Source organism: Tetrao urogallus (genome assembly GCF_951394365.1).
Source record: "Tetrao urogallus genome assembly, chromosome: 1".
Lineage (NCBI taxonomy): Eukaryota > Metazoa > Chordata > Aves > Galliformes > Phasianidae > Tetrao > Tetrao urogallus.
In genome coordinates this window covers 113,723,629-113,867,807 of record NC_136813.1, presented here as the reverse complement: position 1 = coordinate 113,867,807, position 144,179 = coordinate 113,723,629, and the positions used below count along the sequence as shown (strand labels likewise).

The 144,179-nt window shown below is 45.2% G+C and overlaps 1 protein-coding gene across 4 annotated transcripts; it reads left to right on the top strand.

Annotated features, from left to right (window-relative positions):
* Positions 1-34,159: 34,159 nt before the first annotated feature.
* Positions 34,160-120,948, top strand: IGSF11 (immunoglobulin superfamily member 11; the record flags this gene model as incomplete). Of its 4 annotated transcripts, XM_079548965.1 has the most annotated exons (7): positions 34,160-34,238; positions 116,219-116,382; positions 117,219-117,426; positions 118,195-118,350; positions 119,320-119,442; positions 119,665-119,815; positions 120,498-120,948. In XM_079548965.1, 7 exons carry the CDS (start codon positions 34,160-34,162, stop codon positions 120,946-120,948), a joined length of 1,332 nt encoding a protein of 443 aa, XP_079405091.1. The 4 variants fall into 4 exon arrangements, with proteins under 4 accessions (XP_079405091.1, XP_079405094.1, XP_079405093.1 ...); XM_079548968.1 differs by lacking the exon at positions 34,160-34,238 and having other exon boundaries at positions 116,239-116,382; positions 119,320-119,382; positions 119,752-119,815; XM_079548967.1 differs by lacking the exon at positions 34,160-34,238 and having other exon boundaries at positions 116,239-116,382; positions 119,752-119,815.
* Positions 120,949-144,179: the final 23,231 nt, after the last annotated feature.

Sequence of the window (144,179 nt, the reverse complement as noted above, 5' to 3'; positions counted from 1 at the left end):
TACACTGAGGCCTTGCAGACCAGTTACATCAAATTACTGCATCTTTCTGGAAATATGCCCCTGTTAGAGCAAGTGTTAGGACTCTGGGAGCACCAAAAGGCTTTAATTTCTGTGACTGGTCATGCTTTCTGCCCACAAGCCCAGAAAAGCCATTTAAACTCAGCCCCAAGCCTTCACCATGTTGTATGACTGGCCAGGTAATGCTCCCCTGTCCGTGCCCCACATCCCCACTCACGGTCTGTGACTGAGCTCAGGCGGCATGAAATCACACCGACACTACGACAAGGGCAGACTGGGGCCGGGAGGACGAAACGGGTCATGGGATTCCACGGCCCCAGCGTGTGCGGCGCGGTGCTGTGCCTCCGGAGAGGCGGGAGGGACGGCTTTCGCGTCCTGGTCTGTGCCGGGGATCGAGGTCTCTGGCCCCGGGGACTTCCCCGCCGACGCCCGCGCTCACCATCCCCCGGTTCTCCGTGGCTTCTCGCACTGCTCACCGTAGGCGGGAGAGATGGAAGACGCCGAGAGGTTGCCGAGGAAACCGCTGCCGTCACGCCTCGCCTCTTTCTTTCGGTAGGTGGTGCCGCGCGGCCATCTCAGGTTGGGGCGGGAGTGCTGGGAAGGGGTGAGCTGAGAGGGGGGTAATTGTAGGTGTGGTTCTAGTCCTTGTCTTGGTCCTGTGCCGGTCTGCCTGAGGGTAGGAAAGTGTTACAGGGATCAGGAGAGGCTGGGTTGCTGGGCTGAAGCCAGTGGGTTGGTCTACAAGAGCAAGTGCCAGGTCCTGCGCTTAGCCACAACAACCCCAAGCAATGCCATGGACTTGGGGCAAAGCGGCTGGAAAGCTGTGCGGCGGAAGAGGATCTGGGGTGTTAGTTGCCAGCTGGCTGAACACGAGCCAGCAGTATGCCCAGGTGGACAAGAAAGCCAAAGGCTTCTTGGCTTGTATCAGAAATAGTGTATCCAGCTGGAGCAAGGAGGTGATGGCCTTCCTGTACTCAGCACTGGAGATGCCACACCTCAAATACTGTAACTTTGGGCCCCTCACTACAAGAAAGACATTGAGGACACAGAGCATATCCAGACAAGGGCAACAAAGCTGGTGAGTGGTCTGGAACTCATGTCTTATGGGAAATGGCTGAGAGAGCTAGGATTGTTCAGTCTGGAGAAGAGGAGGCTCAGGGGAGGCCTTATCACTCTCTTACAACCACCTTAAAGGAGGCTGTGGTGAGGTGGGGATTGGCCTCTTCTAACAGTGGTAAGGCGAGAGGGAATGGCCTCAAATTTCAGGTTGGATATTAGGAAAAATGTCTTCTCAGAAGGAGTGGTGAGGCAGTGGCACTGCTGCCCAGGAAGGTGGTGGAGTCACCATCCTTGGAGGCATTCAGGAAATGTGTAGTTGTGGCACTGAGGGATGTGGCTTAGTGGACATAGTGAGGATGGTTTAAAGACTGAACTAGATGATCTTAGAGATCTTTTCCAGGCTTAGTGGTTCTTGTGAATAGAATCTTGGTGCTGATCTCAGTCGTGGTACTGGTCCTAGTCTCAGTGTTGACTTAAATGCAGCCAGGGATTGTAGACTTCAGGTGCTCACAGGGCCCACGTGGCCACTGCTGGTATGAGTCCTCAGATGTCTTGCCACCTAAGGCTGCCAGCCTGTGAAAGCAGGCATCTCTAACCTGAGAGTGGAGACATGGTGGGAATTGTATGTAGCTGTAGCCTGCTGCAGACCAAGCAACCATTTTGTTTTACAGGGAGCTTTGTGACATCACTGCAAGTTCAGTGCCATTAGCTTTCTCCTTTTGATGAAACAGGCCCTGACTTTAGGCCTTTCTGGTTTACTGAGCTCTATTAAAGAAAGCGACAAAGTACATGACATCTAATTTGTCTTGTTAGCCCAACTAGTAAGTATCCCAGTAGTGAAGAGGCTTGGAGGAGAAAGGCAGTCCATAGCAGAGACTAAGACCTGCCAGAGGACATGGTGGATAGCTTGTAAGGAGAGCAGGGAAGCGAGAGGGTAGTGGAACACTGAGAGAAAGGTTAATGTGCACTCAAGTAAGAGATAATTTTTCTTCTTGGTTTTATAATCTTGGCAATATACTGTGTGATGAACTCAGAAAAAGCAAATAAACAGATCGCCAGTTTCCCCCAAAGAGGAGATGAAAGGGAAAAAAGATTAAAGTAGAACTGGGTTACCACAGTAACTAGCTTCTGAAATACTCTGCTCCAGTGTGACAAGAGTTGGATTTGAAGCATGAGTGGTTGAAAGTGCCATGGGTCTTGATTGGGGGAGAGTGAGACAGAGATACAGGACTTCGAAACCTGTTCTAAACTAACAGATGCCACTTATATTCACTTTGAGTGTGTTTTTCAGTTTAAGCTCTTGCCTCTTCATGAGAAGTAACTTCCCCACTGTTTCCGTACTAGGTTCATAACACTGTCCAGTATGCTGACCACTAGGATCCTCCTGTACTGAAGTGCTGCTGTCAAGACATTACTCAGCTCCTATGAGCTTCTCTTGCCTCTTTTGCTTGCCCTTGTGACTGGTATAGTCCCAGACATCGTGTGGTTGCTGTGTTTTTGGGTGTGAATTCTTCTGTGTGTGTATTCGTTTGGAAAGATCTTGAAAGATGCTGGGTGAAATTGTGGAGGGGTCTTAGGCAGTTGTTTGCATGGACTGTCAGTGAGATTTCAGGATCTGACTCCTTCAACCTCCACTGATTGTCACATGGGGAGAGAGAGTACCATTTACTGCCTGGTGTTAGGGTATGTCAGTTTTGATTTGTGGACCTTGACAGGTTTCCTCCAGGAGATGAGGACCAATGGCTCAAGTGCTTAGTGACGCTGGTTTGTCTTGTATGCACCTTAGGAATACTGTTGTTGTTGCTGTTCTGCAGCAATCTGTACATGTTTAAACTCACGTTTGTAACCCTAGTAGTTGTAAAGAGGTTTTGCTCAATGGAATTTTGCTGCTGGTCAGTCCAAGAAAACAAAGTCCAGAAACAAGAGTTAGCTCTTCCCTACAGCTAGGTATTTGTGCATGACTGTAGTTTCACAGAGCTGCTGTATCCAGGGTCTGAAAGGAGAGCTGTAAACTGTTATATCTGTGTCATACTTAAAGAGGGCAGTGTTTGCCGCAGTAACTGCAGTTGCGGGTTTAGCTGAAGTAGGCATCTGCTTTCAGCTGTGTGCTGAGCATCCCAGTGCTGTTTTCTCCTCAGCATGATTCCCTGCAGAACTTCTCCCATGGGTTTCTCCTCTCCATTCTTTACTGGACAGAACTGAGCAGTTTTCAGCATGCTACTGGCTTTAGATAGAGTCCTGCTGTGGGCAAATCTCGAGCCCCATGTTTTCCTTTCATCCGTGTCTCGTTGGTAAACAGCAGAACTCTCCATTTCCAGCCCCACTATCTGCTGCAGGAATCTGTCTGCTAAGGCTGGAAAGCTTGGATTTTGTACAAGGAAGTAAGATGAATGACTCCATTAAATAAACATCGCTGTTTTGTTTATTCTTTCAAATGAAGAGATTACAAAAAGAAAAAAAAACAAAAACAAAAACAACCCCAAACAACAGAAAAACCAGAAGATGCATTTTAAAGACATGAAAAATTCTGAGCAAAACAAAGCCTTAAATATAATGCTCATGTAACATAAATCACAGGACTTTTTTTTCTACCCAGGCACATGGAAAGCAAAGCCGTATTATTACATCATTATTTATATTGCACCATATGCTAAGTCTGGAACTTAAAGACTTTCAAATAAATAAGAAAACACCAGCTGCAGATCAGCAATACGCTCCTTTATTGGGAGTCACTGTGTAACTGTGGCTATCATTCCTGCTGTTAAGTTAAAACTTAAATAAATTGTCACAGAAATAAGATAGCCATTAGAGATTCAGTGTCTGTCTCCTGGGGACACTTTTTCTAACAGCTGTAACAAAGATCTGCTGCTGGTTTTGTCCTATCTCTGTAGTAACTCATTGCATTTGTCCCTGCAGTATCACAGAGTTGTTCAGTAGAGATGGTTGAGCTGTTCACTATAAATAATGTTGGTTAACAATGCGGTCCCTTTTGGGTTAATAAATTACAGTCTAACTACTCCTGAGAGTCTTTGATTCGTTTCCTGGAGGTCTGCAGTGAGGAGTTGGAACAAATCACTTTCCACAGTCTCTTCACTTTTAATATTTCTACTTATTTTATTGAGCTGTAAATATATGTATATGAGCCAAACCCTGAAAGTGTCCATCCTAAACTCCTGTCGCTTTACCTGCTACTTGAAAATCATAATGGGATGTGCAAGACGAAGCACATCAGAAAATGACGTGTCTTTCCTTAGGCACAGAGGGCCCTGCTCAGTGCCAGGCTGTGGGATCTGTCCTCTCTGGGGTGCAAGAGCAGTTTTCTGATAGAGGCCGTGGCCTCGTGGTTTCCCATATCCTGTGGCTCCGAAGCTTTCTGACTTGTGGTTTTGCAGCATTGCAGCCAGATATAGTTAAAGCTTTCCTGAGGTCTGCAGAGTGAAGGGTGGCATTGTGGCACAGAGAAGCGACCAAGGAAAGCAGGCTGCAGGAAGGGACGAGGTGGTGGCTGGGGTCTCTACCCATCCACACACTGATCTGTGACTGTGGGTGCATTCTGGTCTTGTCCCACGCATCAGTAATGACGCAGCCCACAGTGTTGAAAAATCAAGTTCATTACAAACTGTGGGGAGAGTGGTTTTAAGTGCCACAGAGCCATATGGAGAGAGCCAATTTCCCAGATGAGGTGGAAGGGGCTGGGATGTGAAAGGAAGAGAGGCAAGCATGGGTTGCTGACTTAGACCAGCAGCCCTTGATGGAGACCAGTTTCTACAGCGATGCTTTGAGGGAGAACGCACAAGTGTCCATTTTTCGTACAGAGGACCTGATGGTGTATGTGCAGCAACCAAGGCAGAGCGCTCTGCAAATCCTCCATCTGGGGCTCTGCCTGCATTTCCCAGCAGAGAGCAGCAGAGCCTCGCAGATGCTTGAGAAGGACTCCGAGAGCATCCTCCAAGACTTTTTGTACTGCTTGCTTCCTCGAAACACAACAGTCAATCTTCATTGAGCTTGCAGGCATGTCAGACCTATCAAGAGCATCGGTGTGAACAAACAGAAAACATGTGCTAGCAATCCCATAAATTTGGTGCTTCCATGAAAATCTGGGTTTTCACAGAGAGTAGAGGAGCCTTTCTTAAGAGGATCCTCTCCAGGTTATATTTGTATCCAGAACCAAAAGAGGATACCTCAAGTATGGCTTCAGAAAATAGACACTCCTGGGAGGTTAAGCGGACCTCCTTCACAGCTGAGTGGCATAGACAGGTACCCCTTGAGGTCTCCTTCAACCCCATCTTTGGCAGCACAGGAAAGAAATGTGTTTGTAGGTTCAGTGTTTTGAAATATTTTTTTGGAAACCTGTTTAGTATGCTCTATCCTTTTCCATTAAAAATGAAGTTTCAGCTGTCTCCTTGTTCCCTCCTCACTTTATAAAGTTATCATAAATGTTATTGGCAGCAAAAATGGATGAAAAATGTGAGAAGCTGCTTCTTTGCCAAGGTGTCAAAACTAATTAATCTGTGTCTAATTTAGAGAACATTCTCTAGAAAAAAAAACACAGACTTTGTCCCCCTGTTTGGAAACTCATCTCCTGTTCTTTAAGGAGTTTAAAGTAGGTGATTTGAGGATTGTAGTGGAAGTTCATCAGTGATATTAAGTGGAGCAGATTCTGTCATCCACCAATTGCCCTGTTTCCAACTTCTGAAGCGTAGAACTATCACAGTTTTATAGTTTCCCATGGAGAATGATCCTGAACTTTCTTGGATGCCAGGCACTTGTAAGGGAGAAGGCTTTAAATTTTCCTTGCCCTTGCCTGGCACCAGAGGGAATGGATGCTTTGTTCTGATTTGTGTCTACAGTGAGCCCTTATCCCACCCTCTTCACATCAGCTGTGAAATCCCTGCAGGAAGGAAGAATCCAGGCTTGATGTTCACCTGAGGGAGTGGTGCCTGTGGAGGGCTTTGAGGATAGGGATAGCAGTAAGATAAAGGGAAGGCATAGATTTGCCTGCAAATGCTACCATATTCCTGTGCTGTGACTCCATCTTTTGCCTTGGGACAGAGAGCCACCATGAACAGGCTTTTGGAAGGCAAATGTATCACGCAGTGACAGCAAGGCCCTGGGTAATGCTGTCTTGGAAAGTCTGTGAGTAGCTTTCTGAGCCCCTCAGTGCCTTGTGTTCAGTGTCCCCTCCTTCCTCTGCTCAGCCTGCTCCCCTACCCCCTCTCGTTCGGCCTGTCTGTGAAACTAATTTAAAATGTGAGACAAACCAACTCAGCCCCGGGGCCACTGAGCTGGTCTCCACTGCCTTCCACCACTCACCCCAGGTGGGATCTGTCCTTCTTTATGGATGCAAATGATGCTTCATTTCTGAATCATAGCTATACATGGGAAAGGTGCAATTAGCTGCTGCAAGGAGATGGGCCCGTCTGCCTTGCCTTGTTTAACAGAGGCTTTAATTAAAGACCCCCTGATGCTAGAAAGCCACATTAATTATTCATCTGAAAACATTTACATAGAGTCCCCCGTTTCCCTTCTTCAATAAATTATCAACTTCACGTCTCCATAATTCATCGAAATGACTAAAAATACATTGTCTCAGCCTCCATCACCTCCCTCCTCACTCCGGCTTTGTCTGTTCCAACTGTGATGGCTTCAGTATCGTAATGTGAGGTTCTCCTACAGCTCTTAAGTAAAAACAGGGGATGGAGGAGAAGGGGGAGAGGAAGGGGGAAAGATTTGTCTCTCCTCACAGGAGTCATGGAGATGGCAGTAATTTTTCTCATTTTCTTTCCCACACAACTGCCATGATAGTGAGGTTTGAAGAAGCCCGTTGACTATTTCTAATGAGAAAAAATCCATTGAGGAAGGAGAAAAGATGTTTCTAGGGGCAATTTCTGAGCTCAGCTGCAGATAATCCTGTGTGGCCTGGAGCTCAACAGTTAACCTCCATGTATCTCTCCATACCTGACCTGTAGTCCAGACCAACCATCCTCTATCATCCCTAGAGAGGGATCATGCTTTACTAATTTTGAGCCATTCAGTTATAGCTGTTGTAAAGCGGAAAAAAAGCAGGCAAACTTAATCAGAGGGAGAAGTTCTGCAGTAATTCACAATAAAGATGTAACTGTAGAACAACTGAGAGAAAAATCACTGCAAGTAGTTTTCTTCAACACTTTTCACTTTGTGATAAAGTGAACTGTCACACAAGAGAGGGAAAAAAAACAGTCCTCCGAGGGCTTGTTTACATGGAGAGTTAAGACAAATTAGTGTGAGGTGTGAGTTAATGTACTGAAGTCGAAGTGCATTAAACCCCTGTGTGAGTGCTCTAATACAGAAAGAAAACAGCTTCAATTCACTGTGGTGACAATTAAACAAAGTAAAGCAAGGTCACTTTATCCCCCAGTGTCCACACAGGACTTAATGTGCTTTAATTCATATGCATTCATGAAACATCTTTGGTTAATTTACCTTAACTTTCATGAATGCAAGGCTTGGACAAGTGTATGCTCCTCCTGACTCTGAAAAGCTCCTGTTCTCTGCAGAAACAGGAGTGATTTGGTGCCTACAGAAATGAGACCTAATGTGCTTTCTTGTAGCTGGGGGAGCTGGTGGCTAGATAGAGCTGATCTAAGATAGTGGCTGTATAGGACAGAGCATGTGTATGATCCAGGACGAAGTCTGAAAATAGTGCTGAACTGCTGACATGTGTTGCAAGTGTTAGTTTCCTGGTTTCTGTTTTGTTTCCTTTTCCCATCTCTTGTTGCTGGGCTATCTTGACCCAACAGCGACTAATGGTAACAAAACCCTTGTGGGTCATGAGAATGTGCCCAAATCTTGACTCATTTTATGTGAAGGACTACTAATGTTGACCTATCTCATCTGTTAATGATGTGCATTAACACAATTTTATTTTTGGTCAGGCTGGTAACTAGGTGAACTAGTTGATGTAAGAGGTGCCAACTGAGATGAGCAGTGCTCCATTCTCCTTTGACTGCATCTATATAAATACAATAGAGATGGAAGTATGACACATTCCCTGGTTATCATTGGTTGGACAGCAGGATCTCTGAGCTATAAAGTAGACTATACACTGTGTTGGTAACCTAACACTGCCTATCCTTAGCACTGGAGTTTGGAGAGAGGTTTCCACAAACCTGCCCAAGGAGCAAAAGAGCAAAGTTCTGCACTGTCATCTCAATCCAACACTCAGATATGTATATGTATATTTGTACTGTGTCTCACTGACCTGATCAGGAATAATAAACTGGCAACTGCTGGCCACATTGTACGTCCTCAGCTGCTCCAAGGATTAAGGACCGAAGGCAGGAAGGGTGAAACAGAACTTTCTATTGGTGGTCAAGCCCTTTGTAAGCCTTTAAGATTCTGGATTGGTAAGAGAGAAATGTTATTCAAAGAAAAATATGAATATGTTCTGCATTATTTGGTGACCTTATATACTGCTTTCTTGAAGCTGAGAGACTAAAAACTTTCTGTACGTGTTTCCTGGAAGATGATCCACTGAGGTCTTTAAATATGAAAATGCTAGCTCTGATTGAAACTGCTCCTCATAAATTGCTGGTAGCTGGGAGGGCACAGGAGTGAAGTACAGCAATGTTCCACACTTCACAAAAGATGCATTCCAGAAAGACGATAATAACAATTTAAGACAAACAAAACAGTTCTTCGTGTAGAGTTAAAGTAATGGGAATGAATACATGCAAGAAAATGTGAAATACACAAATTTTAATACAAAGGAACAGTATTGATGGCAAAGAGAACAGAAGGAGAAGTAGTGCTGACAGTGGGAAGAAATACTGGCTTTTCATAGGCTGTTTATTCAAAAGCAGGTCACTTTTTGGAAGATCTTATTGCCTTCCTCCATGAATGGCATGGAATAATAGTTTGTTAGCCCCAGCCTGGTCCTTGAATTAGGCACAGGTGTTAGTTTGGTATGCTGTTAGCTCTGGGGGTGATGTCTTCCCAGTGACCAGTGCCTTGGAGGATGGAGGTACCATTTCATAGGATCTGCTGGAAAAGGAATACCAGTAGAGGTCATTCTGATACTAGGTGTACCTCTAGAGAATGGTAGGTAGCACTAAACTCAAAGCTCACTAGCATTCAAAAGGAGTCAGATACTAAGTGTTAAATTTAGTAAGATAGGAATGTCATCTATTGCTTACCAATTAAATTATATTTCAGACTATATTATTAAGGGATCTGAATTAACATATTTCTGGATATATGTCAAACACATCTTTGCAGGCATTAGGAAAAAGCTCCTGTCCTTCTCTTCCATCTAAGTAAATTGGATTAAAATTGTCTGCAGTGAAGTTTTTTAGCACTTTATAGAGTCTATGGAGAGCCCTTAAAAATTGCACAGGCTATGGCTTCCATACAGATGCATTTAAGTATCAGTTGTCAGATACTCCACTCACAGTCCGGTCTTTACTGTTTAATTTGTGTTGAACTTAATATGCTTCAAAGTAATCATTTTTGCCATGTCTCTTGTGAGATAGGAGAATAATTGGCTTAAACAGCAGAAAGATTCAGTTAGACATCGAGAAGCCTTTACTAATGGTACAGTAATACTACATAGGACTAAATGGCTTGAGGCCTTCTGCCTCTAGAGGATTTTGGATGAACATGTCAAAATGATGTTGTCTTCTAGAAGGAGAGCATAGATTGTTCTTTGAGGTTTCTTACAGTTTTATTTTCCATAATTCTGCATATGCCCACAAAGTTTTCTTGCCAAAAGTGACAATAGCAGCTTTTTCATTGCTGCTGCACTGTCACTGAAAATGCTACCTCATCATCAGTGCTCCGAAGGAGGAACAGGCTGAAATAACAGGATGCCAATGAGAGCATCCTTTCATTCCAAGCTGGCAGAAGCAAGCTATTTTGGAAGGTGGTCCCATGGCACATAATCCAGCATCCTTGGTTGAGCCAAATAGTCTTCCCAGCTTGTCAAACTGGAGAAGTGTTACGACTGTAATTAGAGACATTAAAGCAATCAAAATGAGCATACAAGCATAATTAAGGCGCTATTGGTTTATGTCCCCTGCAGGCATTCTTTTAGAACAAATGACTTTTTGGTTTAATTTAAGCATCTTCCAAAACATCAGTAAAACAAAGGAGGAAAGGAATTTTTATCCATACATTCAATAGTAAAACTACATAGTTTTCACTCTTATAGCCTAGCGTACAAGGGTAAAATTTTGCCACATAGACAAAAGCAGAGTTTTGCTGCATAAAAAAGATGCAGCTTAAAAAGAATAAGTTGGATCTTGACTATGAGAACCAAACTGGAGCAAGAGAGACTTCCCTGGCTCTGGATCAAGCTCTACATAAAAAAGGAATCAGCTCTGTTGTGCCATCGTAGGACATGATGTTCTGAAAGTCCCTTCTCTCCCTCTGAAGGTAGGGTACATAGAATAAATAACAAGGTTGAAAGAATATTTTACAGTCCGGATGGGAAGAGAAAAGAGGAGAGGGAAATGAAGAATATCAAGTGAGTGTTGGGGAGATGCATCTCTTCTGCTCCTTTGAGACTGGAATAGGATTGCATTATGGAAGAAGTCCAGTCCTTTTCATAGAGCTTGCTAGGTTAAACCTCAGAGAAGCAGGCATTTCACCTCCAGATAAATTGGTGAGCTCATAGGTACTCTCAGTATACTGCCTTCATAGAATGATTTGAGTTGGAAAGGACCCTTAAAGGCCATCTGGTCCAACTCCCTGCAGTGAATAAGGACACCTACATCTAGATCAAGTTGTTCAGAGCCCCGTCCAGCCCAATACTGGATTTCTCCAGATATGCCTTGGGAAAGATGGGCTCAGCACTCTGTGTGATACCCATGTGTGCTGGGGGTTTGGGTGGTGACAAAGAAACGCATTTGCCAACCATTAGAAAAGTGGGACTTCTTGGTTGTTCACTCTGCCAGATGAATACTTACAATTGTGAGCCTCGTGACCAAAGTACAGTTGCCACATGTTGTGTTGGCAGAAAGTGGGATCATCCAAAGTACATATCTTTTGACCTGGCTGCCTTCAGCTTGTAGAAAGACTGAATGAGAAACAGTTTCATTTGAGATTGATGTTAACTACCCCACTGGTGAGAGGTTAGAGTCTCTGCTGAGTATTCCTAGTGGTCTGGGAAGAAGACTGAAATTTGACCATCTCCATAGGGATTTGGTTATATGTTTTCAGAAATGTTCTCCTCATTTTTTGCTGTACTGATGGTCTTCATCTTGTCCTGGGATGAAATACCATGCAAAACCTCACATAGCCCAGAAACATAAAATCAGCTAATGGAGCAAGTGAGACGATATGACCACTTCCTTTGAGGATCTGCCTTTCTAGCAAGTCTAATAAGCTGTCCCATAAGCTCTATAGACTCATTGATCAACTCCAGACTCAGCTGTTCGCCCACCAGCCAGGTGAATGTCAGCTCTACAGCTGTCATCTCCCACCACTGGGACCCTGACTTACCCAGCTGCTATGAACTACAAACCAAACTCATCAGACATGTTTCTTCATGCAGACAACAATGCAGGCCACAGGTTCCACTGCATACAGCTGCACCTTTCTGGTTCTGGCACAGTCTTGACAGTTGGAAAGTGCTGCCAAGCATCTGAATGTCTACAAGGTGGACAGCTGAGAAAATACGAGCAGACTAAGCTATGGAGATAAATACCAGACATTGAGTTTTCATTGTAGTTCTTCATGCTAAAACTGAACCAGTGTAATAGTTGATAGGATTAGCTTTCCTTCCCCAAACTGTCTTTCTTACGCCAAAGTTTGTCCTGTTCTTGAAAATGTTGCTTCCCCAGTTGCTTGGCTTAAATTTGATGTACTTCCTGGCTGAGGAAGGAAGCACAGGAGGACTCTCAAGGTGGGGTATCTCCTGAAGCACCTCTTCGTAGAGTTGCAAATACCAGGCCTCCACCTTGCTGCTTCTGTTTTTCTTCCCTGTCCCTATTGAGTGTTATCACAGCTGATGTGCCATCTGTACAGAACAGACTGCTGGCTCTTTCCCTCACCCCACACCCTCTGCAGAGGCAAGGGGCTGGCAACCGGCTGCGACAGACGTGCAAAAGGACAAGGTGAACGTCACAGGCAGCACCAAGAAAATCCAGCCAAAACCCTGTTCCATATGGGGAAAGTGTGCTGTCAGCTGTTTGTCCTTCAGGGAAAGCCATCTCTGAAACTGCTGCTACTCTGGCTCTGATGCTAGGCAAACTCAGTCCCATCAGAGATGGTGAATATGGGGAAAGCAGCAGGTAACAGCATCACACTGGTACAAGGAATCTCGTGATGCTTTTACTCCCCATGATTATGCTCTTAACAGCCAAGCAGGGTGGAGTGTAACGAGCAAAGGTAGATGAGAAAGGGAAAACAGCTGAGACAAATGATGTTTAAATGTGATGGCTCATTAAACAAAAGCTCTCTGCTATGTTTCCTTCCTCCACATAAACAGAAGGGACAATGGCCATAAGTAAGAGGCAACCCGCTGACAATGAGAAGGATTTATAGAAAGTAATGCATTTAATTTAGCAGATGCAGCACCAATGAGCAGAGAGATATTTTGCATCAAGTAACTCAAATAAGGAGTTTTGCAATGCTTTTGCATAAGGCTGAGGGCTTTTTATTTTTTTTCCATCTGAATCCTAGGGGGCTTTCCACTGTTTGAATAGCAAGGAGCAGTCCTGTTTTTCCCACACATTTGTACCCCTGCTGTCTCCAGGAGATGTTAGGGAATGCAGAAATAAGGGCAGCACAGGCTGTGGATCTCACAGGAATGCATTTGTGATCCTGTCTGTCCTGGCTTGCTTATGCTTGCTCATGGGGCTCTGAACCTGACCAGATCCTGGTGTGTCTTGCGAGCTGTAGGCCTTAAGAGACTTTGAGAAGTTATCCTAAGCAATCTCCTTCAAAAAGGCATGGGGTGCTTTACCAGCATCCATCCTGAATAACCCAGTCTCAAAGCATTCAAAGTGACAAAGGCTCTGCACCTCTGTGAAGCTGTTCCAGTGTTTTGTTGACATTGCCCAGCTTGTCAGCGTATTTTCCTATACAGCCAGGGTAGGGTAGACAAAATGTTTCCTCCCTCTTTGTCAGAGCTTTTGTATTGGTTTTGTAACAGACTGCCTTTCAGCATTCCAATGACATGAATGAAAAGGTCTCTGTAGTGTTCATCTGTCTTAGAAGGCAGTTTATCATATTGAAGTTTCTACCGTGTTATTTATGAGAATACAAGGCAGTAAATGGTCATCAGGCATAAAATTCCTGATTCCTCAAGAATTTTCACCGGTAAGTTCTTGAGCTGTGAAGCTGGCCCAGCAGTCCAGGAGGAAAGGGAGGAAGGGCCTTGGACCTCTTTGCCAACTCAGAATTTGTCAGAAATGAGGAAGAGCACATGATTACTTCTGATATTAGGACTTCTTAGATGGCAAGAGAAGAATATCTTGACTGCTGTTTTCTTTTTGACCATACTCTTCTGCCTGAGAAGCCTAGTGTACTCAGAAATTACATTGCTGTGGACTGATTTACCCACCTGGCTGCTGTAGAAAGTATGCTGCCAGCTTTCTCCATAAGAAAAAATCTTAGGAGCAAACTCAGAAGTACCAGATTTAAACAATCTATCCTTTTTTTTTTTTTTTTTTTTTTTTTTTTTTTTAGGAAACTAAAGAGATTCTAGAATTCCCACTGAAATGAGAGTGCACAGCAGCAGTGATATAGGCCCTTTTGTCTCTTGCATAGTGCACATGACTGTGCTGACATCGTAAACCACAGTAAAACAACCAACTCTGTTCTAATTGCTGCAACAGAAGGTCCTCTGTCTCCCAAACATCATTTGATCTACGAGGGATTGAACTGACTTGAAAGCAGCTTTCATCTGTACCCTCTCTGTTCCAAGTGAGGAGCTTGCACCACTGGAATTGCCTATTCACAAAAAGTCATGGGAAGACAGCAAGCAGAATACAGCATCCGTATGGAAAGCATTTATTGGTTAAGAGGTGGCAACTCTGTGGAGAGGAGAAATACTGCTGAGACAGTTAATTTGCAGTGGGACTGTATCTGATATTTAGTGGAAGCCAAAATGTTGCAGTTGAGCAACATCTCGTTTTGTGCATACAAATCAATGATACGATTGGTTGCCCATAGACAGATTTTTGTTTAGAATTGCTGAAGCCCCATTGCCTGGATGACATGAGCCAGAGAAACTAAAGTCTCGCTGATTATGATGTTACAAAGCAACCTGAGACTGCAAAACAGTAACCTACATATATGCTATCCGTGGCTGTATCTGCACACTCCTGAGCTGCAGACCTCACCTTGGCATGCACTCTGTCCATCAAGAACAGCAAGCTCCTAGAGAAAGAAGTTACCAAAGCATAATCTCTGTTTCTTTGGGAACATCGGCTAGGGATTTAAGAACAGTCCTTCCACTTCGTTTCACACCAGCAGAATGGATAAATGATCTGGAAAACAAGTCATGAGCTGGAATCTCTTCTGAATGATGTATTCACAAAATATTCAGTCCCAGAATGTTCGTATGGGCTAAGTATATGCAAATACGGACTTCTCTTAAATCTTGCACCCACCTTGCTTATCTTGTAAATGGCATCTCACTGTCTCGCTGTGATGCATTTCCTAGATCTTCCTTAGTTCTTTCCAGATGGTCTATCTCCAGTTTCACGTCTACCAATGACCATATTTTCTTCATGCAGCTGTTGAAAGCAACAACCACTGTGACTGATCCCAAATGTCTCCCCACAGACAGCTCCAGGGGGCCCCTGATGACAAACAGCTTTTTGGTGCTCATTCATGTTCTGCTGACGTTTATACCCACCAAGAGTGACCAGAACAAATGGGACCTGACTGTCTTCATAAATTTCCTCGAGTGCCTTGTGGGAAGCAGAACATGTTCTTGCCAACGACCTCTGAGACTGCAGTATAAAAATAACCTAGCGCATTTAAAAAGCAACAAGAGGGGAAGGATGCATTTTATGTCAATTCAGTCAAAAAGTCCTCAGAATTAGTTGCCTGAAGTGTTTGGGAAAGCTGACAGAGTATAATAGCACAGAGACTATTTTCTTGCTTCTCAGCAAACACAGCATTAATCGTCTGGGCTTAATATAGCCTTCCACATGCCAAGTGGGTGCAAAATTATGGCTAGTATTAGAAAACCACTTACCATGTGGACAGGCTTAAAGCGCAATAAGCTGTGGGGTGTAGATGCAGATGGAGTGTGCCTAAGGATGTACTGTGACCTTGAGAATTGTACGCCGTGTCTTTGAAGATATAGTGCCTCTTTATTATGGACCCTGACAGAGATGGAGTCCTTCATAAGTGGAGGTGCATGGAAAGACTTGGATTTGGAGTCAGACTTGAACTTTGGGAGCTGAGCATATCTACAGATTTACTGGAATTTGTTTGATATACAGTCATACCTGTATGAGTATGTGTAAACCGATATACACCAGGATTGTTCCAAGGAAGGGAATCCACAGTTCTAGGTGTTTACAACAATATCACATACAGAAATAGCACAAATCTGTAAGCATCCTTTATGCTCTTCTGTACCCAGCCTGGTTTGGTTGATGTGCCTTCTGCCAAACAGCTACATTAATTTTGATAGAAGTGGAGCAGAAATATGGCTGAGTATCTCATCTGAGACTTTGCCTTAGCTTTTGAAGGATGCAGAGTATTACAAATAAGGTCAAACCCTTTAACACCCTGTATTGTAACATCTGTACAACACAGCTTCGAGGCTTTTGTTCCAGTGTTACTAGCTAGTAACGTAGGCTCAATCATTCATTGCTTATGGAACACTTTTTTTCCTGTACACAAATTGCATCTCAATCTTATTGTCTCTCCGTAGATTTTTTTGAACGTTATTAGTGAACAACTTTGTCTAATGAGTTACAGGTTTTGCAGTAAATTCCTTGTCATTCTTGCTGTAGTTGGTCTCCTTCATTTTGCAGAGATCTCTCTCTGTGATCTTCGACGAGAGGATTCATTTTAAGAGCACAGTGATAAATCTACTGTTGGTGAAGTCTTTTGGACAAATGTGAATCCTTGCTAAAATTAGAATACATTCAGCCTATCATTTCCATAGTTATCCAGATACTGACATACAATGACAAGCAGAAGACTGATTCACAAATCAGGATTTTCAATAATCACCCATCACTAGTATTTAGATAATTATGTCTGTACTGGATGTTATGACGTCTATCCTTCCTACATATATTGTCAGTTACTGAGACAGCTCTTTTTTGCTACTAAAATATACCTTTTCTGCCTTAAAACGTTACAACAAGTGTGCAGATTTATGTGCAGATTTCTCTTATTACTGAGCCACGTGGTGCTTTGGTGAAAGTGACAGGGCTCAACTTGTATGGATTAATGCTGAACCATAAGCACAGAAGATACTGCCTGTGGTTCCTTGTCTGACTTCTGGAAGGATGAAAGGCTTTGCAGCAGGGCTGGAATTGAGAGAAGGAATTAAAAGGAAGGGGAAGTGAGAACATCCCAGTCATTTCTAACTGTCGTCTTCTCTCATTACTGACCAAATTCTGGGAGGTCTCAAAATGCCCTTTCTCCTGCTTTGATCTGTGCTTCTGCAGATGTCACTGAGGCCTGCTAAGCTGAGGGGAATGATAGAAGTCTCAGTTCCCAGCTAGGAATTGGAACTGGACGCATTTTCCTTGAGAATGGAGATGGTGCTTAGCAGGTCTTGGTGCTTGGTATGAGATTCAAGAGACAAAGCCTTGGTGGTGTTCCTCTGTACCCTACCAGCTAAAGGTTGCCCACTATGCTCCTTTCTCTGGAGGATGCCATTCCCACTGCTTTCACCTCTTTTCCTCCCCATGCCAGTTAAGCTTTTAGGTGAGGGCGAATCACTGCAGATATATGTTCTCTTCTGAGACTCGCCCACTGTTTGGCTTAATTAATCCTGACATGTTGCTGTTGTTATTAAAGAAGAAATGTCAAGAGAAATTAGACCAGCTGGTAGCATGAGAATGGTGGAAGCCAAGAGTGCACAGCACCTCACTTTCCTGCAAAACTTTAGTTGCCCTTCCAGGAAAGGCAGCATGGGTCTGAAATGCTGTGACCTGCATCGGCTGGTCTTGGCATAGTCCCCTTGCATAGAGACCCACTGAGTGGACACTGAGGAGCCAATCAGGGCTGGAAATATGGCCAGCAGCAATGGGCATGGCTGGGCTTTTGCAAGAGTAAGGACAGTCCTGGGTTACTGCATGTCTTAGGGTCGCTGTGCTCTGAAATACAAGGCTGCAGGAAACTGTGACTTAGCTCCTCTGCTCCTCAGGGAGGAGAGGAGCACTGCTGAGTGGCTCCTTTATTTTCTCTTATTCTATCAGCACCTTCAGCTGCTGCTTCTCACTGTTTCCTTCACCTTCTATTGACTGGAATGATTTTATACACCAATCAATTTTGCTGGATTTATCAACAGCTTTCATGCTTTTTTTTTTTTTTTTTTTTAAACAACCTTCATATTTTGATGTTCCATTAGACCATTGAATCTGAGCTCTTTCCTTTCTGCAGTGATCTGACTTTAAAAAATGAGAAGCTGGAGTAATAATACGCAGTGCAGCTGCACAATATGGATGCATTGTAAATACTTATTTCTCCCTATATGAACATCTTCCCCTCTGTGCTTTCCTGTAGGACTTGTAGCTTGTAAGTCTCCAGATGCCACAAGCCTGGAATAGAATTTCCTATATGGAGAACTGACTCTGACACTTAAACATTGCTCAGAGTTCAGCATTGTTTTTTCTGCAGTGTGTCTTGGGCATGCAAGCAAGTACAATTTTTCTTCTGCTTGATGCATTGGCAAAGAAGTCTCTTTGTTCTACCACAGACAGGCACTTACTTGCCAAAAGGATGTTACTCATGTTTCAATATTAAGAGCAAGACCTTCCCGTGGCATGGCATATCTGTCTTGCAAAGTTCAGAAATATTTGGCTTATAGTAAGTGAAAGGAATGTATTTCCTCTGTTTTGAACCCACGGACAGCACATCCAATTGCATGTGTCTGAGCTTTCTGTCCTGTTGCGTCTGTGCTGGGCTTGGTGCTGGAGTGCTTCTTTGGGGCTCCTTGAGGGAACTAGCCATGGGCTGGGTTGTGTCCAAGAAGCAGAGGAGAGACTAAGAAAGCCTAACACAAACAGTTAGTAACTTACTGAGGATCTGTATTGGCAAGGTGTCTTGATGTCAAGTACAGTATCTCTGCACATGTGTAACCTCAAGGGGTGTCCCTATTCAAGAGGAGATCTTGTCATGTAGCCAGGTGCCATTTAGGAGAGCTGAAAGGGGGGTCTCGGGCTCCTCAGTATTTATGGGCTCAGATGTTTGACTCATAGTTGCTTTTTTTTCGGCTCATACTCAATTGGCCTTCAGCTGTTGTTTTAGCCCTCAAGTTTGAGGCAGATTTGTGGTCATTAACATGTCTTAGCAAAAGTGTTGTCAGTGCTGTTGCTCGTTGTCCTCTCTGTAAGGCCTTGTCTGCAAAGGCAGGTGAAAGGAGGGAGTTGAGGGAAGGAAAGTGGTAAGGGGGAGCAGGGGGAGCTTGCAGTCACATCTTGCAGTCCAGCGGAGTCACGAATCAGATATATTTCAATGACCCAAGCTGCCCATGACTTAGAAACAGGCTGTACTAGACTACAGCTGCTAGTTCAAGGCATTTCAATGCAAGCACACACAGGGCCCCGTGGTGCTTTTGAGCTAGGCTTCATCTTGTGTATCAGATTGGTTTCTACCTGAGCAGGTGAGATGCAGAAATCCTTGGAGCTCGGAAGCCCTTCTACATAGAGTGGAAGCCCTTATCCTTCCCTTCACTGCCATTGGGTTGGGCACAGCAGTCCACTGCTGCAAGTGTGGAGTGTGCTGCATTGGCAATCAAACAGTTTTTGGTCTGGGGTTGATGCCAGTTGACTTCACCTCAAGCATCTACAGGTGAGCAGAGGTTGCTGTACTAATAGGAAAGACAGCTGCTCCAACATGCTGCCAGTTGTTGGGATTTACCAGCCCTGTCAATCTGCCAGAGAAGCTGTGAATGTTTTGTTCCTCAGCCTGAGCTGTATAAAATCATTCATATTATCAACCAGTTGGTTGCCTTAAACTAATCTGTTTGGTTTTGTGCTGTTTTTTTTTCCCATTACTTGAGTCTGGGGAGCTCCTGTGAACTGCTCTCCTAGAAGTCCATTGGATCCCAGTGTTCTTGCAGGGGTAGCAAGAGCAAGCTGACGTACATCTGCGTTTCCACTGTCAGGGCTGTCTGAAAGAAGACACGTTTCCATTGCCTGAAACCATTCTCACTCACAGCCCTGCCCTGGATTAGTGGAAATGGAGCAATCTCCTTCCACCTCGAGCACTGCCATGCCTGTTAAAAGTGGCTTAGATCTGCTTTTTAATTTCTGATTTTCTTAGAAACTTAGCTTGGGTCATCACAAGCAATTTCCAGATCTTGAGTGATAGCAAAGGAGAGGAGCCTTCCACTTAATGTAACCCCAGGAAAGTTTTATGGTGGACAAGCTCCAAGCAAAATGATTGAAAACATGAATATTCATAGCCATTAAAGTCAAAATACAGTATGGATGGCCTCATAGCTTAAAACAGTGAATGCAGTAGTAAGAAGTGCTGTAAAAGAACATCCCTGAGCAAAGAAAGACAAAGTTTATTTAAAAATGTACACTGACCCTAGATTATTCACTCAGATGCAGTTTCTCCTTAAGTCAACTGGGATAGCAGTGGCTGGAGTGGGAGAAGGCAAAGCAAAAGGTACGAAAGAATAGCAATAGAAAACATTCTTTCATATTTCACCACTTGTGCTAAACTATCAAATGCCTTCTTGGAGGGTAGGAAGATGTGATCTTTATAAGATGAAGCACCCTCTGGCAGCGACACTGACAAGTAGAGTCGCCCCCAAGACTTTCCATGTTTGTTCTGAGGGGTGCCCCGAGGCTGGTTTCTCACTGTTGTATTGCAGGATCTCCTTGAAGGAATGAGGAGGACCCCACCATTCACTGAGAGACTGTAAGGCTGTAAGAGTGGGAGGACCTGGCTGGGTCAGGAGGAAAGACTTACTGGCGGTTCTCCTGCCCTCATACCTGTGCTTTAAAATAAACCTCTAGGAGTCAGCTATCATTAGTGTCTCAACAAATCACGCTAAGATTTGGGGACCAGTTCCTCTGGGCAATTCAGTAAACTTGGACTTTATTAGACATCTTCCAGAAACTCCGCAGAGTCTTTGCACATTTACTTCAATGTTATTAATTTACAAGTGTTGCCTTCAATTAGGAGAGTCTGTTAACTTGTAAAACTTTACTTATTTACACTGTTTCTTGGAGATGGACTTTCTCAAAGTGTGATGATGATGTGCTTAGGCATTGCAAATCCTCTTGCTGCTTTTGTCAACAGACAGGCTGAGCGCATTAATCAGAGACATGCACATTTCCTGACTTTGGGCTCTCACTGCAGGGCAGAGACCTGCAAGGCACCAGCTTTCCCTCAAGTCTGAAGGAACTGCATACGGACATCAGCCTTTCATGGGGCTTGGAAACCCCACTGGAAAGGCAGCAGCAAATCAGGGAGTTTCTCAGAAACTCTATATGTAAGATGCAAGATTATGCTATGTTAGCTTCAAAAGCAAAATGCTCTCCCTAAACCATTTGTTTCAGCTCAAGGCAATTTTCTTGCACCATACACATCTCTACCTCATGAAGCTTCAGCAGGGCAAGGAGCAGGTTTGGGACTCAGTGTTCTCCAAATCACTTTCCAGCTGAATGAAAAATTATAGTTCAGAAAGGAAACACAAAGTGAGGTGGACTGGGAGTTTTATGACCTCAGGGTTGACTGGATGATCTTGAGAAATGTCCGAAATACTCCTTGCTTGCCTAGGAACCTCCAACTGTTTTCAGCCTGAGCCAGTTATGCAACTCTGTGTTACGTGCATAGCAAATGTGGTAGGTAAATGCAGCTGATCTGGGAGGTGCTGGTATACCTCAGTGGTATGAGGAATTTGGCATGATTTCTGCCCTGCCCCAGCCAGATGTGGTATTCATCCATGTGTCTGCTGCAAGTGAGATTTAAGAAAGAGGAACTTTTCCACAAGTTACAGAGATTTTGCTCTGGGCACTTGGTGAACCCTCATCTCCCAGACCAGCAGACACTTTATGATGTATAAAATGAGCAGCTTGAGTCCACCCCGCAGACTGGGAAATTCTGCTTTTGTGTTGGATTCAGTGAACCAGTACTGGGCAAGGTGAACCCACATGCTAGCTGGGCAAGAAAGCCGCTGCCTCAGGTGGTGAGAAATGAGGATTACATCTGGCTGCCCAAGCAGACAGAGAGACACACAGGGTTTAGCATTGGTTGCATAGGAATGATTTTTTACTCCTTTTGACCCCATGTCTGACTGTCTGTCCACTCAGACTTCTTTATGTGTTATTCACAACATTATTTTGTGTATTGACAGCTACCTTCTTTGAAAGCTGCAGGGAAGGGATAACTCACTGCCTTCCTATGTGGCAAATGCCAATAATGAAATCGGATTCAACAGGTTTCCCTTTCCTAAGAGCTCCGTGGTTTCACAAATATGTTAGTAGCATGTTAGCTTTTGCCACTTTGAAGGGCTTTGCCCTTTGGTGTCAATATAAAAGCAAAGTTTTCCAGCCCTTCCCATAGATGATTGTTCTATAGGTGTCTGTGCAAATTCCAATCCATGTGTTAATGTGCATGCAAGGATGTTGCTAGGGAACTTGTGAGGGCTAAATGAGGAAATGCTGTTAATAGAGGCAGGCATAGAGCCTCGAAAGTCTTCCTTTGCAGCTTTGCTGCTGGTTGCTGTTATATAAACAAGGCTGATTGTGAAACTGGGTTGAGTCGTCTCTGGTGTCAATGGGCCTTCTTAAATAGAAGCCAAAAAAGCCTTAGTTTGGTTCCTGTGGTAAGGTTCTGCTGTAGCTCCAGCCCAGGCAAGCTACTGAGCATCATCTGCTTTGGGAAGAGAGTTTGGTAAATGCTTTGAGTGGGGACTCTGCTCTGCCTCTTTTCTCTGTGCATATTTGGCACTCACTGGTGGGCAATTGCGGACCTTTCTGAGCCCCAGACTGGGGAAGCATTTTCCCGTACTGAAAATACTGAGCAGTGTCTAGAGCAAAAAGTGGAGTGACTTTCTGCCAGCGCTTTTGTACATCTTAGTGTTCAATTCAGCTCTAATGTAATCTTGAGTGAGAGGTTTTTCTCCCTTCTTCTGTACTGTAGGAATTTTATAGACCCAACAGATGCAAAGTTAGCAGGGAGTGCTTAAATCATACATTTAGAAGAGGCCCAAAACTTTTGGCTCAGATTGCATATAGATACATTTAATACATGATCTTCCCAAGTGAAGTCTTCTTCTCTTTCCTTCCTAAAGGCACGTGATTTCTGTAACAAGGGTTGATCATGTTGGGTTATGGAGTGCAGAGCTTGCCATCTTTCAGAGGAACATGAAACTGTATACACTAAGTATTTCCCAACCACTGTGAAAATTAGGGCTGACAATCCTGGAATCCTGACTTACTGCCAATTGAATTTGTGATATTCTCCTACTTTAGTTTCTCTTTGACCTTCCTAAATGCATACTATTTCTCCTCATGCCATCTCTTGTTGCATTTCTTTTATTAGAAACAAGAACAACAAAAAGTAGACTGAACTCTAGCTGAAGACGTTTTCTTTGGGAAAAACCATTTATTCTCTCAGCCAAGAGCAACCTGCTGGTGCTTGGTTTTGGTTGAAGAAAGAAAGTGTTCTGTGTGTTGTGCTGTATGAATTAGAGCACCAGATCTGTGCACCAGATAAGCTTTTTTGGGAATGAGTACGGGTGGAATTGTTCTCCATATGTCCCAAAGTAAGCTCACCTATATGGCTCATCCTAAAGGAGCTTTGATAACACTGTAGCCCATCACATGCAAACTGCTGTTGCAAACAAGCAAACAAAAACCTGGAATATTTTAGTGAAGTTAAAATGTTTGTTGAAACAATTCTCCACTTCCCTGCTCCCTAGTGTTCAGCTCCAAAGATTTTGTTTTGAATCTTAACTAAGGCTTTGCGTGCCCAAACGATGCTCTGGTTTTTCCATTTCTTAGCTGATCTAATAAAAAATAATTCCTTCCCCTGTAAACTTTGCCTCATTTACAGCCTAAAGCCTTCACAACTGCAACAATAGAGCCACTGTGAACACGGTTGCCTCCGTTTCAATGGATCCAACTGTGGAGAACTCAAAGGGAATTAGCTGTGCAACCATTTAAAAATGACTCAAATGCATTTCTATCACAAAAATGTCATAGCATTAGAATCATGAGTCTTTTCAGGGCATGTGTCCCTTTAATGCAGCTGGGAATTGCCCTTCTGTAATAGCATGAAACTCTCATTTCTAACCCTTCATGACCATCAGGCATTAAAGATGAGAGAGTTTTTGTTGTACAGGGTTTTTGTGCCTAGAAAAGCACCACTTGCCCAAGGCTCAATCTGAATCTTGTCTGTCCTGAGTGGGGATGATTTTGGGGAGAAATGCTTTGAAACCAATGAGTTATTTGTAACATTAGAATACATCTCAGTGAAGAGGGATTAATGGATAGAGCAGAGCTGAGCTGGTGAAATATACATGATTAATTCAGTTTTGACAGGATTATATAATTTATAGCCTGGAAAACACCTCCAATTAGGCGTATCACATTCTTTATTTGTGTGACTGTAAAATTGAGAAATACTATACCTGAATGTCAGCTCCAGCACGCTTGTTGCTGTACAATCAGAAACAAAGATACAGTGTGAGAGACAGCACCTGAAACGTATTGAGACTGTTTTGGAAAGCAGTGCTGCTCACTAGTGAAATATTGGACTTGTGAAACTTTTACACGTAATGAATTCCTGATCATTTCCCTAAATTCCCCAGTTTTTGTCTTCGTGGTTGTTCCCTCCCATCATGGAGGCCAGGCTTGGTCCCAGGAACAAGAAGAGGAAGGCTTTTTAGGAGGGCGGGTGAAGAAGTGTGAAGATGGATGTCTGGTGATGCTGTAGATGATGGGATTTTTGGGTGCTGAGATCACCAGATGTTGAAGTTCTGCTTGTGAGGCCCACGTGTGTTCCTGCCTTCTGGTGGGCTGAAACTGCAACACAGGAGTGCAAGTCTGTCTGTAAAGTAAGCCACCTGTCTCAATCAGAAACAAGCTGCTGTGCCTCATTGCAGTCATAGCCAATGGGATAAGGAAAACCAGCTGGCTGGAGCTCCTGGCTCCTGCGAGGGCATTAGCTACTCTTGTTGTGTGTCCATGTGTAGCGGCCCAGTGAAGGCACTGAGGGAAAGCAGGCCTAAGCTAAACTGCCCATTCACACTCAACAAAATTGTTAAATGGATTTCAGCCCAAACTCTTCATTGCTGTCACGGCACTGAAGACCTCGCTTGCTGTACTGGCAGGATATGCAAGGCTGCTGTGGGAGCTCCACTGTGCACCTCATGTCATGCCTGGGGGCTCCTGTTCACTGCACAGTTTGTACTCTCCGTGTTAGTGATTTAGGAAGTATCGCTGCATAAATCATCATGCAGGGAAATAACTTCGCATCTCTGCCAAGTGTCTGTTTTCCTGTAGTCTTCCCTGGTATTTCAGACTGGAATGGTAATGAGCAGAGAAGACTGCAGTGCTATATTTGTGTGGAAGTGAGAAATGAGCCAGCTCCTTGAGGGTTCATTTATTGGGCTGCAGGCCAAGGCATCTCCTGGCCCTTGGTTGCAAGTTTCTTGCTGCATTTACTTAATCTATTGCCGAAGGTTTGAAATTTTGTCTCTAACGTCATGAATGCATAATTGCTTAGCTCTCTGGTTCTAGTAGCAATACATAACACGGGGTGGGGCAAACAACACTATCAAATAGTTGCTAGTATTATTTGTCTGGGGAGCATGAAGGTCTGCCCTGGGCTCTGGAATCCTTCTGGTAGAGGTAAGATAAGGACTATGTACCTGTCTCATCGCAACATCAAAGTCAAATTTATGATGTACTTCTGAAAAATCTGGTTTGCATCTGCTTGCTTTTGCCTTCCTAGAGAAAGCCAGCTGCCTTGTTCTCTTTCAGGAGAAGGATTCATCCTTGGAGGTGACACCACCTTGAAACTTGTATAGAACATAGTATCCCTGGTAACTGGAGTTGATGAAGAAGAAATCTGTGGCATGTTAAACCAGGAGTTGAGGGAGTGGGGGTGGATACTGCAGAAAAAACATATGCCACACTAAGAAAACTTTAGTTGGTTAGCAAGCCCTGTGCCATTATGAACTTGCTGTGATTCTCTATGCATTTGATCAGACTGAGATCAAGTACTATTGCAGTGCTGTATGGGTTTTGATTCTCTACCACATGCAAACAAGGAGAAGACAGGGGACTTGGGCTTCTTCAGCCTGAAGGAGAGAAGGGTCAGGGGACCAAACAGCCACCTGCCCTTGCATACGTGGAGGTCATCAAGAAGGCAGAGACAGGCTCTTTACTGAAGATAATGAATGGCTGGAGCAGGTTGCCTGGAGAAGTTGTGAAGTCTCTGTCCTTGAGGTTTTGAAGAAAGGACTGGCCTAAGCCCTGAGCAGCCTAGTCTGAGTTGAAGGTTGACCCTGCTGAGATTGTTAATTTGCCAATTACTCCTTTTCTTCCCCTCAACTTAGTTGCCTTATAGGCAACGCTCTTAATTCAAAGCTTTAAGAAAAAAAAACTTAAATCCCTTCTCTATTGGAGAAGCACTAGGACTAGAATATCTCCACAAAAAGATGCAACGTGAATAGAAACAGTTTCTCTAAAAATTCAAGTTAAAAAACTTGAATCTGATCTATGTAAAAGCTCGATTTTGAGATGTATTTGTACACAGTGAATGGTACTGGGAGCAGTAACTAGGACTTTTCAGAATTTTTTCATATTCATATTCCAATTGCACCCCAAGAGGCCACTGGTAATAAGGCCCCCCCATAGATTGGTCCAGTGCATGCCTTTGAAGAGCATACAGATGAAGAAAAAAGTGAATTTATTATTAAGGACTTAATTTAGCTAAATAGAGTTGAATGTGTGCTACCAATCCAAAAACTCCAATTGCTTTCCAGAAAGCCTGATCCTCTTTAGTTGTGCGTAAAGGATTTTGTGTTCCCCCAGAAGAACACACAGTCTCTAGCTGACCAGCACCCACTTGCTTCTACCTCCTGTCTTTTGAGAGCTCCCGTTTTTCAAAAGGATAGCCTTGGTGGAAGTCACACATTCCCTGCTCCTGATGCAGCAGAGGGAAATGCAGGCATGGTGTGATAACTGAGACCTTGAAAGAAGGGACAGAGGATGCGTTGCAGAGGAAAGCAGGAATGGTGTGATAGGATAGAGGGTGCAGGATTATTGCTTGCTAGAAATGAGATGAAGAAATGTGGGGCTCAGAGCTGGGCAAAAGCAGTCCTAGGGTTATCAAAAATAAAAGAGAACAAATTCCAACATGTGTAAAACTCTCTCTAAGCAGTAAATTTGGATGCAGTGTGGACTTATAGACTGAGAAAGAAGGAGTAAGGTGTAAAACATTGCTAGAAAATATATAAAAACATCTCCATATAGACCTTAGATGGAGGAGAAAGAACACATCAGCACCATCCTACTCCCTACAAAGAGAAAGAAAGGGTGTTTGACAGCAAAAGTGTAAAATAATTCCAGATGAATTAGCGCTCAGATTTTCTTTTTTTTTTTTTAGGTAATAATATTCCTTCTTTTCTTTTTTTCCTGCAATAATGAGATCTGGGCAAATAATAATTATTTTATTAGATTGTTAAGATTTCAATTATGCTGACAGCAAATTCTTACACATAAGGTCCATTTCCATATTGTCTATAATGAGATTTTGAATGCAATGACAGCAGTCAAACAGCTGAAAGATAGCTATGAAAAAAGAAACAAAACACCAAAAACCAACCAAACAGAAAAGAAACGGTGACTGGAAGGGGTGATAACTTCCTTGGGCTCTGGTTGTGCCCTCCAGCATGAAACAGGTTCTCCTGTCCTCTGGAAATGCAGTATCCCACTAGGCCAAGCTCCTTTTGGGATGATGCTTTTTGGGTAAACCAGCAAGTGAGAGGAACCAGAGACAGCCACCAGCTGTAAGTCAGATGGCACTTAGGGAAGTATGTGAGATGCAGCTTTCCTCTGAAGATGGAGGCAAGCAAACATTTAAATTACTGATTCTGTTACTGAACTCAGGGCTCTGTGTGCTGTGTTTGTCCTTCTCCATCTTTATTTCCTTTTTTTTAATGTGAGAGGGACCCAGTTAAGATCCCCAAGACTAGCCTGCTGCGTTCTGTGCTCAGTCTATGGATACGCTCAATCTTCGCCGTGTTGCAGCCACGGCCCCAAAACTGAGAAATTCTTTTGCCACTGTGATCCGTTCCGTCCCAGACCGTTTTGCTGAGATAAGCAAACAGGCAAGCCGTGTGGTAGGTTTTGTACTGCTGAGCGAGGCACCTCGCTGAGACCACTGCTCTCATTTCTCATACTGTACCCGTATTGTTGTCGAAAGCATTCATTTCCATTCACCTTTAGGAGTTTCATTTGCATAATCATTTTTCTTGCAAGGCTTCAGAACTGGCTGATCTGGACTCTCCAAAATATCTTAACTGCGCTTTTCAGTATTCACACAATGCGGTGAGATAGAACAAAACAATCTTGTTGTGTTACCATAGAGACATGCAGGGTCCAAGAAGGGTTCCTGCTCAAAATCGGACTGTTAAAGGGACAAGAGGCTGTTAAAATTTGATGGAGGGTTTAATCCTTGACCGGGCGTTGGTATAAATCAGCTCAGTCTGGATGAAATGAACTGGCAGTCCCCGTGGCTTGCCTTACAGACAGCACTCCTCGGTCCAGCTGGCCCAATGGGGCTGTCGTCTCGGTAGTTTCAGCGAAAAAAGGAGACGGAGGGAGGGGGGAAAGGTCCAGGAAATTCACTTGAAAATGTTAAATCACTTTACGCTTTTCCTTCATTTCCCCCCTCCTTTTGATTTGAGTGCTAATTAAGAGATTTCCCTTTGCACTTAGCCAACCAAACTTTGCTTTTTAAGCATACATTTTTTAAGCACCGCTAAATGAGGTGCTGGGCTGACAGCTCCGCTCTGGAGACCCAAGTCCTGCTTTCCCAGTTGCAGGCATAATAGTGGGACTATGGCTGCATTACTGCACTGACCTGCAGAAACCCTGCTTCAGGCTGAGAGGACACTGCGGTCTATGAGCCTGACAAGTTGCAGTGTTGGTGCTGTAGATGCCAGCTATAAAGATGGTTCTGTGGCGTGGAGGGAGAAGAAAATGCCTCACTACATACATAAAGGGGAGCAAAAATTGATTGAGAGTAGATTCAGCAAGAAAACCTTCTCGCAATTAACATTCTCTTTGCTTGGGACTCAATGTCTGGGCTCTCTATCTGAGCATGAGAAGGGTGCTCACAAGCCTTACTAACCAAGCCCTAGTACAATAGGGGAAAGCGGTGCTCTGTCCTGTGGTTGCTTACTGTAATGGGCTCTGGAATCACAGTCCCCGAACTGGCCTTTATTTCATAATTCACTTTCTGCCTTTGTGAGGCTGCGGTGGGAGATTGGGAAAGGCAGACATGCCTCATGTTAGAACTGGAGCCAAAAGCTTTCCAAAAACAGCCCTCAGTTCAGGCTCTTTGGAGACTCTGGCTCCAGGGTTTGCCCTAAACTCTGGCATTAATGGAGCCACCTAAGGCCTCGTTATGCTGTGAACATGATAAGGTCTCAAAGAGAGGATGATTCTGCTCTGCCTCTCTTTCCCTGAAACAAACCCTTTCTGATGTAGGCTAATGGGAATTATGCACACCCTGGACTGCGCGGGGAGCCATGGAACACTGTGCCAAAGCAGGATGCTGAGCAGAGCTAAATTTGCCCGCATCCAAGACTCTTTAACTCCTCTGGACAAATACCACACAGCCTGTGGTTACCACTAAGCAACGGCAGGCGATGTTGTCAATAATAGCCTGGAAATTTGCATTCCTGTCAGCAGTGATTTACAGGGTGGTTCAGACTCCTTCCAGAACAGGTGAAAGGAAAGTCAGCTGGCATGGGCTCGGAACAGCTTCCTCCCACCACAGCAAATGCCACTGAGAGGAGAGGTTTCATGAATCTGAAGCCGAGCATGGGCAGCTAGAGGTGTTAACCGGCAAGTTGTGTGGAAATAAAAGCTTATAGTTTCATCTCACATTGCTTTATTTTTATGTTGCTTCTAAAAGAGAAGGTTTGGTTTGTACCCACGTTGTTCCCTGGTTTTTGGAGGGGTTGCCCTTGGGATGTGATTGGCTCCCTTTGTTGGGGGATCAAGGCAGACCCATAAGATCTTTAGCATTTGTCACATGGAAGCAATAAGGTGCATTCTCCCCAGAATTAACTGATTTTGATATGACAGGGATAAGTGGCATCATATTTTGTATGTGGAAAACCCCTTCCACCAGGGGAACTCAGCCTAAATCAACCTTTCAACCAATAGTGCGTAACCCCTCATTGCTGCATGGGCCACCTATTTACGTATGAATACATTGCACCGTGGATACTAAATGGCTGAGTTGTGTCATGCCTTGGTACAACAACAGCTATGCTGTAGCTCAGCTGCAGAGTGGTACAGACAAGATCATGCTCCGGAGCCAAGCAACCCTCCTGAACCAGGAGCAGCAGTGAGGGTGCCACAGGGATACCTGCAGCACTCTGTGGGCTTGGCAGACAGTGCTGTATGCCTTTGGGTTTTCCACATTTCCTCAGGTACATCTGGCTTCTCTAGATAACTTGTAAAAGTAATTTCTAATCCGGTATGTTACCGATAAAGCCACCATGAGCAAACCCAGGATGAAGAACAGCGGGCCGTAAATTCACTGGCACAGACAGTTCAGCCTCTTTTTTTTTCCCAGGGCGCTCTATTCATTTTCAGTCCCCATACAAGGAAAAGCAAGTAAGGGACTGAAAAGATGTTTTGTATAGCTACTATTTGCCAATGAACATCAAGCAGTTAAGAACTGTAGGAAGCCGCAGTATATTTTATTAGACCAGTGGATGCAATAAGGAAAAAAAAAAAAAAAGCACAGTAAAGATGAGTTTTCAAGCATAGAAGCCCTTCTTCAGGTCAGTGTGCCCAGAAGCATACTGCTGTTTTCCAGCTACATCAGCTCTTCTAGTAAAAGTTATTGCTTCTCTATAGAAGTTATTGAGCCTCACATATCTTTAGACCATCACAGCTGCGGCAACGCTGCTACTCAACAAGACTCTCTGTCTAAGATCCACTTTGTATCACAACTGCAAGAATATGTCCACATGAGTCCTAAACTTCAATGTATTTCTTCTCAGTTTTGCCATCTATTTATTTTCTGTCACAGCTGTGTGTAATAAATTCTTTCAGCAGTTCTGGAAAAAAAAATGGAAGAGTGATTGATTTTCATTTTCTGAGCTTTATGGGGTATGCTGCTTAGAAGACTTGTCATTACCACCATTTGCTGGTGTTTAGTGGAAGATTTAATTCACCTACTGTAATGATTTGGGGAAGTCTGTCGATGTACAATTTAGAAAGTTATTATGTAAATGGCAGCATTATGAAATGCTTTTATGAGGATGCAGAATCCACCATTTGCTAACAGGGGTTGCAGCGTGTCTGACAAGAGGCAATGGGCAGTCATTAACCACAGCAAGAGCTGCACGACCGAGGAAAAGATCTAGCTGAAGTCTTGGGGAGAAATTTATTCCAAACATGTCTTTGTGGACTTGGTTTGAGGGAACGGGGCGAGAGGGAGATGAAGAACCTTAAAATGTTACGTTGAATGACATGCTTTGGTTCTGTAGACATACAGGGTCTCTGGGAGGGAAGCAAGAAGGGAGGAGAGCATGTTGTAGATTTCGTAGAGCTAAGTTTTTGTTTTAACTGCTTTCTGTTTTTTATTGAAAAAATATGAAGGCGGTTAATTGGGTGTGTCTGTGAAGGTCTGTCATATTTCTTTTCAGGTAGGATTAAAACAGGTCAATCTGCAAACTCCATTTCCTCTGTCAAAAGGAGATAACCAATTCCACAGTCTCTGAAGTTATTAATGATCAACGGAGTAAATTTTATCCATCTCTTTATGTCTTGGAAGGACACTTCACTGAAGCTGATTTTGATCAATTTATAAGCAATGTCACCTTCAATAAATTCCTATCTGACAATAGATAATCCAATAACAAGCTGGGAGACAGCAAAAGTGATGTAAGAGTTGGCACCTAACAGTGCTCTTGAACCCAACTTCATCCCCATTGGATTCTTTTAGAGCCATGTTAGGAGGAAAAAAAAGATAAAATAGAAGGACCTTCTTGGAAAAAAGCCTTATTTTCAAATTTGTTTCAGAACGTTTTTCCCCAAGACATGAGAATTGCATTACTTATCATAATTCTTTCAAAAGAAAAGGGAGCGGTTTCATTTGTCTCTCCATGTCCTTGCCCAGCCTAGCATGTGAAGCCCTGGCAAGCATTTGGCCATCCACTGTAAGGATCCTATGCGCTTGGGAGTGATGCAACACAGCTGAACCTTCCAGTGGTCACTGATCACAGAGTCACAGATTCACAGAATCACCAAGGTTGGAAAAGACCTTCAAGATCATCCGGTCCAGCATCTGGTGCTTGGGATATTGCAACCATACCTCTTCTATCCACCTCCTCTATTCCATCAGTGCCAAGGAGGAGGTCTACACTCACTGATGGGAAAACAGACCCATGGAACAGCAAAAACATCTGCTCATAGCTCTAGCATCCAACCAGCTGAGTATGCTGCACTAGCTAAATAAATGTTTGGCATAAGTCTAATACTTTAGAGAAGGCTCAAGGGCAGCTCAAGTAGAAATTCAGAGTTCCAGGAACAATTTTGCATCACCCATGTCCTTTCTGTACTATCTGCAAGCTATTTTTGGAAGTGGCTGCAAGGTGGAGAGGGGGCCAGGGTGAGAGGACTGGCTGGTGCATCTGAAGACTGCTATTCCCTGGGGCTGCTCCATCCTTCTGCAGCAGATTGTTCTTTCAGTTGCTGCAAGAAGCAGCTAAAGTCACTTGCTGTGTCACTGTGTTATGCAGGTATGACTTAGTATCTGTTGCGGTGACCAGATCCTGAAGGTGATTAAAATACTTCTTGTTTCTACCACCTTGAGTCAGAAGGGAGTCATTTGGGTCCACTCTGGGTAGAAATGCTTTCTGTGACCACCAGGCTCTTAATTCACTGAGCTCTTTAGGAAGCACATTAATTCAGCCACTGTACAGTGTACAGGGCAAACTGCTCTTCACTGTTTACCTGCCAGCTGATGCACAGCGGGGTACAGGAACAGTCCAAGGCGAGCTGGGATGTCATTTGGCAAATGCTAAAAAAAAACGCTTATTTCCATTAGATCAAGAGAGCTCCCAAGTCTTGGCAGATCAGGAAAGCAGTGTGGCACTGTGAGGGAGAATATGCTGCTTTTCTTCTTTTTGCTTGGTTCATCCTTGCATCGCTTCATTCCTTGATGTTATCTGATGGAGTAAGGAGAGTGGCTCAATGCACCGTGTGCACTTTTCTTGTGCACACAGTGCAGACTTTGGGGAAGGAGATTATGTTTGGACAAGAAACCTTCATAGAATCTCACTGTAGCTAGAAGTACAGCCACGGCCCTGCTTTCCTACAGGCACTCCACGTGTCACCCACAAGGATAGGGGGTCTCCTGTTGCCACAGCTGGCCCAGTGTATTCCTCTACTCTTTTTTTTTTTTCTGCCTTAAAAATACAGAGGGCTATATGAAGGCAGAACTCAATCTATTCCAGTTAGATGGCAGCTAGTTTCCCAGTCCTTTCTTCTGCAACCGCCAACTTCTCTTTTCCCTGTTACTTGAAGTCATTTCTGATCTGCTGCTCCCAGGTGCTTTTGCTTGTCTTCTTCATTCCCATGTGCAGCTCCCCCCTTCTTGGTCACAAAGTGGCCGTATAAAAGGTCAGTGTGGCTTTTGGAGCAACTGGGAAGACAGAAACCTGAGTAAGAGGGTCAGCTAGTCACAAGGTTGTTGTCAGCAACTTTAGCTGGGAAGGAGATGTGGAGAAGCTGCAGGAGGAAACCTTGGGTAGTGGAATGAAGCAGTTGTGTCCTGTGCTGAATTGTTTGTGGGTTTTCTTGCTTTTTTTTCTTGGTTCGAAATGAACCTGGTGAGACTTGGGCAGGGAGCTGGGCATGTGCAAGGCAAACTCTCTGCCTTCATCCTTTCCCCCAGATGGTGCCATGCATACCGGGTTTTGATAGTCTGGTTTTCCATGTGGCCTCAAGGACTGCAATTACTTAAGCTCGTGACCACGCATGACACAACTTCTTGGGGTTCTTGTGTTGTGCAGTGTTACTGGGCCCCAACTACAACTGCCTCATTCCTTTTGGAAATACCATGGTTCATTTTTAGGGGTTTTTGAACGCTCGTGTCCTCTAGACTCTTGCAGGCTGGTGTCGAGGTGTCCCATACCTTTAAACAATAAACCAGCAGCACTTACACCGGCCGCCGCAGCAGCGCCCGGTCCCGCACAGCCCATCCCGAAGCGTTCGCGATGCTCTGCCTCTCCCCATCCCCGCAGCAGCTCCTGGAGAGAAGCCCCGCGCTGCATCGCTGACCCGGAGAAGCCTCCGGGCCGCCACCGAGCACGGGCCAGATGGCCGCGGGGCCCCGCAGCAGCCTCCGGCCGGGCGGGGCAAGCCGGAGGCAGAGCCGGGGGGCGGCGGGATGCCTGACGGCGCGGCGCGGCTCGGCGCGGTGCGGGGGGTGAGAGCCGCAGCCCCGGCTGCGGGGGCGGCTCGGGGCCGCCAGGCTGCGCTCTCGGGCCGGCCGCGGCGCCTGGCGCTGTCCCCGGGCGGCCGGGGCTGGGGCACGGCGGAGCCCGGCCGCGAGCGGGCGGTCCCGGGACGGCGGCGGCGGCGGCTGCACCTGCGGCGGCGGGGGAAGGCAGGGCTCGACGCCCGCCGTGCCCGGAGGCGGGAGCCCGCGGCCCGCTGCTCCCCTCGGCCGGCCCGGCATGACGCTGCGGCGGCGCCCCGGAGGCGGCGGCGGGCGCTGGGTGCCGGCCGCCCTGGCCGCGCTCCTGGCCCTGCGAGGTGAGTGCGGGAGCGGCGGGGAGCCCGGCGGGGAGCGGCGGCAACTCGCGGGGAGCGCGGGGGACGGGGAAGGGAGCGTCGCCGCCCCCACCCGGGGACGCGGGGTCTCGGGGGCCGGTGGGGAAGTTTTGGTGGCGGTCCCGCCGGTGATGCTCGGGAATGCGGCGGCGGAGAGCGCTCTGCGGGCTGGCTGCTCCGCACCTCGCGCTGCCTCTCCTGCACCATCGCTTTTACTACCGTCATTTAGTACTAGTGGATTTTTTTTTTTATTTTTATTTTATTTTTTTTACGGTGCTGTGAAACTTGCTGTAAACTGTCTGGGCTTCACAAGCTCTCTGCTGGCAGGGCCTAACCCGGTGGCAAGCTCACCTGGGTGCCAAACTCTGATCCATCCCTCGGGCCCCAAGGCAGCAGGGAACTTTGCGTGGAGATACCACCGAGCTGCCTGGCTAACTGAGTGCCCAGGGCTTGGTGCTTAACCGGCATCTGCTTCCTCAGCTTCGAGTGCCCAGCCGTAGGGATGTGGGAAGATCCAGCCCTCCCCATCTAACTCAGACCTTGCACAGTGAGATGTGTTCGGGTCCTGAGTGAGGAGAGGGGACAAATGGCATGTGAGTGATGTCCGTCACATAGCTAGGTACATTGCTGAGAGCACCCAGAGGCACTGCGGTAAGGGCAACAGGAGAACCTGCAAAGTGTGAAGCCTTCAGACTCATCTGTTGATGCCTTCTTTCAAGTAGTGCCAAACTTCAGAGCAGGCCTACACAGCTATGTCTTCTAGAGATCTACAAGTAGGTCTCATTTTCTTGGGTCTACTCCGATCCAATCAGTCACTCTGTGGAAGTCAGCCTGGCAGTGAGCAGAGCACAGCTTGGCCAGGCTGGCTGGGTGCCTCTGCAGCTGGAACAGCAGACTACCTGCTGCAAGGGGCCCCAAGAGAGCGAGAGGACAGGCAGGAACGATGGGCTCTCTTGCGAGAGCACTGAGGGCATCTCAGCAAAGGCTGGGCAAAACTTCTGACAGCCTGCACTGAGATGGAGCTGCCTGCTAGGGCTGCTGTGTCTGGCCCTGACAGCCCTGCAGGGAGCATCGATCAGGCTGTGCCCCTCTGGCCAGGCACAGCGAGAAGCCAGCCTGGTGGTCAGCAAGGTGGGCTTCTCACAAGTGCCTCAGCCCTGAAAGCACGCCGAGTCCCACTCTCCGAAACCAGTTAGAAGTTGCATGTGTTAACTGGAAACTTCACCTGCTGACTTCAAAGGGATGAATTATGAAGAAAAAAAGAGTTTATTAGCCTTTAATTAAACCAAACAATCACGTTTCTTTCACACTTCATCTGCTTTCTTTCCTGTTTGCTACTTTCCTGGGTTGGAAAGCACATGTTCACTTGCAGATCCTCAATACTACATTTTAATTTTTTTTTCCATCTGCAGATGTGGCAAAGATTGAACTGAAGAGTTACCATGCCTCTGCAATGACAAGCATATAAGTGATAAAGTGTTGCTGTTGATGTTCTACCTCTGCAGGAGCATCCAGCAGTAACCAGACCCAAGGTTGAAACTGCAGGGGCGTTTGATTATCTCTTCAGAAAAAAAAAAAAGAAAAAAAAAAAGAAAAAGAAAAAAGAAAAAAAGAGATTGACTAAATATTTAATTTTCTCTTTTTGGCAGGGGGCATGTGAGGACAATGACAGTAGAAACAACTAAGCACAGAAACATACCTTTCATAAAATAGTTATTTATGCCAATGTAATGCTTTTTCTTGCACTAACTTTTAAGACCTGAAAATGACTTGAGTGAACCACCTGTGTCTCAAGATTGTTTTTAATTTCTCTCTAAGGAAAAGTCTGCAGAAGATGGTGGTAGATGAAAATAACTGTGATACGCCGTCACTTCTGTGTTACACAACAGAAGTATGGTCGTATTTTTGGTCTTGGATTTGAAAATAAAATCCTGATAGGCATAAGCAACAGACATAGACTGTGCGGGCTCGAATAAAATTGGCAGAGATTCTTCTGAATAACATTTGTAGGAGATGAGTGTGTGTATTTTTGCTCTGAGCTGCAGACTGGTTAGGAAGATCGATTTTCCTTTTTTGAGGCTCTGTGTTGGTTTTGAGGATAGAGGAAGAAGAATAGGTTAGGATCCATGTGCAAAGCGCTACCCAAATTACAGGGGTAAAGCTTAGAAGTTATAGTATCAGGAACTGTAAGAGTGTATCATCACAAGAAATACTTAACGCCAACAAGTGGAGAGTGGCTGTGAGAGAAGGTCCTCAGAGTTGGTTTTGTCATTCTCACACAGTCAGACTTTGCAGTGAGATGTCAATCAAATATTATAGCCCCATGTGCTTACATTGTTTTGTGATTTGTAAAACAGCAATGATTCTTTTTAACTGGAGCAGATGACTGCTTTCATTTGGCTTATTATATTCGTTTTAAGGCTCCTGGGGAGGGGGCAGTGTATTTGTTTTCACTCTAAAGCATTACAAACATAGTAACTTTTGTGAAAATAATACTTTTCAGGCTCCTCAGGGAAGTTTATGGAAAGATAGAGGGAACTGGGGCTTTAAAACCAACCCTGCTACTGCACGTCAATCCTGCTTCATCACCAGAAATAGCCTACTGCGCATTTTCTGATGTGTTAGAAGTCACACGTCGGGTACAGCTAAGATGCAGAAACAACTTTTTATTTATGTTGTGCATGGTGTTTGGGTCCTGTGACACAGTATTGCAGCAGGTGGGATGTCAACATGTCACGGCCTGTTGCAGCTGGATCTGGCAAGTATGGGGAGTGAGTGTGTGAGCTTGGTAGCAACACAGCAGTGCAACAGCTGCTCTGCAACTTCTCACACAGGCAGGTCTTTCTGGTCCCTATGTAAAGTCCCCTTCCTGCACACTGGGTTTATCCCAGCTGAAGCCGTGCATTGAAGTTCTGGCTTTGCAGCACCATTTTGTTAGCCCATATATTCTTCCCAGCCCTAAACCAGGTCCTCAGCCCCAGCAAGAGAGGACTGTGGCTGTGCCTTTCTTTTTCATGCTGATGCATTTTTGGAACAGATTGCCATTGGTGTCAAGCTGTGTGGTTTTGTGACATGTAGATAAATCATTTTGCTCACGACCTGACCTTGGTCCCCAGCGGCAGGCACAGATGCATTAACTACCTCTTGCATCTCTAATGCAGGCATCCTACCCTTATTTTGGAAACTATTAGGTGGTATTTTTTGTTGCTTGTAATGTTGTTTTTTTTCAACCTCTCTTTCTTCAGTATTGCCTGAAGTCCAATTTTCTTCTGTAAGATTTAATCTCTGAGGGATCTTGAAGTGTCTCAAGAATAACTATATTTAGCTGCTCACTGGTAATATGGGATGGAAAGTATGGTATAAACAACTCGTTAAGAAACTTAGAAATCTTCTTTCCTGCCTCTGTGGGGCAGATGAATTTGTGTTATGCTACCAGCAGCGCAGAAGGACAAAGCAAGGCTCAGAGAGGCTTCATGACCCACTGAAGGTTAAAGGGATGCTGGTAGTCCTTAGTGCCTTGATCCAAACAGTAACCACAGGAGAATGCTTATATTCATGCAGCAGGATAAGCCATACTGTAATGGCACTCTTCGGGGATGCTCACTACTACACTGTGGTGAGTCACCTACATTTAGCAGGATGCTACTATCATTGTGCTTTTTAAGTAAAGTGCTTTTAACACAGTTTATTTCAAGGGGAAGTGCATGCTCTGAAAATCTGTTCTTTGTAGTTTTCTCCTTGTCGAGCATTAATGCTGCTTTCCCTTTGTGAATGTTCAGAGAGAAATTCAGCTCCTGGTTGTTTAACAGACAGTAGTGTAACAAAGACTGTTCCCTTGTTAATACTACCTTGTGTTTGCACAGTCATTTATAAGCATCAACTAATTGAGAGACTCTGAACATATTTTGTTAGTGCAGTCGGTTTGATTTATGGCTTGGAAAGGCTGAAATGTGCAGAGATGGAAGTTGTTTGCTTGCTGTCATGTAGGACATCTGCCCTGCTCTCCTTTAGAAGAGTCACAGTTACTGGGCTGCTGATCACATACCACCCCACTTTTCTCTCACAAATGTTTCACACCTTAAGTATCAGAGGGAGAAAACGCTTTTATTAATTATGTACAGCAATCTATTTTTCCACATATTTGCTGTCATCTCTTTGCTTTTGGAGGTTACTTGTGTCCATTCCGGCTTCCACCTTCACTTTTTTGCTTCTGCTGCTTGAGCTGGGCTAAGGACAAATGATCTGCTTCATCAGGATTGAGGGGTTAGGCTTCATATTGGATAGAAAGAGAAATTAAATGCTTTGAAATTTCTGAAAGGAAATGTATGAGAGAAATCCCATTTTGGGTCAGCCAGCATTGTGCTTCTCTGTGGAGTTGTATTGTGATAATACTAAAAACAACAACAACAAAACTGAAGATATTTTGATGTGAAAAGTCAAACTTTCTCATCCCAAAAAACCTTGAGGTGGATGCTTACATATTTCTGGCTATTCTTCCTAGTTCTTTTTTGAAACACAGTTTTGATTTTACAGAGCATTGTGAGTGCAGTAAGGTTTGGTTTAGTGGAAGTATCTGCAGTAAAAACTGAAGTTGTTCCTATTTTTTTTTTTTTTATTTCTTCAGCACATTTCAAAATTACAGTGCTTGCAGCTATTGGTGGTATCTGTGCACAGTCCCTGCCCATTTTTAACCCAAAGGTTAAACTCTTTGGCACTCACATGCAAAAACCACCTGCAAGTACATGGCATTGCCTATGTTCTTCCCTTATCCAGCACACTGCAGGACACTATTTGCACCAAAAAATCACAATGTGAGTATGAGATAATATTGTATTTAGGAAATGCAGCCCCCTTGCTGATCAGGGCCAGCAGATCACACTCAGCCTCCTATTGTGCATGCGCAGAGCTCTCCTCCTGGCAGCACAGCAGCACTTGTGCCTCTGCATATCTGTGTGGAGTTACATGCAAGACAAATTTCTGCAATGGAAAGATCTAATGACTTGTTTAGGGATAAAATCTCATGCTTTTTTTTTCTTTTCTCGTATCCCCACAAGTCAGCCCGGCTACAGAAACGTGAACCAGATTACATTTCACAAGCATCAGCAGGAGAAAGCCGATGTATGAACTCCACTGGGTTACATCCTGGCTTCAGTCTTCTTCAAAATGCTGAAGGCAGGAATGTAATTTCAGAGGGCGAACATTTCCAGTCTGTGTGCATTTCTGCAGGCAGCTCACAGCAGCTCTGGGTCAGGTCACACCACCGGTCTGCAGAGCTATGGCCAGCACTAGATGCTTCCAGGGGGATGCAGAACCCCTGCAGTGAGCAGCTGGTGCCAGATGGGAATAAAACACTCATCTCCATTCCTGTTCCCCCTATGTGGGTCCCCAGACCTGCCTCCTTGCCTGGAGCTGGGATAACCCAGAGCTCAGCCCCCTGTCAGGCCCAGGCTGTGGGTGGGCAATGGGGATCCAGCTCTTCCCCTGCCCAGCATCTGCTGGCATCCTTTGCCAGCAGTAAGTGGGTTGGGATGCAGTCTCTGCATGCCCACTGGGGAGATTACTTCCTAATCCTTGTTAATTAGAAGTTGGCTAATGCCTGGGAGCTTGAGGGTGTAATGCTGTTGTGAGTTTTTCTTTTCTTTTCTTTTCCTTTTTTTCTTTTTTATTTTTCTTTTCCCTTTTTCATTCTACCTCACATATCTGTGGCTACTCCCAATTGCCTTATAAATGCTCAGGCCTCTGTGATTTTTGCTAAGCTATTAACTTTACTGATAACGTGTGCTAATCATTCCTGGTGGTTAACTGAGGGCTGTGCCTGGAATAAGTAGGGGGAATGAAAAAAAAAAAAAAAGGAAAGGAAAATTTTATTTTTTTTCCCTATACCTGGTCACACTCCCTGCTCTTCAGTTGTATTGAGCAACTTCTTGCTATTTTGTATAAAAAATAAAGAAAAAACACAACAAAACAAGGATAGAAACGTGAGTTTCACCTCTGTTAAATTGCTTCAGTTTTAACTGTGTTTGATCAGTAGGTGTTATGTACTGGTGAATGAGGAAACCTTTCGATCTTCTCTGTGTTTCCAGGTGTGCCACCCACAGATAACAGCAGAGATCCCAGCATTTTAATGCTTCCATCACACTTTTCTTCCCATCCCCTTTGACATCCTACAGCCGACTTGTTTTTTGACCACCGCTGTTTGCTGAACAGATGTTTTCACTGAGCTGTTCACAGTGATACCAAAGATATTCTGCTCAAGTGATTACAGTTGAATTAGAGCCCCTTGGAAGACGAGCAGTTCAGATTATTCTCCCAAGTTTGTATTACTGTCAGCTGGATAATGCTGAATTTCATCTCGCATCGTGCTGCCCACTTGCCTATCTTTGTCAGATCCCTTGGAAGTCTCTCCCAATCTTCTTTCATCTCAGCCAACTCGCCGTCTCTCTTCCAGATATTAAGGAATAGATTAAACCCATCCTGCAGCCCAGAGGAGACCTGGGGTAATCCCTTGTAATCAGGGCCAGGGCAGGGACAGGGGGAGAGCCTGGCACCAGGCTGTGGGGCAGCAGCTTTGGATGGATGGAGAGTTAATCACTTAGTCCTCTCCTTTTCTTCTCACAATATCAGTGGTTTGAGGGGTGCAAGTTCCTGTGTGCAGAGTGTTTTTGTCTCCTGTTGTGTGCTTTTTAGGGTCTTTAGCCTCTAAGTGTCCTGAAATTGGCAGTTCCTTATCCTAGCTATCTTCACAATCCTAGGATCATTAAGGTTGGAAAGGCTGCTAAGATCAGCATGTCCAACCATCAAACCATTTAAGAATTCCAACCATCTAAGATATTGCAAAACTGTAGCCTGCTGTAACATTTGGCTAATTCCTGCATGTGTTCTGATGTGTTTTTGGGGTGTTTTTCTTTGACTTTATTATTTCTTTGCATTCCCTCCACACTGTGCAGTAGATATCAGCTTCCTGATCAGTGAATTCAGATTGCTGTGGTGTGATTTGTTTGTTAAGTAACCCTTTTGCCTCTTCAGCTATGGCCATGCAGATGGATCTGTGCCCTACTCACCTTACAACTTGATGCCTCCATCCTTTTGCCCATGCTGGGTTTCCAAGCGGTGACATTACTTTGTGATGAATTCTGCAGACTGAGATGTGGTGAACTTTCTAACTATTGGTTAGTGTAGTTATTTTTGACATTTCCTGCCCTGTATTAAGTATTTGTTGAATTGTGTGGTAGGGAATCTAAAGTGCCCGCCTGCTTACATAGCTGAGTGTGTGCTTGAGCACTGTTATCTGATGGAGTTTGGTGTCTGAATGCCTTCACTAGTTGTGTAGCTGCTGGGCTGCGTGCCTGCTTGGCTTTCTGGCCGTATGTTGAGAGCTGGGAGCCAAGAGAGTTTGGGAGGACCTTGGCTACTTGGCAGGGTGACAGCATAGCCCCAGTCTGCCTGCAAAACTGCTGCGTCCTTGCCTTGTCAAGGGCAGCCCTTCCTCCTGCCCCTTGGACAGCTGGTGTGCCCCAGGCCCTATCACAGGACTCATCAACAGCATCCCTTCCTATGCAATGCTCTGTGTGCTCTGTGTTAGCTTACTAACTTTTGCTACGCTTTCTTCATCCCTTTATTGACACAGTGGGTACAAATTGATTGGTATTCTCCTTCCCATCCTGGCTCCCATCCCTCTAGCACCCCTTCCCCATGTCAGGGGCCTCCACAGGTAAGAAGGGTATGCTTTGGCATCCCATTGACTCTCCTGTTAGCCCTCTGGGCAACAGTCAGCAGTTTGTGGGACTAATTGCCAGGAGGTGCCAGTGAGGTGCTGAGTCAGAGCGAGGTGTGCTTGCCAAGTCACTGCAGCAGAAGGAGCCCGCTCGCCTGGCGTGGAGTAAAGCCAATGGACGGTGGGTTTCCTGGCTGCCTTTTGGGCCTCTTTCTCTCATTTCCTGAGGCTGTGATTCAGCAGCAGCGATGCTATGCAAGGGAGGGAGAACCTAAGCACTGGCGGAGGGGGAGCTCTTCTCTTTGCTTTTTTTTTTCCTCCTTTTTTCTTGGCTTGGCTGTGAGCACTGGGGACCAGAAGATGTGAGCTCTGTTCCTATCTGCCACCAAGTTTCTGCTGCTGCTTCCACACTCTGTGCAGTGCTTTGTGTTAACGGAAAGACTAGTAAGCAAGCGTTGGTGTGCAGGGACAAGTGAACATGTGGCAACCTCAGATGTGCAAGGGGAAATTCTTTGCACAGAGAGTGGTGAGATTCTGGAGCAGGCTGCCCAGAGAGGTTGTGGATGCCCTGTCTCTGGAGGTGTTCAAGGCCACCAAATTGGTTGGGTCCTGGGCAGCCTGGTCTAGTATTAAATGGGGAGGTTGGTGGCCCTGCCTGTGGCAAGGGGGTTGGAGATTTATGATCCTTGAGGTCCCTTCCAACCCTGTGATTCTGTGATTCTGTAACAGTATGGGAGGCTGAAAGGGCTGCAAAATAAAATGAACAAGGGATGTTTTGTCTTGTCCTTCTTGTGCTGCAACCTGTTTGCTGTTTGGAGTGTTGAAGGGAGATGTCAGACATGCAGGAAGATGAGAGCATGTCCTATACACATCTAGCACCTGATGGAAGTGAGAGCTTTGCCCTTTATGCTTGGCCTACTTGGGCATTGCTAGCATTAGTGTTATACCAAGGCTGAATCTTGAGTCCTCAAGGCTCCTGGCCTCTTCTTTGCTGTAGACTGACTTGGGATTTCGTCCATCTCCCCATCCACAGCCCGGGTACCGTTCTCCTGCCTCAGACAAAAGTCACTAATTGTTTGCACAATGGTCTAAATATATGCATGTCTGATGAATGCTGCCTTTGTAGGAACGGTATATTATTTTTGCTTTGAATAACTACTTTGTAGAAGGAGATGAAGAGCACAAAGAAGGAGGCCAGCATGTTTTTCCGAACCTTTCATGGCTGCATTGCTCTCCACCCACTTGCATTTTTACTGCTCAGTTTTGCATGACCTTCCTCTTCACTGATTTAAGCAGCAGCCATGCTGTTTAGATCATCAGATCCTCAATGGGATAACTGAGGCCCAGAGACAGAAAGTACCTCACCCACCATCGTGCAAGGCTGCTGTGGCCAGAACTGGTCTCCTGCCATTTTGAAGGTAGTGCTCAAGGGAACCTTGGTCTCTATCTGGCCAATTCCAGCCCTTCCTTTGTATCCATTCTCTACTGTAATTTCACTATGGAAATGGAAAAAAAAAAATAAGGCTTTGCCTGTTACAGCTGGGATTTTCTGAAATACCTGTGGGAATTAAGCACTCAGTTCCCTCAGGTTCCTTTCAGAAAGTGTAGCTGACGTGGATTTATGTTGAAAGTAAGCCAGGAAGGGAAGCGTCCCCATGATTTCTCATGTCAGCAGTGCCATAGGTGTGCTGGTACTTGAGGTAGTGAATGCCATGGCAAAGCACATTTTGCTTTTAAGATCTATGGATCAGGAGCTGCAGCTGGAGTCTTCAAGAGTGATCTGATGAAAGTGGAGGCCAGAGCCCTTTTGCTGAAGGTCTCTTAAAATGAAAAATACCAGTGTGCTGTGTGGGGACTTGGTAAATGCCCTTGACATCCACTGGGCCAGGGACTGAGCACTCTACAAATCAGTGCAGGATGATGAAGAAGATTTAGATCAGGTATTATGAAGAAATTCTTAACTTGGGGTGGTGAGGCACTGGCACAAGCTGCCTAGAGAAGCTGTGGATGCCCCATCTCTGGAGGTGTTCAAGGCTAGGCTGGATGGGACCCTGGGCAGCCTGATCTAGTGTGTGGAAACCATGGCCGTAACAGGGGGCTGGACCTGGATGAGCTTTAAGGTCCTTTCCATCCCAAGCCATTCTATGACTGTGAAGTAATGCAAGACCAACCTTGCTGGCATTTTGAAGGAGTAAACATGAATGAACGACGCATGATGTTTAACTGCAGTGTGCTGCCAACAGCAGTGACAGCATTGGCTTTGGAGACAATCAGGAGGTTATTTTGACAACAGTAGGAGCCCTTTTTCACTCTCTTCCTCCACAGCCAAATAACCACAGTTTGCATCAGTTTTCTGCAAACACAGAAACTCAGTGACAATCATCACCATCTTAATTAAAAGTAAACAAATATGGTATTAAAGAAAAAATAAGACAACTGCTGAGAGACCGAACAAGTAGCAGAGTATGACTGTCACTTAGAACAAGTCGTGACAAAAACAAGATGAAAAAACTGTCTTTATCCTTGGTTGTAAGTGAGAAACCCTCCTGGGAGGGTTTCTTTTTATGGCTAAAAATAATTGCAGGCTGTACTTGTTGCCTCTTTCTGGAAAGCCTTTTTCTGTCTTTCAGTGCATGCTATGATGCCTCATGGTTTGTGGCTCCCTCCTCCATGCCAAATGAAAGGGATCTCATCCCTCCTTTTGGCACATAGGGAAGCTGAGGCAGAACCTGTGAAGCCCTGTGATCTGTTCTCCTCTGTGAACTTACGTGAAATGGGTCCAAACTGTGGAAATCTCATAAATTTAGCCAACTGTACAAGTTTTCTATTAGTTTGGGTCTTGTTCTGAGGGTAGCTTGGATCTTTCTCTCATCTTTGTGAAATTATTCAGCCTTGGTCAAGATCAAACCACAATCTAAAATCAGACCAGGTTTCCTTAGCCAGGCTTTTAAAGCAAAAACGTATTACACTCAAACTCCATTACAGACAAAAAGGCTGTCTTAATGCAATAATATAACTGGACAGTCAAAATGGAGCAGCACTGGGAGATGCATAAGTTAATGATGCCTTGTTACGTATCCTGTATCTTTTATGTCATGAATTTTATAGTCTAAGTGGTAGTTAGATTAGAGAGAGGTGAATAATTTATAGCCAATAATTTATTTAATGAATTCCTCTTCCATTTCTGTTTGCAAATTGTTTGTGAACATCCTGTGGTTTCTTCCTATTTTGCTTATTTGAAATTACTTACTGAATAGCTTCTGCAGGTGGTATTTGACACACCACATGCTTATGAGCAGGGTTTTTCCTCTTTTCTTTTGGGGGACAGCAGTATTTCAGCTTCAGATTTCCTTACTTGGCACTGATCCACAGCAAAAGTTCATGAAGTAGTATTTCAACAACCTGACATCTTGAAAGTAACGGTTAGAATTAAGCTTTTTGTGAGAGGTATGAAGAATTAGTTATTACTTTTTAATGATTAGTCAGATTATCGGTGTGGATAATCAGGTTCAGACTTCACTTTTGCCAGCATTGTGCTAAAATTGCTTAAAATGTGCTACTGCCTTGTACATTCACGTCACCAGATTGGAATAGTTGCAGAAATGAACAGAAAGATATAGGGTCCGCAGTCAGCAGAGTGCTGTGCATATGCTTGACTTCAGGCATATTTTTGAGTAGATGCGTAAGTGGTAGAATGGTAAATGATGAACTTCAGCATATATTTAAGTGGCTCGCTGAATTAAGGTCCAAAAATATAGACCCAAGCAAATTTATCTTTCATGAAAGTGAGTGTTTGAGAGAATTTTTGTTTTGTTTTGTTTCTTCAGCTGCATTTATGGGGTAGTGCATTTTTGGATGGTGGGAGGAGGTGAGAATATAAATACTGCACAGACTTGCAGTATTGCTTAACTCATCAAATACAAGACAGTTCACCTGAAGTTTCCCTTATGTGCTATTCTGTACTTTCACTGTAAACACTGGGAGAATTAACGTGAAGGATTAAAAAAAAACCAGCTGTTAGTCTTACTTCCCTCTTTATTTCTTCATCTCTCAAGATGTCTCATATTTTACAGTCTTTTCCACGTGCCTTTATTCAATTATTATCTCTCTCTCAAAAAAAAAAAAAATTAAAAAAAAATTGACAAATGTTAAATAATGCCTAAGAAGTGACCCTCACAGAAAGGAGATCTTTCACCAGGTCTGCAAGGAATACCTGTGAGTTACATTAGCATTTTAAAAGGCTGTGGTAAGAATAGAAATCAGGAAGGCTTTGCATTTTTCTGTGCATCTGTTGAAGGCTGCACGTGGTGGAAAAGCAGCTTCTGAAGATATGTGATGTACCCTTCAGCTCTGTAACGCAGGTGTTGTTTTGAGAAAGGTATGCTTAAATGATTCATTTTGTGGATTTGCAAATTGGTGAGACCTCATCTCTCTTGTCTGTGCTTTCAGGTGACCTGTGTGAGGTCTCTCGTGTCTAAAAGAGGGTCAAGCATGGCCCAGTCTTTCCCTCCTGGCAGCAAATATCTGACACTATGGAGAGGAAAGTGGCTCAGGTGGCTGTGCTCTGGGAAGCTGAGAAGAGAACAAGCCACCTCTGGGCAGTGTGTGGGAGGTGGCTGCACAGGTCGGCAGTGACTTTGGGGCAGGGAAGGGCGACTGTTCCTGCTGACTTGCAAGAGCTAAAACGAGCTCTTTGGAGCAGACTTCAAGGAGCATGATGCTGTTTCCTGTGCTTAGACAGTGAGCTTAATCAGAAATGCAACTAATCCATGCTTTGTACCAAACCCCAAACATTATATATCCCAAGGACAATCTTGCAAAAAGTGGTCATTAGTGTCCATCGACTCCTTGTGTGCAAGAGAATTGCAAGACATATAGAAAAGGATTCTTTCCAAAGGAAAGCTTTCAGACCTCTGGATGTACTTATTGCCCATTAGGTGATGACTTAAATCCCGCTCTTGCAAATATGGAGATCAACAGGACAGCTTCATCTTTTTGGGGCTGGGAAGGTAAGGGAGCATTTGCAGGGCAGAAAAGAGGAACACCAGCAGTGCATGCTGCAGGGAGCGCTAGGCAGCCTCTGGGCTGGCCTATTTCCCCATCCACATTCCTACTTACTGATCTGTGCTTTTTGCTGCTAGTTGTTCTGTCGTGTGGCCTCAGCTCAAAATCTAGGGAAGGCACTGCAAGGAAAAGCTAGAGGTGCAATTCTGGGTTTTGTTCTGGCCTTCTTTTCTGATGCTCGTAGGGCTTTTAGCACATTCATTGTGTATGATTGCACTGTTGATAACCCCAGTGATGCATGTTATAAAATTAAAAAGCAATCACGTATACCAAATAAGATAAACAGTAAATGGTCCCAGCGGACTGCCACATGTCCTTAAACAGTATGTGGATGCCTTTAGGAGCCAAGTTATTGGCACTGCATTAGGTGTACAGAGGCAGAGACACTGTATCATTTAAAAGCAGTCATATCTATGACAGGAAAAGCATCAGGAGATTGATGGAAGCTGCTGGATACTTGTTCTTTGGGAACCAAGGTCTGATAAACTGAGGAAGGTGTGAGATCAAAGGCCACTTCTGAATTTAGCTTGGGCCCACTTGTGGAGAATCTTGAAATAAGAATGGCAAAAGAAGCAGGTTGGAAAGGAAATACGGCCGTTCATCCAGTGACCAGTGCCTTTGGCAGGGAGTTGGCATCTCACAGAAGCTTGGCTTCATGTGGGGAGATCTCCCAAAAGGAGGATGTGTAGAGGGGAGGCTGCCTTCTTAAAACTGACCTTAATGGAGGACTACGGCGTGTCTTACCTTGTCTCCTGCCTCTCTGTGTTGCTCTCTTCAGTGTTATGAACATGAGTTAATAGTAACAATAAAATAATAACAATAGTAATTATTGTTACTAACTGTTTTACACTTCCCTGAGAAGGATCCTGGTTGTGTGGACTCATTCCGCAGTGACTCCGTGAGGGTGAAGGTGCACAGTTTCAGACCAAACTGGCCATGGCCATGCATCGGGATCTTTGTGTGGCTGTCACAGTCAGCTAGGACAAGTCAAAACAGGCAAAAGGAAAGAAAATAGACAAATTTCCGCATCCACAGCAGCTGGAGTGAACGTCAAACAGATGGGCTCTTCCACCCCGATTATCCTAACCACCTAAATATAGAAATACGGGCTTTTTTTTCCTCCTCTTCTTCTTCTCCTCAATTTTTTTTTTTTTTTTTTAAATAATTTTAAATTACCCGAGGGGGTGGTGTTAGCACACGCTAGGGTAGTGCTAACGAGTGCAAATAGAAGTCATCTGCTGACAGAGTCAGATCACGGCTTCTGCTCATGATTCTCCCCCCGCCCTGCCTGCTTGTGCTTTTTCCAAAAGCACATAGGCTGGCAGTGGCTGAAGCCGTCCCCTCTGTGGGTATGGGAGGCACTTCTCAATGGATGAGCAGACTCTCATTTCAAATGCAGACTGTGGCTATGCAAGCACACAGAGTAAATAAGCACCAAGGAATAAGGGTAGAAAATGCACGCCCTCATCTCCTCCTGTATGCAGTTTGGTAAGTAGATGGGGCAGAAATTCTGCAAGGAGGACTTCGCAGCTGTTTTTCTGGAGGTCCCCAGTATAAGAGAGACATGGACACACTGGAAAAAAACAAAGGGAGCGCTCTCAAGATGATGAAGGGATTGGAGCTCCTGTCCTGTGAGGACAGGCTGAGAGCTGGGAATGTTTAGCCTGGAGAAGAGGAGACTCAGGGGGAGTCCCATCATCACTGCAGAGAGATCGAAGGAATAACTGTTAGCAGCTGGCTGCGCCTGGGTGCTGTTGTCCTTTTTGTCCTGCAGTATTTGACACAGCTAAAGCAGCAGGAAGGCAGTGTGCTGTGTTATTTTTGGGTTTCTTTTGCTCTACTGAGAGCTTGAGTAGGGAAATATTACTAGGGGGATTTCAAGTAGGGGAATACGGTACCTCGACAATGCTGTTTTTTCCATTCATCTTCTAGTTATTCTTCTGCTTTTTTTTTGTCTTGGGACTGAATTTCGTAACTGTTTCCAGGGTTTTATTCCTTGGCTGGCCATGTGAACAAGAGGAAGGGAAGAACAGCAGGAGGCACTGCCTACAGAACATAGCAGTGTGGAGTGAGCATCTCTGCCTTGGTTCCTGAGCATTGTTCTCCTCACCTCTAGGAAGGGAATAACGGGGGCTTGCTTCTAAGGATGCTGTCAGGGAAAAACATTATGCTGATGCTATGGTATTACTGCCACAGCCATGGCCTAAGATATACAACAAGAATAAAGGTTTGTAACAAAACTGGGGGCCAGCCGGGGCCCAGCCAAGCAGAACTGCAATGTTTTTCCCTTGCCATTATGTAGAAGGATGTTTTGTACTCTGTGGATGTATCTACACCAGCATCAGTGCAGATATACAAAACAGTAGAACTTCAGAGACTCTGCAAAGGAATTCTTTATCTTATGGGCTGCTCTCCATGTGAGGATGGTGCATGGTTTCTCAAAGCTTCCAGAGCTTGTTTTACTTGTGTGCTCATGCTCTCCCGCAGAAACCCAAACAGTTGTAACCTTAATTCCAGGTTGTGGTGCTGTGTGTATCCTTAGCTCCCGCAGCATTTACATCTTCCTTGGAGGTCTCTCTTGTGAGGAAGGATTGGCAGGCATTGTAGGAGGCTGCCTGGGGAAGGTGTGGGGTTTCCACTTTGGAAGCAGGCTTCTAAAGATGGGTTCAGCCAGCAGCTGGCAGGGTGGCAGGGCTGTAGGAAATCCTGCCTTGGGGCAGGAGGGTGGAGCTGATGAAATTCAGAAGGCTGCTGTGTGGAGAAGTACTACTTCTGGTGTTTCCAGGGTAAAATGCATTTTCTTATCACCTTGAGGTCATGTAGTGCAGTGTCATCTAGTCCACGAAGCACCCAGAAGCTACAGATACTGGGCAGCACAGCAGAAGACCTCAGCTGCCTTCCTTGTATTTGCTTAGGACTCAGGATAAGCTCTCCCAGATACAGCAAACGAGGGATGCCAGCGTAAATACACCTAATTAGCTTTGAAGGAGATGAGCTTTGGCAGGCTTTAGTCATTCTGATTCATGCTAGGATGTATGGCACCTGGCTGGCACTGCGTTGGGTCACTCAAGCATCCCTCTGCTACGCACTTGAGTGCTCCTGATGAGCAGCTGAAGGTGCGGGAGAACCAGGCTAGCTCTGCATTCTGCTGCTTGGCAGAGCTGCCTTGCTTCAGCTTGCAGCCATGGTGCATCTGAGTGGTCTCTCATAGCTCCTTAGTTTCCTTCATGCTGCATGGAGCCAGATCTGCAGTAATCCTGATGGAAACCACTGCCACATTTCTGCACCATGGTTAATCTGCAAGCAGGATAACAGCATTTTTTGATTTAAAAAGAATAATAATAATACAATTAAGGAGGTGGGTTGTTCTGCTTGTCTTTAAGGATGCCTGGTATTTTCAGTTATCTTTTCCCCATCCCAGTTTAATTCTCAGCAAACAGGATAAACTACCTCCCTGACTACAATAGTAAGGGACACTGAGGCTCATTGGGGACGAGAGTAACTCATGAGAGTTATCATAGAACTGCAGGAGGAACACTGAGGTGGGCAGGGGATTCTGGAGATCAGAGCAGGCTGCCCAGGACCTTGTGAGGTTTGGAGGAGAACGGTGAGTCTTGGACTGGGCAGGCAAGCAGACCAGTATCTCATCCCAGAGGAGCAGGAAAACTAAGAGAATTTGTTCATGAAGGGTGTGGGATGCTACAATACTGAGCGCCCTGAAAATGCCCAAAGGAACTCAGGAATTCTGTCTCCCGTACGAGACTTGAAAGTATGCCACTAATCAAAGCTGCAGTCACCCGATAAGTATAAAGTCAGTAGAACAGTAGATTAAATATGTCCTCAGTGTCTGTCTGTCCTGGAGGTTGAAAGAAGCAGTAACAAACAAAAGTACGTGATTTTTGCTTTTATTTTTAGTACATGTTCAGCTCTATTTTAGCAGTGCCAGGGGATGTGGCATCTGGCACTGCTGCTTTTCTGGCAGCATCTGGGCTGAATACCTGAGCTGTACTGATGGTTGAGTGATTCAACAGTTTGCCTTTAAATCTCTGTGGCAAAAGCTGGAAATCATAAGCAGGCATTAAAAAGGAGATAATAGTTAATACATTATTATTTTGTTAATTTATTGTTATATTAGTAACAACAAACAGCGATTTCTTTAAATCCTTAGGTTTTAAATCTCTGCAAAGTAGGTTGCATCTTTCATCCATTTCCTGCAGACACATTATATTCCTGAAGTTTCTCCTGTCATTTCATTGCAGAGCACTCACTGTTCTGATGGTCATTCACTGCCTGTTTGAAGCCTGCTGGTGCCCCTATTAACTGAGAGGAGTTTTGGTGCAGGGGCCATCTAGCAAAACATATTGTGCTACTTCTCTTGACTGCTATGGTACAAGCAGTTCATCATCATTGCTGGCAGCATGGTCAGAGTCTGTTTTCTACTTCAGGATGAAAAATGGAAAGAAGAAGAAGGGAGAGCACGCTAGTGTAAAGAAAATGGCTTCAACTGATTTTGGAAATACGGGATGATGTGTGGGTTCGAAAGGAATAAGCATTAAATTCCTCAGGAGCAACCTGTGATGGGCAGCACCTGTTTATTACCTAAGTGGAGGAAAGTCACTCCGTCTTCAGCAGCAAGACAGGCCAGATCCAGTGGGCAAGCTCATGCATGATGTGCTACTAGCACTTCTGATCTGTATCTGAGGAAAAGGAGCCACAGAGTGAAGCAGGGAAGCTGCTTTCTTTAGCAGCGATCGGCAGATTCTCTTTGGGCATGTCATGGAGTTAACTAGATCAATCTATGCCCGTGACACGGGGGCCCCCCCAGCCCCACAGAATGGGAAGGGAAAGGGAAAAGGGATAGGGAGATGGGAGCTGGTCTTAAAGAAGGAAAAAAAGAACAAACAGCAGCAATGATCTATGGAGGAAAACTTATTTTACTAACTATGATATCAGAATGCAAGATAACACAATATAATACAACCTAATTGAAATTGAGACTAATAAATCAAATAAAATAGGTGAGAGAGTTCCCGAGACTGAGTCAAACCTGAAAAGCTTGGCACAGCTAGGAAAGCACCCTCCAGCACCCATTGCAAGGCAGTAAGAGACTGCCCCACCTGGAAAGGCCAGATCCCATGACTTCCATGATATACAGGGATAGGTACCTGGAATTGGAGCGTTAACACTTTAACTCCCAGTGCACTACATGACGTTATGATGTGGAATACTGAAAACCAAAAAACACAAAACCATGACAGGGCATAAGCAGTCTTCTTCCCTGCTTTTGTTTTTATTCAGAGAAGTGGAAGCTAAGGACAAAATGGCTGGCTGTGGTCTGCATTCTGCAGAATTTCTCTAACCCAACCTTTTGCAAGGCCAGACAGTGAGACTCATGTCAGTTGAATTAATCCAAATTCACCACACTTAGGTGCCTAATGCTGAATGCTCATGTTCATACGGAGGCATGTCAGGAAAGGTCCCCTCCTCCTTGAGGAGTTGAGCTGTCTTTTAGGATGCTGGCTAAAGCTTCCAGATGTGTTCCTGGAAAGGAAGAAGATGTTTGGTCCTACTTATGAAGAGACCAGAAGACCCCGGGAGGACCAAGATACCTTTCCTTATGCCCTCAAACATGTAGAAACGTTGGTGTGATTCACATGACTCCCACTCTCTGAATTTCAAGTCCCTGCCCTACAGTAATTTAACGGACTTTTGCATATTAAAGCTTTTGGGCTGTCATTCCTTGCCTTGTTGCTCATAACTCTTTTTAGAGACAGGATCAGTTGTGTAAGTGGGAAATGGCTGCTCACTGCATGGGCATTCCTGGGAGCAAGCAAGAAAAGCTTTTATTTAGTTTTCCCAGTCTGTTGCTCTCCAGTTACGTTGAGACCCAGCATCCTATGATCAAGGTTATGAGTCTCAGCCAAGTGCTGGTGCAAGCAATCTCTCTCAGAGGGAATTTTTTTTTTTTCTTAAATCATTCACCAAGGGATTGTGACTCAAGAGTAAATCATTTTAAAATCAACTGTGAATGGAGAGTAAATCATTTTTTTAACCATTGTGAAGGAATCATAAACAGTAAAAAGACTAAAATGGGCAGTAGGCATTGCTTGGAGAATAACCGAATCACTCTCTCATACAGAAATCAGTAGTAACAGGAGAGCATCTTACCCTGCCTGCCCTTCAGTCTCAGGTATTTTAGTTGTGTGGGGGTCACTGTTGAAAGTAATGAAGGGAAGTGGGTGCCATGAGGAACCCCCAGACAGTGTCTCTTAATTCCTGGGTACAATACATATCTGGAGAAAGGCTTCATAGCTCTGCAGGGCACATTAATCTTTCCCTTCATTGAAGTATAGCTTTTTAATCAAAGCATACTCCACCCTTCAGTGAGCTCTGGAAAGACACTTCTGTTCTGTCTGTGGTACTTTTTGCAGTATCTTCTAGGCTAAAGAAAAGCCCTTCCTACCTACTGGGGGAGTTTGGAATCTGCCAGGTTTCTGGACAAATAAAGCTTTGCCTGTGTTTCTGTATCTTTATTTCCAAATACATTTCCCATTGTCTATGAGGTTGTTAAGAAACAGAGGCAATGGGAAATGTGGAGAAAAATTACTTTCTAAAGCAAAGGGTGGGCAGCAGACACACGCATTCAGTGGTTTCGTTTCTGCCTTTGATTCTTCCTTTCTACTTTCAAATTCCTTTCCTGCTGATGAGACGGGGAACTCCTGGCAAGCTGTTTAAGAGCAGAATGTAATGTAATGTAGCATTTCCTTTTTTCCTGTGGTCTGTGATTGTGTCCTGCAATAATTGAACTTTTGAGTAACTCCCTTGTGAATTACTCTGAAACTACCTCCAAGTTATACCTTTACCAACACCGGAGGTGTATAAAAACATTTTTTTTTTTGCTTCTGGCTGAGAAAGGAATGTGCAAACTAAAGGTCATTCTTAGACTCTGTGTCTTTTCCCAGATACCTGCACAGAGAAAGTGGCATAGAAAGGGTATTTAGAGTAGGCTCTTTTAAGAGAAATTTGAGCTCTTGCTTGAACCTGTGGAAATGTGGAGTTGTGTTTTTCTTCTCTCATGTGTTCTTGACCCTGTTATACCCTCTGTGTGGTTTGATGGTCACCTCAAGAGATGGAGATTGGGGGGAAACTGTGTCTCCCCATCCAGCAAAGACTGCTCCTGGATAAAGACTAGGATGAGGAGAGATATCTGAACCTCAGTCACTGGACTCTATGGGGCAGCTGCTGTCTCCCAGGCTGCTGGGTGAGTACCAAGAATTAATTTAGACTGATGGCACCACAGGATAGCACAAGCACAGCTGTGAAATTAAAGCCACAGGTCGGCTTGTAGAATTTGCAGTGATTGAAGTCATATTATCTTCTCTTAATTAATTTAATTCAGGTTTAATTTATTGACGGTTTGTCTTGATTTATTCCTTTGCTGTGCTGCTTGCTCAGATGGCCTGTGTGAAAAGCCACTGTGCTTTCTCGCAGCCTGGAAAAGTGTGCTGTCATCAGTAACCCATGCTTAATCGTTACATGGGATTACTCCCATCTTCTCCCCACCTCCAGAGGAAAAAAAACCAACACAAAAACAAGTGAGAAGTAAGTGATGGATTCACAGTTTCTGCTGTTTGAAGAAGAGAGAAAAGTTTCTTTGGACTTGAAAACACCATGGGTTGCATGGGGTTTTTTGCATGGGCCTAACTTCTTGGGGTTGTTATTTCTCCATGTGCATTGTGCACTCAGCTTGGCCTTGTTTGTGTTTGTGATGTGCTTTTGTGATCTGTGATGAGATCCATGGGTGTATCGTGCATCTAGCATTACTGAATGCACTTCTTACAGGGCCAGGATGCCAGGCAATGCCCTGTTTTACTGAATTTGTTTCTCGTAGGGCAGGGTGGCTAAGCAGTTACATGCAGGCTTTACCTCATTAGGTTCCCTTTATCCCTCTACAAGGAGGTCTCTCACCTGCTGCATTCCAGGTTCAGGAGAAAGCGTCCACTCACGAAGTGCATGTGCTGAAGTGCGTCTCTTCCTTCTTGTCCTCTGCCCTCCTCTCCCCCATGCTTCCTCTTCTCTGAGGTCTCCTGTTGCCCTTGTTGTGTGGGAGAAGGCCACACCACTCCTCCTTGCTGGGTGCAAGGCCTACATTTCCATTTCAATAGCCTTCTGCAGAGTCTTCCCAATACCGAGCCAGCAAACAAGGCGCCCACTGTTCACAGATGGGATGTTCAGCCAGCCCTGACGGCCTCAATGCCGCTTTGTCAGTGCCTCCACTGAAAACCGGGGCACTGTGGACTCGCACGGGGCTGGGGCTATGCTGCTGTCAGGCAGGCTCCAGGCCTTGGGCAACTTGCCACTCTTTTTAAGCAGCCCCAGCCTGTCTGTGCCTGGATCTTTGTGCTCCAGTCCAGGCTACTGTAGCTTGCATCTGGTTTTTGAGCTGCACGTCAGTGCCTTTCAGCATGCTCCGTTTGGCTGCTGCGTGGTTTTCAGGCCGCCAAGTGTGTGGGGATGCTGCCTTGAGTCTGAAGGAGAAGCTGCTCTTATTTCCCTCTCCCATTCATTATTTCCCAGGTTCCCTGGGGCAAGCATGCATTGTATCCAATGTTCTTGCCTCCCGAGTTCACACTGAAGCCCTGCGTTGGAGGCAGAACTGTTCCACATCCCTGGCACTTTGTTTTTAACTCTATGGGAAGAGTTAAGGGGCTCGGCGCTTGCTTTTATTTTCTCTCAAATAGCTTCACGCTAGTGACATTTAAATAAATTCTGCAGAGCAGGCGCAGAAGGGGCAGCAGCAGGGCTGGCTTCTCTGTGCTACTTCAGGAAGGGCCAGCTGGAGCACAGGGACGGTGACCAGGCCAGGTAGGCCTCTGCCAAGGCTGGCAGCTGCTGAAGCTGCTGGAACCAGTTACAATGTGTTAAATCCCCAGTTCGGGGGGGACAAAAATGAGAAGCCTTCCTTTTCTTTCACTGTGGGTAAACTGCTGATAAGGAAGGGTAATGCTTGCTTCTGGTCACTTCTTACAGTGTAATTTAACTGTGCTTCTATTCCTCTTTCATGGTTTTTCCACTCGGTGCTTCCCATTCGTCCTCCTGTGCTAAATTCCTGCAGCCGTGTTCTCCTTTAGCAGAGGGAGATGCTAATTCAGGTGAGCCAAATCCTTCCACAGCAGGCAAATGGTGAAGAATGCAGAGGGCCCTGCCTTGCCTTCACCTCTCCCTCCACCCTCAACAACAGAGCAGGACTGGTGGTGAGAGGGTGGCCCTGGGGCCCTCAGATAGCATGGGACTTCTTCAGGTTGGTGAATGAGGCCTGGAGCAGATTGATGACTGCTCCTCTGCTGATTGCAGAAGCAGTGGAGATCCAGTGTTTCCTCTTCTCCTGGCTCTGGGGATATTCCTGCCACCTGGACACAAATAGGTGGAGACGCTGAGCAAATTGGTTGCAGTAACTTGCAGAGGTACCAAGTCACCTTCCCAGCTGGTGGCATAGATGTGTGATGGTCCCTCATCTGGCTGCCCCTACCAGAGTTGGGAATCACATAGCTCCCAGATTTCATAAACTCTTGTCTTACTGAAAGGTTTTCTTACGGGGATGGCATCTGCCAGTACATTCTTAGCCTAGAGGAGATTTCCAGTTGTTCATTTGACAATGTTTCGTGTATACGTGGCTTTACGATGGAGCATTATTACTGTGCTCTGAAAAAAAGAAAGATGCTGTGGAGTTATTTAGGATGGTGGCTTTATTATGATATTTTGGAAGGGCTTGTTTGCTACATGAGTGGGCCAACGTTAAAGTATGTGGAAAACTACACCCACACTTCCTTTATGAATAATTCTTTCTCTTTGCCATGAGGAAGAAAAATGGAGTTGAAAATAAACTGAATAAAAAATGTTTGTGAATAAGTGTTTATAGCAGCATGGGTTGAGGAAGCTGTGCAGTCAGTGCTGTCTGAGGCTATAGGGGCTGGTGCACTATTATGCTCAGCCCTTCAGTGGGGTTATGACAGCTGTGGGCACATTCAGGGAGCTCTGTAAGTGCTCAGAGCCCTGCAGGATCTCCCTCTATATTACCTATATATGAATATTGTCATCTTATGAAGCACAAGAAGCCCAGAGGAAAGCAGCTGAATCCCACTGGAATTCCTAGGCTCGTGACACTTTTTGGTATGAAAATTTTGGGTAAGTTTTAACACAAGCAACAGATTTTCTTTTGAAATGTTCATAACCTCTATGGAGTGCATAAACCGCAGGAGGGAACCTTCTTCCTATATAGTTGTGTTTAAACTCTACATTGCCCCTTACAGAGTCTATGCTGGTGAAACTGATTTATGCTGGGCAGCTTCAGCTATACATAACTGGTAATACATGATTGAGTCAATCTTTTATCTTTTTTAATAACAGAGGTTGTGGGGAATCCAGGGAATGAAAAATACAGATGCTTCTGGTACCTGAACATTAATGTCTCAGATGAATAGGTTTCTAAATTGTGACATTTGGGAAATGTTATCTTGTCTTTATTGCACTTAGAGAAGATTGTATTTTTGGTATGGATATTTCTTTGTGGTTTTTTTTCCAAGTCCATTTTGCTGGGTATTGGATATGCAAAATGCTGAGATAATGTTACTATGAGAACCTTCAGCGTTGCATTTCCAGATTAGGTGTGTTTGGCTGTGAGGCTGTGATGATAGCTCAGCTTGTCGCATTTCAGTTTTATTAACCATTCTGCACATGGTTATCACCTGGATGACTCATAATTAAGTAAAAGTAAATGCAGAAGTCATCCTAAAAAAAACCAACAGGAGCTCTAAATACTGTATAAAAAAACCCTCTTAATTCAGACATAAATATGGTTCTTGAAACATTTCAAAATTTTCTCCAACAGCTGCAGTTTACATTCTTAGGACCCTGAATTTGCACTTCCCTGGGAAGGGAGCATTCCTACATTGGCATTTCCAATTAATTCAGCAAGACACATTCACTAAGACAGGAAATGTTTCCCAAGAAGGACAGACTCTTTAGCTGCACGGACAAATGAACTCAAGTTAGTTCTTTTTTTCCTCTTTATTTTAATTTTTGTCACATTTACATCTAACTTATTTTTTCCCCCTTTTGCTAGCAGTCCTGTGGTTTCAGTGCCAGTGTGCCCCCCGTTTTAGATTCAGATACATTTATCTGAGCAGCCGAGGATGGAGGAGCAGGTTCCCACCAGCACAGCAGATGTATTTATATTTACAGCAGCATGTGCATGGGCTGGCTCCTGGCTCATGCTGCTTGCCTTGGGGAGGGGGATCGGCACCTCCAAGTGTTCATCAGCAGAGAACATTATTCCAACAGAATCCACATCCATCCCCACGGCACCATCCTGTCTCTTTTGCAGAGGATGCTGTGGCAGCAGCCACCGCTGCAGCTTGGCAAGTCAAGGCTGCAGAGATAATTTGCAGCAAGCTGCAGGGAAAATGCTTTCTTTCTGCAGGGGGTTAATTAGGCTGTGAATCGCAGCAGTGGAGAGGGCATACTTACTGTGCCATGTGGTGCATGTCACTCAAGCTCAGTATGAACAGAAAGGCACTGCAGGATGTGGGGCAGGGACAGAGCTACTCCAGCTTTGCTATCCCAGACTTGCAAGGGCTTGGTAAATAAACTGCTTATACTGGAGTGCTCTGCTTGAACCTGGTCACAGGATGCACTGTCAGAACACAACAAGACTTCTGGAGACACAAGTCTCCAGGCACTCTGGCAGTGTGTCCTTTTGGGGGTTGCCCGTTTGGGCAACATGCGTGTACCCAAGATCCTGTAAAGTACATGTGTTGTGTGCATGCTGTCCTACAGTCAGTTTGCACTTTAACAGTGCATAGGGGAAGGTGGTATTGGAAGGGTTGCTTTGATGCTGTAAGTGGGCATCACATTGCTTTCCAAGCCCATGTTGGACCACTGAAGATTTTTGTCATCTGTGCATTCTACTGGCTTGTGGACAGAGCAGCCGGGATGCTGCAGAGCAGGACATCAGGCTGAACTGAGCGTCAGGAAATATTTTCATGTTCTTTGCTTGGTTATCCTTCATGAGGACTTAGAATTGAGTAACGAAGTAGGCAGCAAGTCCCCAAACAAAATGCCACTCTCCAAAACAGAGGTGTTTGGAAGGAGAGGATCGTGCGGAAAGTTGCAGCAAAGGGGCTGGGCTGGTTTTATGATGTGCCTGAAGCTTGAGCAAGCAGCTGATAAGTGAGATCTCATACACACATGCATATGTATGTGCACTCACACAGATGTAGAGCTCTGCATTTCTAGGTAGCAGTGTAGTAGCATGGCCACTATATGTAAAAGATCATGTCAATACTAACAGGGCATCACCCAGGAAGAGCTGTGCTTTCAGGGATTGCACAGGAGAAAATCGTTGTATATTCTTGGAAGACTTAAAAAGGTTGCAGAAACAGAACTAACTGTGCCATTTAGGCTGCTTCTTTGCATTTTTATTTATTAAAATGCTCTCGATGCAGAGGAGCTCTGCTTATTATTTATAAGTGTTGCTACCGCCTTGAAATGGAATCTGCAGGCACTTTGATAAATGTGGTGAAAGCTTGTCTGGTGTCACTGCCACTTCTCTAAAGTGCCTCCTGCATCCTCTGCTGAACTGCTGTTTCATCAGTTTGGACAGCAGCGTTCCTCAGTGAATTGCAGCAAAAGTCTGGTTGCATCATCCCATGCTAATGGAAACAGAGCAGGAGGGAGCGAGCACCGAGTGTGTCCTGTGAGTGCTGGGCAGAGCAGTGGCAGAAGGGAGGAGGAAGCCCCACACATTGCTCCATCCTGGTTGGCAAAGCAAAAAGGGAGAAAGTTCAGTTTTAAAAAAAGAAATAGAAATCTGAAAATGGAAACAAAAATATTGTCTCCTCCTTTGGGCAGCGGGAGATGCTTGGAGCCGATCTTGCTAAGGACAAGGTGCACCTGTGCTGAACCAATTGCCCATTAGGGCAATGCAGAGCTTGTCCTGTGCCAGCAGGTTGGTGAACTTAGTTTATTTCACTTGAGTAAAAAGGTAGGGAAGTGTGAGAGTGCTCTGTGAATGTATCAGCAAGTGAGCAAGTGTGAGCATATACGAGCAAGGGTGATGGGGTGAAGGCTTTTTAATAATACTAAAGGAAGGCAATGGCGAAGAGACAGGCTCAATTGTAATAATCTAGTCTGGGAATTAAAGTGAAATTTCAAGCCATTAGGTCAGAAAAGAAAGGGAATAGGCTTCCAAGCATAGTAACAGAAGCAGAACACCCATGCAGCCCTTAAGAGGAGTCTTGATCTGTCTGTGAAAGGGATTATGTGAAGCGCCAGACTGTGTCCTAGTAGATTCTGTCCCATGCTGCCTTCTATGTCTCTTAATTCCATGTTAACCAAGCATGTTTTGTGCATTTGAGACGTAACTACGTCAAACATCACAGACAAAGCTTCTCAGTGCTTTGCAACTTTGAACTTATGTCTTGAGTTTCCTTTTTCTGGCTCCGTTTGAGGTGTCCCTTTCACCCAAACATGCAGTAGCAGCATTTCACCCAGCGCCCAGATTCCACCCCCATCTCACTTTTGTGCAAGCTGTTTCCACCAACAAATTGCACCTCAGCACTTTTGAGGACTGAAAGCTATTTACCAGCTAAGAGGGCAAGAGTACAACGCTATTTTCAGCACCTCAGCCAATCGGATTTTGCCTGGCAATCCTATTTGATGGGTGTGGGGTCATGTCACCTGAAATAGTTTCTGCTCTTTGCCTGCATCTTTGCTCTCGTGCCTGTGTTGCAGCCAAGTTATGGTGACTGGGCTCTGACAACTGTTTGTAATCAAAAGGGCTGTTTAGCAAAGCCATGTGTTTTTAGAAGGATTTTGGGCTCTCAGTTTCTTCTTGGTTCTGTCAGTAGAGCATGCCCTTGCAGGATCCGTCTTTAGCCCCTTTGTATTGAAGAGACATGGTCTGCTTCACCTTTGTAGCTGTGGAGCTCAATGACCCATTTTAGCCCTGTTTGAAAGGAGTTTCCAAAATACTGCATTTGCCAGGTTTCATCAAAACGTTCAACTCAAATGTTCAAACTCAAATAGTTTCAGTTCAATTATTAGGCAGAAGAAAGCCCAAGCAAGCAGGACATAATGTGCCAGGCTTCATTGCTGCTTCCTGGGGATTCCTCAGTTATTTCAGGGGTGGGGTGAGAAGCGGTAGTGGAAAGTTTAAGATCTTTCTCTGAGTTTGTAAAAGACAACAAAGAAGAATGTCACTGTGTGTTGTAGTACCAGCTACAGGTCAGGTCACCGACTGCAGGCTAATCCCTGGGGCAGCCCGATGGCAATGAGAGATACTCTTTTCTTCTTTGGGGTGTAAGCTGAGATCCTGTCTCTGGCTCTGGTGTGGGTCCTCGCCAGCCCCTCTGTGCAGGGGAAAACAGGGCTTTTACTTCTATGCCGATATCCAACACAGCAAAATTAGGCTGGAATTTCTCTCTTCCTCCCAACCTCTGTGTTCTTGTGGGAAGGTGAGAGCTCTCCCAGAGATACTCAGCAGTAGCACATGATTTATTGTGATTTCTTTTTCCTGTCTTCTCGCTAAGTAAAACCTTCCTCTTGTTTCAGTGTTGGCAACAGTAGGGGTATTGGATTTGGATCCAGCAAGAAGATGAGCAGCCAGTATAAATCCTGAGCAGGTTTTTGGAATAAGTAATACCCCTAATTCATCTCACTGTGTCATTTGCACTAGGTGTCTTGGAAACCAGAGATGCCGCTAAAGGAAAACTGCACCAAGTAGAGATGAAAGGATTTCCCAGCCTGGGTGCTGGAATCCCAGAAGGGATTTCCTCCTGGGCTTTCTTAGTTCAGCTGGACACGATGCATAGCCTGACCCTTTCTTGCACATGCTTTGATCTCACGTTTCAGGCTGCCTCTTGGTCAGCTGCAGGGTCAGGAAGGCAGACCCAGCTCTCCCGCTTGAGTCTTTTTGTTCACCTCATTTAGTTCTCAATTGCAGCAGCCCGGGAATAAAAAATAAATAAATCTATCGGTAATCTGGGTTTAGAAACAAACCTCCAGGCTGTTTGATTAAGCCCAGTGTGATGGAGGTGGCAGGATCTGCACGCAGCTCACAGCTCCCGGCTGGCACTGGTACAGTGCACGGGTGTTGCGGTCGCATGCCACCGCCTGTGTCACTCTTGTGCGTGACACCCGCCTGAAAACAAGGGGGAAAAACTGCCTTTTTGTTTCCCAGCTGAAATAGCTCTGGCAAGGCGCAGGCACCACCTCTGTGAATGAAAGCCTTGTGCGTAGCCCTGTGATAACCGGTGCCATTGTGCTCATCTCAGTGCTGCCTGTGGCTCTTCCGATAACTTCCAAGCAGCAACAGATCACACAGGTTCTCACTGGCTTCAATCAGTGCTCCTGGCAATGATGACAAGCGGCCCATGGAAGTGTGAATCTAGTTTTTAGAGACCAAGAAGCCAAAACCAAATAACAACAAAAAAGCCTTCTAATCTGATCATTACACACAAGCCAAGGGATCAGCAAAATGATCAAGCGAGGAAGAGAAACAACTTCTGGCTACTACATTCTGTGTCTCTATCCAGGCCAAGTGCTGCACCACAGTGAACATCAATCTTATAACAAGCTTGGATAATACCCAGTGGTGAATTAACAGGGACCACTGATATCTAAGTGCTTTTCAGCTTCGTGTTGCCAGGAATAAGTCACAGTTCTGGGGGGCCAGCGTCCTTCCTCAATCAGGGTTTAATTCCCTCCCATCTGCTGTCTGCACTGCCTGCCGATCCTCTCCCAAGTAGGGCACCATGTGGGTCTGGAGAGAAGCATGGATGTGCTCGGCTCTCTGTTGGCTGTGATATCCCTCAAGGGAGGAACCAGGGGATCCTACCTCCTACTAGACTCCCAGGAAGATGCTAACAGAGAAGATGTGTGTAGTGGAGAGTGGGTGAGTCCAGCAGAAAGAGGTGACTTTGGAAGAACCTTCTGTGAGCTGGGATGCCTCTAATGGCTGCAAAAAGAAGTGCCTGACCACATCCCTTACCTTCACACAGCTGTGTCAGACTGAGGTGGTGACTCCTTGCACTAAAGGGGCTTGTCCTCAGAAGGAGACATCCGGGAGGATGCAACCAGTCATCCACGTGCACAACCAGGCACTACCCCCATAGAAACATCCTGGAAGCCTCCACAGTATTTCTGCTGTGGGATAACACAGACAGAGCTGGTGCCATCAAGGACAAAAGCAGCCTCTTTCCCAGCATTGCTGGGAATAATAGAAATAATTACCTCATTATTCCCACAGCCTCCACAGCTCCCAGAGAAAGAGTAACTGGTGTGCAACAATGCCTCTGTTGTACACAATGCCTGCAGCATGTTCCACTGAAGCAGAAGATGGAGATACAATTCACCACTGTGGGTTTGGACCAGTGAACTTTGGGTGTTTTGTTGGTTGGTTGGTTGGTTGCTGTGGTTTTTTTGAAGGGGGGGTGGTGGTGCTGTGTGGGCTCTGGACAGTTTATTTGTTTACTAATTTATTTTCTTCATTTATTTATTTAAATCGAGGTCATGGATGCATGTTTAGTTTTCGAATGCTTGGAGTTGTGCAGAAAGCCTGTGCCACCCCAGAACTGAATGTGACCAACAGTGTCACAGGGCAGGCAAAAAGGGGAGCTCTGGCCATGCAACTGCAAAATGAGAAGGTGCCACTTGTTCTTCACTGCTCTGGACCTATCAAAACGCATGCATCTATAGGTCTCAAATATGTCTCAGAAAGGGGACGTCCTTGTCTAGCAGCAGGTGAGACTATGGGATAGAAAAGGGAAGGGCTTTGCCAAGATCTGCGCTTGGAGGGAGCCAAGTGCTGTGACTCGTGTTTGTTCAGTTTACTTTGTTTTAGAGGTGTCTCAGAAAAAGAAAAATGTGCTGCCGTTAGAAGTGGAGATGTTCCTTTTGTTACATTTCTGTGCTCTTCACAGATCCGTTGCTGGTTTGTGAAGCTTGCTGCAGTGCTACTGCTGATTGTGTTATTATCCAGGAACACCTGAAATCTTCTGGAGTAGGGTTTATCTTTGTAGCCTAGTTTTTTCTCTGCTTCTTCTTAATGTGAGAAATATCAGGAAGCTGTCTCAGGCTTTGCTTGAGGGCTTTTGGAAAGCTGTACCATGAAGTTTCCCCATCTTTATCTGAAAATTGCATTAGTTTTCTGAAAAAGCCTAGCATTTGTCTGGCAAATGGTTTAAGTAAGTGTTTATATAAACCAGAGAGTTGAATTTTCAATGGTTTTTACAATGTTCTGGCTTAGCCCTCACTTTTACTCCTTGTGACATCTCTGTTTCATTAACTCACACACAATGTCCTTGACAAAAATTAGGAAGCTTAGACCTAATATTTCTAGCCTGTCTTAAAAATAATCATAATTTTTAAAAAAGCAGATAAAAAAACAAACAACAACCAAAAAACCCCCACCAACACATAGATGAATAAATTCTCACCCGAGCCCCAGACCACTGCAAACTCATAAAATTGAAAATCCCTCTCTTGCAAGAGCAAAGCCAGCCCTGGGTGACACGTAACCTCGGGAAGCACAGACTATAGCCAAGCAGTAAGACTTCTCTGCCTTTGCATTGCCATCTGTCTCCTCTAATGTGCTGTAATCCCTCAGATGCTGGATTAGAAATTATCACTGGGCAGGGCTGGACTGAAGCCAAAGTGGGGCTCCTCCTTCAAGTTGCTGGGAAGAGGAAGGTTTTGCTGAAACCTGCTTTCTTCCTGCTCCTCTGCAAGATGCTGCAGCATCCCAGCATTGGGCATCCTGCTGTCGTGGAGCTGGATTTCTGCTTACGACTTGGCATCTTCCTCCCCTGTTTGGTGAGGTGTAGAGGGGAAAGAACCGAGTTGTCAGGACCAGTGAGCACAGCCACTTGTTTCTTCTCTGGCCTCTGCTCCCCCAAAAAGATGCTGGATGCTGGTGTGCACATGGAAGAAGATCAGGGCCTACCATTGTTTGTTATCAGACTGATTCCCTGGTAGTAAAGGAAAAATTGATCTTTCTTATGCCTTTTTGCAAAACCAAATATTTTGAGGAAGGAGACAAATTGCTTCCTTCCCACATACCATCTGCTTCCAGCATCCATGTTGTCACTGCAACATGCTTACTGTTAGAATTTTTCTCCTGTTCTAGCACTGATGGTAATGCCAGTTTTGACAGAGGGAATGCTGGTGTTTGACAGTGCCACCCTGAAGATAATTTAGGGATGTATAGGCATTATTTTAATAAGTGTTTCACTAATATTGAAATTTGAACCAGAGAATGAGGGGTCTTTGCCACTGTGCACTTGCTTCTTTTGGGAATTATCCCTCTCCATGCATCTGTGTGTTAGTGGCAATAGTTGTCATTCAGTGTCATCCATTGCCACCTCCTGGAAGAACTTGCAGTACAGAAAAGGAGCAGAAAGGATAAAAGGAAAGAAGGAGGACATTTATGGCCTTGAAGGCAGGTGATGTGAGCTATGACTGCGTCATGTGCTGCAGGTAGAAGCAAGCTCCCTTGACCTTCCCTTTGAGCCAGTGGATACAAGCCAGCTGTGAGACTGCTTCAGTGCAGCACTTAGTGTGAGCTAGTGCATCATGCATCTCAGCACACTAACCACAGCTATGCAGCCTTATCAACTTCAAGCTCCCGGGCTTGCTTCTGCTTGCACTGCACTAGGTGAATGTATCCATGGCTTTGACAATACTGTCTTATTCGAACCCCTACTTTTCCCAGAGTGTGCCTCATCTACAGCGTGTTTAAGGGAAGGCTGCTCATCCTGTCCCTTAAATAGGTAAAATGGCTCTCAGGTGTAACATCTGGTCCTGTCTCCTTCAGATATCATTTTTGAATGTACAGTTGTAATGTACGTTAGTCTCAGCATAGAGACTCAAGTAGTTATGCTGTGGTTTGATCCTGTGATGGGTTCACAATGAGATCTTGAATGTCACAAGGCAGCATTGCAACATGACCATTAATTTTGAAAGGTGCCCTTAAAAATAAGATTCAGTTTGATGCTCCTGATTCCTGCTTCCCTACAAGGCTGAATATTCTCTGTACGTATCTTTGGTGTACTAGCAGCTGGTGTGCCAAGTACCAGTGTTTGGGAAATCACTTGGTACAGATGGAGGATTAAGCCAAGATGGGGCAGCTTTGCCCTAAGAAGTGGTGCCTAAAATGGGTAGTTTGGAGAGTCCCTATCACTGTGTGACATAGCTGCATTCCGCAACTTCTTTAGGCAACCTATCTAGTGAACTCACCACCCTCATAGTGAAGAATGTCTTCTTAACGTCCCATCTAAATCTGTTCTATTCAAATCTTTAAAAGTTTTCCATCTCTGGAGGTGCCAGGCTGGATGAAGGTGTGAGCAGCCTGATCTAGTGGGCTGCAATCCTGCCCACAGCAAGGGGTTGGAACTAACTGGGCTTTAAGGTCTCTTTCAACCCAAGCCATTCTGTGATTCTGATATGGCATTGATGATTACTGTTTAACCAGCCCATTTTGGCCAGTCTGCAAGACCCGTTTTTAAGTGCCTCCCATTCCCTACCCCTCTCAGTTCTCAGTTGGCATCAGTGCGCTGATTACTTGAATCAGAAAAGAACAAAAGCAGAGTCTGGTGGCTCCGTGCTTACTTCTCTGGATTGCTTTGTCATCTATAGGTGCAAAGAAAAGCTGTTTGCAATGAAAGGAGCCAGCTGGGGATGCCCGGTGTTAGGGTCCTGCCTGATCCTCCACAGGGTGAATAGGAGCTGCTTCTCTGTCCCTCTCTTCCCTGCCACGAGCTGACCATCTGCTCACCTTAATGGGCTAGAGATTAGCCTGGGGGTTAAGTTATCAACATAATTAACCTAGATCTCTCTTCTGTGGCTGAGACAATTTTTCTTTAGCTACTGTTTAGGTGGTATGGTGGAATTCAGACTGCTCTCTAGGAACAACAGAAACCAAAACAAGTGGAGGGGAAGACTTTCAAAGTTCAAAATTAGCCTGAAGGCCCCAAGGCACAGAGATGAGAGACGATTAAACTTGTGCAGGTTCACATATGTTCTTAGCTATGAGAAAGGTATTGCAGAGAATTCAAATACATTATTAATACTGCCTGCTCCTTATGTGGAGGACTTTTGAGCTCTGTGTCTCAAACCAGGCAAAAATCGTTAGCTCCATTTTGTAGAAGCTTGTTCTTGGCAGCTAACGTACTGACAGTATATGATGTTCTTGCATGTTTGCCCAAGAAGACTGTGACAGGTGATATTTGCCTGCAAGACATTTCCCAGCCTGGGTTCTGGGCACAAGGCTTGGAGCTGCAAGTAGGTAGCTGGAGTAGGTCTGACCCACAGAATCACAGAATGGCCAGGGTTGGAACTGACCTCAAGGATCATGAGTGTCCAACCTCCTGCCACAGGCAGGGCCACCAGCCTCTCTATTTAATACCAGACCAGGCTGCCCAGGGCCCCATCCAACCTGGCCTTGAACACCTCCAGGGACCCAGCCCTATGGCACTTCCCATGCCAAAGGATGTGCCACATGGAGCTGAAGGATGTCTGGCATGCTCTCAGGCTTCAGAGCCGGCACTCAAACAATCGCTGTAATTACCGTCCCAAAAGCTTTTAATCCCCTGGTTAAATAAAAGGAACAAATGATAGTAGGAGCAGGAATCTGCAGGCAGCTTGAGGACCGCCGTGTCACCAGCAGTGAGACGTGCAGGCAAACAAACACATGAATGAACCAACACGCGTTTCCTGCCACAGACACCTAATCTTGCTAATGACAAAATTAGCCTGCAGCTTTGATCAGATCCCACCCAAACCCCCTGCTCAACTCCAGCCTCGCTGTCACAGCGTCAGGCAAGTCAGAAGGAGTTCAAAGAGTAACAGTGATGAGGGTGCTGGAGGGGAGCTGAGGTACGAGGAAAGATTAAAGCAGCTAAGTGTGTTTATCATGGGTAATTGATGATTAAAAGGGGAAACCTATCTGTCTTGCTGTAATTTGAAGGGTGTGAACTTCAGGAAGAGCTGCTCAGAAGGGTAGCAGGAGGTATGTAATTGGGAGTGATGTGATAAAGATAAGGGAGAGAAAGGTAGGTGCAATACCAATAAAAGCTTTTAAAAGATGCGATTTTTAGTCAGGCTTGCGAATGATCACAGTAAGAATGTCATTGTTTGTGGTGCTTATATACAGGCAGGAAAATGTTGGAGGAGAGAGCCTTGCAGAAGCAAATCATAGAATCATAGAATACCCCGAGTTGGAAGGGACCCATAAGGACCACTGAGTCCAGCTTCTGGCTCCATGCACCATCAAAGACAATCCGAACGCTATCTCTGAGAGTGGTGTCCAAACACTCCTTGAAGTCAGGCATCTTGGGGGTGCCCCCTGCCCTGGGCAGCCTGTTCTATTCCCATTCCCCTCTGGTGAAGAATCTTTCCCTGTTACCCCATCTGAACATCCCCTGAAATTATTCTGCACAGTCACGAACTGCCAGAGCTCCCAGTGCATCTTTTTATATAAAGAAACAAAGAGCACCTGCACTTTCTGTGGTGTTCAGTTGCAAACGCATTGCAAGGGTTGCACTTTCCAGTAACATTTTACCTGAAACTGTTAAAACTGCCTGCTCTCAAGCTCTGTGGGGGCATGGGGCTTCAGGTCCCTTTGATAAGGTCTGGGGAAGAACATTTGGTACTGGGTAAAAATTTATTTTCCTACCCCTTCAGTCTGTCTGTCCCCAGCTGGGGCTGCTCCCTGTATACAGTCAATCCCCTCTATACACATACACCCCTATGATGCCTGCATATTTGCCAGGGGCCTTGCAAAGGTTTTTGTTTTTTTTTTTTTTTCCTGGCAGAAAACATTGCTTAGAATAGGTCCCTATTGCAAGAATCTCACTTCATTAATCTCTGAAACATAATGCATTTACCAAGTTCACAACCGCTTGTGTGAATCTATCTATAACACACATAAATTCTTCACCTCACACCTCATCTTTTCTCCTGCTCCTTTCCCTCCCTGGCCCACATGACACCCCATGAACCTACTGCTGGTTTGTGCAGCGAGCGTCCTGAGGCCATGGACAAAGCAGCAGCGTGTTGAGCACTGTCCCTGCTCCTACCTGGGGCGGTTGCTTCCTCATCCCCATCATCCTAACACAGAGTGACTCCACTGCGGTGCCCCTGCAGTACCTGTCTGATGTAAATTGGAGACCTTTAGGACTGCAGGTCTGCCTCCAGTGTTGGTTTTTAGCTTGCCCTGTTTAATTCTCTGCTGAGGGACTGTTTACAAATGTTGTTGCAGTTTTTATTTCTGAAGCAGACTGCGTTATAATTAAGAGGCTTCAAAATGAATTCAGCCTAGCACTAACAAGATATATAATAAAGTGAGCTTCTAACGGGGCTCACAGAAGAGCTGCACTGCTCTGGGATGCTTCAGCGTTGACACAGACATTATACCTGACAGAATAATAGCAAGTTTCTTTGAGCTGTTTCATTCTCCTTCTCTGCAAGGGGCTGACAGCTGCTGGCACCTCAGAAATTACCACTGAAGGGCTGTGTCGTGTCTTTCCAGGGAGGTAACAGCACCAACAAAACCTTAGAAGCTTTTATCCTCAAAAATTTCTTGGCACTTCTGGGCAGAAAATCCAAGAACCAGTGACTACATAGAATAGTGCAATCTATTGTAGTATTGATCCTTCTTCCCACAGGCAGGACACACTTGACTTACTGCAGCCAATTGCGGAAAGCAGAAAATCAGGGTCTGTACCAGAATGCTGACTCAGGCATCCAAATTTTGAGATCTGGTAGCCTGAGGAAACAAAAGGATCTTTCTCTCAAGTAGAGTTGCATGTGATTTTTGGTGATGTGCAGAAAGCATAAGGGGCTGAGGAGGCTCCCCATCTCTGCACAGAGAGCAGCTTCTGGTGCAATCTGGTTTTGGCTATCTTCAGGACATGCAATTGAGCTGCAAGACCTGGTTCCAGTAGCACTCCATGTAACTCAGTCAATGGGTCTGGATGAAACTAAAGTGGGTCTCATTACCGGCTCTTGCCTCCCTTGTCTGGCAAGGTCTAGTGTAAAGCATCTTGCTCATCAGCCATGGTCACCACGTTTCTATGAGACAGCCAGATGGCTGTATAAAGGGCAAAGGATCCTAGCACCCCACAAAATTATATACTGCTTTTCGAGGATGGAATGGATGGTCTTTAAGGTCCTTCTCAATCTAAACCATTTCTGTGGTTATATGATCATAGAATGATCCCAGACCCACAAGACCTTACAGGACAGTGGCAAGAGCTGGCTTGCGGGCAGGCTGTGCTGGTGGGCAGGAGGGTTGTGTTGTGAGGTGGTTCTGTTACATGGGAGTTGTGTCACGGTGTGACTGTGTGAGTGGCTGTCCATCTCTCAACACTTCAGACGGACTTGACAGCTGTGCAAACAGTACAGGTGGGCTTATCTGAGAGGAAGTGACAAGGAGGAAATGGAAATGTCTAGGAACATGCCATCAAGTGAAGCCTCATCATAATATGTCCCCAGGCCAGATCAGAATTACTTTAGTGCAATGATATATTGTTTTTTTCCCCTCTGTTTTGCTCTCAGGGGAGAGCTGCTGCAGGTCCTGATTGGTATGGCTGGATATGTAGACTGTCATGTGGCACGGTCGAAAGAGATGCTGGCCAAGGAAATATTAGCCTGCACAGAACAGCGAGCTTGAATGTGCATTTCCAGGACGACAAAGCTTTGGTGTTTTGTAGTAGGCATGTTTTAGAGTTCCCTTCATTTTTCTAAAGAAACCCCAGCTCTTTTGTGCTGGTCATCCACAAAGCTTGCTATGGGAGAAGTATTTTTCCCTAGATTAGATGAGGTGTTCTGGGGGTTCTTTTTGTAGGGTGTAGGGCTGACTTTGGTCTTGTGTACTGGGGCTGTGGCCACCAATCTTGTTTCATTATTTTGTTGTTTTTTTTTTCCTCTGTATTGTGATCAGTGTAAATCTTGGAGATTGAAAGGTGGTTGTGATTGTTTATGTGTCATTTGATGAGCTTGGGATTTGTCTTTGGTATGTACCAATAGAGAAAACGTTGTCATCCAAACCCAGGCAGCCTTCAGCTGGAGTTAAATTACGGCACTGCTCAAGAGCGACAGATTTGGGAGAGAAAATAATAACAGGTGGGCAGATTATTAAAATACGATGCAGACAATACCTGGAGGGTAAATATAATCAGCTTGAAGATGGCAATGAAATCTAGGGATTGTTTTGAAAGCGAAGAAGGCTGGTATACATGTGTCTTCACAGTGAGGACCCCTGGTTACACAGCTGGAGAGCCAATACCTTCATTTTAGTAACTTGTTTTCCACCGTGCAGGCAGGCATGTTTGTACCTGACAACTCATAGGCAGCTGTATGCATCTTATTTCTCAGTGCTTTGCAGCAGGCTTCCTACGTCATTCCCAAAACCAGAAGCATCAAGCTGCAAATGGAACTGATTTGAGAGACATTGCAGAGAGCAGCTAAAAGCCAATCACGGGTCAAGCAATGTCAATGATGCCCAGCCCTGACCTCAGAGGAACAGTCTCATGGTTCTCCTTTGGGTATAGGTGACATTGTCATCCTTGTTCTGCTCACACATGCTTTCTTCTCCAGCTGGTGCACAGGCTCCATCCCCCTGTGCCAGCCTCCTGCCCCATGCATCATGCAAGCTTTCTGCTCTGTCTGTCCTGCATGCTTTTGGATTTGTTCAACCATATGTTTACTTCAGAGGTCTGTCTGGGGAAGACATATCCACACCAATAAAACTGATAAACAGCCATAGAGCAAGATACAGTTTTAGTAACTGGCATAACAGTGTATTTGCTGACCTGGCACCGGCCGGGGAAAGGGAAAGGCCAATGAATTAATTACGGTGCTGGAGCAGTGTTGCAGTGAGCCTGGCTTACCTTGAAAGTGGTTCAGTTCCTTAGTTTGAGATAGATGTCCAACTGCTGTACACCTGAGGAGATAACAGATGCACGAAGCTGAGAATCAGGGCTGATTGAGGCACAGGGCTATGGCTGATATAAGCTGGTGTGAGACCTCCTCACCAAAAGGAAGACATTTGAACAGAATTTGAATGCAAGTGTTCTGCTTAGGGACATGTTCTGCATCACATCTCATCTGTGATGTATGACTGATGACCTGGCCGCATATCGCACTAAATTGCAGAGGAATGTGAAAATAAAATACAATTATGACTATACAGCTTGAGGACAAAGCTATTATGATGATAGTGCAGAGCCATCAGTAACTGTAGGGTGAGAAAATGCAAAAATCTTTCTGTCACGTGATAAAGTCCAATCCTTACATAGTAATGGGACCTTATGTGCCGTACGTATTGTTAGGCTGCGTTCTTAGCAATCTTTTAAAGTTTATACGAATATAATATATAATCAGACATGAAGTCAAATGCACACAAGCCTCTGAATTCCTGACTTTTTAAGAAAGTATCCTGAATAGTAAACATTTCGAACAATTTTTGGGTCTCGTCACAGTCTCCTCCAAAAGTCTCCCCAGAGCCTGACTTGCTGATTTTGCTCCTCAGTAAAATGAATGCAAGACACTGAGCAAGTATTGGCTTGCTGCTACTCCACCCAGTCAGACCCGTGGAGGCTGGGGGATCAAGATAGGAAACATGTCATCGCCTGTGCTGGAATTCAGTCACAACATTGTGTTTATCTTAGGAAAAAGTGGCTACAGGTTCTCTAATGGGTAGCAATGGTCTTAGTCCTCAGCTTTGAAAGCCTGCGTCTCCTGTGGAAGGGGCTGCAATCTCATCTTGGCTCAGTAGAGGTAACAACCTGATTTATTTTTTCCAATGAAGATCTTCTTGCTTTGTTGTAGGCTTTTACCTGCCCAAGTTCAGGCAGAGCAGAGCCACCAAGAAGTCTGGCCACATCAGAGCTGTTAGTGAAGGGTGGCTGCATGTTCCTTGTGTTTACAGAGATGATTGCTTCTGACTTGTTTTTTGGTGTCTCTCTGTTTGGGGAGGGCTGAAGGGAGATACAGAGACAAAGAAAAGAACACCAAGAAGAGGTTAGAGTGAAGAAACTGCTTAAGCTTGAAGGTGGGATTATTCTTGCAGTCGTCATTTAAGAGCTTTGGGGCAAAAAGGAGAGGATTTCAGTCTCGGCATCGGCATCCAGTGAGATGCCCCCTCAGGAACATGTAATTCCCTGGCATGGTCTGACCTCAAGCCTTCAGTCCATGGGGACCTGCTCTCTGCCTTAGTAAGTGCCCTGGACACAGAGCGGGTTGCAGCCTTCCACTGCTGTGCCAGCAGCGCACCGTGGGTCCAGGATGAAGATGAGCTAACAGTTCTTGTTCATGTGGCTGTCTTACTTTACTACCTGTGTAGATTCATACGCAGGGTTGCCTGAGGAAAGATGAAAAATTAATGGGGACATTTTCACCCGACCTGGCTCACATGCCATTTTAATCCTGCTGCCAACATGATGAGTGTTTGTGCCTTAGAAGAAGTGCTGAGTGAAATCCAAATCGTTTGACAGGGAGCAAAAACCACCACTAATGGGGCCTGGGGCAAGAAATCAGTTTGTAAACACCACACTGTGAGGAAGGTCTGCACACAGACCTTGTTTCTAAGATGGGTCACACTGAGGTCTGAGCAGCTCTGAAGTGTGGGCTGCCTTCAGCAGACAGCTGTCAGTGCTACACATGGGGGACAGTGGAGTGGTGGTGAGGAACGGGTATAATGTAGCTGGGAAATCTGTATTGCTCCAGGTGCTTAGCACTTGGTTATGCACAGAGCTGTACCTGAGTACTAGGAGGTGTTATTTGTGTGTAGATCTTCTGTTGGTCCCTTTGGTTGAAACTTAGCACCTGAGTGTTTAAACAGCAGGTAGCACACTGTTGTCAGGAGAGGTATAACGAAAGTGAGTGCTGCTGGGTTCTAAGACAGAAATGTGAACAACCCGATGAGCACTAAACCTGGGATGAAACACGTAATTATTTGCTTCTGGTGAGAAGCAGCAGGCTGCACAAGTGCAAGACAGCTAAAGGAAGAATTGGGAAATGAAACTGAAGGTTTGTTCAGGTTGCGTGGTTCAAGTTATACCACCAGCTCTCACGGATCTCCAGCTAAAGCTGTGGGGTGAACAGGCAGGGAGGGGACCCCAAGGCGGGGGGACCCTGCATAACCCTCCAGCAGTCTCTACTTCATCAAACTCGTTCTTTGTAAGCCGGGCGAAAGGACTCATCCTCTTTCCAGAGAGATCAAGCCTGAAATGTAAAAATAGTCCGATTTGAACCGGAGCTTAAACCTAAAGTGATTACATGACTTCTATTAAAGCAAAAAAAGCCACCAACCAAACAACAAACAAACCACCCAACCCTGTTTCCCTCCCGCTATTACATAACTCACAAATCAGATGAATGGGCAGCCCTCGCAACAATCACCAGAGCATGGCACCTGTGCAGCTTGCATCAAGCAGGATTTCACTGCAAAATTCCTTGTATAAATCAGTACCTGCCGAAGTCCTGCTGCAGAGGTTTGCCATAGGACAGAGAGTGAAGCTTACTCATCCCTAATGATGGTTTTCCCGAGTCAAAGCAGATGAGAGATGGCTGCATTGGGAGCATTGTGCTCTGGGGGATTGTTCATGTGCCTTTGTCCTCATTGCAGGTCATCAGTCAGCATCTCAGCTGCAACTTGCTGCCGAGTCTTGTGCGCATTTTGGGAGCCACTGAGAATGAGGAATGTGATCTTTCAGCTTTTTGATACATGGCTTCAGGGCTTTGAATTTTTCCTGGTCTGAAATCCTGCTGGAAAGCTGCATTGCATGAGGCCATCATGCAGCAGCAAGTCAGAGTGCAAAGCTCCAAAGTCAGCATCCTACTGGCCATGGTCTGGGAACACAGTGGGTCCCTGGCCCTTGCACATTATGTGACAGCTTAAGAGAGGCAGCAACAAACTACTGAGGAGTTTCCTCTCCTTTGCTCTTCCCCTCCTTACCTCCTCTCAGATCAACTATCTTCCACTTCCTTCCTCTCCCGCTGAGCCATTACCTTGTCCAGCTCTCCTCTCTTGCAATACTGAGCCATCCTCACAGTCTTAGCTGCTGCCAAGCTCACTGAATTTCAGGAGTATTAACTATCAGCTTCATTTCATTGTTTTCCTTTCAGGTGTACCTCAAAGCCTGCACCAGATGCTCAGGGAGACAGTGGGGGGATCCTGAGGAACACGCAGACTTGCTCATCCAGAGAGGGGTGGTCTAAACCCTGAAACATAACTGCTGCCAAAGTTAACTCTGTAATCAGTAGCAATAATATCCAGCAAACGTGTGAATACCCCAACATTTAATGTATTGTGAACTGTAAAGAACACTGTTGTCTCACACTCAGCTGCTACAGCCTCTGTTTCACAGGCACTTTGTAAAGTCATTACATGGAGGGAGCTGAATTAAAAGTGGGTTCTATGTAAAAGCAGCTTATATAGATCCTGCAGCCTTGAGCATGTGACTTATGTTGCATTCAATTTGCTAAAATCTTGTATACAAGTGACAGGGCCACTGGCTCCGTCAGCACAGCAGCATGTGCATCCCACCGGTGTCTGGGTGGTACTTCTAAACCCTGAGACTCCAGACCCTGAGACTTGAAGCAGTCCCTAAGTCTCAAAGATTTAAGTTTCAAAGCAGGCTGGGGAGGGGGAGAGAAAGCTGCCTGGTGAAATAGAGACATAATCCTGCTTCCAGTGAAGTTGTCTATAGAAGGGGGAGTATTTGTCCAAATTAATGCAGTCCCAGCAAATCAAGGGATTCACTCTAGGCACTAAAATTTCTTGTTCTCAGAGTATTTAATGAATTCTGCATTATCGATCCTGATCTCTGTAGGTACTAGTTTCTCTAGACAGTTTGATTGCTCCAGCAACCTTGTATTGATTGCATTTATTGCCACATTAGCAAATATTTTCTCTTCTTGAACAGCCTTTCCCACAGATATACCTTATTTTACAAAATTATGTCTCAGAGGTGCACTGCCCAGGCAGCACCTTGGTTGTGCTGCTCCAGGTTTCAGCAGCCTTTTTTTCCCCACTATATTTGTGTGCTTCTCCCGTTACCCTGTGTTTCTTAATAACTCTATTACACATATGAAAGTGCTTTCTGTTATATTAGGTCTGCACTAGTCACTGAATAGTGGAGCAGCTCCAGTGCTCTCCTGAGTCTGGTACATTGAACATGTTATGGATGGAATTACCTCCTTATAACTTTACAGCTCTTTATTGCTTTTGTTGTTGGCTTGGTGTTTTCTTTATGTGCCTTGCATACTGTGCTACCATTCTGCCTTTGCTATGTGCCTTGCTGGCCACGGTGCTGCCCTGTATTGTGAGAAACATATGGAGCAGCCATGTATTTCTCTTTGTATGAAGGTCCGTGTATTTTTATCTCCCCTTGGCTGCCGAATTCCATGTCTTTATTTGGCTTGATGTCTTTGCCCCTGTGCAAGGGTCCTCTGCCTGTACCTGGCTATATCCAGTCCTTCAGCATGCATGCATGCCAAGATTCTTGTGAGGCTGGTGGCCACCCCCTCCTTTTCCACCTGTTATCAAGATTTGGGGACAGGGTGGGGAGGACTCTGGCAGCAGTTGTGCCTGCAGAGTTTATCCCTGCAGTCTTGAGTGTCTCCTGTGTTATTGACTCACAGCCCCTGCCCGATTGGGTAGGGTTACTGAAGACGCATTGGGATGAGAACAGCAGGGGGAGAATATCTATTCTGAGGGACAGTGTTTGGTTTCTGCTCCAAGCCCACGGCATGCCAGAGACACTTGGATATCACTGTGGGGGCAGGAGCTGCAAGATGGGAGACCAAGGATTGCCAAGGGACCTGTGTTCAGCAGGCTTTATAAGCTTCTGATTAACTCAGTTTGGAAGTAGAGACAAGAACCTTTATGACCTCACGGACTCCTCTGATGGCACCCAACTTTCTATGCTCCCCTCAGCCAGTACCACCCAGATCCTTCTTATGTCTCTTGTAACCTTTGGAAAAACCCTTGGTTTTCTCTTCAACATTTTTATCAACAATATGGACAGTAGGATTGAGTGTACCCTCAGCATGTTTGCTGATGACACCAAGCTGAGTGATACAGCTAGTACAACAGAAGGAAGGGATGCCATCCAGAGGGACCTGGACACACTTGAAAACTGGGGCCATGTGAATGTAATGAGATTCAACAAGGCCAAGTGCAAGGTGTTGCACTTGGATAGAGGCAATCCCAGATATGAGTATGGTCTGGGAGAAGAACTCATTGAGAGCAGCCTTGTAGGGGGTCCTGATGGACAAAAAGCTTGACGTGAGCCAATCGTATGTGCTTGCAGCCCAGAAGGCCAATGGTGAGGGGTGACGAGCACGGCAAAGGATGTGATTTTCCCCCTCTGCTCTGCCCATATTAGGCCCCATCTGGAATACTGTCCTGGTGTCCCCAGCACAAGAAAGATATGGAGCTGCTGGAGCAGGACCAGAGGAGGGCCACGAGGATGATAAGAAGTCTGGAGCACCTCTCCTATGAAGAAAGGTTGAGGGAACTGGGCTTGCTTAGCTTGGAGGAGGCTGCAGGGAGATCTTATTTCTGCCTTCCAGTATTTGAAGAAAGCCTATAAACAGGAGGACCAACATTTACATGGTATGACAGTGATAGGACAGGGGGGAATGGTTTTGAACTAAAAGAGATAGATTTAGATTAGATGTTAGGAAGAATTTTTTAACTCAGAGGGTGGTGAGGCCCTGAAATGGGCTGACCAGAGAAGCTGTGGGTGCCTCATCTCTGGGGCATTCAAGGCCAGGCTGGATGGGGCCCTGGGCAGCCTAGTTTGGTGGGTGGCAGTCCTGCCCATGGCAGTGAAGCTGGAACTGGATGAGCTTTAAGGTCCTTTCCAGCCTAAGCCTTCCTGTGATAATGCAGTTCTTCTCTTCTCCTTTGCTTTGATCAGGTGAGAAGTTGCCTGGGAAGTATGTGGCTTTGGGATCTGTGTGTAGTGATGGACTGCCTGGAAGGAGAACCAGGCAGTTCTCTGGCAAGCAGCTTGTCACATCACTGATTTACTCATCTCTTCAATGTCACAAAGCTAACAGGAACCTAAATCCTGGAGGTGTCTCTGTTAAATTTTCTGACCGGTACATTGAAAAGCTGTGTGGGTGACAAACTACTGATGTACACCCACATGAACTCACGATGTGCTCACAATAAATGACATAAGTGTTGTATACACAGACAGTAATCATATCTTTTTGGCATAAAAGCAAGTCCACCTCTCTAATTTCATTACCAATCAAGTTTGGTCATTTTGCCTTCTTTGGTCATTTTTGCCATGTGTGAAAAATCTCTTGATCTTTTCTGAGCTTCACTGCGGTGGATATTTACTGGGTAATTGTACTTGGAGTTCTGGGTCCAGGCAATGTAGTCCTTTGGAGAAGACCCGAGGCACCGTGTCTGTATGCATCATGACCTGATGGTCCAGCCAAAGCCTATTTCCCGGGCATGTACCCCATGTGTGGGCACTCTGAAGTCCATGGCACAATATCTATGCCTGTTTGTCTTTGTTCCCCGCTTGGCTTGGCATGTGAAATTCCTGTTTGTGAGGGATGTAGGGGAAACAGGAAAAACATAGCATTATTTCATGAATAAAAGGGTATTTACAAAACAACAGCGTTTGTTACAGCTGCTTGCAGACTTCATACCAGACAGCGATGCCAGCATTCCTGAGAATCAGCAGGCAGAAAGAGTATTCACAGGCACAGCCAGCTAATGAATGTCTTCACTGATGGTAATTCTTATAGACAAGCATTCAGGTAAAATATTATTTAGGGTATGAAATCAGTGGTCCTTTGTAAGAATTCCAGAGTTACTAGGGAAGGGAAGTAAAGTAATTTCCTACCTTTCATTATGTGATGCTTAATAAAGCACAGAGAAATCATATTCTCTCAGTTAGATCATTTTTGCATATATTGTGCAATAACCCAAACCAGTCTGCTGTCTTGCAGCTATTGCTGATTGTGCTGCTTCAGCTGATAGATTCTGCTTTTCTTGTAGTTTTCTCTGCAATATACCCAAGTTTCATATTATTTTCCTCCAATTTTCACCAATGACTCTATGCTTTTACCCTCACTAGAGCTCTTTGTCTTTAGGATATTCCTCTGGTGTCCCCCTGGTTCCCTCAGACTTCTGTCCTAGTTCCTTCTTACTTCAGTCCTTCCTTCACACTTGTACTCTTTCTTGCTTCACCCTGCCCCCCCCATCACTGCACCCAAACATAATTTATCATAGCCTCAACCACCTGTTGGACCATAGTCACCTCTCCTTACAGTTCCTTCCATTCATGGTGGGTTTTCTTTTCAGTTTCGATAGAGCTGCTTCCTTGCTTCTTTCTTTTTTTCTTCTTTTTTTCCTCGGCTCTGTGCTACAGCTTACACCAACTTGTTGTGCCCCATTTCAGATGGTTTAGGACCACCATGGAACTGTCTTTTACTCTTAACATTACCAAAGACAGTGGCTCCCTGGGGTTTCCAAGTAGTGCAAATACGTATGTAAAATTCATCACTCAGCTAGGGCACAATCTTGATATCCAATCCTAGCAATTTCCTTGCTCTTAGTGCACAGGTTTCTGAAATGATGTGTTCGAGAAAGATACTGTAGTCACATAGCAACCAGAACTGGCTTTTGAAAGGAAAAATCTTGGGTTTGTTTTGTAATTTTGCTTTCTAGAACCTTAAAATTAACATTTGTGTGCTCAGGATGTTGATGAAGTGTTTGTAGGGATGGAGAGCAAAGATGCTCTGTTGGCTGTTGTTCACTCACACACGTGCTCTCCCCAGCTACCGATGGGACAGTGTATTTTCTCATCCTCTTCTTTTGCACCTGATTTCCAGGTGAGCTGTTGAACTCCCCTTAAGGTCAGTTGAAACTCTGATGCTCAAAAACCTGAAAAATCTGTTTCTGTGCTCCGACACATCGCCAAATGCGAGAAGTTCCACTGCCCATTAGTCCCCAGCCGGAGCTTCTACCCTCATCCGTAGCAAATTCTGCAATGCAGCTCCGAGTGATCAATGCAAAACTCTTTGGCATGTGAAAACCAAAAGCGTGCGGCCAGCAGAAAATAAATTGAATTGCAAAAGAAAAGAGCACAGGCAATTCTCCTGATTGCATGATTCAGCTTCACATTTATTTAATTAAAATCCAGCATTTTCTAATTAAAACGCAGCCCCTGCAGAATTTTCTGCGGGGAAAGATCTGGGGGGCAACTAGCAGTGCTCCCTGCAGTGATCACAGCGGGGTCCCTGGGCCAGCGGGTGTCCCTTTGCCATCTGGAGGGGCCCTGCCCGGTGTCCCTCTGCCCGAGGTCCCAGCCCCAGCCCTGGGGCCCCAGCCCTGGCAAGGGCTGCTGGCGAGGCAGCGCACTGCCCTCTAATGCTGCTTTCTGGTAGTGGAGTGGCGGTGGTGCTGAGATTTTGCTTAGGCGAGAGGCAGTCACGCTGCCCTTTGCTAGCACTGGCCTTTTGTCTTTCCCTGGGCTTTGGAAAGACACGTCTGAGCCACGAGCTGCAGCTATGTTAGAGCTGCCCAGAATCCACATGCCAGTGGGGATCTGGAAGGGATCCTCTGCTCAAACCTGCATCTGAAGAGAAGAGTGAGAGTGGCTCATTCTGCATCCTGGAAATGAGGTGGATCAACCTCAGCCACGGTGCTGGTTGACAGCTATGGAATTAGGTGCATAGGGCAACCTCTCTGTGCCCCATTACAGAGGCTGGTGTGGGGTGGAAAGCTGCTGCCCGATAATGGAGTTCGCTGTTTTCCTGACCCGAGGGCAGTTGAGTAGGAAGCTTGGCTGGGAATGGCTTATCATAAGACTGTCATCAGTTGGTTTAAGTCAATACCAATTACAAGGTTATTAATTAAAAAAAATGTGACTGCTGTGAATAATGATTGTAACCCTTTATGTTCCAGGCAGTTGCACTGCATTCAGCCAGCGTGGGCTAGAGCTGCCTGCGTACACTGACGGCTACAGGCTGTGCTCCCCTTCAAGTGCCTTTTAAGTGTCATAACAACATCTTTTGAAGTGCTAGGGCTAATTTTTCTTCAGACTTGGCATTCTCCTGCCTCCAGGAATATTCTCTGACTTGAGATTCCCAATTCATTCATCTTCTGCTGTCTGAGAAAACATTAAAAGCCTCTTAAATGCAGCCCATCATGAAAGGGTGGGTGTTCAAGTCAGGCATAGAAATCCGCTTGATGTCATCTCTCGTTCCCAAGAAAGTTTTATGGTGCTCTGCTAAATATTCCCATGCTTTTATCTGTGGGAACGAGATACTGGAGTAGTCACCCTCCTTTGCTGGCACCAAGATAAGAGCTTTGGTGCTAATGTTAGCACATGATAGTTGTCTCTAGATTTAGTCCCCTGACTGGATGGCTGATGCGACCCTGAGGAAAGTGCTTAGGGCTGGCTGGACTGTAGGGTAGGAGCATTTACTTGGACAGTTCCTATGTTAGAGCCACACCACAGATGGGTAACTAGGGTGACCTGGTTGATCCATTTTCATACCCTCTGAAGATACCCACAGAGAAGTGGAGGGAGGTTGTGAAAAGATACGTGGACACAGGTAGCATCACTTTCATCTGGAGGTGCCTTATTCCTGTTCTGCACCCCACACGCAGGAGCAATGAGCTCCCTGCCTGCAGGTTATGGTTCAGCAGCCAAACATCACCAGCCTGTGATGAGAGTACTCCAGCATCCAATTCTTCCCCAGCCTGTTTCCCTATACCTCTAAGATAAACTGGGCAATCCTAGTGTGCCATTTGGCCTGGGAAAAGCACAATTCCTACCTCACTGCTACACAACTTGCTGTGTTTGGGGGCATCAGTCCTCCCTGGGGATGCACGTAAGCCCAGCTCCATCACTGCTGGGCAAGACAGATGTGGATCCACGTGCATCAGTGACGCAGGCAAACTGGATTTGGCCAGCTGCCGGGGCTTTGACTGCTCATTCTGGGGGAGGGAGGGAGGGCAAAAGATGGGAAAACCTGCCTTCTCCTGCTGCTGGTGTGGAAGAGCTGGGACGGGGCTGCTGCTTTGCCAGGAGATCTGTCTCTTGTTGGTGGCAGAGACATAAGAACGCAGGGCCAGTGCCTGGGAGCTCTCCTGGAGTTCTTTGTCCTTTTGCTGCATTTGTCAGATCTGTGCACTCCATGTGTGGAAGCGTGTGTGTATGTGTGTTGCTTTGTTTCTCCACCCTGTGTTTTTTAGTAATAATCCCCTCCAAGGTTACAGAGATATCATTTGTCAGGGAAGCCAACAGAGCTCTTCCTTACTATGGGATTACATAAGAGAACACAGGCTTTATTACCATTTTAGGACGTATTAGCATTGTGGATTATTTCCATAGAGACTGAGCACAGAGGCAGCCTTCAGTTCAGGTTCCCTCATCCTTCCTCCCCCACACCTCTTACTGTTTAAAAATAATATTCATTAGCAAGCAAACAAGCAGGAAGCATCCTGTGAAGCCTGGCCCACAATCAATGGTGTATGTGGAGGGCTGGCACAAGAGCCAAGAGCACATCACAAGCCTGCAGGTGTAAGGAGGGATTCCTAAAAGATGATGCAGAATGGCAGAAAAGCAAATAAGCCTTCTATATTCCTGCCCATCATGTGCCATTCGTGAGAGCAGGGAGAGCCGTTGCCTTGGCCATTCATTACCTGGGAGAGCCACCATTGGCTGTTCACTGCTTGTAGGATCGTGTAACGAGCCAGATCAAGGCTCTGTCTCTCCATTTAACAGTCTATGGAAAGGGTGACTTGGTCTTACTGTGGTGTCTTGCTGGCTGGGGTGGCTCATGAGCGTGTAATTTACTCACAGCATGTTTCCTGTGATAAAGGACAACTCTGAAATGGCTTTCTTCTGCTGGCTGTGCATCTTGGTGCCAGTAGGGTAGGGAAGGATGGTGGAGCATCACTGTAAATAAGTAAAATTGCACATTCCTCACTTGGAAAAGGATCTTGTCGGACGTATAAGCCCTGCATTTACGACATGGGCTGTAACTGGGTTGTAGTGGAATATTCTCTGTGAATGGACTAGAAGAAAATATTTTAAGTTTTTGCTCTTTCCATCAAAGCTTGCAGAGAGCAGAGATGCTCTCATGATATTTTGAGGGCATGGTATGGGAAATTTCTGAGGCTGATCCCCATTCTCCCATCAGGGTCTGGGCTCCAATCACTGCTGTCAGCTGGGAGGGAATTCTTTTGTTTCACCTTTTGCCTGGCTTTTCAGGACTCATAAATCATCTAATTAGTGTTTCTTCTCCTGACGCAGCTCATATGTTACCTATAACATGCAAATTGTACTAGATCTGGAGCAACTCCCTGCTTAGGGAACACCTGCAATGTTTTTCTCTGCCATCATATGTCACAGCTATCCCTGAGGGCCAGCCTTACAAGAGAGCAATCAGACAGCTAACTGCATCCAAGAAAGAGCCTGCTGCTCTGCTCCTTGAGCGCTTCTGTTTGGGAGCAGGTGTACTCCAGGAGCAAAACTAGCCTCAGCAAAAGAGACGTTTCCTACAAGAAGAGCAAGAGCTGGCCAAAAAGTCACTGAAGATCAGTCATTCATGAGTAACTCGTTTCAGAGAGACAGAGCTCGTGGCAGCTGGATGTGTGATGGAAAGGGGTTATGTGGTTCTGTAATGGCTATGGGGCAGAATTATGCTGGTACTTGTGCACCTGGGAAGCCACAAAACAAGCAGCTCTAAGAAATCAAGTTTCAGGTAGTCTGTTGCTTAGGAAATGTTCTATTCCTCTTTGAAAGAATAAGTTTAGCCGGAACACTGAGGAAGTAGCAGTCCTGTTGTGGCCGTGACAATTACTTTACTTTTGTGATTTACCAGCACAGTGCGTGATCACTGATAGCATATTTACCTGGGATGTTAAGCTGAAAGCCTTGGAGCTTTACCTGTAGGCTGGCTGCATCTCAGTTTTGGCTTCTTTGCTGCTGTTTGAAAAAATCAGATATATTCATTACCCATGAAGGAAACAGACTCTCTGCTGCTCTAGACAAGTAGATACAAGAGAGGAAAAAGAAAAACCACAACAAAACAGTGAACAGCTCTCATCTTTGTGACCTGCCAGGATTTATCATCTTTGTGTTCTTTCCCATGACATCCTCACACTACCTTATTCACAAAAGGCTCCAAAGTCTTCAGAGCCCCTGAGAAATGCAAGCTGCTGGTTAACGTCTTGTGGCTATATAGGTAATGGAAGATTTACTTACATGTATGAACGTTTAGACCTGCTCCATAGGGCTTACAGTGCACATGTTTCTTCCTGGTAACAGCACTAGCATCCCTCCTCTACAATGCCTTGGTCAGATTTGGGATAATTATGGGTGGACAGCAGTCCAATGGATGGCAGAAAATCTGCAGACCTATGCAAACAGTGGGGCTGGCTGTATTTCTTGTATAAACACACACATTTGTTCTCCCAGGAGCCTCGGGGAAGGGCACGCATTGAACACTAGGCTGTCTGTGGCAATGGTTAATATCCGTTAATCAAAGCACCTGTGTGAGCAGGGTAGCGGAGCAATGCAATGGAGAAGGACCTTCATCTTGCCACATCAATTCCAGCAGTGTTCTCACCTCCAACCTGCTCACTCATATGGCACAAATCCATTTGTCTTGATACTTACCTTTTCTGCATATTGCATCCACAAAAATACAGGGAGATAATCAGGCACCATTTCACTTTCCTGTGGACTTCAACCCCCCATGTGCTGGTTTCTGACTGCAGACTTCAGAGCACCTGCAGCTACTGGCGATGCAGGAAGACATTCACCTTCAACCTTACTGCCTTGTGTCTTGCCTATAGCCCCTGTGAATTTCAGTACAGTGGGAACGCTGAGAAAATGATGTTCAGTGATGGAGGGTGACTACTTAAGGGAGCACCATTTACTGCTGTTGGAGCCTACTTCATTCAGGAGCACTGTGCACACAAGCTGCTGCCTTTGGAGCCAAAGGTATAATTTAATCCTTGCTTCTCTGCTTCTCTACTTGAGAAATCTTTTGCCTAGGTGTGCATGAAGGCTTAGGATGCATCAGATCTGTTCCACAGTTATCTGTTTCCCATATGGAAATCATAGCATAGTGCTGATGCATCCAAGCTACAAGCAGCTTTGTTCAGCACGGGGACAAAATTCTTTTTTTATGAGCTGCTACAAAGGTTATGGTAATAGCCAATTTTCTCTTTTTCTGCACTCAGAGAACTTGCTGAGAGGCACCCAAAAACAGTCTTGCAGGTATTGTGTTGGTGTGATCCCTGTGTGGCTCATGAAATATCACAAACCTTGGGAGAAACCTTATTTAACACAGATCTACTGATCTACTTATTTAACACTGATCTACTTTGAATGTGTGGTCCTGCCTTCAGGAGACCTCCCAGGGACCCTTACAGCCAGATGTAGAGCAGTTTTGCACATCTGCTCTAAAGAACTGAGGTTGTGATACCAACCCCCTCATGTCTGAATTGTGCTGGGACCCTGATTTTCATTAAAGAAATGTCTTTATTTGAGTCTTGTCCTTACTTAGTGTAGGATTTGAGCTGTATACTTATCATACCTCTAAGAGCTGCTTTAATTTCATAGATGTTTGTGCTTCAGTCTGTAAAATGAAGATAATTATTCACCAGTGAGCAAATTATATGCTTTTTGGTGGCCTATGTTTTCCTCTGCATGGGCTTGCCTTATGTTGGAATCCTATGAACTGCATCTGTGCTTGGTGCCCCAAGTAGGCAGTGTGACTGCTCTTCCAAGTGACTTCTGAGGTTACAAGTATTGGTTGGAGCTCAGAAAGGAGGATCCAGAGCCTTTCAGACTCAGAAAATCATCCTTGACAGAGAGCTTTCCTCTCTTGCCCGCCAAACTGACACCAACATGTCCACCCATGGAACCTAGTTCGTCTTGCAGCAAGAAGAAAAATACCCTTTTACTTATAAATTGAGCACATTTAATAGGGAACAGTGCAGGAGGAGTCATTATTAATAATTATTTGCATAACAATAGTTCTTCTTCATCAGATCTCACAACGCTGGGCAAACATGAATTAATTCAACCTTAAACTACCCACATGGGAGGACGCAAAGTATCATTATCCACATGAGCAGTTTCTCTGCATGATTTTACTAATTACAGTATAGCACTTAGATGTTGTTACATGTGCTGTATAAGGCGGTAAATAACATTTTACAGGAAGGAAAAAAGACTCTTTCTTATCCCGTCAGACTCTCTCAGCACTTGCATTGTACTGACAGTGAGACTGCGGAGACCTCATTGCGGCCTTCCAGCACCTGAAGGGACCTTACAAGCAGGAAGAGACTGTCTTTTTACAAAGTCTGATAGTGATAGGAGAAGGGGGAATGACTTTTCACTAAAAGAGGGTAGATTTAGGTTACATGTTAGGAAGAAATTTTTTACTCAGAGAGTGGTGAAGCACTGGCACAAACTTCCCAGAGAGGTTGGAATGCCTCTCGAGGCATTCAAGGACAGGTTGATTGAGGCCCTGGGCAGCCTGATTTGGTAGCTGGCAACCTTGCATATGGCAGGAGGGTTGAAACTAGATGATCTTTAGGGTCTCCTCCAACCTAAGTCATTCTATGATTCTATGACTTCAACAATGGAGAGCATTATTACACAAGTGGAGGAAATGTATTATCGATAGGCAGCACAACCAGAGCTAACCATAAGGGAAATGCCTTGCTTCAATTCCCTGAAAAGTGGCCTGCTGAACTGCAGCTAGGTAAAAATTTAAGTTATGCACCCTCAACTAGTTTATAGAACCATGGAATCATAGAAACATTAAGGTTGGAACATAGCTCTTGGGATCCTGAAGTCCGACTATCAACCCACCCTGTCATGCCCACTAGATCATGTCCCTCAGTGCCATTTACACGTTTCTTGAACACCTCCAGGAATTGTGGCTCCACCATTTCCCCAGGCAGCCCATGCCAGTGCCTCACCACTCTTGCTGAGAATTTTTTCCTAATATCCAACCTGAACCTCCCTGATACAAATTGAGTCCATTTCCCCTCATCCTGTTGCACTTACGTGCAAGAAGAGGCCAACCCCCACCTGACTACAACCCTCCTGAGCCTCCTCTTCTCCAGACTAAACAATCCCAATTCCCTCAGCTGCTCTATCCAGAGCATTTTTCACCTTTCTCAGTTGCATACAGGAATCTCATTCTTGATTCTAGCACAGCAGCATAACACAGCCTTCCCAAAAAAGCAGGATCTCAATTATAAGTCTGCTAAGAGAGACCTCAATTGCTTTGTCCTTAAGCTCTATTTAGGAGAGCTCATGCCTCAGGTCACCTCTGAGGACCCCACATCCAGGCACCTCCAGCGAGGCCTTTGTAATCCTTTTCCCCTGCTAAACCCATGGAAACAAGCTGGCTCTAGGTCTTCCTGAGGACAGCCCAGCGACCAGGCAAGGCGGTGTCTGAAATAAATATAGTTTATTTATATAGAGGAGAGTTCATTTCCCCTGAATTAATGCAGCCTGACATGGAGTGCAAGAGCATGTGCCATCTGGTCGGATCTGCCTTGGTTTTGTGAACGAGGGGGAGGGTAACCGATACTTTCATGAACTGCGGTTGCTGTACAGGAGAAAACAGGAATCCCTTGGGTACCAGAAATGCGAGATGCTAATCTGAAATTAAAATGGGTAAATGCACACAGACCCAGTAAGGTCAAGAAGGTCGAAACCTTACTCTCTAAGGAAATGAACCTTTCTGTCTTGAGAAGCCCTGGGCACAGCCATGCAGTCCATCAGTTTAATAGGAGGCAGTGGGGTAGCATGCTGCTCTTTTATTTCTGAGCCAAGCTTGTTCTCTGTATGTGTAGAGTGTAATGTAATTTTCTCCTTTCATCCCATAACTTATTTGTGTCCTCTGCAGAGAGTTCACTCCTACATTACATTTCCGTGCCCCCTGCCCCACCTTGGGTCGTGTGGTGCCATTTCCTTCTGATATAAATGGGCCTGGAGGGTTTCCCTCTTCCTCTGTTAGTGAGCATGCAGTTATTTCCACTCTCTCGTACAGTCCTGCCGAGCATGTAATGAAATGGCCAAATTCCGGCAGTTTTCTTTGGGAGGGAGCTGGAAGCCATTCAGTAGGATGTCACAATGTGAGCTGTAATAGTGGGGGACCTGGAGGAGATCCTCATCCATCTCTTCGTCTTGAGGAGATCGTCTTGAGGGAGATCATGCGGCATGTGCAGGGTGACCGGGGGATCAGGCCTAGCCAGCATGGGTTCATGAAGGGCAGGTCCTGTTTGACCAACCTGATCTCCTTCTATGATCTAGTGACCCATCTGGTGGATGAAGGAAAGGCTGTTGATGTGGTCTACCTAGACTTCAGCAAAGCCTTTGACACTGTCTCCCACAGCATTCTCCTGCAGAAGCTGGCAGTCAGAGGCTTGGATGGGTACACTCTTGGCTGGGTAAGGAGCTGGCTGGAGGGCCGGGCGCAGAGAGTGGTGGTGAATGGAGTCAAATCCAGCTGGCGACCGGTCGTGAGTGGTGTTCCGCAGGGGTCGGTGCTGGGGCCTGTCCTCTTCAATATCTTTATAGATGACCTCGATGAGGGCATCGAGTGCACCCTCAGTAAATTCGCAGATGACACCAAATTGGCTGGAAGCGTGGATCTGCCTGGGGGTAGCGACGCCCTACAGAGGGATCTGGACAGGCTGGAGAGCTGGGCTGGAGCCAATGGGATGAGTTTCAACAAGGCCAAATGCCGGGTCCTGCACTTCGGCCACAACAACCCCAGGCGACGCTACAGGCTTGGGGCGGTGTGGCTGGAGGACTGCGTAGAGGAAATGGACCTGGGGGTATTGATTGATGCTCGGCTGAACATGAGCCGACAGTGTGCCCAGGTGGCCAAGAAGGCCAATGGCATCCTGGCTTGCATCAGAAACAGTGTTGCAAGCAGGAGCAGAGAGGTGATTGTTCCCCTATATTCAGCACTCGTCAGGCCGCACCTCGAGTACTGTGTCCAGTTTTGGGCCCCTCACTGCAAGAAAGATATTGAGGCCCTGGAGCGTGTTCAAAGAAGGGCAACGAAGCTGGTGAGGGGTCTGGAGCACAGGCCATATGAGGAGAGGCTGAAGGAGCTGGGAATGTTCAGCCTGGAGAAGAGGAGGCTCAGGGGAGACCTTATTGCTCTCTATAACTTCCTGAAGGGAGGTTGTAGTGAGCTGGGGGTCGGCCTCTTCTCTCGTGTCATTAGTGATAGGACCAGGGGGAATGGTTTCAAGCTACGCCAGGGGAAATTCAGGCTGGACATGAGGAAGTATTACTTTTCAGAAAGGGTGGTCAGGCACTGGAATGGACTGCCCAGGGAGGTGGTGGAATCACCGACCCTGGGGGTGTTCAAGGAAAGACTGGATATTGCGTTGAGGGACATGGTTTAGTAGGAGCTATTGGGAATAGGTGAACGGTTGGACTGGGTGATCTTTTAGGTCTTTTCCAACCTTAGTGATTCTATGATTCTATGATTCTATGATCTCCTTGTGCTTCCTGTGAGAGCAGAGTTTGGCCATGGCTTTGGGACAGGACAGGTTCTGAATTTAGCAGATAATGTCTGAGTAACACAGAGGCATTTGCATGACAGAGAGCCTGCCGTGTCTTCCAGACAAAATTACTCCCTGGATGAGTGCCTTGTGGATTTTCAGCCATTGTCCAATCATACAAAATAGCAATGAGGGTTCTGAAACTTCTGCGCAGGTCAGCCGAGGCACATCCTGAACTTTGTCTGCTGCCATTACATCTTTCCTTGCCACTGTGGGATCATCTCCTCGATGGGCGGAGATCACTCACACCAAGCTGGCATGCATCACTTGGTGTAGGGGCATGGATTCACAGGGGTATAAGGACTGCAGGAAGGTCTAAAACAGGGAGTTATACGCTCTGCACAGTCATTTCAATATGCACCTTTTTTGGCCAAGGAGGCTATTCAGGAAGAGGATGTTTCCCTGTGGGTTCGTTTCTTTTTTCTTGATGCAAAGCGAGAGCAGTCCCTTAATATGTTCCTCCTGTTCTTGGATTTAGTCAATCTTGCCCTGCTTTTTAGGGGAAGGCACATAATATTTAAGTGAAAGATGCTATGAGGAAGGATGAAGATTTATCTGTGCTCCAAAACCCAGATAAAGGGTAAAGGTTTGGGTTTAATTCATGAGTTTAATTTATGGCAGGGAGATTTTGGCTCAGAAATTTCCATCATTTTTATGAGTACTGAGCTCTGATCATCTGTGCAGGGGGCACATTTCTGCAAAGATCCTGCACATACTCCCCTCTGCTTCCACCTCTCAGCCTTTTCTTTGGGAAAGGAAATAATATACCTCAAATCAGGGAAGTTTAAATACCTCTTTTGCCTCTTTTTTCTTTTACATTTTCATCCCTGTACCAGCATGCCCAATAAAATCATGCAAAGGTCTTGTATTTATGTTTGGCTAAGAGCTGACCAGATGCCCCAGCCTGTGAAATAATCACCATCTGTTGATTGTAATTGCAAGGCAAAAGCCAAAAGCCTGGAAGGTTTTTTCAGTGTTGTATTCAAAGAACTGCAGCTTGACTTTTCCGAATAAAAACTGAAGCTCCTGCTTTTGGTCAGATTTTTTTTTTTTAAATTTTCTTCTTTTTTTAATACCTCCCCATGTGCTGCATGCCTATGAATAGCTTTGCTACCCATTCCCTCCTTATCAGGAGCAATTTGGCTTGGCACTTCCTTGTCCTCTGTGGCTGTCAGAGAAGGTGGCCCCGAGGCTGAGCCGAGGCATGTTGCCTCCTGCCTTTGGAGCTCAGCACTTCGGTGGGGAACACGCTTGGCCAAGGTCCTGCAACACCATGAGTTTCTTCTCTCCCTCTTTTTCTCTCTGACATCTTATCATTCTCCTGTCAGTCAAACATATCTCCAAGGGAGAAGGACAATGGTGAATACTGCAGGTGCTGTGAGAATCAATAATTCATTTATTCATAAATTAATAAATGATGATACTGCTTGGGGAGAAGGGGAGGAAAAGAAAGAACGTTAATAAAGTGATTTTCAGATCAATTCCACAAGTCTGAGTGACTGAAGAAAGGCACCAAAGGACCTGAACTTGATAATAGCCAAGGTCTGCAGGATTCCATCACTGCTGTACCTGCCTCTTCTAATTCAGTGACCTGGCTATTATCTGCCCCATCCCTGTGGTAGCTGGAGGGCTGCAGAACCTCAGCGTTCACAGAGCTTTGAGCAAAATGCCTATGGGTGGGGCAAGTGAGCTGCAGAGGCGTCTTTATTGCTAGATAGAAGCATTGCAGGGCTTGAAGTGCTTCTGTCGGGCTCTGAGAGGAAAGCAGGTCTTACTGACCTGTCGGCACAACAGCTGAGCTTGCTTCTCACGGGCTGCAGCTGAATATTGCAGCCATTGGGTGACCTGGGAGCGCTGCTGCATCTGGCCCTGCCCAAAATGCATAGTGGGTAATGTACATGCATCCCATCTGCTGGAGACTGCGGTATATGAAGGCAGGGGCAAGCCAGGATTTAGCCATCAGAAAATGAGGAATGAGTATCATAAGGATATTAAGTGTATTAACCTCCAGGAGACACCTCTCAGGCCAGCTATGCCTATTTATTTCCATAAGTGGACAGAGACACAGAATGCTCATAATGCAGCCATCCTTCCTCCGGACTAATGGATGGCCAAATTTGTCAAGTGAGTTGTCATCAAGCAGCAATACTTTCCGGTCCTTATCTATCCAGTGTGCTCTGTCCTTCCCTGCACATATGGCAATCTTTTGCAATAGCTTAGATGAAGGGGGTTGGATTTGTTTCTGAAAATATGTAGGACACCAAGCATGTCTTTCCATGGATTGAATGCTCTGTGGGACTATCTGGAGTTCATTTTCCTCATTGTCTAGGAGATGAGATCAGGTCTGTTTGTGCAGCATGGCACTTAGAAGAATTTGGAAGCTGTGCTCCTCTCACAGCTCTGCATAAAGTCGGCATCTGGAAGCATGACCTCCCTAGGGACATGAGGTCTTTATTATGGATTTGTATGTCACTGTATTAATAATGGTAATGAGTAGTGGTTTTAGAGCCTTAGTATCTCTTATGTAACCATATATGTTGCCAAGAGGCAGGAGGTGAGCCAGAGCTGCTGGAGCACCCAACAGGGCTCTTTGCATCAGCAGGGATTGAATTGTGCCAGTGCCCACATAATGGGCAAAGCCTCTGCTTTTCCTAAAAGGAAAGGAAAAGTCCCTGCAACCAAGAACACCGCTGGGGCTCAGGAGATGGAGGACTGGGAGGGATGAAAAGGGTCTCCTAAGTGCTCTCTCTTGGTGGCCCTTCTTTCCTACTTTGAATTTGCAGTGATGTAAAAGCAGAACCGGGTCAACTTATTTCCTGATAGAAGGTCTATTCTTTTTCTTTTCATTTCCTGTTTAATGTCAGAACTTGCAGTTACTGCCTCCTCCCACTCTGCAGTATTCACATGCATCAAGTATATCATATAGTTTACTTCCTTGGGGTTGTTCTTTACTCAGCTATACACTTCTAACCCTTCTTGGCCTTCAGCATAAATTCCTCTAGGTCTGATTATCAGTCACTTCTGATTTCTTTTTTTCCTAGTTTGCTGCTCTTTTATTGCTGATGAGGAAATGGGATGAAGGACGGGATGAATAAAATTGAAACCTTGGGCAAGTTGCAACGAAATGGTGCTGAAACTCTTTCCTCCCTCCCTTTGCTATAATGGAATGCCCCTCTATTCACCACCGCAAACTGCAAAAGCCTGTTTTGCTAATACAGCACATCAAGATTTTTTATTTGCTATATTCTCTGTCCTCTAATCTCAGTACAAAATAGCTTCCATGCTTTTTCCCTCCTGCTGAGTATCCATCTTTTGGATCATTGCTCTCCAGAGACATTGCCTGCATTTTTCTGTTTCGTTTGTGTCTAGATTCAGTCAAGTCCAACTCATAATACTTTTCTGCTTTAAGTCTCAGACCATTGCCCACACATGCTTAATTTTAAGGAGCTCTGTGTTTGAGAGACTGTTTCTTCTGTTACATTTGCAGTTTCTCTGTAGGGCATCGACTACCAATGTAATGGACAGTTAGTGTTGGCTCCCTGTTATCCTGGTTTAATAAGACCAACACGGATGCTGCCCCTTTGCCACATCATTTGTCACCACTTAGTCCAATGGAGCACATTTTGTTTTGCTACCTCTGGCCAGTGGGCTCTTGGATTTGGTCAAATGAATGCCGTGAGGTTTCCATGTATGTATTGTATGTGTTGTAATTCTTTAGATTCTTAACGACTCTTCATATTTGATTCTTTATTTCACTAGGGATAGACATCAAATTGGAATTAAACATTGCCAGCCCTATTCTTTATTGAAAATCCTTGTTATGCTTGCATTTTTGTTGGTTTTGTGGAATCACCCCAGCTCAATGGAAATTGTCAAATTTGTCACTAGGATAATATGTTTATCAATGGCTTGCCATAACAAATTAGGATTCTGATTCTGCATACATTTGTGCATGTCCTCACATCTATAGATTGCTTAACATTCAACCCTGTAATAGTTTTGTGAAAGTGAAAAGACTGTTCAAAAAAATATCTTTTCTGGATTAAGTTCTAGGATGTATATCGTTCTTCAGATTCTTATTGTTTCTTCTACTTGCTTTCCTCCCCCACCCTTTTCTAGTCACAGCTTCCCTTCTCGTTCTTCTGGCTAAGGATAGTTTTTAAAAGGCTGCTCATCCATTTCTGAACCATTAATTTCATCCTCATCCTCATTTATTAATGAACCTACTTTCTTTCTGGTGCTTCTTTTCTCTGGATGAATTTGTAAATCCCTTCTTATTCCCTTCACTGCCTCAAGCAACGTAAATTCATTTGCTTTTTTCCCCTTGCCCTTATCTTTCCCTACAGCCTTAATTGACTCTGAATATTCTTGTTCAGTCACAATCTCCCCTTCCATTTGCAGCGTGGAACTTTTCTTATAATTTTCTTAATGAAGAGGCATCAGTAGGAAAGCACCGTGCTGTACAATGCTGTAAGGTCTGAAGTGTTTCATTTAAAAGTTGCATTAAATTATATTAGAAAGAATCTCTATGTGGCAAAGCCAGCATTTTAGTTCTAGCACGTCTCTGATTTCATGTTTAAAGCTCTCACTCTGACTTGAGCAGGACAAGCTAGGCAGCTGTGCGAATGGTAAATCCTGTTCTTTCTGAGCTGTTTCATCCGCTGTCCTGTGTTGGATGCCCATTAGTAGTGCCGCTCTCCTTCCCTCATAGGGAAGATTAAGAAAAAATTCTCATGTTGTGTGTAGTTCTTCTCAGCCAAAGAAGGTGCAGAGGTCTGTGAGTGCTGCAACCACTTGTTGCTCATATGAGGGCAGAGTGCCAGGAGGAAACCTGGACTAACTAAATGAGCAGTTGGAGTAGAAGCGAGGGGATTAGAGGGCTCTCTAGTCTCCTAGGCTCCCCTCTAAGATGTGTTGGCAATGCTGCTGTTCTTGAAGTGTCCCGTGACCACTGTAGCTGATGCTAGCAGAGATGTCAAACCTGCTCATGAGAAGCAGGGCTGGAGAGTGGCCAGCAGAAGAGTTCTTTCACAGGGTCCAGAAGCATAAACTTGGAGGCTATATTTGGAGGCTCAATAGAGAAGATCTATTCAGCCACGGCTGATCTTGTGACCTACAAAGATGTGACCTAGAAAGTGGCTCTACCACTGATCTGTCCTGTGATCCCAAAGAATTCTCTTCTGTTCAGTTTCCACATCCATAAAATGGGGGCAGTGATATAGGGTTGTGAGAATTTTCCAACTAGTGACTGCGAAAGGTTCTGCCAACTTGAATTGAAAAAGCAATGTTTCTGTCTTGTCAGGAGTCAGTGTGAAGGTGCTGGTGGAGCAGAGCAGAAGGCAGGCTATGTTCACTGGTTCACATAACCTCTTTTGGAGATGCTCTCACCTTTTCCCTCTCTTCTCCCCATATTGGTGCCATGGAAAGTAGCTACAGTTAAGAAAAGCACAATGAAATCACAAGTTTCCCCACACCTTTGGGACCAGAATATCTCCATACATCACCTCTTCATCGTCCCACATCACCCACATCTGTCCACACTTCCTGAAGACGGTCAAGTCAGGAATTGTGCAAAGTCCTGAGGAGGCAGAAGAAAGCATGAACTGTGCTTAAAAATAAAGAGGTTACCATGGGTCTCAGAAGACACACACTTCCCCACTTTCTCCCCAGTGTGTTGCACTATATGCGGGCAGGGGACCTGCTAGAGCTGTAGTCAATATGCTGGATGTTTGCTCAGAGGAAATGCCTTTTTGTTTACACGGGAGAGAGAGAAGCTTAGAGAAGAAACCTGGCACAGAGCAGTTGGGATTCGGTTAATCTGCTTAGAAATACATTAATCGGAGGATCAGATGTTGTCAACAATACTCTTTCTCCCTCACTCTTCTCTCTTGCAGTGCCATGCTCATCACTGTTCCCATTGGGTCCTATTCCTCACCCTCCTCCACACATCCCTCTTCTCCCCTGCTGTGAAAGTCAGGGAGTAATGAAGCACAAGGAGATTACAGCAAAATTAACAAACGAAATATAAATCCTAGATCTAAATGAAAATTAAAAATGGATCTTCAGCTGTTTATTTGCATCCCTAAAAATAACCTTCTGCCTAAGCCAAGCTGAACATAGCCAGGATTTCCCTGGCAAACTTGGAAGAATCCTAAAAGGCGGGCAAGTAGTGGAAATAGTGGCTGCCTCCTTCCGTCTGAGACTTCATCCATCTCCCCCAGATACCACAGGAGGCTGCAGGACAAGCCGTGGCCCCACCCTGAGATGTGGCATTATTGTGGCATTATCAGAGTGACTGAGGAAAAGACCGCTCCAAGCCACCAGCCTTTATTGCCTTCAGCAGGTGCTGTGGTACTTGGCTTCTGGCCTAAGGTGAGCAACTGTAATTGTCAGCAGTCACAATTTTGTGAGTGCTCTGATTAGAAATGGAACCAGGTTCTGCTCCTCTTTTTAATGCAGTTTGGATAATAATACACATAAAGACCTTACCTGTATGGAGAGAGAGTTCTGAGAGGAGGGTTCTCTACTACTGGCATATTTGTCAACACCTTGCTGCTTTCAGAGAAGCACAGAATCACAGAACTGCAGGGATTGGAAAGGGACCCTAAGAGATCACCGACTCCAACCCCTTTGCTAAAGCAGGTACCCTACATGCATAGGTAGGTGTCCAAACAGGTCTTGAATATCTCCGTAGAAGGAGACTCCACAACCACTCTGGGCAGCCTGTTCCAGTGCTCCATCACCCTTACCATAAAGAAGTTCTTCTGCATGTTTGCATGGAACTTCCTATGTCCAAATTTTAGGCCATTGCTCCTTGTGCTATCACTATGCACCACTGAGAAGAGCCTGGCCTCATCCATTTGCCTCCCACCTCCCTTCAGATATGTATAAATACTGATAAGATCCCCCTTCAGTCTTCCTTTCCCTGCACTGAACAGACCCAGGTTACTCAGCCTTTCCCCATACAGGAGATGCTCCAGGCCCTTCATCATCTTTGTGTCTTCTCTGGACTTCTCTGGACATCTTCTCTGGACTCCTTCTAGGAGGTCGCTATGTTTTTGAACTGAGGAGCCCTGAGCTGGACACAGTATTCTAAATGTGGCCTCACCAGTGCGGAGTAGAGGAGAAAGATCACCTCCCTTGACCTGCTGGCTCTTTTTAATGCACCCCATTAATTTTCCTGCCAGAATTTTCCTGCCTGGCCCCTGGTGAGTTTAAAAGGAAACATGGGTGTCATCCTACATGGAGCTGAGGTTGAGGCCAGGTTTGCTGTTTTTTGAGCACCACTGTTGTAGAATAACTGTTGTCACAGGAATATTTGTTCTACATGTGCTGTCTTCTTCTAACATTTTTTTCTTTATTAATTTTTCAAGAAAAGCACAAGAACAAAAAGCATTGCAGTGTAGAGGATATCAGTACCAACTGGGGGATAAAGAAAGAGGTGGACAACTACTGCTTTGTAGTCATGTTTACTTTGCATATGTGCTGTTTGATATTCCTGGGCTTTGTCCTCAGATGTGCAGCATTCTCTTTCATTCTCATTACAAAGGTATAATCATAGGCAATGCAGGATGTGCACTGTGGCTTACTTAATTTCAGACAAAAGATTTAACTTCAAGACATCCGACCTTTGAGCCATTGTTTTAACAGCATTACAGTTGCATTCATTTTGGAGATTTTGCAATCCCATATTAATCCAAATTCCATTGAAGTCAATACACAGACACCCATTGTCTTAAGCCGGGGTTGGTTCAGGTCATTACTCTTTAGCTGAGAAAAGGATAGCGATAAAGGAGAGGATGCAGCAGTGTACCAGAGCTCAGCTTCTTTTCAAGGGTGAAGTAAAGGCCAGCTAGGAGAGAAACTGGGATGGGCAGAAAGGCTTCTTGTTGTTGCTGCTGTTGTTGTTGTTGGGGAGCAGGCAGCACGAAGGAAATGCAATGCTGCTGCCTAGGGATGCAGCAGTAATTGCCTCAAACAGGAATTAAGGAGCAGTTTGGCCAGGGATTCCTCTGTACATCTTCTCTTCCACAGGAATATGTGCCCTTGTGCCTGTTCCCCTCCTTGTGACATAGACAACCATGTAAGTCTCGATGCAGTAACTTCAGAAGACCTTGGCTTAGGCATTGCTCCCGCAACCAACAAGTGGACATAAGATTTCCCAGAAGGTTCTGTCCATGCAATGCCAACAAGGAAAAATGCTGAGTTTGCAAGTTCACAAATACCTGCATCTTGGCTTTCTCCCAGCTAATGGGAGATAGCGAGCCAATAAACCTCACAGAGACAAGTGCCTTTGATGGCAGCTCTGTGTGTTAACTGCTCTATTGCTCCTGGACTGGAGCTAGGGTTCTGTTAGCTGCTGGATAATCTCAAAGAATTGAATCTATTCATTGGGTTGTAAGGAGGTTTGGGGGAATTACAGGCCTGTCAGCTTGACCTTGGTGCCAGGTAAGGTTATGGAGCAGATCATCTTGAGGGAGATCACACGGCATGTGCGGGACAACTGGAACCCAGCCAGCATGGGTTCATGAAAGGCAGGTCCTGCTTGAAAAAGTTCATCTCCTTTTATGACTGAGCAACCCGCCTGGTGAATGAGGGAAAGGCTGTTAATGTAGTCTATCTGAGCTTCAGCAAAGCTTTCAACACTGTTTCCCACAGCATTCTTCTGGAGAAGCTGGCAGCCTGCGATTTGAACAAATAAACTCTTTGCTGGATAAGCAACTGGCTGGGTGGCCAGGTCCAGAGAGTGATGGTGAATGGAGTTCAATCCAGCTGGCAACTAGTCATGATGTTCTCCATCACTCAGTACTGGGGCTTGTCCTGTTCAATATCTTTACTGGTGACCTGGATGAGGGCATTGAATGCACACTCAATAAGTTTGCAGATGACAACAAGCTGGGAGAAAATGTTGATCTGCCTGAGGGTAGGAAGACCCTACAGAGGGATCTGGACTGGCTGTATAACTGGGCTGAAGCCATGGGATCTAGTGCACTTTGTCCACAACAACTCCAGGAAACGCTACAGGCTTGGGGCAGAGTGGCTGGACAACTGTGTAGAGGAAATGGATCTGGGGGTATTGGTCAACACTTGACTGAACATGAGCCAGCAGTGTGGCCAGGTGGCCAGGAAGGCCAGTGGCATCCTCCCTGGTATCAGAAATAGTGTTGCTAGCAGGAGCGAGGAAGTGATCTTCCCTCTGTACTCAGCCCTGGTGAGGCTGCGCTTTGAGCACCCTGCTGTTTTTATGCTAGCTAGATTAAACCTGTGTATAGACTTGGGGCTGGCCTTTATCTCCAGTATGTCACGTAGATCCAGTCTGAGCTTTTCTTTCAGCTGTATGTGTTGATGAAAAATTGCTTTTCTTAATCAGACTGTTTTTCACAGAAGTGTCCCTTGAATTCTTTTCTTCATTTCCTTCTTCCTGTAGAAAGCGGTGAGGGTAGAAGAAATAAGTGGGAGATAAAGTTTTTAATTTCTTCTGACACTGGTTTTGATTTTGCCATAAGAAAAAGAGTAGAGAACAAATTGAGAGAAGACAAGGAAGGAAATGAAAGGAAACTCTTTTGGTTGCTTTTTTAAGTTAAGTGCTAGAAAACTGTTAACTGCTTTTCTGCTTTTTTTCCTTTTCATCTCTGTTTCTTGTATTCTCATACTTTACTTCTTCCAAGGCCACTGCTTTTCCAAGAACAGAAAAAGCCAGAAGTGCTGATATTTGCATGGGAGGTAGGAAAGGAGCCTTGCAGGGAGAGGCAGTGCCTCAGGTGGAAGCACTCCCTTGAGCAGTATTTTTCAGAACTTTGCTGCTGTTACAGATAGTAAATCAGTCTTAGATCCAGCATTGAGTTTTATTGCTAATAATTACGATCGGTGGGGTAAAGAGAAATATTTTTCTCATACAATTTAAAGCATACTGTAGTTATCATTTAGCATTTTACTATTCTTTTGCTTCTTTTCCTTGGATACGTCTGTTTTGTTCTGTACCTTCCTTCCTCCATAATGAGCTTTCTTTTTCCACAGGAGAGTGTGTTTGATAGGTTCTCACTTAATCATGCCTGATCCAATACGTTTTTGGGGTCCTTCTCCTTTGGTACCTTTTTGTCTGGTACAGAAATAGGCAGGCAGATCCCTGTAGAGGAGGCTGTGCTTTTTGGAAGCATCTAGCAAGCCAGACATTATCTCTGTCCTCGTCTCCCTCCCTCTTAATCCAAACAGCTCTTGCTTAGTTGCTAGTGTCATTATTTTTTTCTTCTGGCATGATGATACCTGAAACTTTTAGTAATTAATTAAGGTGCTCCTGGGTGCATTCCCTGCTGACCCCTCTGTGTGCATGCACAGAGCCAGCCTGCAGAGGGGCTCACCTGGTGTTGGTGCATACGCTGTGCATCCCGTTGGTGTCTGCCTTTAACACTTGGCTTCAAAGCCTCACCCCCCCTGCAAAAGCAAAGGGGGCCTGGGATGCCTTGGAGGGGCAAAGAGACACAATCGGGTTTGACAGGATTTGCACCGCAAATTAAGTGCTGAGCGCTAACATTTGACACTCTACCTTCATGGAGCTTTTGGGTAGCTGCTCCCAGAGAAACCTGTCAGAAACCCAAGCATCCAGAAGAAGGGGGGAAAGCCACCCTGCCACCTCTTGTTTTTCGCTTCTCAAAGGATGCAGAACACCGAATGGGTGCTCTGTGGCCTTGTCAGCTCTAGCAAGTACCCCTACTCCATTGCCTAGAGGAGGAAGGAGCTCTCATGGCAGAGAGCTTCCATGCTTCCACTCCCTCCCCACTGTCTTCATTTGCTGTCCAAAGCTGGAGGTATGTCCTGCAATGCACGTTCCCATGAATGGAGATGCATACAATGCCCCTGAAGCTGGGGATGTGATTTTTCACCCTCACAGGGTCTTTTCACAGCCATAGCCAGCCAGCAGTGGGCAGAACCACTTCCCTTCAGACCACTTCTTCTTGTATCTTTCTGGCAAAATCAGCACTGGAGAGGAAATTTGTGAGTGTGTCACTAAGAGGGCTGCAGGAAAGAGGGTAAGAGAGAATGCACAAGAATCTTCTCTCACCACTGGACACCCACCCTCTTGATCAAAAAGCATGTACTAGACCCATTTAATTACTTTCAGCCAGGGATGTTCATGCCAAAAGACTAATGGAAGCTTGTTTTCATTTGTTAGACTTCTACTACCTGAAAGGGGTTTTATTTTCTTCATCTGTCCTCTGTGCTTATGCATTATTGCTGCATGTGCTGTCTGAAATGATGTTGTCTTCCAGCCTAGCAGAACTGCCTCTTTCACTGCTGCATCTTCTGCTTCCCAGAGTTTGGAAAAGATTTTAACATGTTGTGACACAAGTGCAAAAATACATATTAGTAGATCCTACAATAATGAGAGCTGGATAAGAAATTGGAAAAAACTTTGCTAAATGTGATCTCCAGCTTGGCACTACCCTGTGCCAGCCTCCACAGAGTCTCACAACACTACCTTGTCTGTAGAGCTGAATTCTTTAGCTGTGGTCTGTGTTTACAGTGAACATAAATAACATCCCTGAGGCAGCATCAAAATACAATGCCTTCTGAACTTCTGTGTTTTTAGGATTTATCCTTTATAATGCTAATCTTTCACAAACTCTTGGTTCCTCATGCTTGGAGATCACTCCTCGCTTGCTAGATTTTTGCTTTCGCCATTCCACACTCTCCTTAGAAAGGGACAAAACACCTGTGCAGGTTCTGGGCTCTTGCACCCTTGTTGCAGAACAGTGGGCATCCCTTCCACCCATTTCTGTGGGTCAGCAGTCAGGCCATCCTGATTCAACTCCACAAGTCTCCCCCTGGTCAGGATGGGGGTTAGGGAAAGGTTCTTCACCAGAGGGCAGCAGGGTCCCAGGGGAGCCTTCTCCTCCTTCCACTGATATAATCTCCGTGCCTATGTGCGTGTTGCAGCAGTCCCTCGTGTGGTCATGTCTTCAATCAGGGGAGAGCTGGTGTGAGCGCTCACAGAAGGCAAGGAAAGCAGGTCGGGCAAACACTGTCAAAGCAAATTCAGGCTTATTATTCAAACAGATGTTCATGAATATATTTTGCCATATTTGCAGAGTCTTAATTGTAATCTGACTTGATGGGCACATGAGTTTAAAAGTAGAAGACTGAATTTATAGAGGGAGAAATGAGCTGGGAGGTGACTTACTGAGCTGGGTTCTGGAGAGTGAGAGTTCACCACTAATTCTGCACAAGTTGCCTCGGGTGAGTCCTTGTCACCTAACAAGTCACTTGGGTTATTGCTCCTTCCCTTCCCTGAGGCGATGAGACCCTGCTGGAAAAAGACATCTGTGCCCTGAGCAAGACTGTTGGATTACATATTCATTCATAACTGTTGCTTTCTTTACTTTCCAGTCTTGGCAAACATAGCAGAGATTTGCTGCTTCTTTTCCCCCTCGAGTTACTCTTCTGTTTTCAACCCCGCATCTTCCATAAGAATCTGTGAAAACTTTTCCTGGCAGGACCTCTCCTGAAGTTATTATTATTGCCATTAGCAAATATAACTTAGGAAAAGTTATGATAAACAAGGGGGAGATAAATGTGATTTGTACATGTTTAATTGCTTCTGCGTGGTTTTTTTTTTTCCTTTCTCTCTCTGGCAAGCAAGAAAACTGGGTAAAATGATAGTATCACTTTTGCCCAGAGTCTGGTGCATTAGAGCTGTCCAGTGTGTGGCATGACACAGCACATCCAGACTCATACAGTACCTTTCACAGAACATCTCAAAAACATTTCTTAAGAAGATAAGTTTATCCCTGCAGACTCTAGCCACGTTTCTAGCATCTGCGCATCCTGACCTAGCTGTAGATGTCCCTGTTCATTGCAGGAGAGTTGGACTAGATGACCTTTAAGGGTCCGATCCAACTCACACGATTCCATGATTCTTTGATCCTTCGCAGCAAGATGGCACACCACAGTTTGAGAATGATTCTTCTTTCCATTATGCAAACTAGTTTGATAAATCCTTTGGAAAAGATGGAGAAACACCACTGAGTTGTGGCAGCCTGGGCTGTGTCTTGCATAGATGCTCCTTTCTTTGAGAACATACTGGCTATGCACTCCACATCACTTGGCTAAAATTGGGGGTGTCTGCAAGCACCAGCAAACTGAGCATCACTGTGTGGTGAAATAGGGGAGTATTGCTTTAAAGAGGTCCACTTGCTCCCATCAGGATGGAGTTTGCTCCTTGGTATTGCAGGGTGAGTGACAGCAACTTGAAATGGGACACTAAGGCCACCAGCATGAGCCTTTTTGAGATCTTCGGAATCCCAACAAGTCTTCTCTGGGCTGAAAGGATAAATGAGGAAAGCAGTGTACCTGCTCTGGCTTACAGAGGAGGGAAAGAATTTGGAGAGACTTTGTTATGTGGAGTACCACTGATCTGAGCTTTTAATAATGCAATGGACTTGTAAGTGTTCCAAATGATGAGATTTGTGAATGAATTTTTAATCCGGGGTTTAACATTAAAGATTAAAGTGTGTGTTTTGAATTTCAAAAAAAGAATTTACCCCCAAAAGGCTAAGACTTGCTTCAGTGGCTTCTTATGGTTTTGTTTTATTTTATTTCATTTTTTCTTCTCTTGGGTATGCATGAAAGCAAAAAGAAACAAAGAAAAGGGAAAACACAGCATCCGGACTGAGCCTGGGGAATCTTCAACTCATTGTTAAGCCTGTGTCCAATTGGGCTCTTTCATATTAATGTTTCTTTGTGTGCTCTTAGACTTGGCAGGAGTGACAACATCTGTGTGAAAAACTGAGCCAGCTGTGCAGAAAAAAATCTTCCTTAGTTCAGAGCAGTTGTGTGCCTTGCTGCTTGGGCATAAGCAGCTTCTTGCATCTGTTACGGAGGGAAAATGTGCAAAGTGTTTTCCTGAGACTCTAACTCTAAAAGACAAGAGAAGCCCGTAGCTGCTATTGTAAAATAGAATTTAGGACATCAGGGAAGGGAAGAAGAGAGGGCAGGCATTAAATCAGACAGCACTGTGGGGTTTGGTCACCCAGAGTTACTCTGAGGACCTGGCATCAGAAAAGAAGGTGGTAAGGAGAGAGGCACGTTGTCTTGTATGGTAACAGCATCGGCTGTGTTCACTGAAACCCTTTTCTCTTCAAGCATGTTATGACCATGGTTTGTGTCTTTTGAAAACCTCCATAAGAATTTGGGGAATATTTGGGCACCTCTCCTGGAGTACTGTGCAGCAGAGCCCCTTGCAGAAAGCATTTACTCTTACCATCAGGTGGGTCTCCAGCAGAGCTGCACACAGTGAACCTTCCTGGCTGTTTTTTCCCTCTCTGATAAGAAATGTGTGTGTTAATTTGAAATCAATACTAATACTTGGCACAGTGGCAGAGAGTGTGATTAATAGGCAGAGCAAGGCCCATGAATCAGGTGACAAAGCTCTGTTCGTGTCTCACCACTGACCTGAAGCACGGTGCTGAGGTGAGTTATAGCCTCTCTCCACCTCAGTTTTCCTCACTGCAAGATGGAGGCTCTCTGCATTGCCCCATTGCCTTCCCTGACAGTGTATGTTAGAACAACCAGTGACATTTTCTATAGTAGTAAACGGACGGACAGATTTTCTTTAATGTGGCTGTGCACGTTTTTATGTATTGGTCCTGTTTCCACTGTACAATGTGGGAGGGGGTTGCCCAAACAACTGGGAAGGGGGGAATTCATTTAGAGAGCCAGAAATGTGTGCAATGAAACTTTGGGTTTTGGGGCAAAACCTGGCATGTGAGCAACTTCAGCGCCAGACTTCACAAGGAAACATCTACAGTTCCTGGTGTTCCCATGTGAAGATTGGGTTGGAGGTATATATAGCTAAAATTGGTCATCTGCTGTAGGGAAAACCCAATGTATCCTCTCCGTTTCATCTCATAGCGTAGTGAGAGCACAGACATTTGAGTGGATGGAACAAAAACCAAAAATTTCCATTGTTAAAAGACTGTTCTCATGGAAGGGCATGGTGTATTGAATATGTGTTCACAGTACTGTAGCATTACTGAATAAAATAATACAAAGTCGGAATTTATATAATATCTAAATACGTGGCAAAAGTTTAAATGGATTGAAATAAAGTGTTTTCACCTTATTGAATTGAAGTGTGCCAATATTGCCATAATTAAATGAGAAAGTCGAAGCAATTCATTTTGTCTTCACTCTCTGAAAATGTCATCAAAGTTGATATTCTTACATCCTATTTTGATTTTAATGAAAACTCTTTTCCCGGTGGAAAATTGTCCTTTTACAACCTCTTTCAGACAGCTCAACTCATAATCTGATGCATTCAATTACTGACCTGGCATTTGCCAGATCAGAAGACTTTTTTTTTTTTTTTTTTTTCATTTAAATGAAAAAGACTTTGCTTTTAATTTTTTTTCCTGTTTGTTTTTAATAATTTTATATCCAAAGTAATTTGGGATTAATAAAGTTTAAAATATGGAAGTCTAATATCGCTGAACATCCTCGAGGATGCTAGGTTCAGTCTGACTGCTTTTGGAAACTGAAAATTATGCTTTCCTGCCTTCATGAGGCTTGTTTTTAGCATCAGGTCTGAGGCAGAGCAGTTGCACTGTGGCATGCTCTCACTTTAAAGGCTCTCCTCTCTCTCCTACCAGCCGGCCACAGGAGTTTTGTTATCAAAATGGATGCAAATGCGATTAGACCCTTAAGCCCTGATTTGGCAAGATACTTAAACATGTGCTTGGTTTTTAAACATTAAGTTTATTTCCAGTTAGTTAACTGCCTTTAGAGGAATGGCTAGGATGGATCAAACCAGCCCAAGCAAAGCTGCCCCAGCCACATGTAGGCAGCAAGACAGGTGAACAAGAATTCATAGCTGGATCATGGGGCAGGAATATTTTTAGGGGGGGTCAAAGGCACAACAAAAACAAAAACATATCTGCCATACTCTTCTCACTTGGAAATCTTGTGTACTCATGATGGGGGGCCTGGAGCATCTCGTGTATGAGGAAAGGCTGAGAGACGTGGGACGGTTCAGACTGGAGAAGAGAAGGCTGAGAGGGGATCTTATCAGTGTTTATAAATACCAAAAGGGCCAGTTGTGCCTAGTGACAGGGCAAGGGGCAACAGGCACCAAGTGGGATGCAGGAAGTTCCATCTGAACATGAGAAAAAACTTTACTGTGAGGGTGACAGCACACTGGCATGGGCTGCCTAGAGGCAGCTGTGGAGACTCCTACTGTGGAGATATTGAAGACCTGCCTGGACCCTTTCCTGTCTGACCTGCTATAGGCAGCCTGCTTTAGCAGGGGATTGGACTATATGAACACCAGTGGTCCTTTCCAACCCCTACAATTCTGTGATTTTGTGATTTCATGCATTAGACACAAAACTGACAGAAAACAGATAGCCAGCTTCTTGGACTTGCTTTTTTTTTTTGAGTGAGGATGGACACAGCTCCTGGTGCTTTGGGTAAAAGCAGTTGAACCATAGGTCACAAGTATCTGCACTGAAGTTTGATCTAGTGGTGGTTGTTTCAGGGTAGGTAGAAAAGCCTCATGGGCGTTTGCAGTCCATGTTTCAGTGGCATTTCTCCTGTTATGGGGCAGGAGATGAGGAGAGAAATAAAACCTTCAATGCGTTCTGTGATATATTTAGGAGCAGCATTAAAAGTCACCTATGAACCGGTTCTGTGTCCCACTTCCCCTCCTGTTTTCCTATGCAGCCGCGCTCTGCCCTGCTGCTGTTCCCTACCTCACAAAGTCCCATTATACAGCCTGCCCACCCGTCTGTCCTTCCCCTGTGCCACCTCCCTGTGCTGGACTTTAGTCTTATTCATTATGGGCTGTATTGTTCCTACTCAATATGCTATTTATACATATTTAAACCTTAAGTTGATTTCCCTTATTAAGCAGTTCATCACTACGTTGTGCCTTTTTTTTTCCTTTTCTTTTTTTTCCTGGACTTTTTTTTTTAAACCACGAGAGGAAGAAGAAATTTATTCTTTTGACCATAAATCATTTACAAAGCTGCTGGGCCGTTAATGTATTTTTTATGGCTCGGCAAACAGAAAATAGGAGCGAGTGTCTTAGTAGTGCTTTTCTGACCTGTTTTAATTTCGGCTTCCTAGCCCTGACTCTGTTCCCCTGTCTCAGGAGCAGATACATTTCCCTTGCAGAGGCACTGGTGGATACCTTCTCCCAAAGGAGGCCACTTTGCTGTGTCAGCAATGTCACGTGCTGTTGCCAGCACTTGGCACCAATCCGCAGCGCGTCACATCTCTGCTGACTGGGCTGTGCTGGGAGAATATTAGCAAGGAAAAGGGATGGGTTGGAGGGGACTCAAGGCTATTTTTGCTTTTAGATCCAGGGGAGAGCTCTAATTAGACTCTCACTCAGGGATAAACAAGTTATGTACGTCTCTCATCTCATCCCATGCAGCCTCACCCTGCACTTTGCATGCTGTGGGCTTTGCTGGCCTCAGGTGTGGAGTAGATAACCATAAGGATGCTTTGGAAGGTCGTTCAGCACAGAGACTGGCTGTGGCAGCTTCCCAAATGCTAAAGACAGGTTCCTATAAGGTTTTGCAACCTGCTTTAGGAAAATGAAGCCAATTTATGCCTTAGCTGCTCTCAGTCACCTCTGTGCCTTCTCTCCGTTTTAGGAAACATAGATACAAGTCTTTGCTGTAAAAGGTCCATTTTTCTTTCTGATGTGCTGTGGCAAGCAGCAAGATGATTAAGACAAGGGATGTGGAAAGTTTATGTTGGCGTCTGAGCTAGGTGAATGTATATGCAGCTCAGAGCCCTTGTTGCTGGCTCTCTGCAAATTCAAGCAGAGCCTCCCACCTTAGATGTGTTTGAATGGACTTTTTTGTTCCCAAGTTTTTGTTCCCAAGTCTCTTTGGCTAAAGACTGCAGGCAGTCCATTGAATAACTGGCCATGGTCACTTAAATTGCTCCCATCCCTTAGACATCCGTTACCATTGAATAATGCCTCCACTGTAGCAGTCAGCAGAACAGGACAGTGCATCTGCAACACAGCTTTTCCCTTTCACAGCAAAGCAAGCTGTCCGGCCCTTCCACCTTCCTCAGCAGATTATGCTAATTAATGCCTGGCTGTGAGATGGAAGCACAGCTTCCTTTCTGCTTTCGCTGCTTTTTAGACAATAACCTTGTTCTGAGGGGCAAGGCAAACAGCAGAGGATGATAATATTCTAAGTTAATGCAATAGGATTCTCCATCAGAAGACTAGGGGTGAAGAGAGAGGGAGCGTGTTTGTTAGCCCCAGTTTTGTAGAAGACCAGGAATTGTGAGGCACCTTTCTGCGCCCAGCTGGAATTTCACTTTCCTCCTTGCCTGTGCCTGTGATTTGGAAAATGGTTCTCCAGGCATCTCTGGATGACTTTAGGAGGGAAATAAATGCCTAGCTCCCTGTTGCAAGGATACAGTAACCATGTTCTTACCTCTGCTGTGCTGCTTATCTGTGGCTTTCAGCCATCTGTAAGCAGATTGCAGGAGCCTGGTTTGCCCACCTGAGTCCTGTGGGGGTGAGTGGATGAGTCATAGATGCCTCCAGTGCTGGGCATAGCCAGCAGTGGGCTAATCTGGCACCAAACAGTCCCACAGAGCAGGCTGAATTAGACTTTCCACACACCCCTCCCCTCTCTCAAGTCAAGGGAACAATGATTGAGCACTTGAGTGAGTTCCTGATCCCTTCTGGGTCCCCTCTGGTCTTTCTCATCTGCTAAGGCAAAAAATTCCCCAATCTCAGTGGTGCAGCTGCTCCTTGAGTCCTGTGCAAATGCTGTGGATTCAAGGACTGCCAGCTCAGATCACAACAGTCTCTGTTTCCAGCCAGTGCTGCATGCATTGGAAGGAAGTGTTAAACCTTCCGTAATGTACCTAATTGTGCAACGCTATACCATGGAGAGGGGATTAACATATGCCCCAGAGCACAGCGATTGATTAGTTTTATCCTAGCTAATGTCATTGTAGATGCTATTTTTGTTCCTATCAATGTCCCTTCCTATTTTTATAATCTTCCAATAATATGGTGCTGGAGTTTTGTTGCTGTTTTTTATTTATGGCTAACTTGCATGCATCTGCATCCTTGTCAGCAGAGATGGAGGGCAGCCATCCCAGTTAGCAGGAGCAGCAGAAGTGGCTCTCCCAGCAGCTCCAGGTGGGCTGGATGGAGGCACAGAATTGAAGGCAGTATTGGAAGCACAGCAGGAGCCCAGAACTGGAATGGATCACTTGGGTCATTGGGCTCCTGACCCTGCTATCACCAGGGTATGTGTAAACCAAAGCTGGGTTCTTGTTCCCACTTTATCCCTGTTAGCTGCTCTAGCGCAATGTTCTTCTCACAGTTCAAAAACCTCTGTCAGATTTCAGGTTCTAGGATCTGCTGGCAGAGCACCGTTCAGTTACACAAAGAGCTGAGTGTAATGCAATCCCTATGACATGGAGAGCACAGACACTTTTGATTTCCCTGGTAGGTTTGAATGCTCAGCAGTTCAGCACATCCATCCCTGATGGTCTAAACCTGGGCAAACAAGGATCTCGCGCTAACAGCTGTCCTCTGAATACACCTGGAGCTGAGCAACAGGGATTCTGTGGCAGAAGTGAGGAAGGAATCAAATTCCTCAGTGATTTTCATCTGCATGATGAGCGCCTCTTTTTTTCCCCATTAAAGCTCCTCTGACAAAGACATGGGAGCAAAATGACACTGTTCTTTAAGTATGCATTGCTGAAAGCTTTCCTGCCCTTTATCGTTTTGTCTAACTTTCATCTTCACTTTATGGCTGCAGGTTGGGGAAGTCAGGGGCAGGGAGATGTGCTCCATGTTATATCAATCAGACAGCTGTTTGAAATCCTCCTTCCAGCTGGCCTGCAGAGAAAGACTTATATCTAAAAGGGAGATGGCAGGGGTGGTAGTAATTGCTGTTTGCAAGGCTAACAGCTGAGACCAGAGCAGGGTGGGTCAGCAGCATGCCTCACTGTCATCTTTTAGTCTGGTATAGATGAGATTATAAATGGTAAGGGAGAGGGGTCAGTGTGATCAGCACAGATTTACAGGTAGTCACTGTCCCTGATCAGCTGGTGGAGTGCTCAATGAGAAACACTACAGGGCTCAAGTTCAAGACCTTGACTGTGATTTCTCCTTGGATTAGTACCTGCTTGCCTGCATATTCTGCTAGCTGAGTACCAATCTCAAGATTCCTCTTTCTGGAGTAAATTGGATCTGTTTACCTGGGAAGCTCTGTGCCAGAGAGATGGTGAGATAGCTCCAGTTGTGTCTGATGGTTTTTCTAGCAATAAAGGAGCTTAGAGGTTTACTTGGCTTTTGAGTTGCATTTAACACTATATAGACCTAAGAGGAAATGTTGTTCCCTGTGTAGATTTAACACGTGTCACAGGGCTTTTGCTCTAAAACCATGCTAGATGTAATAGTTTTTCCTGCTGTTTCTTCCAGGCTGTCCTGCAGATCCAGCAAAGATAAGGAGGGAAAGAGATGGAAATTATTTTGCACCGTGCACTGTTGGTTTGATATCAACTGTGAGCCAGAAAGAACCAGGAGGAGCCTTGGTTTGGGATATTCCCCCTGTCTGCGTAAAAGGAATGAGCTTACTCTCAGTAGATTCTTAGTCTGGTGACTGAAATAATCAAACTTTGCTGTTGGGAGTGGTTTAGTCAGTGTTGGTTGTTTCTTGAGGAGGAGCTGTATCAGGAAGTCTCTGTCCTTTTAATAGAAGAATCATATTTTCTGAGTGTTCTCGGTATCTCTAGGCAGGCTCCTCATAACATCTGTATAACATGTGCCCATGAACTTCCCAGAAAAGTTTGTGTTAGAGCACATTAGCATGGTGGTACAATCTACTGTGAAGGTGTGCATCTGTCCCAGCCACCTGTCCTGCTCAGTGACATTGAATGCTGGAAGTTTCTGAAGTGGAGTTTCCCTAATGAGCTGGAAATAACTCAGGATAGCTGGGCGTTAACTCAGATCTGTGCTCCTTTGGAGTGGCTGATGGTGCTGGTTCCACAAGCAAGCAGACCACAGTTTAGTCCAGTGAGAATGGGCACAGTCAGTATTCAGACAGCTTGTTGTGCAGCTTGTTTGGATGCTGTGAAGACTCTGCACTCATCATAAGCACCCACCTTTTTTTGTTTGTATGATCTATGAGGTTCCACGCTAGTACTGGGGTGCCCTTTTCCTGGGAAGTCCTGCGGAGCTGAAACAACATTTCCACCATTTCCTTTCCAGAGATCTCTTCTGGGCAATGTAATTGCTTCCTCACATGATAGAAGAGATTCTCGGAAGGCAAAATGTCTCTTTTGTTTCTTTGCTGTCCTACAATATTATCAGTGCTTGCAAAGTTGGGTTGAATGGTTGCTGCACAAGAAGGTCCTATGACAGAAGTGCTCCCCACAGCACTGTGTTACTGTCCCTCCAGCAGCAAGTCACACCTTCCTGGGCTGGGGCTTTTGCTGCTGCTCAGCATGTTGAGTCAGCAGTGTTCCTTGAGGTGGGAGACGTTTCTTCAGCACAGCAGGAAGCTTTGGTCCCAAACTCAGAGATGTGAGGTAGGCCAAAGGCACAGTGACTTGTGTTTTCCTTTCATCTCAGGAAAAAGTGTGCTCTGCAGTTTCTCCTTTTGTTGCCTGCAGTTGCCAGATGGAACGTTGTGTTCCTACCCTGCTCTTGAAACTTTTGAGTGACCTCATCTTTTCCTCTCTAACGAGGGACCCAAATGTCATACTGCCATAGGCATCTTTCCCAGCACAGGACTGCTAATTGCACGGGGATAGGGAGAGCCATTCCTGGCTCTTGCTTGCGAGCTGATAGCTTGCAGCTTTGCTCTCATTCTCCCCCCCAGCCACATGCATTTCAGCACATCTTCCCTGGAGGTTTGGAGATGTTGAATGCATGAAGGTGAGACATTTCTTCATCTCTTTCACACCTCTTTTCCCTTCTGGACATTTGCTTCCCTGGCTTGCCAGCACTGCAGAGTGAACCTGTCCTCTCTGTTTGCAAAGTCATCCCAGCCCAGCCTCCCACATCTCTGGGTTTCATGAGGTTGCTGCTAGCAGGTTCCAAATGCTGCTGACTTGTCAGCGGTTCTTGAGGGTAGGTACAAAGCAGAGAGAGTTCTCTAGCAGGCAGGACAGCATCTTGACTTTCATTGTATGAATGACCTTCCAAAGAAACCACCATTTTTCTGTGGTCTTAAAATAAGTAAAGCAGGGAAAAGCCCTCTCTCTGCACCGTATTCCAACCCATCCAGAGGTACCCAGTTATCATGCTGAGCATGGTTGCCTCTGATAGTGCAGTAAAGGGGGAGATGCCCTTAGCACAGCTTCAACAGCATAACCACAGTGCTTCTTCACGGAACAGCCTCTCGGGTCCCTGTGCTCTGTGATCATCTGACATCACTGTGATGTCAACCAGTAATGGTGCATCAGCTATTCATATCATCAACTGTGCTATTGATGTGATGTTGGTGGAAGACCTCGTTTCACTCACTGAGATGTCAGCTGAGTTGACTTTCTCAGGGAAGGAAATGCCGGTTGTGTCTGGGCCCTACACTCTTGTGTCCTGTTGTATGAGCTGCCCAAATGAACTCCTTCATGGATACTGGGGAGGTGCGCTACTTGGGAAAGCAATATCAAAAATGAAATCAGAGTTATCCGTTGCCAGAATAATTACTTGATCTAGGAAAACTGAAGAAGCACTAAGAGCCTCTGCAGCGTCTGTCTGTCTGGTTCCCTGATAGAAGGGGGACACAAAAATGGAGCATCTGTTCTAATTAATGACAGAAGCTCAGAGCGTTGGGATCAAAGGAGAAAGCTGTGTGCAGAATCAAGCTCAGATCAAAGTGTTCTAAGAAGAGGAAAGACCAACTCCTTCAGCTGATGGCGGTGTACCCTGCTCTGCCTCCAGGCGTGCTGCTTGCAGAGATGCTAAGTAATGAAGCTGCACGTACAGGAGATGGTGTAATGGCCATCATAATTCAGCACTAGGAGAAGAAAGACTTGGTGGTGACTGGTTCTTGTTGCCTCACAAATCATTAAATTTCTCTGAATGCTTAGAAAAGATCAAGATAATATACCTTGGCAAAAGGGGACCTTTTACAACATCCTTTGCTTGTTTGTTTGTTTGTTTTTTCTCACCTCTTATGTGTAATTTGACTTACTAGACTGGGCTGTATATATGTGCTTACATCTATATTTGTGTTTATACTTACCCAGGGGAATTTAAGCCTTCATTCCTTAGGCTGCACTGAAGAACCTTTACCCCAGTACATATGCTAAATTTGAAATCTCTTCCTCCCTCTCTCCCTTGCCTCTTTCCTTTTACATTAATGCAAAAGCACATTTTTGCAACTCCTAATTTTGAAATGTTTAAATATGTAATGTTTGGTTCAGTTTTCCTCCTAGGTGTCTTCCTGGGCATAGCGGTTGATGTGTATGTGCCTTTGTGTGCAGCCACCTGTGTTTTGGGCCACGAGTATTGGTGTGGAAGGATGCTGTCACACAGATCCCTGCATAGATGGACAAGTGCACGTGTAACCACATTACATTTTCTAATAGTCTGAGCTGTAAAGAAAGATGCTGTAGCCCCTGAAGAGGATTTGATCTTTGCTCTTTTAGCTGTCTTCCTGGGAGAGGAGCTGTGCTGTAGTAATGCCCCTCCGGTGCTGTGTTAACGCACCAGCCTACCTCCCTGTTTATGCTGGTGGAAGAGAACGTTGCCTGCATTTGGTCTCCTGCTTCCCCTGTCGTCTTGGTTAAGCGTACTTGTCAGAAGCGGTTGTGTATGTTTTCCCCAGCTGTAGCCCTGCAGGTGCCGCTTAGCTTAACAAAATGAGTCCTTGTCTGTAAGTGCTGCCTGCCTTGTGTGCATCTTGGGCCAAAGAGCAGCTGACAGGCAAAGGCAAGTCTACAGAACTGGCTTGCCCAATGCTTTAATAAGGCAGAGACGGGAGAGCATGATGTATTGCAAGAGCGGGCATCTTGCATGCCTAGCCTCAAAGCCATTCCTCGGAAGGAGAAATGGGCAGAAACCTCAGCTGTTCCTTACTGCCCTTTCACTCCATGGCATTCAGATTGAAAGGGTTGCTCTAGTGCTTTGAAAGAGTGGGAAAATTGTGGTGACTGAAGGCGAGAATAGAGCCCTGCGAGAGAAAAAGGTTCATAAGCAGATCTGGATATTCTCAAATGAATTGGCAGTGAATAAATTATGCATGATCTATTTTAGTATTTTTATTATTCTGTTTGCAATCAATTAATCACAAATATTTGGAACACTGAAAGAGGGGTTAGGTATAAAAATCACATCGTCTTGGTGGTTGCGTGATTGACGAAACTAAGCCTGCAGTATAAATTGGAAAATCAAACTTTTCCAGAATATTTGCCATTAGTGAATACTCACACTGAAGCATTACTCTTCCTGATTTACAAGAATTTGAATATATGAGTATTTCTTGGAGGGGAATATGGTATGGGGCTGAAGAACACATTTTGCTGTTCCAAATCAGATGAGAAGTTGAGGGCAGATCATAGGAAACATTTCATAAAATCTACAGTGAAGGTGACAGAAGAACTTTCTGCTCCACGCTGGAGAGTTTATCCAGTTAAATGTCCAGTATTTAACACATGGATGGTGGCAGGAATGGATGTGTAGTCATGCCAATATAACCTTCCACGTCAGGCTTGAAGACAAGAAGATCTCTTGTCCAACCAATATTCATTAAGAGATATCTCACTTCTGGTCTATGGGCCACTGCAACTGCCTGGCTAGCCATAGTAAGGAACTCAAGAGCCCAAAACTACTCCCAGTCTATTGGCCACAGAAGAAACTGGAAGACAGATGCCTTGTAATAAAGGTCATATTTATTACTGGTCCTTCAAATTGTTTACTTCCGCTTGCTGCTGACAGCCCTTCATAGGAGATTGATGGATTAAACTTTCACCAGCTGTTCTGTGTCCAGGCACATCATTCTGACAGATTTTTAGGACCCAAGCTAGACTGTTTTGCTAAGATTTTCCAAAGTGCTGCGTATTTTTAAACACATTCCAAGCTTGTGAGAAAAATCAGTCTTTATTTTTTCTTGCCACGTAAGGAACTAGTGAATCAATTTAAAGTGGCGTTTTGTTTGGCTCTGTTTTAAAGCATTTCTGAGCCTCCCAGAACTACCTGCACCTTTGGAGGTAGGAGTCAGGGAAGAAGGAACATGTGTAGGAATTGGAAAGTGTGGAGGAGGTTATGGATGGTAGGGAAGATCCTTGTGTATTGCAGCTCCAGATCAGTCAGTCCAAATCGAGGAACTCATCATAGGCTGCTCAAGTGCCAATAACTTTGAACTACACCCAGGTGTTAGCAATATTCTGCTATTATCATAGAATGGCCTGTGTTGAAAAGAACCACAGTAGTCATCTAGTTTCAACCCCCTGCTATGTGCAGGGTCACCAACCAGCAGCCCAGGCTGCCCAGAGCCACATCCAGCCTGGCCTTGAATGCCTCCAGGGATGGGGCATCCACAGCCTCCTTAGGCAACCTGTTCAGTGTGTCACCACCATCTGAGTGAAAAACTTCCTCCTAATATCTAACCTAACCCTCCCCTGTGTCATATTGTTTTGGAGCTTGAAAGCTCCTTACCATCTCCAGCAGTCTTCCACATGCACTGGAGACAGCAAGCTAGCAAACTATGAAAAAAAAATCAAAAAAGAAGAGAGATGTCATCTGAAGTCATTTTGATATTGTGAAAAAAGTGCTTTAAAGAATTTTAGTGCTACTCAAAACACTGCAGCCTTGAGCTTCTGTACTGGAAAGTTGGGGCTTGTCAGGCTTTCTGTCCCGTCCACCCTGTGTGGAATGCAAAGAAGTGAATGGAGAAAATGCTGGAATATGAAAGAGATTGGATCAGATCCTCTATAATCAGTAGTCATTTTTCACTAGCTAGGAATAAATACATGGTCTGGAAAGATTTAGATTTTTAATCTTTTAAATTAAAAAATAACAATGAAGTGTTTCTGTCCATGTTGGACTTCATAAGGAAGAGAAGCTGTGGGTGAGAGCTGTGTTTTTTCTTTAAATAATATGCATTCTCTCTTCTTACCCCTTGATGAAGCCTTTCAGAGTGCACTTTCCTTTTCTGTTTCAGTGATGTTAAATATCATTAAGATTGATGAGTTTGAAAACATATTTCATTATCTCCTAAATACAGCTTGGCTGCTCTTACAGCTCTTTCCCTGTCTCCAAAACAAAGTCTGATGTTCTCTGAGGCTCTGAAATGAGAATGCTCTTACTTAAAAGGAACGCCTAGCTGCATCTGCCTCTGGAAGATGTCTGCATGAGAGCAGCCTGATCTGTTGGGGGAGGAATATAACTCTCTAGCTTGCAGTAATTGGTAAGGAACAGCTATGTAACAACAGAATGCTGCTGTCGTAACCTGGATGTACATAGGGCCAACTGAAATGTTTGAATTGAGATTCCTTCTCCTGAAATGCTTGAACTGGGTCATCTTCTCTTTCCAGGCATGGTGTGTCCTCTGGAGGTGTCAGTCAGTTCAGGGAGTATTCAAGTTGCCCGAGGCCAGACAGCAGTATTGCCCTGCACCTTCACCACTAATGCTGCTCTCACTAACCTTAATGTCATATGGATGGTCACTCCTCTTTCTAACGCCAACCAGCCTGAACAGGTAGGTCTCTTCTCACTGGAGTATGCATTTTCTTGGGGCTTTCCTTTTCTTCACCCTTTCAACACTGATCTACGTGTAGTCTGCCTCTTCCTTTTGCAAGGCCACTCTTACGAACGTTAGCAAATGAGAGCCAACCATGGTGGCACTAGAATTGTAACCTGAGAGCTGTTGGGCTGAATTCTATCCACATACGTAGAAGCCAGAAGAAATCCATTGCTCTGAAGTGGGTCTATCTTGGGTCATACCGCCTCCATAACATTTGTTGTTCAGCTGTGTGATTGAGTATCCTGCACTGAAGAGAACTTTGTCCTCAGGGACCTGGGCTGAGTACAGACTGCTATCTAAACTGCTAGGTTGATAGAAGGTGTACAGACTCAAGCCCAGTCTTCAGCTCACTTTAGTGATCATCAGTGAGCAGTGTCACATAATGGCAGGACATCACTTGCTGACACACAAAATGATTCTGTCCATCACCAGGTGGATGATTTTGTGAAGTATTTACTGACCTGCAGAGAGTCTACCTCTCTACATTGGGTGTCCAGATGGGTAATGATTGTTATACAAAATAAGCTGCTATTACAAATCTAGTTATGCCAGAAGACTTGGGTATTTGGTCTGTTCCCTTCATGAACATTTTTACCGGCATAATCTCCTCTATAGAAAACACTTCTCATAGGATCAGTTTTTCTGGGTCGACTGTTGTATATTGATGTTTGGTTATTCAGAAAGCTTTTAAGAAATAATCCTTTTAGCTTTGGAAGCCCATATTTGCTTGTCCTTCTCCCTCCTTGCTCAGTCTGTTCGGAGTATCGTTTGAACTTTCCTTTCTTTTCCAGGTTATTCTCTACCAAGGAGGTCAGATCTTTGGTGGTGCACCCCAATTCTATGGTCGAGTGGGGTTTGCTGTGACAATGCCAACCACCAGTGCCTCCATCTTCATCAACAACACCCAGCTATCAGACACTGGCACATACCAGTGTTTGGTCAACAATCTTCCTGATAGAGGCAGCAGGAATATTGGAGTCATCGGACTCACTGTCTTGGGTGTGTTTATTGGGATTGTGGGGAAGGGGGGGGGAACTGGGCTATGGGAATCCTCTGTATGATAGCACTCATAGCAGAAAAATATGGTGTTGTGTACATTGGATCCCGTGATCATACTGTGATGAGGGACAGGATTGAGTATTGTGGGAGTATATAGGCACACACTCCTCACATGCAGATGTTATATTAGAGAGTTTTAAAATATGGTGGAGAGAAAGACTTGAGGCAAGTTTGTGATGTGGAGTTGCAAAGAAGCATGAAAAAAGGGTGGGTGCATTTATGAGATCTAAGGGGTTACAACAGGCTTGTGCATAGCAACAGGAGAAAAGAATGGACTTTTCTCATAAAAGTAAGTAATATTGGATGTTATAGCGCAGAGTGTGTGCCATTATAAGGCAGTGAAAACAAAACCAAACCACAGGAAATTCATTTTGCAGCCCTCTTAGTTGTTGCCACTCTTGCTGTCCCAAGAGTTGAAGTCTTCACCCTTTTTTCTCTAGGGATTTGTTTAAGACAAGTTGGTCCTGGGAAAGCAGTTGTCCATTACCTTGATGAGCTTTTCAGTCAGGAATCTTTGTCTATTGTCATCCCTCAAATCTCAATGGGTTCTTGTCTGCTACCTCCTTTCTGGGCTTTGTCTGCTTCTCATTCCCTGTCAGCTCATGCCAGACTCCTTCATTTCCCCTGCAGTGTGTCCAGAAAGAGCCTGTACTCTACTGCTCGATTATTTTTCCTGATCTGCTGTCACTTTCCCCTCTTCTCTTGTAGTTCCTCCTTCCGCCCCACTTTGCAGAATCCAAGGGTCCTTGGAAGTGGGCAGCGATATCACACTGACCTGCAGCTCGGAAGAAGGCATCCCCCGGCCAACATACCTCTGGGAGAAACTGGACAATGTTCCCAAGTTGCCCCCAACTGCCACACAAGGTGCTTGTTCTATTGATTATCCTCTTACTTCCCAGGTGGCAGCCTGGTCTTTCCTTTGTCTGAGCTGCCAGAGATGACATGGTTCTCTCAGTGTCTGCCATCACTTGCATGATCACTTGTTTGGAACGAAGATTCCTGGAGTGCTTGGAGGCTGTGTTGGACTAGGTACTCACCAGCAACCATTTAAAGTTTCATCTTATTTTGGTATGGAACAAATGTTCCCAGTAGAGGAACAAGGATCTTTTTGAATGGAAGCAAGAGAATATGGTTGCTAGATGTTTGCACACCTGGAGATTTCAACTGCAACCTCATCTGCACAAGGCTCATAGATTGGAAAATAGAAGGGAGGCAGAATCATTTCATGAAAATCCTGCCAGCTTTTCACGCTGAGTGTGTTGTGACTGGAGTTATCTTTCAGATGCATGTAAAAGCAAGGCTCTGATCAGATTGAATATTGCCCAGACACTAAGTCTCACCCATAAGGTTTCTTAGCCTACATGTGCTGACCAACTGGAGACAATAGCACTTTTGTCCTTTGTCTTGCTATATTTTAAAAATACACAAGAATTTTAGTTTTAGGTAATTCAGGAATGAGGAAAATTGGAAGAGCATGGAGCAGGGAACTCAGGGATAGGTAGGAAAGCAGGGTGCTGGAAGGCAGAGCTCAATATAGCAGGTAGATCTGGGTATTGCACGTCTCTTCTTTCCTCCTTTCTCTCACGTAGTAATATGAGCCCCAAGCTTTCATTTGCAGAAATTCATCTGTAGGAAGAAAAAGAAACATCTAGTGTAAGCTCCTTAAGACCTAATCTTGTGTGTGTGCACAATGCTTCCATCTCAGGGTTACTTCCTAATTTATTTATCTCTTAAGAGTCTCACACATCAATTCTCTATTTGCTGGATTTGCCTTTTCATGGTTTTCCTCAAGCCCGGGGGAGGGATTTAAATCCTTCTTTTCTCTCTAACTAGACCAAGTCCAGGGCACTGTCACTCTCCGAAATATCAGCACTGTGTCCTCAGGTCTTTACCAATGTGTGGCTTCAAATGCCATTGGAACCAGCACTTGCCTTCTGGACCTGCAAGTCGTTGCACGTAAGTATTTTGCCAAGGGAGACTTGGTCAACTGCTTCTGTCTTGTGACAGTAACACATGTAACCATGTTTGCTGTGTACCAACTTGTGCCTCTCTATCAGAAGATCGTTATACCCTGGAATGGGGATACCGCCTTTCCCTGCTTCTAAGCTTCAAATGCTCGCAGGTGGCCACAGCCCAGCCCTGATTTCTTCTTCATTCTCTGTTCAATCCTCCCCACAGCCCACCCCTGGAGCATCAGCCTCGTTGCTGGAGCAGTGGCCACAGGTGCTGTTGTGCTTATTGTCTGCATTGTGTTGGTGGCCATAGCACTGTTCTACTGGAAAAATAAACACAAAGAAGAAGAAGAAGAGGAGATTCCCAATGAAATAAGGTACGGACCGGGGATCTGGTGCCTGGAAACCCCTGATCAGCCAGCAAAAGCAGCAGCTAGCAGGAAGGCAAGCAGAATCCCTACTTTTCATAATCCTTAGGTGTGTTCCCTGGGGTAAGGTAAGGCCTCCATATTTGTCCAAAAAATAGCAGAAGCAAATGAAGAATGGCAACTACAGATTTTTCTTTCTGAGTTGCCTTTATGGGGAGCTTCAGCTTGGCACTATTAGCTCTGAAGGAGAGTGACTATACATGTGATGGGGATCTGGACCAAAAGTATCAGATAGTAATAACTAAAAAGCTCTATAGGTACAGCTGTGATGTTCTCTGGTGTTACAAACACCATGTTTCCCTCTGGTAGCTTCCTGAAGCTTCCCTAAGGATCAATTCATTGGCTGTACAAGTATAGCTGTACTGACTGGCTGTGACAGCCACTGGTTTGGCCCATTGCAAACCTGAGTATGCTTTGCTTCCCTCAGTGGTAGGCACATGAAGCAATTAATGTGTACAGAAGTAGGTCCTGTAAAAAGGGATGAGTGAACAGGCCAAGGAGTGAAGCCAATTCATGTTGGTGCTGTCCTTGACGTTATATTGATGGTATTGCCTCCAATGGGGTGTAGTGGTGAGGATTTGCCGAAGCAAAGCAGAATCCTTCCTGTGCCTTCACGCTCTCTCTTTCCCAGGGAGGATGACCTGCCACCCAAATGCTCCTCCACCACCAAGACATTCCACGCTGATGCGTCCTCATCGGAGAACGACACCCTCACGTCCTCCAACACCTACAACAGTCGCTATTGGAATGATCCCAAGGCCAATCACGCCACAGACTCCTTCACCCGCTTCAGCAACAGTAATGATGCCCGCCAGCCACCCTTCTCCCGCTCGGGGAGCACAAGCGCTCGGCCTGTCTATGCCAATGGTGGCCACCCCTCCCCAGCTGCCCCTAAGACGCTGGTGGTGACAGCCAGCACAGCACCATCCCCACAGGAGGTGGCCCGGAGCAACGGCTCAGTCAGCAGGAAGCCTCGGCTTCCGCACACCCGCTCCTATGCTGTCAGCCAGGCCACCCTGGAGCGGATTGGGGCTGTTCCTGTCATGGTGCCCGCCCAGAGCCGGGCTGGCTCACTTGTGTAGGGGCACGCTGGTAGCTGAGAGCTGAGCAAGGGCCTTGCGTTCCAGGGGAGCGAAGACATGGCTGAGAGACCCTACTCCTTCCTGAAAGGCAGTGAGGCGAAGGTGGGCCTCTCAAGGCCACTGCCAGCCACTGGGGCAGCTCCGGCCATGCTGCAATGCCCCCCAGCTGTCGGGGCTCCACCATGGACGCCACAGATGTGCCAAGGCCACAGGGCATTGGGGGCCCTCCCTGGCTGCTGGGCCCTGGCTGGGACCCCCTCCCAGCCTAGCCTCAGGGCTTTCGCTTTTGTTTCCAGTTTGTTTTGTTGGGGGTCATTTCTGTTCACTTGGGTCCTTCAGGGAGGTTTGGGAAGATATATATATATTTTTTTCTGTTGTTATTGCTGTTTTATTTCTAAGATGACAACGACCAGTGTGAGGCAGGGAAGGACAAGAGGGGAGGTGTGCCAGGTGAGGCACACCTTGTCATGGAGGCTGTGACCCCCTCTCTGCCTCCTCAGCCCTACTGCTAGATGAAGAAGATTGTTGGGATGGGGACAGCCATGAAGGAGGCACTGACCGAACTGGTGGTGCAAGTTGGCAGCACAGCTACCAGCCAAACCGAGGGGAAGGCTGGGCAAGGATGTGGGCCAGGGAGTGTTTCTCTTTATTTATTTTTTTGCTGTTCTTCCCCTCAGCTCTGACACACACACACACACACACACACTCATGCACACGCAAATACTCCTCAGGCTGGGTGTTTTTCAGCTGCTGCCAGAGCCCTGTTCGTGGCTGTGGAGTGTGCTGCTGTCTGGGCCTGTGTCCATGAGAAGCAAAGCAAGGGCACGTTGCTGCTACAGGCCCCATGGCTTTTATTTGGCGTTGCTGAGTTTTTCTGGAGGCGGAGTCCTGAGCAGAACCTGCTACACCTAGTCTGCTCTTATGTGGAGTGAGGGCCTTCAGACATCACAGCTCTGGTGTTTGCATGGTGGGTTTTCCATACTGGGCTGCCTAGAGGGCTTCCCTGCACAGCAGGGCACATGTTTGCTTGGGGCCCTCACACAGAGGCACCATAGTTTTTGTTCCCTCTCTCCCACACATGCAAACTTCCCAGATGCTGAGTTTGGCAGGGTTTATTTCCAAATCCTTTTCCTTAAAAAGAATGAAAGCAGAGACTCAGTGGAAGATGTAATTCTGTGGAAGCCCATGTGCTGTTGCTCTGCCTCTCCTACTCCCGCACTGGTACTTATGGCACCTGCTGATGCTCTGCCATCCCTTTACAGCCAGGGGGTGACTGTGGCTGGCACCTGTCCTTTTACTTCTTCTATTGCAACTAAATAGCCTTAATCAAAGCCAACAGTTGAAACTGCTCAAGGAACCTGATGCCATTGGAGGGATGGACTAAGGGCTTGGACTTTTCCTTCTGAGAGAGCCCTGGCTCAGCAGAGCCATGCCTAGGTGGGTATCCCCAACCTCCTGTGTAACACCAAGCCTTGCACATATAAAGGCAGTGGTGACCTCCAGAAGTACCAGAGACCTCCCAGATCACATCTGCTCTTGGAAAAAGCAATGTGAGTGCTCGCAGGTAAATTTCTGTATCTCTCATTGAAAAAAGGATCTCATTAAGCCAAGAGACTTGTCATCCCCTTTTCCTTGTCCCAGCACAGCTTTACTTTCCTTAGCAGTGCACAAACCTTCGGCAGGGCCTTCTGCCTGAGCTGTACCTTTCAAATGCAAGCACATGCTCTGAGAAGGAGGAGGAGAGTTGAAAGTTGAGTTCTTACATGAATACTTGCTTTTGGGGAGGTTGTGAGCACCTGGGCAGCAGTAGGCTTGAAACTTGGCTGAGATTTTGTGCCTTCTTTGCTTAAAATAAAGAAAAAAAAAGAGAAAAAGAAAAAAAAAAAAAAAGGAAAAAAAAAATCCAGCCTCCCTTCCTTCCCTGTCCTACACAACTCCATCCAAGAATGAGTGCAGACCACAGTGGTGGCACAGACAGGGAGTTGCTGTGTATACACACATTTCAGAGGAGCAGTCCTCTTCCCTACCTCTCTTTGCTGCTGTGTAGTAGGTCTGACTGGGGGAAGAAGGGTTGATTTTGAAACCCTGATGTGGGAAGGGAAGAAAAAGCATTCAAAGGAAAGCGCATACACATTCTCTCTGCTTTGGAAACAATCCCTGTGTGATATTTACAGGAACACTGCCCTCAGCAGGCCCTCTCCTCTAGTGGGAAAGCTCTTCTTGTCCCTACCTTCCATAAGACTGTTCACTCCTCTTTCTTTGTTCTTTCTAATTGTATAAAATTCAATAAAACTTTATTCATATAAAAAAAGGAGTTTACACTGCTTGCTGGCTGCTTCCCCTTTCCCCTAATTCTGTAGCTACAGTGAATTTGGCTGTTGGTACTCAGTGACCATGCAACCACGACTTGACCCTTCTTAGGACAGCCAGTTGGATAGTGCACCCTGCTGTTATAGCCTTGTTTTGCTCATTCATAATATTGACACCTTGCCCTTGAAGGTACCATTTCCCAGGCTTGCAAGATCTGTGCTTCCCTAGACAAAGGTGAGTTCTATTTTTTGTCATTCAAGAGATGGGGATCCTTTGTACTGCTTTGGATGATATGGGAAAATGTAAAAATTTGCCTTCCTTTTGTTACATTAGTTTTCTAGTCTGAGACATGGCATGTTCAACTCTGATGCAAAGTCTAAGGCAGTCATCAGGAAGACCTTCTCTGACTTTCGTGGGCTTCTGAATATATTTGATGGGGGAAACTATCAGGAAGTTAACTAATGTTCTGAGTGCCATGGGTAGAGCATTCACACTTCCAGGGAGTAAGGGGACTGGGAAGCACATACCTGTTGGTATCAACAGCTGCTAGCAGAAGGTTGTCACTAGGCCAGTCTGATGTTTTGCCATTTTTTTCATCTATGCATTTTTTTCTCCATGTTTCATTTTCCTTTCTTCTTCTCTAAACTCCTCCAGATACTCTGAGAATGATTATTAAAACCAGAAAACCACAGATCCAACAGCAGTGTTAATTCAGCCCTGATGCACACATATCTTGTTCTCATTCCAAGGTATTTTTCAACACCTAATTTAAAATATTCCTTTGATTGTATTTTCAGCTCTTGGTTTTACAGTAGCTGAGATGACTGCATTGCCATTTTGGGAAAGTTGCTGTAGGAATCTTAATGTTTGCATTTTTCATCTTTTGATTGTGCAACCTTGATGTGACATTAATAGTGTCTTTGCATTTTATTCCCATGATAGTCCTGTCAGTATTCTGCTCTCCTATCCATTCCTTGCCACTGGCTTGCCCTTCACATCATTTTTCTGCGCATCTCTGCCTATTGATCTATAGCAGAATTTCCCAAGATACAGGACAGTTTACTATGTTTGTGCAGCCCCTACTGTGCTGGTGCTTTAGCTGTAAGTTGTACCAAATGAGGCATTGCTGTAATACAAATTTCTAGCTAAAAATAATACCTGCTAGAGGTCTTGATATTGAGCGGCAGCATTAAAAAGCAAGCAAAGGCTCAAGCTATTACAGTTGTAAGTGGAAGTCCCTACTGAAATGCTTGAGTTTTCCAGCAGCCTTCAACCACAGTTGTGTGGTGGGGATTGCCCCCCATTGTGAGTGCCACAGATGTTACTTTATGATGTTAACCATCAGTCAGATTACCTCCCATCAAAGACTGTTAGAAGGAAATGTGTTCTAACACAAGGAGTAACGGTACTTTTAAGTGTTGAGAAAGAGAACACAGAGCCACAAGAGGATGTCTTACACTTCAGCAGTGGACATTTTTCTAGAGGTTGGTGGAGATGTGAGCTCTATTTCAAAAGTCTAGGAAACCTGGTCTGAAGACAGACAGGATTTTTTTCAACTCGCGCAGCTTTTAGATTTGGATCTGCTGATTCATCTGAACTAAAAAAAATCTTGCCCAGATGCACGCACTTCAGCAAACTCTTGCCAGAATGCAGACAAGTTTCCAGTAGGAGACAGTCTGCCAGATGGTGTCCTGAAGGCTGAGTGGCTACCTGTGAGGACCTGGGATGCTCAGAAGATCGAGCTTCCTTATGTCATGATTTAGGTCTTGGTGAAAAGCACCTCAAGCCAGGGTAGCCTCAGATGACACAAAGACTGATATGACTAGGTGATCCATTTGGTGCTGGGAAGGAGAATTCAAACTGAAATGTTTTGATCCTTCTCTACCCCCTCAAAGCAAAAATAGTGGAGGAATTTTTATGATAAATTTCTGTTTTCATCCAACACAGTGATAAGCTTTTGGTAATGAGTGGATTTCTCTTGGAAGCAACATTTTGCATCTCAGCTTCCTCTTGTTCAGGTACATGAGTACCTTTGTGTGTCTGTACTCTAACAGGAACTGAAGTGTGCATATGTGTGCCATAAACTGAGTGCACACAAAATGGTTCAGCAGATTCACTTAAAATAGTCTTGAGCACTTCTAGGATATAGAGTAGGGAAAACAGATAACTTGCACCTGTTAACATCAGAACAAACCCAAGAGAAAGATAATACATGGCAAGAACTTTGGGCCTGGAGTGGGGAATACTGTTATTTGGGCAGCAGAAACTGGGTAGACTTTTTTTTTTTTCCCAAATCCAGGACTCTGGCATGTTTTCTTTGATACATTTCTCTGACAGCAACTACTAATAAAGCACTTTTCATTTCCCTATGGTAGAGGCTCCATGGCTTTAGACAGCGCTGCCTATATGTAGAAATGGGACCATACTCCTACTAAGCCTCCTAATGCCTTTTCTGCTATTTCTTTTTTCCTGTTTTTTTTTTAATTTTTCCTTCCTCCTGCTTCCTCTGTAGCATGTTTGAATGAGAAATGGGGTTGGCAGGAAGTTTAATCTATCTAAGTTAAAAACACACACAACCCCCCCCCACCAAAATCCCGAAACAAATAGCAGCAAAGAAGAGAGGAGATTAAGATGCAGCTTGTATGAATGGCTGGGAAGCAATTCTTTAGCAGTGGATGTGGCCTGGATCAGCTCCTGGATTTGGACTTACTAAAATATGTTTGTAAAGGGGATGATGACTTGCCTCCTGTTGATATACTTATATGGGAAAACTGGTGTGGTGCATAGAGAGAAACATCGGCTGAAGGGCTTGATACAACAAAACCCAGGGGCTCTGCTCTTTGGTTCACCTGTATTAAAACCCACTGTCTGGTAGAGGGGCTAAGCTACACAGCCTGGCTGCCAGCTTCCTGTATATTATCAATACCTGCAGAAATTCTCTCACTGCAGTTTTTCTCTTAGGGTCTCAAAGCACTTTGACAAGCCAAGTGTAGCAATCAACAGGTCATATGGGCACGTGAGACGTGGGAATGGGTGTGTAATAGGGTTGCAGCAGCAGAACTTTAAGCTGTGGCAGTTTTTAAGATTGCTCAGGAGTCTAGAGACTTTTTTTTTCTAGTGCACTGCACCACTGGCACAGCACTTTCACTCCTGAGGATCCTCTCCTGTCATTTAGACTGAGGCTTGAGGGGAAGGCTTGCACGTCCCCTTGCCCCACATGAAAGACCACCAAAGGCTAGGATTAGCTCAGTAGAGAAGCCAGTGTAGCATTAGTCTCTCAAAGATAAGATGCATGTTTCGGGATATAAAATATTACAGAATGTGCATTGAACAGCATTAGCACTTCTTCCTTTGGCTGTGATTTGCTGCTGAAACAAATATGCCCCAAACCAAACAGTGCCTTTTGTGTTACAAAGTACAGAAATGGGTGAACGGGGTGAACACACAGACCTCCACCCGGGAGAGACCTGGGGGTCCCCCTTGGCTGTGCTTTCCCAGTGGTGGCAGAACACAGCCTCTTCCTGCTGTCTATGAACACAGTCTCTGTCTTCATGATTTTCTTTCCTTGTCTTTGTTGTTTGTGGATGAATCCTCCACACATTCATCCATGCTCAGGGACACCAAATGAAGATGAATGCAGGCATGACCTTAAAGCGTGTGAACACCTCATACCTGAGCTCAGCCTTGTCCATCTAGAGCACGTGTCCCATTTGTGCCCCAGGCTAACCTGTTGCACATCTCTCAAATAACGATGGATTTTGCTGCCCTTCCTGGCCCTCCACAAGGTGCTGTCTGGTTTAGGGAAAGCTGGTTCCTTCTGGGAAAGTAAACAGGGAGGTCTGGGATTATTGCCCGAAGAGCCTTGTCCAAACACGAGGCATTTACTCACGCTCTCCAGATGCGGGTCACAAAGCTCGCCTTTTTTTGGTGGCTCTGCGATGACATCCTCTGGAGGGATGAAGAACTACATCTGCTCCTATTGCCCACTTGTTACAGCCTGGTTGCACCAGAGTCGACCTCCTTACTAGCTTGTAGGTAGGCTTCTCTTCTTTGTGGTCCTGCAAAAAACAGTGCCTGAAGCATGAGTGCATTTTCTCTTTTTTCTCTTTTTTTCTTTTCTTTTTTTTTTTTCTCCCACCAACGAGTGTTATTTAGTATCTGCTCACTGTACTGTGCTGTCTGTTATGCAGTGGTTTGAGCACTTTGCCTGCATCTCTGGAGCAACTAGTTTACCCACAGCCACATCTCTAGCGTTTCAGTTCCTCTTCTTGCTATAATGCTCTATGACTCAAAGGCACAGGGAATGGGCTGGAACATGTGTGAGGCTGGGGAACAGATGGGTCACAAACAGTGTAGGAAATCCTGTGCCTTTATGACATTTCTTGTGGACTCACAGTTGACTTCAATATGTCCTTCTGCACTGCTGTTGAGGTTGAGAGCGGCTGCCTCGCTGATATTTTTCTAGCTTCTCCCCACTAGAGCAATGCTTCAGAGCCTGAGACAGCATGCAAAGGAAAAGCAATTGCAAACTAAGTCTTATTTGACTGCCATCTACCCCTGGGGATCCTGAGTGACCTTGTGAAAAAACCAGCTCTCATGTCTGTGCTCAGCAATGTGCCCAGATTAGTTCCAACATCAATAGTTTAGGTTTGGATCTGATAGTATGTGCTAGAAAAGCCTGGTGAGGTTTTTCTTCAGAAGACAAGATGGTTATATGCTGACCTCAAAAGTTCGATTTTCTTTTCAGCGGTGTGTGGATTGAAAATTGACAATAAGACTCCAACAGACTTTGGATATGGCCGTTTCCAAAACATTTCATATTACACAGGGCCATCTCCAGACCCTGGTGATGGACTTCTGGAATCAGAAATCACATTCCACATCAGCTAGTTCATGAAATGAAAACCCTGTCACAGCTCTAAGAGCAGCTACTCAACAAATGGCGTTTGTCTTTGAGATGCAGTTTAGAATCAGGATTTTTGTGTCATGCTCTCCTTTCTGTTCTTGTCGGTCAAGTCAAAGGGCTCTTCTGGTATATTTTCAACTGGACTTTACCATAAACATTGTTCTCCCATCTGTTCCCAGCACACACCAGATATACAGTAGGTCTAACCTTTCTTTCAGCTGATGTGAAGCTCCTTAGCCACTTGCTCTGGTAATTTTAAATTATTTTTGCTGGCCCCAAAGGGTTCTTGGGCTGTAGATTTTTGTTTTGGTTTATATTTGTTTTATATTACAAAGGTTTGTGGAAGTTTATCAGTGACTGTCTTTTAGATGTAATGGCCGTGCACCTTTGCATCATATTTTAGCTATCATAAATTTCTGTCTTGGCATTAGATTTGTATTACTCTGAGCTGTTGCAAAGCACAGAGAGAACAGCTCTTATACAAATACAACTATTAAACAAGTTACTAGTTAGAGAACATGGGTACTAGGTGCTAGGCTGTTTAGTAAATGATCACGACGATTGTTCCTAATATATTAATGTCTTTCAGCATCTTTTTGTTGTTCATTCAAATCTTCTGGTGGCGTTTCTGCTTCTAAGTTACACTTATTAAGCAGAAAGAGTATCCCTTTTCTTAATAACAGATTACCTATAACACTTGTACCTGTCCAAGTCTATTGAAGTCACTGGGACAGTTCCTGTCCTGCACATCTTCTTGTCTTCAGCAGCAGTAGGATCAGGGACAAGATTACACCATGATGTGGCTTAGAGGACTAATGAGAAACTTCTGTTTCTTTGTGTCCATCTGAGAGAGGAAAATTGATTCAGTTAACTTGGGGCAAAACCTAATGTGTGCATTTGGGATTTAGAAGAGTGTGGTTCAATTCAGCTGAAAACACAGAATCACAGAATGTCCAAAGTTGGAAGGGACCTCAAGGATTACAAGTCTCCAACCCCTCTGCCACATGCAAGGCCACCAACCTCCCCATTTAATACTAGACCAGGCTGCCCAGGGCCCCATCCAACCTGGCCTTGAACACCTCCAGGGACGTGGCATCCACAGCGTCTCTGAGCAGCCTGTTCCAGCACCTCACCACTCTCATAGTAAAGAACTTCCCCCTGACATCCAACCTAAACCTCCTCTCCCTCAACTTAAAACCATTTCCCCTTGTCCTGCTGTTATCTACCCTTTCAAAGAGTTGATTCCCCTCCTGTTTGTAGGCACCCTTTAGGTACTGAAAGGCTTCAATGTGGTCACTCTGCCTGTCCTCATAGGGGAGGTGCTCCTGATTGTCTTTGTGGCTCTCCTCTGGACCTCTCCAACAGCTCCCTGTCTTTCTTGTACTGGAGGCTCCACACTTGGACACAGTACTCCAGATGGGGCCTCACAAGAGCAGAGTAGAGGGGGACAATCACCTCCCTGTCCCTGTTGGCCACCCCTCTTTTGATGGAGCCCAGGAAATGGATGGAGGGAGTGTTAAATTAACATGCAGCAAGGGTATTAACTCACAGTAGCACCCAGTATACTGAACACTGGTTTGTAGGCCAACTGGTGTTAAAACCATTAAGCATCTTCATTTGGTGAAGTTATATTCACCATCCAGTCGCATCTTAGCCACTAGAGAGTTAACTTCAAATTCCTTTTTGAGCTTAAATGCAAATGTTCTTTAACTGATTCTTTACTTTGTAGGTATGTGATTTATATCTGTTAAGGGGAGAAAATTGCCCAAGACGATAGAAAAAAAGCACACTAAATGAAGATAAATACACTGGGTGCTTATCATCCAGCGAATGTGCTGCAGAGGTACAAGTCAGGGCTGGGCTTCACTCTCAGATTGCCATTGAACTGCTGCATGACATGGGGTGAGTCAGGAATACAGACAAACATTGGGATCCACAGCTGGGTGCTTGTAGTGCATGTCAAGAATAGACCTGTTGGTAAACTTAGGAGTCTGAGAATGAAAACATTATCTTGGTCTCTGAAACTCCTGTTCCCCACATGGAAAATTGGTATGATCATAAAGAATAGGCTTGAGATGGACTTCAAAACATGGCTGACTAGGCATGGAGATAGAAAGGAATGCTTCCAATACTGTTTCTGACTAAGTAACTTGTGAGAGTTTTGCTTCTGAAGGATTATCTACATCACTCTTAGTATGTACCTTGTCAGGCTTGGATGTTAACTTTGCTATATGCTGCAGAGAATATACAGATCTCTATCCCTCACATTTAGTTATTTATAACCAGAGACAGGATTTTCTCCATTGGAGTTGCAGCAATTTGAAGCAAGTGATCAGCCACTAGCCAACTAGCTCCTCCTGGTTGCTCCTCCTGGTTTCCAGGAAGGAAAGCCATCAAGGGTTGATTTTATTCAGCATCAAGCAAACTCAGGACCTGGGGCTGATTTCTAAGTAAAGGAGAAATGTGTATTACTCTCATGGGCAGAATCATGGTTGGTGTGCATGTGGCTAGGAGTCTTCTCACTCCCAGCTATGGCTGAGGACTCCCAGTTAACCCCAGTGCTATCCTCAGGCCTGGGTGAAAAGACAAACCTTTTTACTAATTGGAAAAAAGAAGGAAGTAGGGGGTTTCATGCTTTTGGTACTCATGGTAAGAAATAGAGAACCTTGGTTGCCATGTCCCTGGGCCAGGGCAGGTCTTTTCTATAAGTAAGTCCAAACTTTGCAGGCAGATATGCCATATATCTGCATGCAGGTTGAACATTCAAGACAGTGCCTGAAGCCTTCCAAGCCAAGACTCAGGCACTTGGGCTGAAGCAGACCTCTCAGACTCCTGTTCCTGTTTTCTGTTTCCTCACAGATCAGGAAAACTCCCCCATGGCCTACCTATGTGGCCTTGAAATGTGAACAACCATTGGGTTTTTGGAGCAGGAGGTGGGATTTTAACATTTGCCCTACTGACTGAAGGAGCACTGCTGCTCTGTGGACTGGCACGAAAGCCACTCTTCCGTGGTGTCAGGCCTTGTCCACGCTGTGCTTTGGTACAGCTTTCTTTGCGGACATAAGGTAGAAGCAGCAGATCTGTCACATAGGCCACTCCTGACAGGGCAGCTGCAGCACTAACAGCTCACAGTCAGCATCTTCCTCCGGTTGTTCCTCCTCATAGGCCTCATCCCCAAGGAGGCTGTCCTTTCAAGACAAGTCCCAAAGGCACAGAGTCCTTCTCCCTCAGCCTCCTTCTCTCAGGCCTGGGCTCCTTTCTTTTCCTCATGCCCCAGCCTCTTAGGTCCTTCAGTCCCCCAGCACACCCCACCGGTTCTTTATATACAGTTATCTAGCCTCACTCTCCAGCTTTCTCCTCTACAGTTTCTTCTTGTCCTCTCTGTGGGCTTTCACTCATCCTTTCTCCCTTTTCTGCCCCATCCCAGTTACCTCTGGCGCCTTCCGTTTTCCCAGCCTTGTGGTGAGGCCCTGGTGTGAGGCCCTTAGGGCATCCAGGTTTGTTGGCAGGCTGTGAAAGTGGAAGATCCAGTGGTTTCACCTGCACCTATGGACCCAATTCTGCCATCTCTTAAGAGAACAACTGTGTGTAGTCTTTTGCTTCATATATCAATGGTTCTGGCCTCATGTAATCGGTGGCAGTTCGTCTCTGTGCGTTTGCCCTGCCTTTAAGGTGCAGAGCTTCTGTGTGAATGCTGAGAACAACTCCTGATATCTCAAATCATGAGAGAATATACATCCACCTTTACTCAGCCCTCCCCTACAGAGATGTAAATGAAGATATAAGCAGTCCTGAAGGGGAGTAAGCAAAGGAGTAATGAAAGTAGCCAGCCCTCTATAGCCAAGCAAGCCTAGCAAGGAGGTCAAACAGGCCGTCAAGATGTTTTCTCTCTGCAAAAGAGCTTGCTCCTAGATCCAGAGTGAGGTGTACTGGCAGGAGCCAGCGTCGGAGAGAAGCTGGCTGTGGTGCTATGCCACTATGTCTCTGGTTCTGCAAATGCAGCAGCTTCAGTGATCAGCACATCCCCGTATTGCAGGGCATCGAAACAAGAGCTTGACGTTCAGCTGCCAGGTGGAGCCAGCAGTGGCTGTAGCTTGGAAAACCACAAAAAACTTATTTGGACAGAAAATAAATCTCAGTGACAGGGAATAAATAGAAAGCACGGAGTCGTCATTTTTAATAGACTGTTTTTTCTCCAGACCGTGACTGCACGTAAAGCAGTCAGGGCCGTTGGGGGGCAGCAGCAGCAAGCGCTTGGGAAGCTGCACTCCCAGAAACCTTCCAGCATCCTCCTCCTGACTGACAGAGTGCTGCACCTCATCTTCAGGACCCGGCATCTTTCCAAATCCCAGTCGCAGCGGGCTGCGTGGCACTGACACTTCAACATGCAGCATATGCATCTGATTTCCCTATTCACTGGGCTATTTGTAAACCTAATTTAAGCTAAATCTCTCCCTGCTCTTACCGTTTTACATATCTGTGAAGGAGAGTGTGGGAGGGGAAAATAAAATGAGGAGTTGCCAGCAAGGCACCTCCTTTTCTCTTCCTTCTAATGGTGTAGCTTGGTAATCAGTTCTCTGCAGCATAGGAAGGGCCTGGCACCCTTTATTCATACAACCTTGTATGCAACCTTCTTGTCTTCTGGGGCCAGTATTCAGAAAGAAAAACTCCTCTGGGTTCTCTGGGAATGGAGGGAGGAGGGTGAGTGGCAAATGTTGTTTTGGCTGGAATCCACTACCCTTCTACTCCCTCATGAAGAAAGGACTGTTTGCTTGCTTGTTGTGTTGTTTTGTTTTTGCTTAAAAGTGGAAGCGATGGTCCACACCCCTCCCAAGGTGTCCCAACAACTAAAAAAAAAAACAAAAAACAACCACCCTGAAATTCAATTAAATTCTACAGATAGAAAAGCAAATTACTTTACCTCCATAAATTCCTACTGAAGTAGTTTTAAGCAGCTCCAGGATTTTCCCTCTCATTCCTCCCTGCTGTGATGCAGCTCTGCTGTTCCCCATTGAACAGCTGCTGCTGCAAACCAAAGGAGGGTTTCATCTCTGTCCTATGCGAAGCACTGCTTAGTTTTTCTCTTCTCTGCTTTTTTTGTTTGCTTCTTATCCTGATAAAATGGGAGGAACTTTTAAAGATAGAAAAAGGCTACAGTGGCCATTCCAAGGAGTTTAGAGCCTACTCTCCCAAAGAAGACTGACAGACGTATGAGCAGACACATCACATGTTCCTTTGTAGCTTTCTATTTGGTAGAACAAGTACATTTGGAGGAGCAGAGGAACACTTAGAGACTTCTGAGATAAAACTTTGGAGAGCTGGTTCCTGCAAAGGGAGAGCTCTAGTGAACAGAAAGAATCACAGATGCAACTTTGTGCTCGTTAACATCTTTATTAATGACATCGATGAGGGAATTGAGTGCACCCTCAGCAAGTTTGCTGACGACACCAAGCTGAGTGGTGCGGTTGATATGGTGGAAGGAAGGGATGCCATTCAGAGGGACCTCGACAGGCTGGAAAGCTGGGCTCGGGTGAACCTAATGAGGTTCAACACGGCTAAGTGCAAGGTTTTGCATTTGGGCCGGAAGAACCCCAGGCACCTGTACAGGCTGGGAGGAGTGGTCCTTGAGAGCAGCTCAGCAGAGAAGGACCTGGGGGTCCTGATGGATGAGAGACTTAACATGAGCCAGCAGTGCACCCTGGCAGCTCGAAAGGCAAATGGGATCCTGGGCTCCATCAGGAGAGGGGTGGTCAGTAGGGACAGGGAGGTGATTGTCCCTCTCTACTCGGCTCTTGTGAGGCCCCATCTAGAGTACTGTGTCCAGGTGTGGAGCCCTCAGTATAAGAAAGACATGGAGATTTTGGAAAGGGTCCAGAGGAGGGCGACTAAGATGATCAGGGGGCTGGAGCACCTCCCCTATGAGGACAGGCTGAGGGAGTTGGGCTTGTTCAGCCTGGAGAAGAGAAGGCTGCGGGGCGACCTCATTGCAGCCTATCAATACCTGAGGGGAACCTACACCCAGGAAGGGAGTAAACTCTTCAAAAGGGCTGACAATAGCAGGACTAGGGGAAATGGATCCAAGTTGAAGGAGGGAAGATTTAGGTTGGACGTTAGGGGGAAGTTCTTTACAAGGAGAGTGGTTAGGCCCTGGAACGGGCTGCCCAGGGAGGTTGTGGATGCCCCGTCCTTGGACGTGTTCAAGGCCAGGTTGGACGGGGTCCTGGGCAACCTGATCTAAATGTGTATGTTTGGTGGCCCTGCTAGGCAGGGGGGTTGGAACTACATGATCCTTGAGGTCCCTTCCAACCCGGGTGATTCTGTGTGATTTAGCTGCAGGACCCATTGGAGGTTAAAGAGTTAGAGACTCAGGAGTCTTCAGCAAAGGTGCTGTGTGAAGGGCTGAGGGAAGACACAGCTGCAAAGAAATTGGTGAAAGATAAGCTGTTTGGGTAAGGATGAAATGCTTTAAATAGTCTACAGAGGGGAGAGATCTGGGGAAGAAAGGGTTTGGAGATCTTTTGAGCTGTGTTGAAGAGGGAGCAGTGTTTTGAGTAGAGTGAAGCTCAACAGATTTCATAGTCAGAGCTCAAGGTAATGTAGGTCCAAAGAAGGATCTGTTATCATGTATACATTCTGGGGGCTCTATGACTGTGATTTTCTCATAAAAGGGCTACAGATGCCTTTCAAATGGTGCTCTGGAGGTACATATATAACTATTACTCACCTTGTAGTATACCTCTGTCAAAATTGTCAAAAAAATAAAGTTGGTATAAAGTTCATATGAAATTTCTGTGAAATATTTTCACAGCCAATGTGTGCTCTTTTTAGGAATGAGTAGAAATATTTCTCATCACAAAATGAAAATCTTTCAGGTTTGGCAATTGTTTACTGGCTCTGGGTAGTTGTTTTTACTTCTTCCTCCTTCCTCCTTCTCCTCACCACTTTGTTTAGTTTCTTCTGGCTTTAAATTTCTCAAAATGAAGTCAATGTTTTCTTCGACTGGGGAAATTTACCATTCTCTCCCAATGTTCGATCTGAAATCTCAACTGGGAAAGCGATTATGTTTACTTCTGTGTCATGAAGTGGCTACATGGAGCAATTACAACCTCAGAAATAAGAAAATAAGCCCTTGTGATGTTACACAAGCCAGTGAAATCTCATCCTAAGGGCACACCAATAGTGCTGAAAGCCACACATAGCCCCTGTTGTTGCTTGCTTAAGATTTCCTGGATGTCTCTGACCCTGCTTTCTGCTGATGGGGAAGCTGGGATGGGCAAGGATCAGCAGGCACAGCTCAATGGCTTTTCAGAGCCTCTGTGTGAGTAGCAGCTGGATTTGGCAGTGCTGGCAGCAGCAGGGACTGCAACATAGCGATCTGATGTGAGGAACATCTGCTGGAGACAGATAACAGGATGAGAGAAGCCTGCAGGCTTGTTCAACGGTAACTCAAACTTCAAACTAGTGTTTACAATGCATTATGTTCTACATTATCTACTTTCTTCCCTAGAGAGGGGAGGGATGCTTACAAACACCCTGGAAGCATCCTGATGGATGAACCCTCGGGGAAACAGGTTAACAAGAGGGAACCAGGTCTGAGTATGCCTCAGAACTCACCCACGCTGCTTATTGTTGAGAATGGTGAGTGAGGAAGCATCCATCTTTCTTCAGTATAGCAGAACAGATACCCTTGTGCTACACCAAGAGAGGTTGCACTGCAGATGTGCCCATCTTCTCATTTATTCAGTGGTCACGCATTAGTGAGGGCATTGACTAGGAGTATTTCTATCCAACCTTAATACAGAATAATTCATACAGCGGGCTGCTTTCTTCCCTTCCTGGCTGATTGTGCTGATGTGGACAGCTAACCTTCTCAGTTGGACTGGAGAGGCTGATATCTATCAGGAAGGAGAAAACAGAGGGAGAATTTCACTGTGAATGTCAGTCCATATTTGAAAGTGAATTTTCATTTAGAACAGAGACACGTCCACATGACTGCTGCAGCTAAACCAACCAAGCATTGAATTGAGGCTATTCATAACAAACTGCCCACGAATGGCCTGCAGGGTGAAAACTATCTGCAGAAGAAATTTGTGGGCAATTTTGACTAATGAATGAATTTGGGAATTCGGCTTTCATTTTGCAGACAGTTCACAAATAGAAGAAAAAAAAAATCATAAGAAATTTATTGAATAAATGATTTATAGTGAAATATTTGTTCAGCTCTAATCTCTGTAACATATACAGTTTATGGTTTTAGAAAGCACTTTAGGATTAGCTGTGGGAGCTATATGTCAACAAATAGCCTGTGGAAAAAACATTCCTTTATAACAGCTACATGGAGAAGTGTTAATGTCGCCTGTCGCACAGGGAGCCTAGCAAAGGGCTTGTGCTTGGGAAAGGACTGTCGGATTCCAGCTGTGCTCTTGGGCTCTCCAGAGCACAAGTGAAATCTTGAAACTTTTGTTGGATAACCCCTCCTTGCTGACTGCAGGAACTGAGGACAGAGAGGTTGAACAGTGAGGCTTATGCATGGGAAGGTTTGGCAGCTGTTTGAGAGAGTCATTTCACCTCCACAATGATATTTGCTAAGAGACTGAGCTGTGATCGATTTTTACCAAGGCTGTAAAAAAACATAACTCAAACCTTGTTATATAACAAGGGTATTTATATATTCGAGGCGTTAAATGTTCATCTGCCTGGAAGTGCCTCGCAGCTAGGCACAGCATGCCTTTATGAAGAATTCTGTAGCTTTTTACATCGTGCTAATACTAACAAGTCCTCCTGGGAAAGCCTAACTATACCTTGAGTGAATACACTTTCAAGTTGAGGTGGAGGTGTTTTTAATCATCCCCTTTTTGACAGTCATCTAGATGCTGTCCCACACTGCATGGTCCCATACTATCGGCTTGTCCCTTCTATGGGTGCCCTCTGCTAAAGAATCAATGAATTATTTAGGCTGGAAAGGGCCTAAAAAGCAACTCAGTATCCTTCTGAGGATGCACTCAATCCCTTCCCTCGTCAAGATCACTGATAAAAATATTAAACAGAATTCAACTCAACACTAAGCCCTGGGGAACACCACTTGGTGTTGGTGATTGGCCACCAACCAGATTTAGCTCCATTCACAACAATCCCTTGGGCCTTGCCATCCAGACAGTTTCTGCCCAATGAACAGTATCATTTGCAGCCAATTTCTCCAGGATATATATACTCATCCACCCAAATGCTTATGAGCAGCCTTACATGCCTGTTTTCCTTGGGAGGAAGTGTAGAGCAGGCCCAGCTTAATGCTTCTACCCTAACATAGGCAACAGAATGTTCTTAATACCACTCCATTGCAGCAGCAGAAACTGGCTTAGCTTTGTCATAACTGGAAGTGGATTTGCCTTCTGGAACTTGGTCATCATCCAACCTAAGGAAAGGAGATTGAAAAATGATGACCGGTTCTGTGTTGGAAACACTGGATCACATTTCTGTAATAAGCACTACCCTCAGTGCTTTTCTGCAAAGCCCATCTTTGTTTTGCCTTTTTATTCCCCTTAAATGTGCTGAAAGCTTCTAACCTGAGTCCAGTTGTGAGGAGATGTGTGTTGTGTACAGCCATTGTGATGCTGTGTGAAGGAAAGTTATAAGAGCAGATTGTGGATGTAACAGAGTTTAATAACAAATGTGACATGGCATTTTGTTGTGTCTACCTGTAGTAAACTGTATGTTGTATGGACTCTGTTGGGTTTTTGTTTGTTTGTTTGTTTTCTGTTTTTGTTTATTTTTTGGCTGCTCCTCTGTTTCCCATGGTATTATCAAAGAGAGGATACCACCTTCCTTCCCTTACAGTCACTGGCTGTGGCTGTCTCCATCTCCCAGTTCTGTTACTGTTCTCTGTGTGTTCTTCCACCCCTTCATCAACACACCATGGCTCGTTTGCCATATCTCCTACCTGGCCTAATCCAAATGTCAGCCTCATGGAGAGTTAGCCAGTGCTGCATGGCAGATTTGCTTCTAGTAGGAGCACATACAGAAACAGAGACAGCAAGAACAAAGTTTCGTTGTCTCATACTCTTGTTTCTCTTTGCTTTTAGTAGTGTTGATATTTCAGAAAATAAATGGTCCAGGTTGGGCTACAAATGTATTTCCAAATGCACAGAGATTTTAAAGCATTACAAGGCAGAGCAAAGCAACTTTTCCAGAACTAACCTTCTTGCAAATGTTGCTCTTCCAATTCTGACTCATGAAGAGAGACAGGGACTGGAGAAAACTATGCTGCCACCACCATGGTGAATTACTATGTTCAGTATGATCTTAATAACATTGTTCTATCTTTTTATGACTTGCTTTCATTATTCCAAATCTGTTTGTTTAAGCAAACATATTCTTTTATCCTTAAATCTTGCCTGGTGATGAAAAGAATTCTGAGTAATAAGACACACATTCAGACAATGCAATCATTCTTGCACACCTTCTGCAACATCTACTATCCAATGTGTAGCACTGCAAAGTCATGGGGAAGTCTAGGTGCAAGGAACAAGGCCTAGGCAGGCAGCACAGACTACTGCACTGAGTCACCATCCCTTGATGTATTTAAAAACCATTTGGACGTGGTGCTCAGGGACACAATTTAGCGAAGGGTTGTTAGAGTTAGGGTAGTGTGGTTATGTTGAGGTTGAATGTGATGATCTTTAAGGTCTTTTCCAACCTGAGCAATTCTATGATTCTATGATTACTGTGAATGTCTTTGGGAAGCAAGCAAACAGTAATAGAAATGAAACTTAAGTAATCCCATGAAAACGTGTTGGAGACTTACAATCAGTAGAAATGCAATGAACTCAAAAACCCATCTTAGGTAATATGTAGGCATGTCCTTTTTTCTGTCTTTCTTTCTTATTTACTCATATTTTCTTCCTCCCTTCCCTTCCTTTCTCCCTTTCTCCCTTTCCTTTCCCATAGCGCAATGCTTAAAGGAAGCAGGAGCCGGAAGAGAGAGCCCAGAGAACAGTAATGAGAGTAATCAGCATTCTGGCAAATATGACCCATGAAAAAAGATTGAATTAATTGGGGTTAATTAGCCTACAGAAAATAAGGCTGAAGGGGGAAGGTGTGAACAGTCTTCCAGTATATAAAAGACTGCTGCAAGGAAAAAGACTATAAACTTTTCTCCTCACCCATTGTGGATAGGACAGGAAATAATGGACTTAAATTACAGCAAGATTTGAGTTAGAAATAAAAAGGCCATAGTAGTGAAGAATCACAGTGGATTGCCTGGGGAGAGCATGGAGACTCCATCATTGGAAAGCATTTTAAGAACAGATTAGCTTGTCTTTTCCAGGCATGGTTTAGTTCTAGTTCATCTTATCTCAAAGCAAAGGATGAGCTAAGCGATTTCCTGAGGTTTCTCCATATCTTGTTTCTTTGTGGTACCAGGTGCGCCTGAGATTCAATGAACTTTGCACATGGGTTGGAGCACTGGAATCTTGGGCAAGAAGAATGATCTAATCATACCTAGTGTGATGTGAGAGTTAGTTCAGTACTCTCTAGAGCTGTGCTGAATAATACTGTCAAATACCTGTTGGACACACACTCAACTCTCCCACTCCTGGTGGGAATTACAGAATTACATATTAGGGGGAGAGCTGGAAGCAAAGAGGGTTGAAAAAAGAAAAAAAGAGGGTCTCTGCAGCAAGAGATTTCATGTCATGGGATTTTTTTTGTTTTTGTTTTTTCCCTTAAATGGTTCAAGATAGTTTGGCTAAACTACGAAGTTTGTTAAAATGTTAAACTAGTATTCAAACTGATTTTCAGAGTAGTTCTCAAAACCATCTTGTACTGATCCTTATTACTGTTGTAGCCACTCCTGGAAGTCCTTTTCCTTGTTCCGGTTTCTGCTGTTCTTGATCCTTCTCTTTTTAACCCCAGAAAAATTAACCAACCAGTCCATCTGAAAGGCACACATTTCCTTCTTCTCTTTCACCCTCCCTCTGCCCTTTCAGCCTGGTAAAGACCATGCAATTCTTATGCTGTCAAAACCTGATAAGACCAAGCAGAAAAAATACTCTTTGCAGTGCATTCCTGCATCACCAGTTGCCTTTCCCTCAAAAGAGGTGTGAACTGGGCATCTCTGACTGCTTCTTTGACCATATGGTGACACCATCTCTGTCTTTGTCATTTCATAACATTCAGAAATGTTCACTCCCAGCCCCCAAGGTCTCTCCTGTGCTATCCCAGATGTTATGCAAAATACAGCAGGCATTTATCACCCCAGGCATATTTAGATGATTTATAAGGCAGTACCACCTGCCCTTCAGTCTCCCAGAAACATGTGCTGCTGACATTCGACAAGGTAACGCTTGTTTCTCCAGCTTAAAGACCTGGTGACAGGCTTTGCAAGCCAGGTGGGCTGGCTTTCCTGCACTCAGTGAAAAAATAGTAAAGAAGGGAAGAAAGGAAGCAAGTAGTTTGCCAAAGGCAGTTACATCAGACCAGCCCCTGTTCCTAATGTTCCTGAAAGTATGGGTCATGTTTTCCTGATGCTGTCACATGGAGGTGCAGATCACACACTCTTTCCTAGCTGGGCTGTGTCAGATGAAGAGTGTACTGACTCCAACTTTTGGCACAGGGTCTTTGCCTTTGGCAAGATGCTTTCTATACCTTCCTCCTGAGAGTTTTTTTCTCGGCATTCTGTTTTAGCTATCTGAACAGGGTTAGCAATGACCTGTTATTAAAGCTGAGCTTGAAATGAGGAAGGGGGTGTTCCCAAGAGCATCTTGGCCAATCTAACCAAGCAATAATGTCTTCTTGGCTGCTGCTGGAAGACAATGTGACACTAATCCTTGATATCTGTGATTATGGATATGCCATTGAACCCACACAAAGAGAGCCACAAAACCTCATATTATTACACAGAAATAAGGTTTTTGCCTGATATATGATGGACAGGAGATAAAGACAAGGAGACATTAGGCTGCTTCTACGTAATATGGGAACATCTTTTGTGCAAAGCTATCTGCAGGCTCTTTGTATGGTCAGCTTCAATGGGAGCTCTGAAGGGAAATTTTCACTGGTCTCCTGAATAGACTAGCTTGGTCATCTCTACCTTGTACAGCTGTCTTAGCCCCATAGTAGCAATTATTTCAGGTCACAGGCAGTGTTCTCGCAAGAATAGTTGATCTCAGTAAGTGTCTAGAAGAAGTTGCTTATAAGTACTGCTCTTCATAGAATCATAGAATCATAGAATCATAGAATCACCAAGGTTGGAAAAGACCTAAGAGATCATCCAGTCCAACCGTTCACCTATTCCCAATAGCTCCCACTAAACCATGTCCCTCAGCACAACATCCAGCCTTTCCTTGAACACCCCCAGGCTCGGTGACTCCACCACCTCCCTTGGCAGTCCATTCCAGTGCCTGACCACCCTTTCTGAAAAGTAATACTTCCTAATGTCCAGCCTGAATCTCCCCTGCCGTAGCTTGAAGCCATTCCCTCTGGTCCTATCACTAATGACACGAGAGAAGAGGCCGACCCCTAGCTCACTACAACCTCCCTTCAGGAAGTTATAGAGAGCAATGAGGTCTCCCCTGAGCCTCCTCTTCTCCAGGCTGAACATTCCCAGCTCCTTCAGCCTCTCCTCATATGGCCTGTGTTCCAGACCCCTCACCAGCTTTGTTGCCCTCCTTTGAACACGTTCCAGGGCCTCAATATCTTTCTTGCAGTGAGGGGCCAAAACTGGACACAGTACTCGAGGTGCGGCCTCACTAGTGCTGAATATAGGGGAAACTATACTAACTAACTAACTTCATTCCCACTGCCAAATTAAATCCTAAACTGGAATCTTTCCCCTTCTTGGTTTCTAATACCTGTGTGCATTCACAGTCATACTTTGCCTCTCCTGATCACAGCACCTGTTCTCAAGCCTCGACTGTCTTGTGTAATCTGACATTGGTCTCACTGTGTGTTAAAACAAAGAGGGCAGAGCAGACTGAAGCAGAATCATGCACCATTCAGTTAAAATGCCTGAAAGCTAACAGGGGTTAGCATGAAGCTCCCAGCACACAGAACAGCAACTAGTGTGTGTGCACTTCAGAGCAGACCAGAGGTTGTAGTTACAACCCTTGTGGTAGGTGCAGATAGTACTTTGGGTTTGGAAAGATGGCCAAAGAGACTGACCCCATCCTACAGATGGAAAGCACGAGATACTCTGAGCACTGGAGATGCACGAGGACAGCCCTGCACTAAACATCAGCAGTGCTTTTGATCTCTGTTCTCTACCTCCTCCATATCGATACTTGATTCCAGAGTTTAGACAAGCACGCTTCGTCCGACAGTCTGCATTCTTACTGAGCAAATTGATGAGTGCTCAAAAAACACACTTTCTTTCACTGCCTGAGGCAGGTGAGAGTAGTGCACCTCATTCCTGTGAGCACAAAGCCCAGACCATTTGTTTTTGATGCATTCAGTGGCAGAAGGTGACTTGCAAAGTACTGGAGCAAGTTAAGCTTGTGCTCACTGAGGCTCTTTTGTACACTAACAGGCCAACATGCCCTCTTCTCACAGCAGTTGTATTTTTCCCTGCTTACAGATAGCATCACCCTGAGCCCTGTGGTCAGGACATTTTTACAACATCTGCAATATTTCCTTACTGATAAGAAATGCTAGATTTTGGTTACGCAGCTTTCTGACAAAAGGAACAATGTCTCTTCCTCTAGAGCAAAGGGCTGGAGGCATTGAGTATTATCACTGTGGCTTTGTGTTTCTGGAGGCAGATGTTTGGTTAGATACAGATTTGCCAGGTATCCCTTAGCTGTCACCAGAATTTATAAAACAAAAACCCAGCTGACCCCTAGCAACAAGATATGGAGACAGGTAAACCTCTGTTAGACTAAAGAAACCAAGTAAATAGGGCCAGAAAAACCTCCAGAGTCCACTACAATACTGGAGAATGATTGTCTCCCAGACAGCTCTGCATGAGTGAAGAAACAGGCTTTCCACTGGGAGAGAGGTCAGCGTCTCCATTATCGAGTGTGCCCATCAGAGGCTGCATCTCCACCCTTTTAATTTCACCCTATTCTTCATAGTTGTAAGACCTCTATGCCTCTCAGGACAATTATTCTTCCATCCAATACTTGTAGCGGGTTAAATATGCTCCTCTGGGCATAGCTAGGCAGCTATACATATTTAGCTCACTCTTCCTCCCCGGGAATAAATTTCCCCAGCCCTTTAATCATGTTTACCGCTCTTCTCTGAATCTCTACAGTGCCGGTGCTTTGCACTGAGCCTCATTCATATCTGGGCTTTTTTGATGAGCTTTGAGACCTCATATTTGCCTTTATTTTTTTTTTCCAGAAGAGAGGCAATCCAGCAGAGTAGCTAGCACTCTGCGTTAGTGGCCTCCCATGACTATGGCTTTTTACCTCTCCAAACCACTGGGTGATCTTGGTGGTCAGTTGCTGTTGCTGAACATGCTGCACTCATTGCAGAACTTAAAGTCACCACAAACTGAGACAACAATGGTTTCATATCCTATGAAGTGCTTGGAGATCTGCGTGTATGTGCAAACATAACAGAGTCACTCAGCACTACTGCCATTGCTGCTGCCTGGAGAAGGGTCTGGCACTGAGATGGAAGCCAGCTCCTCAGGGGCCCAGCCTCCTCACACATATCAGGGCACAGCTGCCTCTGTGTTTGCTGACTTAAACTTCTGCTGCGCAGCCTTCATCCCTGAGCTGGGGAGGAGTCTCAGAGGAAAAGAGGACAGTTGGATCTTGAACCGACAGGCAATTACATTGCTGAACAAGTTCACCTCCTTCTGATTCCTCATCATCAACAAGGAACCAGGATATTAACTCTCAATAAATGAAGCCATCTGTATGAGAATTACTAAGTCATGGCCTGAACCAATGATTGACCACCTGGTGAAGGGATACAGCCAGCCCTATGAGCACAGGTGAGAGCAATTCACCGGAAGGGGTGGAACCTGGTTCTACCCTTCCCTAACAGAGATAAGGAATAGAAAAGTTAGTGGGGA